The sequence below is a fragment of the Eschrichtius robustus genome, chromosome 6 (assembly GCF_028021215.1).
Source record: "Eschrichtius robustus isolate mEscRob2 chromosome 6, mEscRob2.pri, whole genome shotgun sequence".
Taxonomy (NCBI): Eukaryota; Metazoa; Chordata; class Mammalia; order Artiodactyla; family Eschrichtiidae; genus Eschrichtius; species Eschrichtius robustus.
Genome location: NC_090829.1, coordinates 136,406,634 through 136,550,812, shown reverse-complemented (window position 1 = coordinate 136,550,812; position 144,179 = coordinate 136,406,634). Strand labels below are relative to the sequence as shown.

Below are 144,179 nucleotides of genomic sequence, written 5' to 3'. Positions count from 1 at the left end.
GGAACATACTTCAACATAATAAAGGCCATATATGATAAGCCCACAGCTAACATGATATTCAATGGTGAAAAGCTGAAAGCATTTTCTCTAAGATCAGGAGCAAGGCGAGGATGCCCAATCTTGCCACTTTTATTCAACATAGTGTTGGAAGTCCTAACCACAGCAATCAGATAAGAAAAAGAAATAAAAGGAACCCAAATTGGAAAGAAAGAAGTAAAACTCTCACTGTTTGCAGATGACATGATACTATACATAGAAAATCCTAAAGATGTTCCCAAAAAACTACTGGAACTCATCAATGAATTTGGTAAAGTTGCTGGATACAAAATTAATATACAGAAATCTGTTCTATTTCTATACACTAACAATGAACTATCCAAAAGAGAAATTAGGAAAACAACCCCACTTACAATTGCACCAAAAAGAATAAAATACCTAGGAATAAATCTAACTAAGAAGGTCATAGACCTATACTTGGAAAACTATAAGACACTGATGAAAGAAACTGAAGAAGACACAAACATATAGAAGATATACCATGTGTATGGATTGGAAGAATTAATATTGTTAAAATGACCATATAACCCAAGGCAATCTACAGATTCAATGCAATCCCTATCAATACCTATGGCATTTTTCACAGAACTAGAACAAATAATTTATAATTTTGTATGGAAACACAAAAGAACTCAAATAGCCAAAACAATCTTGAGAAAGAACATTGCTGGAGGTATCACACTCCCTGACTTTAGACTACAATACTATAGTAATCAAAATAGTATGACACTGGCACAAATATAGACACATAGATCATGGAACAGAATAGAGAGGCCAGAAGTAAACCCACACTTGTATGAGCAATCAATCTCTAACAAAAGAGGCAAGAATATACAATGGAGAAAAGACAGTCTCTTTAATAAGTGTGCTGGGAGAACTGGACAGCTACATATAAAAGAATGAAATTAGAACATTCTCTAACACCACACACAAAAATAAACTCCAAATGGACTTTAAATGTAAGACTGGATACCATAAAACTCATAGGGGAAAACATAGGCAGAACACCCTTTGACATAAATCATAACAATACTTTTTGGGTTTGTCTCCTAAGGCAAAAGAAACAAAACAAAAATAAACAAATGGGACCTAATTAAACTTAAGAAGTTTTGCACAGCCAAGGAAACCATTGACAAAAAGAAAAGGCTGCTTACAGGATGGGCAAAGATATTTGCAAAGATTTATCCAATAAGGAGTTAATAGCCAAAATATACAAAGAACTCATATAACTCAACATCAAAAAACAAACAACCCAGTTAAAAAATGGGCAGAGGGTCTAAGTAGACATTTTTCCAAAGAAGACATACAAATGGGCAACAAGCACGTGAAAAGATGCCCAACGTCACTAATCATCAGGGAAATGCAAATCAAAATCAAAACCACAATGGGATATTACCTCACAACTGTCAGAATGGCTATTATCAAAAAGACAACAAATTCAAGTGTTGGCGAGGATGTGGAGAGAAGAGAACCCTCATGAACTGTTGGTAGAAATCTAAATTGGTGCAGCCACTATGGAAAACAGTATGGAGATTCCTCAAAAACTTAAAAATAGAACTACCATATGACCCAGCAATTGCACTCCTGGGTATTTATCCAAAGAAAACAAAAGCACTAATTCAGAAAGATATATGCACCCCCATGTTCACTGCAGCATTACTTATAAATAGCCAAGATGTGGAAGCAACCTAAGGGTCCATTAAGAGATGAACGTTTAAAAAAGATATATATCTTCTTCTGAGTCTATAGGTAGATATCTATCTATCTATCTATCTATCTATCTACCTATATCTTCTTTACCTATATTTTCTTCTTAGTCACAAAAAGAATGAAATCTTGCCATTTGTGACAATATGGATGGACTTGGAAGGTATTATGCTAAGTGAAATAAGTTAGACAGATTAAGACACATACTGTATAATTTCACTTACATGTGGAAACTAAAAAACAAGACAAATGAACAAAAATAACAAAAAAGAATCAGAGTCATAGATACAGAGAACAAACAGGTGGTTGCCAGATGAGAGGAGAGGAGAGAAATACATGAGGATGATTAAGAGGTACAAACTTTCAATTACAAATTAAACAAGTCATGGGTATGAAATGCAGAGTGTGGGGAATATAGTCTATGACTATGTAAAGTCTTTGTACGGTGATAGATTGTAACTAGACTTACCATGTGATCATTTAGAAATGCATAGAAATTTTGAATCACTATGTGTGTAACAAGAACTAACATAGTGTTGCAGGGCAATTATAGTTCAAAAACAAAGAAACAAACAAATTCAAAGAAAAAGAGGTCAGATTTGTGGTTACCAGAAGCAGTGGGTCTGGGAATTGGATGGAGGTAGTCAAAAGGTACAAACTTCTAGCTATAAGATAAATAAGTGCTAGGGATGTGATGTACAACATGATAAGTAAATTGAACACATCTGTATGTTACATATGGAAGCTGTTAAGAGAGTAAGTCCTCAGAGTTCTCATCACAAGGGAAAATGTTTTTTTCTATTTCTTTAATTTTGCATCTATATGAGATGATGGATGTTCACTAAACTTACTGTTATAATCATTTCATGACGTATGTAAGTCAAATTATTATGCACACCTTAAACTTATACAGTGCTGTGTATCACTTATATCTCAATATCTCAATAAAACTCAATAAAAGAAAAAAGAACTTATCAGTTTTAAAAGAAGACTCTATACAGCAGGGGACTGGATTAGTAAACTCAAAAATAAATCAATAGAAATATTCAATACAAAGCACAGAGAGGAAAATTAATGGAAAGAACAGAATAGAGCATAAGTGATATATTGGACACAGCCAAAAGATTTAAAATATTTATAATTGGAGTCAAGAAAGAGAAGACGAAGAGATAAGAGTGGAAGCAATATTTCAAGAGATAATGGGTAAGAATTTTCCAATACTTATGAAAGATATCAACCCTTTAATCCAGCATCTCAGTGAACCTCAAGGAAAATAAATAAAAAGAAAAATGCATCAAGGCACAACTTATTGAAACAGTTGAAGATTAAAGACAAAGAGAAAATCTTAAAGGCATCTTTCTAAAAATGTACACAATCTTCAATGGAGCAATAGTAAAACTGATTATGGATTTTCTTGTCAAGGAAAAAAAATGTGTGAAAGCCAGAAGACAATAGAGTGATATATTAAAATTCTGAAAGAATAAAAAAAACACTACAAACTAGAATTCTATATCCAGCAAAAGGTCCTTCAACTATGAAGGCAAAATAAAAATTTTTCAGGCAAAACAAACAAACAAACAAAACCTGAAATAATTCATCCCCAGTGGAGAAGCACTACATGAAATACTAAAGCGCATTTTTTCAAGTAAAGGGAAATGTTCCCAGATGAAAGCACAGAATTTCAGGAAGGAACAAAAAGCACTGAAAAGAATAAATATGTGGGAAGAGAGAAAAGAATATTTTCTGCTTGAAGCCAAAATAATAATGTCTTGTGAACTTGATAACACACGTAGAAGTAAAACTATACAACAATATCCTAAAGTGTGGGATGGAGTAAATGGACTTAAACAGTTTTAAGGTTATTGCATTATTATTTAAAAGGGAAAAGTACCAACTGAAGGTTGAAGGCAATAAGTGAGAGATGCATAATGAAATCTTTAGGGCAATCACACACAAAAAATGTATAAGTAAAAAGCTAATAGCTGAGAAAATGGAATAGGAAAATACATGATTCTCAGCTATGATTGTTAAGTTATTTCTTCTTTTAATTCGGTTAATTTCCATTTTTAAACAATGCTATTAGGTGCATAAAATTTCAGATTCTTGGGTTTTCTTGTTGAATTGACCCTGTTATCATAATCTCAATAAAACATTTCCTTTTCCCTCTAGTAATACTTCTTGTCTTAAAGTGTAGTCTGATATTAAGGTAGCCAACCAAATATCTTTTTGCTAGTATTGCATGGTATAACTCATTTCATCTTTTTGCTTTCATCCTAACCTTATTCTTTTTATTTTTTTTAATTTTTTAAAAATTTTATTTATGTTATTTATTTATTTTTGGCTGCATTGGGTCTTTGTCGCTGCGCACGGGCTTTCTCTAGTTGCAGCGAGTGGGGGTTACTCTTTGCTGCAGTGTGAGGGCTTCTCATGGCGGTGGCTTCTCTTGTTGTGGAGCATGGGTTCTAGGCGTGTGGGCTTCAGTAGTTGTGGCGCACGGGCTCAGTAGTTGTGGCTCGCGGGCTCTAGAGCGCAGGCTCAGTAGTTGTGGCACATGGGCTTAGTTGCTCCTCGGCATGTGGGATCTTCCCAGACTAGGGCTCGAACCTGTGTCCCCTGCATTGGCAGGCAGATTCTTAACCACTGCGCCACCAGGGAAGCCCCTTAACTTTATCCTTATATTTCATATATGCTCACTGTAAAAGTATACCCTTGGGTCTCAATTCTTTTGATTTAGTCTGACTACTTTATTCTTTTTTATGTGTTTCATATTTATACTTCATATACATATATATATATATACATATATATATATATATATATATATATATACGCATACTATATATACTGATATAGTTACATTAAATTCTACCATGCTGCTATTTATTTTCTATTTGTTCCACCTGTTTTATTCCTTTATTTTCCATTTTCTGCCTTTTTGAGGATTAATCATGCATTCTTCCATTCCACTTTTCTCACCAGTTAGCTTTTTAATTATATATTTTTTGCATGCAGATTCTAATGTATATATTGCATATACATACATATATAAATTCACCTACTTATACACTTTAGATTTGTGCATTTGTGTACACATAAGTTTTGTGCACTTTTACTATCAATAAAAATGCTAACAAATATATTAGCAGACAGAATTTGTCAGCAGGTAAAAATAATAATGTACTTCATGACCAAATGGGGCTTGTTCCAAGAATGCAAAGATGATTCAGCATTAGGAAATCCACTTAATTCTAAGGAGAAAATTATGCAGTCACCTCAATACATGTTCAAACAGTATTTGACAATATTTGACAATTCATTCTTGATTTTTCAAAGCCAATAACACAGGAATAGACAGATACATTTAAACCATACATAGAACCTCAAAACCAAATGTGTGCTTAGTTAAGAAATACTAGAGGCTTCTACCCTTAAGCCAGAAATGAGACAAATGTTTGCTCACTATTACATCATTTGATTTTGTACCAGAAAAAGAACAAAATAAAAATTGAGCAAAAGAGGTAAAACTATCACTATTTGCAGGTGATTTGTTTTATACTTTGAAACCCAAAGAAAAATGTGTGAAAAATACTGCAATCAGTAATAGAATTTAAGAGGATATGTAAAATTAATATACAGAAATCCATAGCTTTTGTTTATACAAACAAAACCCAGTTAGGCAATATAATAGAAGAAAATACCTCATTTACAATAAAAAAGAAAAAATAATTAAAATAAGCTTAAAAGATACACACAGGACCTACATAATCTTTTAAACATTCATAAAAGAAAAAAAAGAGAGAAAGAAACAGAGAGAGAGAGAGATGAATAAATGAAAAGACATACCATGTTCTTGGATAGAAAAACTTAGCTTTTTGTCAATTTCCTTAACATATAAATGTTAATTAATAAATATTATCCCAATAAAAATAAGAAAAGAAATTTTTATCTATACAAGGTGATTCTAACTTTCACATGGAAAAATAAACGATAGCCTGGGTAATTCTGATAAAGAAAAGGAGAAGGAATAACTATACCATATATTAAAATATACTTAAAATCTTCAATAATTAAAACTTTGTACTAGTAGATTATGATTTGTCAGACTAACAAATGGCACAGAATTGAAAATCCTGAAAAATACACAAATACGTATGGAAATGATGTTTAAGATAAAGGTGGCATCTCAAATACATGGGGAAAAGATGGATTATTCAATAAGTGGTGGTGATATCAAACATTTTTTAAGATAGACTTTACATCTACAGTAGAATAAATTTCAGTTATATCAAAGATTTAAATATAAAAAAGAAAAACATAAAAATACTAAAACAGAAATGGGAGATGAGGAAGATCTTGCTATGACTCAAAATCTAGAAGCCACAAAATAAGTGGTTGACAATTTCGACTACATGGAAATCAAAAACTTCTGCATGGCAGGAAGCAAACTAATTTTTAAAAACACCCGAAGCAAAGTCAATAAGTAAATGACAAAATGAGAGCTATATGTAACTCATATCACAAAGGGCTAATTTCCCCAATACTACATAAAGAGCTCCTGCAAATTGATGAGTTGATGAGACAAAAGACCAAAAAACCAATAGAATGATGGGCATGGGTAAGGACAGTTTACAGGAAATATACTTGGTTTTGTAAACATATGAAAACATGCTCAATGTCAATCATACTAAGAAATATACAAAACAAAAACAAACACATTGATTTTTAAAAATTTATTAGAAAGGGCAAAAATCCAAAAGTTTGAAAACAAACTCTGTTGGTGGGCTGGGAGACACAGGCATTCTCCCACCAACATTGCTACTGGAAGCAGAAATTGGCATACCCCCTGCAGAGAGTAATTTGGCAACATCTGTCCACATTAGAGATTCATTTACCCTTTGACTCTGCAATTTCACTTTTAGGAATTTACCTTCTGCATAAACATAATCATGTGCTGCATGAAGAACTATGAAGTTATCCGTGGCAACGCTGTCTGAAAGCAAAAGACTGCAACAACTTTAAAAGTCCATCTATAGGAGATTGTTTTGGCACACTTTGGATAGTAACCATCAGTAAAGAGGAATGATGACACGCTTTATGTACCATGATGGAAAGACGTCTAAGGCATACTGTTAACCGAAAACAACAAGGTACAGAATGCTGGATTGTGAACTACCAAGCAAGTGGCAAAAGAGTTGAGAGTTGGGGAAGACTATGTATTCAATTTGCTTGTGTATGTAAAAGGAGGAGAGGGGGAGGGGGAGGGGGAGGGGAAGGGAGGGGGAAGGGACAGGAGGGGAGGGGAGGGGAGGGGGAGGGGAGGGGAAGGGATGGGAGGGAGGGGGAGGGGAGGGGAGGGGAGGGGAGGGGAGGGGGAGGATCTCTAGAAAGGTACACAACAAATTAATAACAGTGGCTACCTTTGTGGGGGTGTGGGAGAGATAAGAACTGAGCAGATGGGAAAGTACGCTTTCCACTGTGTAATGTTTTATCTGTTGATTTTCTGAACCATATGTTATATTACTTATTCAAAATGTTAAGTAAATAAAACGTTTAGCTATGAGGAGATAGAGGGCAATAGCCCCCCTCTCTTCCTCTTGCCACCCCAGAGCAGCTGGGCTGCGGCTGAGCTGAGGAATGAGCATATGCATGATTGTCTTGGTCTCACAAAGCCAGCCCCGGAGGACGCAGCTGAGTCTCTGAAGGTCATACGTAGGACTTGCTCAGGCCTGTCCGGGGAGGTCAAGGGTGATGCTAGAGTTAGCAGCCCCGGACGGGGGCACTCTGCAGTGATGAATCTTGTGACTTCAGAACGGAGCCCCCGACCCCCAGGCGAGGAGGCAAGCGCCTGTGAGGGGCCACCGCCACTGCTGGGAGGGTGCACTGGGCCAGTTGGCTGGTTCTGCAAGGAGTGGCAAGGCATTGTGGGATTTTCTGAACTGGCCTCATCAAATTTCTCTATCCCTGATCACCCTCCTCGCCTGGTAAGAGGCCTTGGACAAAATTACAAAAGCAAGGAGGGTCAGAGACCTGGAAAGCAGACAGGCCTGTCAGCAGAATGCAGCTGCCCACAGGCCCCTGGCCCAGGACCCAGGACTGGCCTAGTTAAAGATGGGAGGCTGCAGCCTGGACACCTTATTCCGTTTTGTAATTTCCCTGGGGGGATTCCATCCAGTTACCAGCATGGTCATTGACTTCTTCTTGAGGCCTTTTCTCACCCTGTAGCTGGAGGACCATCCAAGCAGCCTCGACTGTGGGCTGGCGACACTGGCCCGCATGTGAGGGGCTGCCAGGGGCTGCAGGCCATCCCGACGTGGGAGAGGAGGAGACCTGTTTCTCAACTTCAGGCACTCCCTCTGTCCACAAACCATCACTGGGCACCTACTATGATCCCAGCACAATCCCTGGGTGCCCCTGGGGTTCCCAAAGCTCCCAGTTTCCTCCTGTTTTCAGGGTCCCTCCACACAATTTAGCAGGTATGAGAAACTGTCTTGTATTGATCACTAATTGGTTTTTTTTGCAGCTAAACTACATTGACGACAGGACTGTGGCCTCCTTAAAGCATGCCTCTGCATTCTACTTCTTTGTGCTCTCCAGACCCCCAGAGCATGCTCAAAAACAGCAAAGCTTTTGATAAATGCTTGCTGGTGGCTTCTCAGTGTCCAAATTAGAAATAAAGTTGCAGGACTTCCCTGGTGGTCCAGTGGGTAAGACTCGGCGCTCCCAATGCAGGGGGCCTGGGTTAGAGCCCTGATCGGGGAACTAGATCCTGCATGCATGCCAAAACTTAGAAGTCCGCATGCTACAACTAAAGATCCTACATGCCACAACAAAGATCCCGCGTGCCGCACGAAGACCCAGCGCAGCCAAAATAAATAAATAGTAAATTAATTAATTAACTTTAAAAAAAGAAATCAAGCTGCATTGCAATCAGTTATGACCCAAGGTGGTTCCTCAGCAGTGCTGTCCAATGACTGCCCAGAACCCTCATGGTGAAAGCCAGGGCCACCTTCAAAGCCCTAGGAGCCTTTCCTAAGCCCACCTCCACCCGGCCAGCCCCTGACCTCAGTCCCATCATTCACTCCCCTCTGGGGACAGCGCCTGTTCCTCCAACAGGGAGGACCACAGTCCCATCTCAGGCCCTTTGCACCCTCTGGCACCCCCCAACCTGGAATGTTCTTCCCCCAGAAATCCATAGAAATCACCCCCTCACCTCCCTGTCAGGTCTCTGCTTATATACCACCTTCTCAGTGAGGCCTTTCCCCCTCACCCTATTCAACATCACCCCCCTATCCCTCTTACCTGTTGTAGTTTTCTCCATATCACTTATCAGCACCAAAAATACTCTTTTGTTTTCTTATTTATTTTCTTACCTGTCTCCCCCATGACAATGGGAGCTTCCCAAGAGCAGGGTAGTTGTGTTTTCTTCAGTGCTGTATCCCCAGGCACATAGTAGGTGTTCAGTAAGTATTTACCGACTATATTAATACATGTATTGATTGATCTAACCATGGCTCTTGATCAAAGTTAATTCAACTAGATAAACATATTACTGTTTATGCATGTGGATAAAAAACACTTGCATAGATTTCTTGACGGTTTTATAGACATCATTTCATTTTCTTTTAGTCTCAGGAATTATTATCCAGATTTTGCAGCGGTAAAAACTAAGACTCAGGGAAGTTAGGAGATTTTCCAGGACCGTCAGCTGGTCACTAGCAGAACTGGGGCGGCCAGTTTCCCGTCTCCTGAAGCTCAGCTCGGCTCAGCTACCTCAGGCTTTTGGACCCAGGATGGCCCCTTCTTACCTCTCTGTTCTGTGGGTTCTTCCTAAAGCTTCATACTCTCCTTTAAGAAGAAAACCCTGCATTTTCTCCTTTCCTTCTCTTTTCCCCCTCCCAGATCGCTGGGGCCCATTAACCCCCTCCCCCTTTCCAATCCCAGAAGAAGCCTTTGTGATTGTGTTCTGGCAGAGGCGCTCTTGGGCAAGGTTGCATTCTGATTTTTGGACTCTGTTCACTAGGTTCTTTTACATTGCGGGGAGCCGAAACAAGCCTGGATCCCCTGAAACCATGGGGATTTATTGCAATAATTCACGTGGAGTTAAGGAAGGGATCTCGTAACACAGTCCAGCTGCATGGAAACGCAGAGGCCTGTCCAGCAGCCTCACTCCGGGGGGCTGGAACACAGGCTCCCGGCGCCTCCCCCTTCTCTGTCTGGCTAACTTCTCTCCTTCCAGCTCCGACCTGCATCCCTTCCTCCCCCCGCAATGGCAGACGGAGCAAGATGTCCCTCCTTTGTGGCCCTGCGATTTTCTGTGCGTCTCTGGATCAGGGCACTGATCCTGTTGTACTGGGTTCCGTTGCAGCTGGGTCTCCCTGCGCACCTTCATTAAATACACACCTTTGCTGACTCCTAACCCTTCGCTCTCTAGGACCCACCGGCCACTTCTAAAAGGGCACCGTAGTTCACGGGTGGAGAGATCTAGAAAGGAGTCCCGCTCATTCATTCTCCGCACACATTGGGTTGCAAAGCCTGGCGGAGTGGGGGGGACAAGTGCGGACAGGACTCACTGCTTGCGTGGGCGAGGAGGGTGCTGGGGGCGGTGGTTTATAACACACACGCGCGCGCGCGCGCGCACACACAGACACACACACACACACACACACACACACACACACACACACATCACAGGAGGGGAAAATGCCATCAGACCCCCCCCCCCAACCCCGCAATGATCCCGGCATCGCCAGACTTTCTTTGATTTGCTGAAAGCATCTCTCGCAGGGAGGTGGCGAGAACAAGAGAAAAAACAGCTCCTGCACGGTGACTCGTGTGACAGCGCCCCGAAACCTGGCGGCTTGGCGGGGGCTCCCACAGCAGCGGGCCGGGCCCGGGGACCTGGGGACCCGGGGACCCGGAGCTGCAGGATGCGGAGCGCGCGCCGCCGCCAGGGGCCGCCGCAGCCGCCCGCCCGGAGCGTGGAATTTTCCACCGCCCAGCCGAGCTTGCACAATTGCGTCTCATTGGCCGAGCGGGGGTGTCTGTCCCCGCAAGGGGACGGAGATTAGATTAGCCTGGGAGCCCTCCTCAGTGGGCTTGGCAGGGTTCTGATTAATCAGGTCGGCGGGGCCAGGGAGGGGAGCCGAGGGAGGGTAGGAGGCGGGAGCAGACCGCGTCTGTTTTCAAACCCAGCTAAGCTCCGGCCTTTGGATGTCACCTTTCTACGCAGAAAATGCTCCAGTGAGCCGGGAACAGTCGAGGGTAGATATGAGAGTTTGCCTCTTCATAGTAAAATTCCCCTAGAAACCACTGGAAAATGCCCAGATGCCCAAGTCCAGACACCTCCCCCATCCCTCGCCCCCGCCCCTCTCTTTAGTCTCAGTCTGGCCATGGCATTTAACCCTTTGAGCAGCAATGCCGTCAAGAGATTCTCTTTGGACGGTGACTTTCACAGACTCCCCCATCCAATAAGAACTTCAGAACCAAATCAGTTTCCACGAACGCCCGCCCTCCCACCCGGGGGGTCAGTCAAGAAATGCCGACAGCGAAAGACAGAAATAGTGAGTGACTCCTTTCTGTCTGCTGGAGAATCAGCATGAACTCCCCACACTGACATTAAAATGTGCAGCAAGACTTGAGAGACTCGCTGTGCTCAGATGGATTGTTCTTATAATGGGATTTATGTGTGAGCTCCTTGTGTTGATTTATGATTAAAATACTCCCCTTGTTTTGTTTTCTCCTGAAGTCTGGCATTAGGAAGCTTCTTTCTGAGAGCTATTGTTAAATCTGCCACAAAGGCCAGCTCTGGCCCTCAATGGATGTTTGGTGAGTGAATGAATGATGTTCCCTACAGTCCTGGTCCTTAGAATGACAGCAGTATGAGCTTCTGGGTCCTAGTGCAGGTTGTGTTATTTACCAGTCTTGTGACCTCAGGCAACTCAATTTCTTTGAGCCTCAGATTCCTTGCTTTTAAAACGGTGCTAATAGGTTCCTCAAAAAGTTAGGTAGAGAAATACCATTTGCCCCAGCTATTCCACTTCTAGGTATATACTGAAAAGAACTGAAAACAGGTACTCAAAACAGGTGCTTGTACAGGAATGTTTATTGGAGTATTAGTCACACAATGGCCAAAAAGTGGAAACAACCCAAGTGTTTCCATCGATGGATGAAACAGATAAACAAAATGTGGAGGACTGTCCAAACAATTAAATAGTACCCCGCCATAAAAAGGAGTGAAGTACTGATACACCCTACCACATGGATGAACCTTGAAAACTTTATGCTAAGTGAAAGAAGACAGACACGAAAGGCCGCCTACTATACAATTCCATGTATATGACATGTTCAGAATAGATCAATCCAGAGACAGAAAGCAGTTAGTGGTTGCCAGGGGCTGGGGAGCAAGGGATAGGGAATAACTGCTTAATGCGAGTATGGGATTTTCCTTTGGGGGTGATGAAAATGTTCTGGAACTAGATAAAGGTGGTGGTTGTATGGGCAAAAAAAAAAAAAAAAAAAAATGTTGCCTGCCATTTCAGTAAACAAAGGATGTTGCCTGCTATTCTGGTAAAGGAGTGATGCCAGCCATCAAGCCATCAGCCACTGCAGTCACCCCAGTGGTGCACCCTGAGGAGCATTCAGGTTGGAGAAAAACAGGATACTGGCCCTAAATAGTTAACATGCATATCAAAGGAGTAATTTCAATGAGCCCAGACTCTTGCATCTTCCCATATATAGAAACGCACTAAAATCATTAACTTGAGATGTCTGGTTTTGGTCATTAGCAGTAATCTTTTGATGTTCCACTACATGGGTTTTTTTCAGCAACAACTCCTATATATCCTGTCTTCTCCCTTGCCTCTTCAGAACAGTTGCTCAGAGCCATCTGAGAGGCTGTCTTCTGTTCTTCGGAAGGTCCTGGAATAAATCAAAACTCACAACTCTTAGGTTGTGTGGGGTTTTTTGTTTTTTCAGTCGACAGTTGCACGACATTGTGAATGTACTGAATGCCACTGAAATGTTCACTTTCAAATGGTTAGTTTTATGTTATATGAATTTCACTTCGATACAAAAAAATGTAATGGGGCTAATGTAAGAAAACCTGACTGAGGATTAAGTGTGACATCTATGGAGAGATGTTAGAGCAAGTTAAACACCTTATTCTTTGATTCCCTCTACCTTATGCCCTGGGTCACGTGGATCCATGAGAACAAGGGGCTTCATGGTGTTGATCTAAGCCCCAGCGCCGGAGGCTCCACAACGGTCTGTCCTGCAGGCAGGAAAGCCTCAAGGGACCATGAAAACCACCGAAAAAGTGATGAATGCTGGAGAGGGTGTGGAGAAAAGGGAACCTGTTGGTGGGAATGTAAATTGGTGCAGCCACTATGGAGAACAGTATGGAGGTTCCTTAAAAAACTAAACATAGAGTTGCCAGTGGTCTCACTCAGAAAACTATAATTCAATAAGATACATGCACCCCAGTGTTCATTGCAGCACTATTTACAATAGCCAAGACATGGAAGCAACCTAAATGTCCATTGACAGATGAATGGATAAAGGATGTGGTGCATATATACAATGGAATATACAATGGAATATTATGCAGCCATAAAAAAGAATGAAATAATGCCATTTGCAGCAATGTGGTTGGACCTAGAGATTGTCATACTGAGTGAAGTAAGTCAGACAGAGAAAGCCAAATATCATATGATATCACTCATATGTGGAACCTAAAAAATGATACAAATGAACATATTATTTACAAAACAGAAACAGACTCACAGACAAAACAAACTTATGGTTAGCAAAGGGGAAAGGGGAGGAGGGATAAATTAGGAGTTGCAATTAACAGATACACACTACTGTATATAAAATAATGAACAAGGTCCTACTGCATATATACAGGGAATCATATTCAATATCTTTTAATAACCTATAATGGAAAGGAACCTGAAAAAGAATATATATAACTGAATCACTTTGCTGCACACCTGAAACTAGCACAACTATACTTCAGAAAACAAATACAAAAACAAACAAACAAATAAAAACACCAAGAATGCTGAATGATAGGATTGGAGTCTTTAAAATTTTTCATACAGGTGCCTCAGAGGAACAACCACAGAACGGGGGCTGTCTCACCACTGAGGCTGGGAGCCTAGTGGCCTGAGCTGCCAGCCCTCACATTGCCCACGCGTGGGACCCCCAGCTAAGGAAGGTTTTTGCCAAGAGTCAGTTTCCTCATCTGAACAGTGGGGCTCATTGACGTACCTTCAGCATAGGGCTGCTGTCAGAAGTCAGCGAATTAACACATGTGCTGGAAATAGAGTATATGCTCAACAAATGTTAGCAAGGAAACGGTAAGCAATGACCGAGAAACATTGGGCGTGTGGGCCCTGTTGGGGGGCTGGTGAGATGAGGAAGACAAGGGGATGCTTTGAGCACTTAAAGCAAAACGGGGCGTTTTGAAGTTGTTTTTGAAGTTGCTTTAAGCAACTTGCAGCACTGCTGGGTGGAAGGGAGTAGGGGAAATTGGGGGACAGAGGACAATGACAAGAGGGGAGAGGAGAAGTCGACCATCGAAGGGATTATTCTGAAAATTAAGGAAGGAGGAGCTGGCAGTACTGGGAGCGGCTCAGAAGTGGGGATGACACAGAAATTCAGGCGTCTCCACAGGGCATGGGACTGGCTATTCTGTTTTAACAGTGAGAGGGGGACTGGAATTTTGTCCCTTGCAACAGGGCACTGGGAAAGTACAGCTCTCCAAGCAGAATCAGCTGTGCCAAAACGGGCGCCCTCAGAGGAAAACCACTAATGAACTCAACTCAGTAGAGTCCCGCCATGCAGGCGTCCCTGAACTCCTCATCTTGTTTCCACCAGCGTTGAAAGTCTCATCATGAGTGAATCTTTCTGCAAACCAGCCTTTAGCAGCAAAAGGGAGGGCTGCATGGAGCAGAACTTAATGGGAATTAGAACATTTTTTGGTTTTCTACGGTGCCCTGACATTAGCCATGGCCCTCATCGTCCTGCTTCCCTCACTGTAACTGGAGTCCTCCTGCCCTGGCCCACCCGTCAGTGATGTGTCAGTGTGAGAATCCAGGGGTGCCCCAAAGGAAGCACTGGCCTGCAATACAGCGTGGTCAGCCTGTGTCCCCAAAGCCCAGTTCCCCCCCAGTCGTAGGGCAGGGCACCCAGTGAACCGGCACTCCAGAGAAAACAGGTCACCAATCCCCCAAAGTATGCGACGTTTGGGTTTTGTTGGAAAGCATTGTCTTCAGACTTTCTTCAGCCTTTCATATGTCAACTGAAAAAAACAAAACAAAACACACAACCTAAAAGTTGAGAGTTGTGGTTTATTCGGGGCGCTTACTGAGAACTATAGCCCATGACACAGCCTCTCAGATGGCTCTGAGGAACCGTTCTGAAGAAGTAAGGGAGAAGCCAGGATATATAGGAGTTTTTATATCCTTGGAAAAAACAAGTAGTCGAACATCAAAAGATTACAGCTAATCACAAACAGACATCCAAGTTAATAATTTTGGTGCTTTTCTATATATGGGAAGATGCAAGAGTCTGGGCTCATCAAAATTATTCCTTTGATGTGCATGTTAACTATCTAGGGCCAGTATCCTGTTTTTCTCCAACCTGAATGCCCCTCAGGGTGCACCACTGCGGTGGCTGCAGTGGCTGATGCTTGAAGGCTGGCAATAGTCGTTGTTTACTGAAATGGCAGGCAACATTTTTTTTTTTTTTTTTTTGTCCACACATGGATAAAAAGATAAGACATAGAGATAACAAGTGTATCAATGCAATACATGTGCACACCTTAAACTTAAACGATATTATATGTCAATTATATCTCAATAAAGCCAGAAAAAAGATATAGATATAGGAACACAATACAGTTAACTGTTAACAGTATATAGATACTGAGAGCCTATGAAAGACTGAATGTAAAAAAAGGGACGTGTCTGCTACTAGGAATAATTTGAAATCACAGTTCCACATGATTCTTTTATGCCCATTGTATATCTCCCCTCTCACCACCCTGCCACCCCCTGCCACCCCCCTTCCCTCCCCAATCCTACCCCATTCCTCTAACATTGACACAGGGAAAGTACTTTGCCTGGGATGGCAGGAAACTCACAGTTAAATGTACTAAACAATTAAGTGGATTCAGTGATTTGGAGTCATAACTGATTTCAGGTGCATCTTAATTTTTTCAAAGTAAGTAATACATGTTTATTGTAGAAATTCAAAAAACACAAGTAAGCAAGAAAAAATTTTTTTAAACATTTAAGCACTCTGATCTTGCCATTCAGGAATTATTACCATTAAAATTTTAAATTCTAATTTACATTGCTTTAATAATACTCGCATGCATGTACATGTACTTTCACACTTATGGGGGACCGACTGAGAAGGATGAGCTTGGGGGCCCCCGTGAGCTCATCTGGGCGTGGAGAGAGCTATGAGGTTGGTGCTAGATGCATGGGGGCATGGGGTCAGCCAGCATGTAGAAAATGAGGCCGGCGTGACTGCTGGCATGGCCACTGGTCCCCAGCCTGCCCAGAACCACAGCTCAGCCCTGTGGAACAGCCCCTGTTCATCTTCTTCCTTCTTTGCAGAACGCAGTTGACCCACCTGCACAGGACCAAGGCAAGTGTGTGCAGCAGAGTGATGCATGCAACTGTGGCAGACCTCTCTGAGGCACCAGCTGCAAGAGTGAGGGCTGGGACTGTCCTCGTGCACCTCTGCACATGATGGAAACCAAGAGGCCAGAGAGAGAATTTTAGGGCTCGTGGTCCTACTAGGTGGGAAACGCCTCTAAGCCGGCTCAGAGAGAACTGGGGGAGACTGAGGAGGAAGGTGCTACCATTATGCAAATGAGGTCACCAGCCAGGGGAATCTGAGTAATTATGATTAACGTGACTTCATTTTTTCCAAAGACCGGTGAAGCCTGCGAAAATTAGTGTATATATATTATATATATATATATGTGTGTGTGTGTGTGTGTGTTTATATAGTATATAAATATAAAGTATATTTTAAATATGAAATTGGATCATACCATGATTTGATTGGTGAACGGTTTTCTTTGTTTAACAAGACCTCGTATTTTTTTCATGTAGATAAAGAGATAACTATAACAATGGTTTTCAAATGCTAGAGAACAGTGAAGGTGTTTCAGGGCCGCACAGAAGGGAGAGTAGATTTTGCAGGTGGAAGAGAAGATATGAGTTCCCACCCTCGGTTCACCCAGAATAGTCTACTTTTCTCAGTTCTGTATACTAGGATCCTATGAAAGACTGAATATTAAAAGGAGGAGGTGTCCACTACTAGAAATAATTTGAAACCACAGTTCAACATGATTTTGCCATATGGCACTTCATTGCGTGGATAAATGATAATGTATTAACCAAATCTCTCTTTTTGGACAGTTGGGTTGCATGTAAGTTAGGAGTTGTGTTCAGATGCAAATATCACATGCCTGAGACACCACAACTTAAACAAATTAGGATTTTTTTTCCTCATATAACGACAAATCTGGAAGGAGGAAGTGCTGACATCAGGTTAGTGGGTAATGGGTCTCCAAAATCCCATCAGAGTTCCAGGCAAGATAAAAGGGGGGGAGGGGGACAGAAGTCATAGGTCAGAAGGGGGCTGGCAACTGAGTTGACTCCCCTCATAAAGAGCTTTCCTGGAGATGCCTCTGAATGATGTCTGCTTACATTTCATTGTCCACCTCTATTTGCAAAGAGTCCAAAAAACATTTTTAGCTAAGCACCACACTCCTCCCCCCAAAACTGGGGTTCTGTTACTAAGGAAGAAGACGAGAACAACAGCTGAACCGTTGTCTGAAAATCCTTTTTGCTATACCCTTGAAGCTACATCACAACCTAAATTTTAACAAGATCAAGTCACAGAAATGAAATTGTTCCCCTAAAGAACAATTCTGTGGATTGTTCTAAAACTTCCCAGTGAAGGTATTGGTAACAAAAGCAACAAAGATATTGGTATAATTTCTTTCTATTTTGAATCTTTGCTATTTTAATAAGCAAAATTTCTTCATGATTGTTTTTCCTAATTGTGAAAAATGTTTTTAAACAATGGAAGCATCTTGTTTCCATTCTTATCAATGTGACCTGAATGCTCTGGAGCAGTGCTGCTTACATTTTAATGTGTGTACAAATTACCCGGGATCTTATTAAAATGCAGGTTCTTATGCGACAGGATTGGGGTCAGCTGAGAATCTGCATCACTAAGAAGCTCTCAGATGATGCAGTGCTGTTGGTCCACAGAACTCACTTTGAGTAGTGAGTTCCTAGTCGCCCCAGCATTGCAATTTCATCATAAGGCAGAATACATCTGTATTCTTGAGTAAGAACAGCTCTCTTCCCTTAGCAGAGAAGGGTCAGGACCAAACATCTCCAGTGGGGATTTGGTCCCCAAGTCAAATCTACACCCATACACTGCTGCAGAGGGAATAACTCAGTTCTGCTCAATTCAACAGGAGGTTTCTGAGTGAGCTGGGAGGTCCCTGGGAAAAGTGAGGGCTGCCTTAGACAGGTTAAAGTCTGAGTGGGCTGGGGGCTGGGGGCAGGGCGGATAAGACACTCAATCACCTCTGCAGTTCTTGTCCAAACAAACAGAGACCCAGAGACTGGAACAGCCCAGAGCAGAAACCCTGAGCGCCACTGGTGGGCACCTGGGGATAGTGGCACGACATTACGGCAGGATCGGCTGTTAAAATACGAATTTGAGCCTGGTTCCCTTCTTCCCCACCCACACCCATTTCCAGCTGGTAGTCAAGCTTCACGCTTCCTGGTTTCGGGGATATGGGCCAGCTGAAAAGATTCTTCCCTGCTTTTGTAAAAGCTAAACCCCTGGATGAGATGATGCCAAGGGTCTGGAGGAGGAGAGGAGGGAGGAAAAGCGGGAGAAGGAATCCAGAGCAGCGGGGCCGTGCAAGCAGGAGCTGAGGGGTCTGGGGAGGCGAGGACACATCAGAGGTCCTGGGGGGGGGCGGTCAGAGGGGTGGCCCCAGGCACCCCTACCTAGAGCCCTGTCCCTGTGGATGTAGCTGAACCGCAGGGTCTGCAGGACCCAGCGCCAAAGCAGTGAGGCTGGGGTGGGGTGGGTGAAGGGGGATGGGAAGGGAGCTTCTGGGGGCCTTACCTCTGTCTCTACTCCTTATCCTGAAGCCTACTTTGCTGGATCCTAAGACAGCCACACGAGCTTTCTATGTATGCTTTGAGTTTGCATAGTACATAGGTACCCTTTTCATCAATGAGAAACCAGAATATGGGTGAGAAACGTTCCCTAGATTACAGGTTGAGGTCACAAGAGTGCAGTTCCCATGGTTACTGGATAACCTGCATTTCCAGCCAGGTGACCAATGCGGGACCTTTCAACCTGGGAAGAGTGTGTGTGTGTGTGTGTGTGTGTGTGTGTGTGTGTGTGTGTCCCCTGCCAGGTGGGCTTAGCCCTCACAATGCCTGTTTCCCTAACAGGACCTGAAAACAGTGAAGCCCCATCCCAGGGACATGAGCACGCTTTAGTGGCCCTTATGCCACACCGACGAATATCACAGCACCACCTGCAGAGACAAGAGACCCAGGATCCCAGGAAACACAGCTGAGAGACAGCTTCCATGTCTCAAGCTCAGGAGTTCTTGGCCCTGGCACTTACAAGCCTCCACCTGAGAAGATTTTTGAAATGCTCATGCCCAGGCCCCATTCCCAGGTGATTCTATTCCGTTGATCTGAGGTGGGGCTAGGCATCTGAATTTTCTTTCAGGTGATTTCAATTTGAATCAATACTTTTATAGGCCACCTAGGTTCATCTAGTGGGCCATCAGACCCCTTTGCAGGCTGCAAATATTCCAGAAGGGAATCAGGTAGAAAGCCACCAGTTTTATACAGCCAGGTACATGTTGTTCTGTGCTGTTACCAATGACACCAGGGCTGGCTGGCTTGAAGGACAACTCTGCCGAGATGGAATGTGACCAGGCAGTGCCAGGACCATCCCGGCCGGCTTGGGAACAGCATCTGACACTGAGCCTCCCCATGGGAGAGGATCACAGCTACAACACATGGAACAGGAGCCCTGCTTGCCCCTCAGCAAATAATCAGGGCGGAACAACAGCATTACTTGATATCTATCTCCAAGGTCAATGTGAATGAATAGATCTCTTTGCTTGGTTTCTTCCCTCGAAGCAAATGTTTCAGTGGTCTCCATTTCCCCCTCGATTCAGAGTACATTGTCCAGCACATTTGAGTCACTCTAAACAAGCTTGTATGTGGGTATCATGGAAATAAAACCACTTCCATGAGACCGCAATTCTTGTTCAACCCCCCTTACGAGAGCTTACTAAACTGGCAGAGAAAAAAGCAGCTATTTTCAAAGTATGAAAAACTACCCATTATTCATTAGAGGGAAGCTGGTGGGAGTCAGGAGCTTTGGGCTTCAGGCAGAACTAGAGTTTGAGGCTCATTTTCTAAATGGAAAATGCTCTTCTTTGCTGCTCACAGCAACTAGTTCCCGGTATGAAGCCCAAACCAGACCTTTTGAAAATGATACTGTTCTAGGACTAAGGGGTTGGGAGAGACAGAGGTTTTCAAAGGATGAGAACTTTCTTCCGTCCTCTTGGCCAGACTGAATCCCATCCACTTATTCAGTCCAGGGATTCCTGCATTCATTATCCCCAGGTGCGAACTTGCCAGATGTCATGAATTCACCCCAAAGCTCCCTGCTTGCAGGCACTGGGTCCCACCTGTTCTCCCATCTTTGCAGTATCTGTCCCAGCCCTTCCTTCCCAGCCATCCTTCTCTGCCACCAGCCTCTCGGCTCCTGCAGAACAAGAGGTAGGTGTGTGAGGGGAGTTGCACGCCTCATGGGGGTGCACCATTCCCCCATCCATTTCCTGCAGAAGTGTCAACACAAACATGCTTGCGATGGGAGGCTGGAGAAAGGGGGAGGGTCAGAGGATTGTGCGGGGATCTTGTGGCTGCTGAAGCCCAGAACAGAATTCCCCTCAGCTACTCAGAAACAGCAGTCAGAGGCCACAGCTGCCGCCTCCTGAACTTTTGACCACTTGATAAGAGCCGTTGAAGATGTTTAAACAACACTGCTTCACCAATCTTCCCTTCAATGAACAGTCAGGATACATCTTCTAAGTTTAACAGCTCAACTGCCAGCATGGACATTGTAAAGGCAAGAGGGGGCGGGGACAGAACCTGAGTTCTCCTTCACTCTGAGACAGGGGTGGCTTGATAAAACAGAAAGCCTTGAGAGAGAACGGACGGAGTACTCACTAAGTGCCAGTGGTATCAAGGCTATGATACATTGAATGGCCTTGGAGATTACATCCACTAACAAAGACAATGAGAGTTTGTCCTCGCCTACACAGAGATTCTACTAGTCAGATATCCATGTCCCACTTGGGACTCAGTTTTTCAGAGAGTAATTTTATTCTCCAGCATCCTTTCCCTGTATTTACTGTGTGTGTCCAGGCGGGAAGCTGGGGAGTGTGATTCCTCACCTGTTGCGCTGTTTTCTGTAGCTGGAATTTACAATGTGGAATTTGAAGAACAAAAAAGTTGCAGTGGCTCCTTTGTAAGGCTAGTACTCAGAGGCAGATCTTTCTGAATAAAAGAGGACTTGATGTCACAAGTCTGGAGATAAAATGACTCTAAGTGACCCAGCTTTGCCATCCATGGCTGCTAGGTGGATGCCTTGGGGATGAAGCACTGAAAAGGCATGAGCAGACCTGGATTCTGATCTGTGTCCCAAAGTACGTGTGAAGTGTGTTGCGTACGTGTGTGTGCGTGTACGTGTGAACCTGCATGCACTCATGTTCACTTTCCAGGTGACAGTACCTGACCCACGCACCTCACAGGATTGTTTGGTAGGTCAAATAAGAAATGAGTAGATTCGGGTCCGCCAGAAAAATAGAACCAAGATGATATAGAGATAGAGATGGAGATGGAGAGAGAGATTTATTATAAGGAATTGACTCCTGTGATTATAGAGGCTGACAAGTCCCAAGACTTGCAGGCTGAGTTGGCAAGCTGGAGACCCAAGAATACCCATGGTGTAGCTCTAGTGTAAGTCCAAAGGCCTGAGAACCAGGAGAGCCAGTGGTGAAGTTCCAGCCTAAAGGCCGGTAGGGTCAATACCCAGGAAGAGTTGATGTTTCAGTTCAAGTCCAAAGGCAGGACAGAGCTGATGTTCCAGCTCAAGCAGTCGGGCAGGAGGAGTTCTCTCTTACTCAGAGCAGGATCAGCTTCTTTGCTCTATTCAGGCCTTCAACTGATCGGATGAGGCCCATTCCTACCGGCGAGGGCAATCTTCTTGCTCAATCTACCGATTTAAATGTTGATTTCATGCAAAAACTCCCTCTCAGAAACACTCAGAATAGTGTTTGACCAAATGTCTGGGTACCCTGTGGGCCAGTCAGGTTGACGCATAAAATGAACCATCACAATGGAGTAAAAGGCAGCATGAGTACTGAAAGAATGCCCGTTTCTGGAGCCCAACAGGCCAAGGCCAAGCTCTAGCTTTGTTACTTGCTGGCTGTGTGATTTGTAGGTTACTCGAGTCTCTCCGGGGTTGCCTCCAATGCCTCTCTGGGAAAGTGGGGGTAACGAAAGAGTCAGCATATGTACATACATGACACATAGCAGGCACCAACGCATTAGTTGTTTTGGATGCAAAAAGGTACTTTTTAAAGGTTCGATTTGTCTTTTACATTTAACGTTTATTATTATTTTAGGCAAAAGAGACTGTTGGACATAGAACATATAGGAGGAAAAAGAGACGCATTAATATCAAGAAAGAAAAATAACACAGGCCTTGTCAGCATATCTTCACTGTTAAATTAGTAGGCCAGGATCTGGGGGTTTCAGGGAGACATCAGACCTACTGGACTGTGGGGCTCCTCTCCCTGAAGGGAAAATTCTTTATTCCCCCAGGAGGCTTGTGGGCTCATATTTACCATGGACCCTAATGTTAGGATGGCTGTGGTCTTTGCAGAGTATGTACATGTTTTACATGATATATGTAAGTGTTGGATGACAGGGAAACCTAATACATTTGGGACCTGATACCATCATCCTCCATAAAAGCAAAATATTTTCCCATCCAGAAACCAAGCTGGAAAACCTCTCTCACAGTTGGTCTGGAGTTTAAAATCACAGTAATGGCTGCAAAGATGGCCTGTTGGTCCAGATAAGACCGGAGCCAACCTGACACCTCATTGCAGGATTGGTCCCTCTTCCAAAGTCCTGTTAAGCATGTGGGTGGTGTTAACAGCATCCTTCTGGCAGCGAAAATGGACCAAGAGAACGGCCTAATGGTTAGAGAAAACCTAGATGGTACAGCAAGAAATGCAGTGGCTGGACCGGCCAGATGAGACTGCTGGGGGCCAGCAGGACGGCTCTCACAGAGTGTGAGATGTTTGGGGTTTGGCAAACCCTAAGAAGCTGGCTGCCAAGCTCCACCACCCCTTGTCCCCCTGGTGTATTTCAAAGGAAATGAAATCCACATGTTTCTGATTTTTGACACTTAAAGCTCATCCAAAGGTGGTTTTGCAAGAGTGGTTTGGACACGAGAAGCCTAGAGAAACTTCAATTGTTATTGTTTTTTTCATTTTGAAATGCAGACCTGTATGCTTACATAATAAATGCCATGCCTACAAAATTGGAGCCCAGTTCTGCCTTACCAAAACTTTTTGTCCTGGGCCCACCAGAAACAGATAATTGGAGTCAACTAGAGAAGACAAACGGTGCCTTTAATATCCAATCTAGAAATCCACCTTGAAAACGGCACTCTCAATGACCCCTTTTGATTGGGCTGCACTAGAACTGCCAAAGCTAAGAGTTCAAACATACAGGCGCAGTGTGGGTTGAGTCTATAGATTCAATTATTTCCTCAGACTCTGGCCAAGGGGACCAAAACATAAATTCAAGATGGCGTCCATCATACGTCCTGGGAATCCGGGTCCAAGGATGTGGGGCATGAGGCCTCAGGGACAAGGAACCATCGCAAAGGTGTTCTGTGGAATGTTCTGAAATGTCCTGCCATGTCCCTGAATGTAACCTAGACAAGCAGCGACCCAAATTCTACACTTAGAAAGAATTAGTGTTTCTGGACATGACATGTGACCTCTCCAAGTTCAGTCACCTGAAAACTACTGGCCAGAGAGATCCAGGACCAAAGGGTCCTCCTCTTCTGAACCCAGGATTAACATTTTCGGTTTCTCCCATCTCTGCTTCTAGCCACTGCATGAGGCTTTTCCTGAAGATTCATCTCAGAGTCAGCCTCCTCCACTGCTCTGAGCTCTCCTGACAGAAGTCATGGCTTTGTTCTCTCCGGCTGTTCCCACCTCTTTCCCCAGCCATGGGCCGTCCGCTGCTTGGTTGGCCGTTCACATGTTGGGCTCTGCCATTGGAACCCCCCAGCCCCTAGCTCGGGGTCTGGTACAGGTAAGTGTGCCTTAAATCTGTGATGGATGAGGTGGTGAACGCTGAGATGAAGAACAGCTTAGCCCTCCCCCGGGTCCTCTCTCTGCTCCTGCTGTTGGATTTCTCTGGACATGCGGGGTACGCTTCTTGCTCCCTCTTGCCCAAGAGCCTTCACGTGTGCTCCCCTCCCCCCATTTTTTTATCCAAGTAACCTTGCTTCGCAAGTCAGATCAGATGTCCCTTTCTCAGGGACCCTCTTTCTTTCCAGCCCAGGTTGGGGTGCCTCCCCCAGGGATGTGCCTCCTCCCCACCTCTGCACACTCGATAGATATTCATAGTTAACTAATCAAGTACAAGGTCATCCGCGCTGCCTCCCTTCCCACCAGACTGCTGGCTCCCAGAGGCCAGGAACCAGGTCTGTCTCCCTCACCGTCTCCCCAGCACCTCGCCCTGAGACATCGGTGCTTGTTCACTGACCAACTTCTCAGCCTAGAGCTGCATCCAGCCTTTGCCACCAAGACAGCTCATGTCTATGAACTGTAAACACTAAGAACAATGAGAGGGTTTTCAGATGCTTTGAAACCAGTACCCACTTGAATTCATTTGCAAGAGCTGCCATAACAACATACCGCAGATGGATGGCTTAGAACAGCAGAAATGGATTGGCTCACAGTTCTGGAGGCCGGAAGTCCAAGATCAAGGTGTCCCCAGGGTTGTTGGTTCCTTCTGAGGACCACAGGAAGGTGCTGCCCCAGGCCTCTCCCTTAGCTTCTGGTGGTTTGCCGGCCATCTTTGGCACCCCTTGCTTGTAGAAGATCACCCCAATCTCTGCCTCTATCATCACATGGCATTCTCCCAGTGTGCACGTCTGTCTCTGTCCCAATTTCCCCTTTTTATAAGGACACCAGTCATATTGGATGTGGGTCCACCCAGATGACCTCATCTTAAGCTGGTCATCTACGAAGACCCTAATTTCCCAGTAAGGTCACTTTCACAGGTACAAGGGTTAGGACTTCAACATCTTTTGGGGGAACACAATTCAACTTATAACATAACTCTTTGGGTAGAGAAATAAAAGGCAGCTTAAAACTGACATTGAAGTACGGTAACTATTTATTTATAGTCCAAACTGGGATTGTTTTATAAGAATGAAAGGGGGGCACCATTAATAATTTTGCAGGGACAACAGGCATAAACCAGGACTGTCCTAGGCACGCAGTCTGAGACTTACGGCCACCGTCTGTGGCGAGGCTCATTATCCAGCCTTTCCCAGGCAAGGATGCATTGTACCTTTCCTTCAAATCCCTCTTTGTTTGTGTTCCCAGCAAGTCCAGTCTGTTTTACACACAGACACAGCAATACTGAGGGATTAGCTGTATTCCAGCTGTAGTTAATTCACTGTTTCCAGTTACCAAATGCAAGCCCAATCTCAGCAATTAATTTGGCCAGATTAAATCAGGCCCTCTTACACCTGTTCCCCTGTTTAATTAGGCTCTAATCTTCCCGGGGGGATTGGAGGCACCGGGGACAATGACCTAAGCCTTAGATTAGGAGGGCAGCGTCAGACACCCCGCCGTCACCATAATGGGACACCCCTGAAACAGCTTCAGCCCTTCAGTCCAGAAATTCGCCTTGACAACTGTGATTCCCCCCAGCATGGCCAGGGAAACGATCCCTTCCTCTGTTACAGACTTCCTTTCATATCCTCCCAAGGGAAGGAAATGCCCCCAGTGGTGCTTCTCTCTGAGGTAATTGCTGGACAGGAGTCAGCCAGTTAAAGCTGCCCATTTAATTAACAGAGTCTGTTATGAGTTATCAGGATAATGAGGTGGGGAACAAAGACATCGAATTTTTTTTTCCCTCCCTGATATTTTGGCCTCTTTTCTTCCTTTTGGAAGATGACCCAACGTTAATGAGAAACGAGTCACTTATTGTTGGGGTGCAAATAGAGAGATAAATGACATCAGTAATTAAGTCTCAATCCCTCTTTGGTATACAGAGCCATTTGTCAGGCAATATTATTCAATTAATTAATTCTATTAGGGCTACCACCCTTCCCCAAATCCAGCCATTCAACCATCAGCAAGGATAATTTGTATGGTACAAAAATAGAATGGTTAATAAATGCACAGTGAACCCCCAAAGAAAGTATTTTAGCCACCACAGGAAACCTAGCTAGAAGCATTTGATTTGAGAACATGTAAAGTGCTCGCAGCCAGCCATGTACTTCTTTCCATCAAGGATTGGACAAACATTCTGGCTATTTCTGAGTTCGAATGCCCAGAAGGAAAAAGGGGGACATCGGATTGGTCCAGCTCATCTTCTTGCACCATATCAGTAGTCATTGTCAAGGCCTCTGGTCAGCCGCCCATCTGGGGCTAGAGAGGGAACAAGATGACATGAAATGTAACTATTAAGGGCCAATTCTAAGGACAATATGATGGGAGGGAACACTTCCAGAACAGGAGCTCCCAAGCTGTGTGGTCAGTTTGTCTGCTTTCTGTCTTCTCTCTGCCCATCCATCTCTCACTGCTCACAAGTTAATTTTGTCTCCGTTGACGCTCGTGTTAATAAAAAACAAGCCCACATTCTCTTTGATTCCCTTCTCTTTCCCCTCTCCTTTTCAACTCTTGCCAACTTGTCTCGGCATTCTTTACCTCCCTCCTAGTGAGAAATTTGACTTCAGAAAAAGATAAATTAACAGTCCAGAACCACGTTTAAGGCAAATCTAACGAAAGGAATTAGTCTCATGACATTCTAAAGAGAAAGGCCAGCCACTCCGTCATAATCTTGACAAGTCCCCATTTACCTCTTCATCCGCCTCCAAATCAACCTTTCCTTCCACCACCAATATTAGCATAAAGAAAATACTATCCCTGTTTCATTTATTGCCTTATTCTGTTTTGGTTGGTTTCTAATTCTACAGGTACATCGCGATCTGCCCTATTTCATTGTGATGCAGCAATATTTCAGCTGGATTCAGGATTAAATACGTTGGCACGGGAACATATCTATCACTCCCAGGAAGACAGCTCATATTCCAAGCAGCTCACTTCCAAAGTCCAGAACATAATCTGCAAGTTGGGTAGCTGCCTACACAGTCCTAGCCCCTTTCTGATCTCTTGGCTAATCAAGTAATCTTTTGTTCCCTAAGCCCATTCTCTGGGAAGGAGTGTGAAATCAATATTGAAGACCACCAAAGCTCGAAAGCCAGGGTGTGAAGGGAAAGACCTGGGGCCGTGGTTTTCAAACGTGAGCCGGCATCAGAATCACTTGGAAGGCTTATCAGAACAGATTGCTGAAGATCTGGGGTGGGATCCAAGAAGTGGAATTTTTAACCTCCCTCATGTGGAAATGTGCCTTCAGAAAAAGACCGTCTCATCCAGGGGTCAGAAGTACTGTATTAGATCATACAGGTACAGGGAGGTAACTAGATTTTCAGAATCCCGAGTGTCCAGCCAACAACCTGGCTGATGCAAAGGCCACGCTTCCCTGGAATGGATCATGACAGAAGCAAAGAAGCCCTCCCTGACTGGGTCTCCTCCACTTTTACTTGTAGACAGAGACCATGCCTAGAGTGAGATCAACAATTTCCTTCTAATAGGCCAGCATCACTTGCAGTTGTATAATTAGATCTAGTAATAGTGCAGAAGTCTCCCAGGGTAGTGGGATTTCTGAATGTTTCTGCTCTGTTTGGTTTTGTTCTCTGCCTCTCCTCGATGTCACACATACTCACAGCTGTTCAACAGGCTTGACAAGGCTTGGGGATCTTCTCCTACTGTTCTTCGTGGAAGACTCAGGCACTCATGAACCTGTTAGAGCTGGATGGGGACCTGACAATTCTTATTTTACATGCCATGATTCCAATGGCCATCTGGTCCAGGGTTTCCCAGATTTCTCTTTGAACCCCATTCACAGACATAGGGAACCCAACCAGTCCCTTAGCAATTCGTCTTCTGTCTTCATTCTAGTGTATCCTAGCATCTTACTGTACCCTGGGTTCCCTACAGAAAGCAGAGCTTTTGTAAAGGAAGGTTATTTTGGAGAGTGATCCCAGCAGACAGGAGTCAAGGGCAGGAGGGAGTGAAGGGGGGAAGGGGGGAGATAAGGTGGTCATGTGATCTATCACATCTCTGGCGAGGACCCTCTAAGAAGCTGTGTAGCATGCACATCAGAATTTTCAGCCCGATGGAAGAAAAAGAGAAGCATTAACCCATAGACTCCTATTCCCTTTCGGAGCATTGTCACATGAAGTGCTGACACCCTCACAACTTCCAGGTTGCACACACATGTGTATCAGGATACCGCCCCAGAGAAGGCCAGGGCTGAAAGGGAAACACAGGGTGCAGCTGAAACAAGGCACCGTCTGGTTACACCTGCACAAAGCTGGTTCCCCAGCAACAGCTGGCATCAAAGGTGGGCCAGAAGGTGAGAGACACGCACAGAAGACGTCCAAGATGGTGTACTATGGAAAAGAAGAAACCAGGAGTAAAAAAAAATGTTTATATTTTATCCACATACATTATAAATCTCATATTAGTATAATCTTTAATATTCAGCATATTTAAACATTTAATTAAATGTGAGGATTAACACTGGATTTCAGGAGTGTGGCTAAAACCCAGAAACCTTCCAGCGTGCCTACATGCCCTATTTCTAGAAACTTGTACCATTTCTGCACCCAGTGTCACTAGGAAGCACTGACTAAACAGTACGTTTTATGATCACCACCATCGAGGCCATCAGATACAAGGAGGAAGTCAATAAAAGAACTACTTTGTGTTAGCTGTTTGGCACTCACATTAAAATATAGGTTTGGAGCATCAAAACTTGCTTTCATGACCTCATGTCTGAAATTCTTATATTCTGTGCTTAAAAAATCAACTAGTTGCTATTTATAATCACCTCTGCATGATAGTTTGTTCTTGATTGAGTGAAAACCAAATTTAGACCTAATTGTCACTGTCTTTTCTTTCTGTAACACCGTTGCTGAGGTCCAGGGGCCTCTTCAGAGGGACAGATTTTGACGCAAAAAAAGACCATCTTTAGATAAAGTGAACATTATCGTCAGGCAATTTACTGAATTATTAACATGAATCTCAGCATCTGTGTTGCTAATGCTTCTAGTCTTTAACAAAGGATCCATTCAGGATATGGACCAAAGAACATATGGCGAAGAATAAAGGCCATTGGAAACCGTATCAATTCCTCCGTTAGAAGCCTTGGGGTGGGAGCGGGGGATTCAGCCCCCCGTGAAATCGGCCGAGGCCACTCCAGAGCATGTTCAGTCGAGCCCCCCTTCCCTGCCCCGCATGTGTACATGACACCCACCCGCGGGCTCTGAGATCGTTCTGAGATGAAAACTAGAAGTATTTACCTACTCTCTAAAAACTTCCTCTCACTGAAATTTGCAAAAATATACAAAGTATTAGAATAATGGGCCCTCAAATACCTCACCCACCTCGATTATGGGCAACCTTAAATACGTTCTCTTTTTTTAAAAATTTTAACAGGCATCATTTTTGCTTCTAAAGACAGGAAACCCGGGAAGATTTTCATGACCCCCTAAGGGTTTGTGACCTGCTGGTTCTTTGGTTCACTGACCTCGTTCAATCCTCTCTTTATACAAGGGAACGCTCTGCGTCTCCCATTCTCTCTGGCTATCTCTTGTGCTTGCAGCCAATTAAGTGGACTCTGTCTATGATTTCAGCAATGGTGACATATAATCCCAGTGTTAAAGCATGGAATTTTCCAATGCAAGAAGCAGCAGAAAACGAAGAGAGGAGACGTTGCCATGAGCAAAGGCTTCTCAACACAGTATCTCCAACTGCGCTACAAGCAACCCAGCTTTTGGATGAAGAGTGAGAAAAAAAAAAAAAAAAATCTGACAATGGAGTGATTGTTCTCCCTCCACAAGCAATCCTACTATTTCTAACCCCTCCATGAGCTGTGCTGGCAAAGGCAGACATCGCTTAGGTCTTCCTCAAGTGGCCGGTAACCCCAAAGGCAAAGGGGAAGGGACCCATTGTTTCCAGGAAACCAAAATCCCACGGCAGGATCAGAGCCACCACGACCTTTCCTCTCCAAACAAAGAGGGGGGATGAGCAAGGCAGCTACTTACCTGTCTCATTTGTTCAAAGAACCCAAAGCCAGCAGCATGGATCCGTTTCTTGCTTTTTGTCCAACCACTTGCCTACTACTAGAAAAACAACCGAGGTCTGCCAAGAATCTGCAATCTTCTGAATCTCAAAATAATGACTAGCCTATCCAGTGTTTCCATCCAAGGAATTGTTGGTTCCTATACAAGAAAACCCTTTGGGGTGAGAGTCAGGAGTCCAAGAAGGCATGTGGTTATTTTTTGCCACACTCTGGAAAGAAAGGGAAATCTATTTTTGACATCAGCTTTCAGATTTCAAATTAACATCAGCCTGTAAAGCATACCTAATTTAAATGTTGATTCCAAATTTTACTTTAAGGTTTTTTGGTCTCCTCTAAGCTATTGCTTCAAGCACACACACACACTCTCACACTTACATTCTCTTTTCTTGGCATATCTGAGCAAAAGTTTTAGAATAGGATAAGGAATTAACACCCCCATTTCCATCTGACAACTTTCATCTTTAAAAAAATAACAATAAACAGGAGTGATCAAGTGGAGAGTTTGATTGCTTCATTCAGACTACAACGCTTCCAAGTCTGGTCATGGCATTTGATGCAATGAGTCGTTAAAGACTACGTTTATGAGCTATGATGGGAAAACGAGATGCAGAGGGCTAAGAGGGAAGCAAAGGACTCATACAGTAGTTTTGGAATATTCCAGCAGGTGTGTGAGTCATTACATGTCAACTCTGAACTGAAGGCAGAGATCAAACATGAAGTTCACTGAGGGTTTGTGAAAACTAATAAGGATTGTAATATCGCTGACAACCTAATCACCCCATTTGTATACAGACATGAAAATGACTTCTCCACGTGAGGGCCCCTTGCTGGAAGGGAAAGCCAAGAATATATGTTTCATTGTTTTATAAAGAAAAAAAATATATATATGTATATATATTTCCTATAATCATGAAAGCATTTGCAATCCAGAGTTCAGCTAGCCTTTTAATTGAGAAACAGAAAGCTACACCAAAATGATTCCTAACATGAAAGAATGGAGTTGTTTTTGCCATTAACTCATTTCAAAGGCAAAGAAAATTACTTTTCTTCAGAGATGTTGGTTTGTATTGTTTATCCAAAGTAAAATAAAATTACAAAATGAAAGCAGCTTTCCCTGCCCTCCTCATCTCTGCTTTACCAGCCACCCACCTTCTCTTAACCTCTGGAGACTGTGGTGGATGCTCTCTTAGGCTACCACCTTATCTTCCTCTAGCCATTTGTGGACAGGTCTTCTCACCCCTGGCAGCCACCTTGACCTATCATTGTAGCCCCCTACAGGGCTTTAAGTAGGAACTTAATCAGTGTTGATGAGTGACTGAATGGAATGGATTTAGTAACTATAAGATTTAAGTCATGTTTGTCAAATTAACCTCTTTCTATGAAAATAGGAGAGATGGAAGTGAAAGAAAATAAAAGCCACAGTTGTAGGTTTAGTATCAAACTTAGACGTGGAAATAGTAATGCAAATATTAAACTAAAAGGAAACAGAGTTAGAACCCCTATTGGGTTCTATCGGGCGAGCAGCCTTGCCAGTGTGCCTGGGAATGCTCGCTCTAGGACTGAAATTCCCATATCCCAGGAGACCAGTCAGTCCCAGGCAAACCTCGAAACAGTTGATCACCCTGCAGGCTATCAATGACTCTCAGAGACCAAAATTCAAATGTTGACTTAGTTGGAACTCAGCAAGATCTCAGAGAGCTCATCACAAATGCACGATACACCCTACCCACACCCCACCGTGAGTCTCCATCTCAACACCCCCCCGCCCCGTTTATTTCCTTCGTTGCACTTTTAAAATGTGATTACTTTTCTGCTTATTCATTTATTGTCTGCTCTCCCTACTTAATGTGAGCTCCATGTGGTCAAGGGAGTCATCTAGCCTGTCTTCCACTGTAGCCCTAGAACATTTCCTGGCAGAGGACATTCAAGAAATGTGTCTTACATGGAAACAACCTAAATGTCCATCAACAGATGAATGGATAAAGAAGATGTGGTGTATATATATATATATATATATATAATATATATATATACATACACAGTGGAATATTACTCAGCCATAAAAAGAATGAAATAATGTCATTTGCAGCAATATGAATGGACCTAGACATTATCTTACTAAGTCAGTCAGAAAGAGAAAGATAAATATCATATGATCTCACTTATATGTGGAATCTAAAATATGACACAAATGAACTTATCTACAAAACAGAAACAATCTCACAGACATGGAGAATAAACTTGTGGTTGCCAAGGGGGAGGGAGGGTGGGGGAGGGATGGATTGGGAGTTTGGGATTAGCAGATGCAAACTATTATATACAGAATGGATAAACAACAAGGTCCTACTGTATAGCACAGGGAACTATGTTCAATATCCTGTGATAAACCATAATGGAAAAGAATATGAAAAAGAATGTATATATATATATAACTGAATCACTTTGCTGTACAGTAGAAATTTACACAGCATTGTAAATCAACTGTACTTCAATAAAATAAATTTTAAAAAAAGAATCATGGCTTAGGGGCAGAACTCTCCCAAATCATGGAATCTAACAGAATTGCTGTATTCTACTGATTCTAAGATACACAGTTTTGCAAAATTTAACATCTCTGGAATCCGGTGCATCTGAGTCAATGGTGCCTTTCAAAAGCCATCAGCCACCTGGCGGTCATGACATGGAGGCCGTGGCCTTTGTGTATGCATCCACTTGGTCATAGCCGTTTACACTGTCCTCACTTCAGCTGAGGTATGTGCATCTGTTAACTTGTGCACTTAACTGTCATTCAGAATGTCCTCAAAAAAATTTTCACTGATTCAGCATTGAAATGACAAGCTATTTTGTACTCAGAAAGGCACAGAAGCCAAGCAGTAGGATGTCAATGTGATATTAGTGAGTATTTGTCATAGAGGAATGATCACAAGTCCACATTTTCTTGTAAAGGAACAACCAAGTGCCTTAGAAACCACAGGAAGGAAGATACCCACAAAGTCAGGGAAGCTGTGTTACTTTCTATTATCAAAATATTTGCTTCATTGCCAAATCCTTCAGAAGAGATGAAGATTAATTTCAAAGGAATCTGATGTGATTGATTCATATGTCTCTCAGGACTGTTGTTAAAGCACCTGTCATAGTCTATTGGAAGTGTTTTTCCTCTCTTATTGGTGCATAAAATGATGGTAGAGCTTACAATCAAGGGCATCTTAGACTTGACTTAATGAAATGAGGTATTAGACTCTCCCAATCTTTTATTCAGGTCTATGGATCACCAAGGAGAGTGTTGGTACATGATAGGGTCAGTGAAGTGTAGCAACTCATCCAGTCTGTGCCACTTTTCCAGAACCTTCTGGTGATTGAGTTCTCTACCAGCCCCTGCTACTGGCTGAGCAGAAGGGCTGTCCAGTTCCAATTCCAACTTTAGCTTTCAGGTCTCCATAAGTTTCCCATTGGAACCCCTCATGCAAAGTACCATGTGTGCTTGCTCAGTTCTGCCCCTCACCTGAGACTCCCTGTTAAGCCTGAATGATTCCCATTTGCATTATTGTCTCAACACTGCACCTACCAAGTCTTGCCCTACAGGGCACGAGAAATCTCAAAGACCAATTCCCATGTGTACTTTTTAAAAAATTAACTAATTTATTTACTTATTTATTTTTGGTGGTGTTTGGTCTTCGTTGCTGCACGTGGACTTTCTCTAGTTGCAGCGAGCGAGGGCTACTCTCCATTGCGGTGCGTGGGCTCCTCATTGCAGTGGCTTCTCTTGTTGCAGAGCACGGGCTCTAGGCACACGGGCTTCAGTAGTTGTGGCTCGTGGGCTCTAGAGCGCAGGCTCAGTAGTTGTGGCGCATGGGCTTAGTTGCTCCGTGGCATGTGGGATCTTCCTGGACCAGGGCTCGAACCCATGTCCCCTGCATTGGCAGGCGGATTCTTAACCACTGCGCCACCAGGGAAGTTCCCATGTGTACCTTTTTTGGACAGTTATTTACCATTTTGATGACAACAGCTGCATAATTCTGGAGAAAGGATTTGTATATTTAACTGTGGTCCCTCTACAGGATGGAAGCAGGAGATGCTCAGAAACAATGCAGGTACCACAACACAAGACAGGAGAGTCATTGGAGAGGGTCCAGGGCGTAGTTATCAAAAGTGAGCATATGTTGGGTTAAACAAAATGTGTCCATTTTTCTTAAAGTCTTTAGAGTCTCTCAATGCATCGTTTTATGTTTAATAAGTCATTTCGTAGTTTGTTCATTCATTTATTCTCCAAATAACTGAATGCCTACTGTATGCCAGTCCACTCTACTAGGCTCAGGGCATAGAAGGATAAACAAAAAACAGACACTTTTCCACACAGTGTATAGCACAGAATGGTTTTTAACCTAGAGCCCACAGACCCTCTCCCAAAGTGGTTCATGAACTTGGATGGGAAAAAAAATTACAACATTGTCTTCACTAACCTCTCACTGCTGGAAAACACTGATTTGTCTCCATCACTATTGTTTTATTTTTTCATATAAAATTCTTCATAGAATTTCATTTAAATGGAATCATGCAGTATGTAGAACTTTTGAGATTGGCTTCTTTCACTCGTCATAACAACTTCAAGATTCGTCCAAGTTGTTGGGTGTGTCAGTAGGTCATTCTTTTTTATTGCTAAATTGAGTAGTATTCCATAGGGATGTACCACAGTTTATTTACCCATTTATCCATTGAAAGACATTTGGATTGTTTCTAGGTATTTATGATTATGAGTAGAGCTGCTATAAACATTCATGTACAGGTTTTTGTGTGAACATACGTTTTCCATTCACTTGGGTAATTCCCTAGAATTATGATTGTTGGGTCATAAGCTAAGTGTGTGTTTAGCTTTATAAGAAACTGCCAAGTGGTTTCGCAGAGTAGTTGTGCAATTTGGCCTTCCAAACTGGTGATATATGAGAGTCCCAATTGTTTTGCCTCGTCCTGAGCACTTGGTATTGCCTGTAGTTTTTAATTTTCACCATTCTATTTTGCCATTCTAGGTATGTAGTTATATCTCTTCAGGGTTTAATTTGCATTTCTCTAATGGTCAATGATACTGAGCATCTCTTCATGTGCTTATGTACTGCTGGATATTTGCCAATATTTTGTTGAGAATTTTTGCATCTGTGTTCATGAGAGATATTGTTCCATATGCTTTCTTTTATTGTACCATCTTTGTCTGGTTTTGGCATCAAAGTAATGCTGGCCTCATAAAATGAGTTGTGGAGTGTTCCCTCCTATTCTATTTTCTAGAAGAGACCGTATAGAATGCATTGTATTTCCTCTTTAAATATTTGATAGAATTTGCTAGTGAAATCGTCTGGGTCCAGAGATCTCTTTTACAGAAGGTTTTAAACTACAAATTCAGTCTTCAAAATAATTTTAGGGCTATTCAACTGATCTATATTTCACCTTGAGTGAGTTTTGGTAGTTTGTGTTTTTGGCAGAATTTGTCCATTTTATCTAAATTGTCAAGTTTATGACCAAGGTCTGTAGTGGTAACTCCTCTTTCATTCCTAATACTGGTAATTTTTGCACTCTCTTTCTCTGCAGTTTCTGTATAGATTTATCAATAATATTGAACTTCTCAAAGAACCAAGTTTTAATTTCACTGATTTTTCTCTATTGTGTTTTAAATTTTATTCAGTTTCATTGCTTTATACTCTTACTTCTATTATTCCCTTCCTTTTGCTTGTTTTGGGTTTATTTTACTCTTCTTTTTCTAATTTCTTAAGGTAGCAGCTTAGGCTGTTGGTTTGATACTTTTCTTTATTCTAATATGAGCATTTTAATTGTATAAATTTCCTTCTAAGCACTGCTTTTCCTGCATCCTACAAATTTTGATATGTTATATTTTGATATTCATTCAGTTCAAAATATTTTTCTAATTTCCCTGAGACTTCCTCTTTGACTCATGGATTATTTAGAAGTGTGCTGTTTAATTTCCAAGGGTTTGGAATTTTCCCAGTCATTCTGTTATTGATTTCTAGTCTAATTCCATTATAGTCAGAGAACATAATTTGCATGATTCCAACTCTTTAAATTTTTAAAAAAATTATCTTATGACACAGGATATGGTTTATATTGGTAAAGGTTCCATGTACACTTGAGAAGAATGTATGTTCTGCTGTTTTGGGCTGGAGTGTTCTATAAAGGTCAGTTAGAACCAGTTGTTTATAGTATTGCTCAGTTTTGTATACTATACACTTGCTGGTTTTCTGTCTGCCAGTTCCATTGATTACTGAGAGAGGAATGTTGAAGTCTCCAATTATTATTGTAGATTTGTCTGTTTCTTGTTTCAGCTCGGTTAGTTTTTGTTTCACACATTTTCAAGCTCGTTTACTTGGTACATATCCATTTAGGATTGCGTGACTTCTTCTTGTGTGAATTTACCCCTTTATCACTATCTATTGTCCCTTTTTATCCCTGGTAATTATCTTTGTTCTGAAATCTGATTTGTCCGATATTAATCTAGCCACTCCAGATTTCTTCGGAATAGTGAAATATATATATTTCCATCTTTTACTTGTAACCTACCTACGTCATTATATTTGAAATGAGTTTCTAATAAACAGTATAAAATTGAGTCATTTTTGAAATCTGTTCTGACAACACATCTTTTAATTAGTGTGTTCAGTTCATTTACATTTTATGTCATTACTGGTATTTAGGATTTAGGTCTACCGTTTTATTATTTGTTTCCTCTTCGTCTATTTTTAGTTCCTGTATTTCCCTTTTTCTTCCTTTCTTTTAGGTTATTTAAACATTGTTTAGTTTTCTATTTTAATTTATCTATTGCATTTTTACTATTTTGTGTAATTTTCTTTCATTTTACTTTTTATATTTTTAATTTTTTTTAAACATCTTTATTGGAGTATAATTGCTTTACACTGTTGTGTTAGTTTCTGCTGTATAACAAAGTAAATCAGCTATACGTATACATATATCCCCATATCCCCTCCCTCTTGTGTCTCCCTCCCACCCTCCCTATCCCATTCCTCTAGGTGATCACAAAGCACTGACCTGATCTCGCTGTGCTATGCGGCTGCTTCCCACTAGCTATCTATTTTACATTTGGTAGTGTATATATGTCAATGCCACTCTCTCACCTCGTCCCAGCTTACACTTCCCTCTCCCCATGTCCTCAAGTCCATTCTCTACATCTGCATCTTTATTCCTGTCCTGCCCCTACGTTCTTCAGAACCATTTTTTTTTTTTAGAATCCATACGTATGTGTTAGCATACGGTATTTGTTTTTCTCTTCCTGACTTACTTCACTTGTATGACAGAATCTAGCTCCATCCATCTCACTACAAATAACTCAATTTCGTTTCTCTTGAAGGCTGAGTAATATTCCATTGTATATATGTACCACATCTTCTTTATCCTTTCATCTGTCGATGGACACTTAGGTTGCTTCCATGTCCTGGCTATTGTAAATAGAGCTGCAATGAACATTGTGGTACATGACTCTTTTTGAATTATGGTTTTCTCAGGGTATATGCCCAGTAGTGGGATTGCTGGGTCATATGGTAGTTGTATTTTTAGTTTTTTAAGGAACCTCCAAACTGTTCACCATAGTGGCTGTATCAATTTACATTCCCACCAAGAGTTCAAGAGGGTTCCCTTTTCTCCACACCCTCTCCAGCATTTATTGTTTGTAGATTTTTTGATGATGGCCATTCTGACCGGTGTGAGGTGATACCTCATAGTAGTTTTGATTTGCATTTCTCTAATGATTAGTGATGTTGAGCATCCTTTCATGTGTTTGTTGGCAATCTGTGTATCTTCTTTGGAGAAATGTCTATTTAGGTCTTCTGCCCATTTTTGGATTGGGTTGTTTGTTTTTTTGATATTGAGCTGCATGAGCTGCTTGTATATTTTGGAGACTAATCCTTTGTCAGTTGCTTCATTTGCAAGTATTTTCTCCCATTCTGAGGGTTGTCTTTTGGTCTTGTTTATGGTTTCCTTTGCTGTGCAAAATCTTTTAAGTTTCATTAGGTCCCATTTGTTTATATTTGTTTTTATTTCCATTTCTCTAGGAGGTGGGTCAAAAAGGATCTTGCTGTGATTTATGTCATAGAGTGTTCTGCCTATGTTTTCCTCTAAGAGTTTTATAGTGTCTGGCCTTATATTTAGGTCTTTAAAACATTTTGAGTTTATTTTTGTGTATGGTGTTAGGGAGTTCTAATTTCATTCTTTTACATGTAGCTGTCCAGTTTTCCCAGCACCACTTATTGAAGAGGCTGTCTTTTCTCCATTGTATATTTTTGTCTCCTTTATCAAAGATAAGGTGACCATATGTGCGTGGGTTTATCTCTTGGCTTTCTACCCTGTTCCATTGATCTATATTTCTGTTTTTGTGCCAGTACCATACTGTCTTGATTACTATAGCTTTGTAGCATAGTCTGAAGTCAGGGAGCCTGATTCCTCCAAATCCCTTTTTCGTTCTCAAGATTGCTTTGGCTATTTGGGACCTTTTGTGTTTCCATACAAATTTTGAAATGTTTTGTTCTAGTTCTGTGAAAAATGCCATTCGTAGTTTGATAGGGATTGCATTGAATCTGTAGATTGCTTTGGGTAGAATAGTCATTTTCAAAATGTTGATTCTTCCAATCCAAGAACGTGGTATATCTCTCCATCTGTTTGTAACATCTTTAATTTCTTTCATTAGTGTCTTATAATTTTCTGCATACAGGTCTTTTGTCTCCTTAGGTAGGTTTATTCCTAGGTATTTTGTTCTTTTTGTTGCAGTGGTAAATGGGAGTGTTCCCTTAATATCACTTTCAGATTTTTCATCATTAGTATATAGGAATGAAAGAGATTTCTGTGCATTAATTTTGTATCCTGCTACTTTACCAAATTTATTGATTAGCTCTAATCATTTTCTGGTAGCATCTTTAGGATTCTCTATGTATAGTATCATGTCATCTGAAAACAGTGACAGTTTTACTTCTTCTTTTCCGATTTGGATTCCTTTTATTTCTTTTTGTCGCTGGCTGCTGTGGCTAAAACTTCCAAAACTATGTCGAATAATAGTGGCGAGAGTGGGCAACCTTGTCTTGTTCCTGATCTTAGTGGAAATGGTTTCAGTTTTTCACCATTCAGAACAATGTTGGCTGTGGGTTTGTCATATATGGCCTTTACTGTTTTGAGGTAAGTTCCCTCTATGCCTATTTTCTGGAGAGTTTTTATCATAAATGGGTGTTGAATTTTGTCAAAAGCTTTTTCTGCATCTATTGAGATAATCATATGGTTTTTCTCCTTCAATTTGTTAATATGGTGTATCACATTGATTGATTTGCGTATGTTGAAGAATCCTTGCATTCCTGGGATAAACCCCACTTGATCATGATGTATGACCCTTTTAATGTGCTGTTGGATTCTGTTTGCTAGTATTTTGTTGAGGATTTTTGCCTCTATGGTCATCAGTGATATTGGCTTGTAGTTTTCTTTTTTTGTGACATCTTTGTCTGGTTTTGTTATCAGGGTGACGGTGGCCTCATAGAATGAGTTTGGGAGTGTTCATCCCTCTGCCTTATTTTGGAAGAGTTTGAGAAGGATAGCTGTTAGCTCTTCTCTAAACGTTTGATAGAATTCGCCTGTGAATCCATCTGGTCCTGGGCTTTTGTTTGTTGGAAGATTTTTAATCACAGTCTCAATTTCAGTGCTTGTGATTGGTCTGTTTATATTTTCTATTTCTTCCTGGTTCAGTCTCGGAAAGTTGTGCTTTTCTAAGAATTTGTCCATTTCTTCCAGGTTGTCCATTTTATTGGCATATTGTTGTTGCTTGTAGTAATCTCTCATGATCCTTTGTATTTCTGTAGTGTCAGTTGTTACTTCTCCTTTTTCATTTCTAATTCTGTTGATTTGAGTTTTCTCTCTTTTTTTCTTGATGAGTCTGGCTAATGGTTTATCAATTCTGTTTATCTTCTCAAAGAACCAGCTTTTAGTTTTATTGATCTGTGCTATTGTTTCCTTCATTTCTTTTTCATTTATTTCTGATCTGACCTTTATGATTTCTTTCCTTCTGTTAACTTTGGGGTTTTTTTGTTCTTCTTTCTCTAATTGCTTTAGTTGTAAGGTTAGGTTGTTTATTTGAGATGTTTCTTGTTTCTTGAGGTAGGATTGCATTGCTGTAAACTTCCCTCTTAGAAATGCTTTTGCTGCATCCCATAGGTTTTGGGCCGTCGTGTTTTCATTGTCATTTGTGTCTAGGTATTTTTTGATTTCCTCTTTGATTTCTTCAGTGATATCTTGGTTATTTATTAGCGTATTGTATAGCCTCCTGGTGTTTGTATTTTTTACGGTTTTTTTCCTGTAATTGCTATCTAGTCTCATAGTGTTGTGCTCGGAAAAGATACTTGATATAATTTTAATTTTCTTAAATTTACCAAGGCTTGATTTGTGACCCAAGATATGATCTATCCTGGAGAATGTTCCATGAGCACTTGAGAAGAAAGTGCATTCTGTTGTTTTGGATGGAATGTCCTATAAATATCAATTAAGTCCATCTTGTTTAATGTATCATAGAAAGTTTGTGTTTCCTTATTTATTTTCATTTTGGTTGATCTGTCCACTGGTGAAAGTGGGGTGTTAAAGTCCCCTACTATGATTGTGTTACTGTCGATTTCCCCTTTTATGGCTGTTAGCATTTGCCTTATGTATTGAGGTGCTCCTACATTGGGTGCATAAATATTTACAATTGTTATATCTTCTTCCTGGATTGATCCCTTGATCATTATGTAGTATCCTTCTTTGTCCCTTGTAATAGTCTTTACTTTAAAGTCTATTTTGTCTGATATGAGAATTGCTACTCCAGCTTTCTTTTGATTTCCTTTTGCATGGAATATCTTTTTCCATCCCTTCACTTTCAGTCTTTATGGAGCTTGCTGGTATTTGAGTGGAGCTGGGTCTTAGCGTTAAGACAGAGATCTCTGGGAAAGCTCTCACCAATTGATATTATGTGGGTCCTGGAGGTCTCTGGTGGTCCAATGTTCTGAACTCGGCTCTCCCACCTCAGAGGCTCAGGCCTGACACCCGGCCAGAGCACCAAGACCCTGTCAGCCACATGGCCAGGTACGTGGGGAGTTTCCTGCCTTTTGGGAAGTCTGAGGTCTTCTGGCAGCATTCAGTAGGTGTTCTGTAGGAGTTGTTCCACATTTAGATGTATGTTTGATGTATTTGTGGGGAGGAAGGTGATCTCCACGTCTTACTCCTCCTCCATCTTGAAGGTCCTCCTGAGTTAGAGTGCTGATGGGTAACCTGGTACTTTGGCTGCCGGCAGCCAGTGAGAGCTCAGTGACTGACTTGTTGTAGCACCAGATACTGTAGTACCGCAGACAGAAGAAGGGAACACCAACAGGAAGAAGGGAACATGAGTTCCTTTTTTTTCTTCTCATTTGCGCTTAGTCCGGTTTCACTTGCTCATAGGGTACTGCGTACAGAGGTCTTGCCCTCAGCTTCAAACCAAAGATCCTTGAGCGAAAATCTATGCCCGATACCTCAGCTCACAGAAGTGCTGTGGAGACACTGCCATTCAAGATGGCTGGGGCCATGTGCCATTCTTTTGTGTAATTTTTAAGCTGCTGTTCTAGGGATTAAAATATACATACTCAACTTTTCATAGTCTATGTAGAATCAATATTTACCACTTCAAGTGATATATTACCACTATGTAGGCACCATTACCCTCCCTCCTTTATGTTGCCATTGTCGTATTTGTTACCTTAACATACACTGAAATCCTACTAGACAATTTTATAATTTTGGTTTTTAACCATCAAACACATTTAAAGAACTCAAGAGGAGAAGAATAGTCTGTCATACTTACCCAGGTATGTGCCACTTCTGTTGTTCTTCCTTCATTTTTGATGTTCCAGCTTCCGTCTGGTGTCATTTCTCATCCTGAAGCAATAGAGCTGGTGAAATGAAGTCTCTCTTGTGTGTCTTTCACCTAAGAATGTCTTTATTTCATCTTCATTTCTGAAGGATATTTTTACTGCATATAGAATTGTTGGTTGACAGTTCTTTTAAAATATTCTTTAAAAATGTTCCATTTCCTTCTGGAGAAATCTATGGCTATTTGAATCATTTTATTCCATAAGTGAAGTGTTGTTTTTTTCTGGTTGCTCTACATGTTGTTTTTTCTTCTTTAGTTTTCAACAGTTTGGCAATGATATATCTGGGCATGGATTTCTTTGGGTTTATCTTCTTTGGGGTTTCTTAGACTTCTTGAGTGTGTAGATTTATGCCTTTCTACAAATTTGGCAAGTTTTTAGCCATTGTTTCTTCATACATTTTCTATGCACTATATCCTTTCTTCCTAGGACACCTAGGATAAGATCGTTAGAATATTTGATACTTTCCCACCAGTTGATGATACTCTGTTCTTTTTTACTTTTAATCTTTTTTTCTCTGTATTGTTCAGATTTTATAATTTCTATTGATTTACATTAAAGTTCACTGACTCTTTCTTCTGTCATCTCCATTCTGCTGCTATTGAGCCATATCCAGTGAGGTTTTTATATTGGTTGTAGTATTTTTCCATCCTAAAGTTTCCTTTTGGTTCTTCTTTATATCTTTTTTTCTTTTCTGAGACTTTTAATCTCCTCATTCATTTTAAGAATGTTTGCTCTTACATGTTGGAGTATTTTTATAATAGTTGCTTTAAATTCTGTGTCATCTAAGTATTGGCTTCTGTTGACTGTCTTTCCCCATACAAATTGAGATTTTCCCAGTTCTTCATATGTGCTGAGTAATTTTTAATTGTTTCCTGGACATTTGGATGATTATGTTACAAGACTCTAGATTTTATCTAAATCCTATGGAGAATGTTGATTTTTTTTTTTTTTTTCATCAGAGTCTACCAGGTTGAGTTCCAACCAGTCTTCCATGGGTTATGATTCTAATATAAGTCCTGTTTTCCAAGATTTCAGATCTGGGCCTGTGTACACTATTCAGTAGCCAGTCTGAAACCTAGGCAGTGGTCTATTTTGTAGTTCAGTTCTCAAAATTTATGGTGTGCTATTTGAGGTCAGGTCTATTCTTGTGCATCTCAGGGGTGAGCCCAGAAGTTCATAAACAACTTTCTGAGGTTGCTTTCCCTAGCTCTTCCTTCCCTCTGGGACTTTCGAGTTCCCAGGGGCTCAACTTTTTGGTCCCCTGGCCAAAAAGCTGGGGCTTTACTTAGCCTGCTCTTCTATGCATTTTCCACAACTGCATCTGTGTCCAGGAACAGTAGTGGTAGCAGAAAGGGGGGAAAAAAAAAGCATTGGGAGTTTGCCCTATGCTCTTGGGACCACAGCTCTTCTGATCAGAGAGATGATTCTCCTCCCTCAGTTTTAGGATCCTATAAGCTCTCATGCCCCTGACACCACAGGATGGCTTGGAGTCTGGGGCACAAGAGAATGGAGAAAAGGAAAACAAAACAGGGGATTTCTCCACCACTTCTCAGTATTAGGAGACCTCCTTCCTGCTCCCTAGGGCAGGACCTGAGTGGGACTCTCTCTAAAGGCACAAGTGCCCATTTCTGGGTTTAGAGCTGTACTGACTTTAGGCTGGGGGGGTTCTGGAGGGGAAAAAATGGTAACTCACCACAAGTTTGGGGATTCTTCAGATTCTGTCTTCTTCACCAGTTTGCAAACTACCGTTTGCTTTTCAGACAGGTTGGAACGTGCTTACTCCATCTTGCCCTGAATCAGAACCCAATGTGTTTTATTTCATGCACTTAAAACATAATTTTGAGGTAAGATCCATAGGCCACATCAGCTTCCAAAGAGGTGTCTGGCATAGTAAGGATTTTTAGTCAAAAGGGAGAGACAGACATGTCAGCAACGACTTTCAAATCAGCATTATATATGCTCAGGAGGAGCAGCTAGGACCTTTGGGAGCCCTTAGAGAGCACGTAGGCTAGTTTGGGATCAGGAAAGGCTGCCCAGTGAGCAGGGGAGGAAGAGTGTTCTCAGCAAATGGAAAGTCATGCTCATGAGCCAGAAAAGAACCAGAGTGTGGAAAGTGTGGGTCATAGCGAGTAGTTTAGAATGGCCAGGACATGAACTCTTCTTGGCTTTTGAGACCATGGCAGAAGAAAATCACATTGTTTCATTAGACAGCATTGGTAGACTATTAAATTCAATGAAATTCTAAGCCCATTGGAAGCTGTCATCCTGATGATACCCATGGTAGAATCCAATTCCAAATCTCCATCTCAGTTCTATACATAGACTCTGCTGTGTAGGCATTTCACATTTCAATAAGGAATCCATTCATTTTGTATGCCTGGCAACAACCTCTGTTGTGGATACATATACCATTGGATGGCTATTTTAAATTGCTCTTTCAGAGATCAAAAATTCAGTGAGGAGACTGAAAGCAAAATACAAAAATTAAGAATGCAAAAGAATAAAATAGCCAAAGGAAAAAATTTAAATTCCATCTTTTCATTATTATAAACTCGAAGAACAACCACAAATAACTGACACGATCAGTATAATACATTTCTCTGTGCTTTTTGAAAAATTCAGATTTGTCAGAGCTGGGGGCAGAGAATGGAAATAAATATGATGAAACAGAGAAAGTATGCCAAGAAATAAAAAAGGAACTAAATTCCCAAGGCAGGTAAATCCAGCATTCAATAACACAGATTCAAATCCCCACAGACAAACACAGGCCTGTTGTGAGAAATTTAGTGGCTTTGCCACAGAGACTATGGGCTGAATCTGACCTCAGGCATAGAGCTCATTTCATTACCATGCAACAGCAGGATATTTTGGGGAAAAGAAAAAAATAAAGAAAGGACCATATATTCACGCCACTATAGTTTTTTTTACATAAAATATGACTGCCTAAGGATAAAATAGACAATAAAGAGGTAATTCATTTAATTTACCTTAAGAAAGCATTTGCCATCTCATGCATAACAACCTGCTTGAAAATCAAAATAGGGAAAAAGAACACAGTGGGAGGCTTTCATTTAAGCAATAAACAAAACTTAACTGAGCATCTACTACAGACCGAGCCTGCACTAAGGTCCAGGGGTGTGTTAAGGACTGAACTGTGTCCCCCAAACTTATATGTTGTAGCCTTAATATTTAATACCTCAGAATGGGACTGTGTTTGGGCCTTTAAAGAGGTAAATAAGGTTAAATGAGGTCATTAGGGTGGGCCCTAATCCAATCTGACTGGTTCCTTAAAAGAAGAGGAAATTTGCACACAAAAAGGGACACCAGGAACATGCACACATAGAGGAAAGACCATGTGAGGAGGAAAGACCCTGTGAGGACACAACAAGAAGATAGCCATCTGCAAGCCAAGGAGAGAGGCCTGCCAAACCCCAACCCTGCCAACACCTGACCTTGGACTTCCAGGCTCCCGAACTTTGAGATACAAATTTCTGTTTTAAGCCACCCAGTTTGTGGTACTTTGTCGTGGCAGCTTGAGCTGACTAATACAGGTGGGAGGTGAACAGAGGACATAGGCTCAGGAGGAAGCTGACACAGGAACAAAGGATAACAATACTCAGAACCCAGGGTGGGGTGATGAGCAAGCTTGTGGGCCCATAAGCAGAGCACAGAGGGAGAAATGACATGATTCCAGGAAATAATTAAGAAGATCAAAGGATAAACTCAACTTCAAAACTGTCAACACTGATACTTTCTCTAGAAACTGGATTCATCCTGGGTTTGGTCAGACTGAAAACGACATCTGAATCTGAAGCTGCCCCCTTGTTGATGTGGTCTCCCCATCAAGGGGTTTTGGATCCTCCTGCCTTCCAGGTATAAACCATCCCCAAGCAATTAGTATAAAAATTGCTAACAGTTTCTATCCATCCCTCAGCCTTCTACTTTCTCATGATGGTGATCAGTAAACAACTTGATCTGAATGATCAATGATATGATTGACCCCAGAACATAGAGTACAAATTCAATAAAATGAAAATCATGAATAAAATATGAGAGCTGGGGAGTACATTTTCAACAATATTGCACACTGGGAGAATATTGGCTATTGAATATTGGGAGTTTCAGAAAAGGAGAGAAAAATGATATGAAGAAGCAAACTTGAAAAGTAAATAGAAGAAAACGCCCCTTAACTGAATAAAGACCAATTTTTGGACCGAATGTAAATACACTCTAAGCACCAAGCAAGATAAATAAGAATAATTTGAAAAGAAAAAAAAAAATCACCCCCGGACAAAATCTGGTGAATTCCCAAACTCCAGCTGCTAGAGAACAAAAGCAAATATTTACATAGGGAAGGAAATTTGAATGGCACCAGATCCTCACTGGAAGTAGCTCGAGCCCCCAAGCAGTGGAGCCAGACTTACAGCTTCTGAGAGATAAGGCTCTGGTCCAAGATCCCTCTGCCTGGCTAATATCATGCATACAGGAGGCCAGGGAAAGACACTTTGGCACTTTGCAAGGATTTAAAAAATTTCTACCCATGTTCCATTTTTAAGAAAAGACTAGGAGTACATGGGATTAGGAAAAATCAAATCATAAAAGAAGACACACAGTTGAACTTCTAATTACCAATGAGGATGGGGACAAGATGGGTAGGAAGGATTAAAAAATAAAAACAAAAACCTTGACTAATCCAGGAAAAATAAGGAAAGTAAAAATAAGACACAAGAAGAAACTTTAATAAATCGTTAAAAAAAGAGGTAAGATGAAAAAATAAGACCAAAGATATTAGACATCTCAATAAATGTGACTAGATTAAATTCCTCCATGGAATGAAAAATATTCTAAAATAGAGTTTTAAAGCACTATTGGTTATATGCTATTTATGAGAAACAGCCAAACAAAATTATAAAGAAAGCTTGAAAAGAAAGAGATGGGAAAATATACTGGGCAAGAGTAAACAAAAGAATGGAGGCAACATGGAGATCAGATAAAGTGGAATTTAAGACCAACAGCTTTAAATAGGACAAAAAGCAATATTTTATAATGATAATAGGTACAACTCCAGATAGAAAGAGTCATGAACCATTATATATTCCTTATGACATTATTTCTAAATACATAGGGCAAAACTTTTCCAAGATAAAAGAAACGGATGAATCCGCAGTCCTTATAGGGTTAACAGCTCTCTTTGAAATTACCAGATCAAGTTGTCAAACAAGAAGTGAAGACGTGGAGACACTGAGTAACCAATAAGCCAAATGCCATCTGCGTAGAACTTCAGACTAAATTTAGAAAACAAATTCTCTTCACTCATAAATGATTTCAGGCTGCTCTAACAGAATACCACAAACTGGGCAGCTTAAACAACAAGCATTCATTTCTCACAGTCCTAGAGGCTGAAGTCCAAGATCAAGTGCCAGACAGTCAGGTTCTTGGTGAGGGCTGTCTTCTCATTGTAGGAGAGGAAGAAAGAGAGAAAGAGAGACAGAGGTCTTTTGTCTCTTCTTATAAGGGCACAAATTCCATTCAAGAAGGCTCTGTCCTTATGGTCTAATCACCTCCCAAAGGCCCCACCTCCTAATACCATCACACTGGGGATTAGGGCTTCAACATATGAACTTTGGGGGGAAACAAACATTCAGTCCATAACAATTAGGCCACAAAGGAAAAGGTAAAAATAGATATAAACATTCTGTTCAATGTGGAAGCCTGAGATGATGAGAAAGAATGTCCTGCTCCAAATGGATGGAAATATGACAGAATTTTGTTACATTGCTGAGCTTGAAACCAAACAGAGAGAGACCAGAAAAAAGAGGGTGACATAAAGCAGTGAGCGATAGCAAAAGTATTGAAAACAGTCCAAGGCCTCCCAGAGTCAAACATAGGTCTGGACATCTGGGCTGGGATTGGAGGACCATACTGGAAGAAGAGCCCAGGCTGCCGGGTCAGGACAGGTGGGGAGCTGGAGGAGCCGCCAGCATGAAACCAGGAGTTACCAAGAGTGACTTGTCTCCAGAAACCAAACTAGAGAACTCTCTACCCATGGATCCAGGAAGCTTGCCTCAGAGCCAGATCAAGCCAGGGATGGGAAAACAGTGACCCATGGGTAATTGGAGTGAATGAATGAATATATTACAAAGTTTCCTCCTGTCCATGAACTCAGAACTGCTCCCGCATTCATTATTGGGGTGCAGGTGCAAAACTACTTCCTGGTACCTGAATCTTTTACCTAATTACCAACTGGACCTGTACCCATCAGAACTACAGAAACTGCATGTGTCTGTGTGTCTTGCTTCTTCACCCCAAGAAATATTTGTTGGAAAACATGAAACCACACTGTAACTGGTTCTTTTCATCATTACCTCCATGCTGCTCTGCCAGCCCGAGGTCAAGTGCATCCTGCAGGAGATGTCACATTTCTGAAAATGCCACCATTGGTGACAGTTCTGTGGCAGGCGACAGACATTTCAGAAACTCTAAGAAGGGCAGGGCTTTGGAGATAAAAGAGCTGGGGGCTGCAGAAAGTATTCTTGGAACCTCAGTTTCCTCGTCTGAAAATGGGAATGATAATACGTATTTTTGAAGGTTATCATGAGAATCAAGTGAAATATGTAGAATAGTAACTATAGTAAACAAATGAGTATTATTCTTATTATCATTATTATTGTTAGGTGTTTAGGTATAAATAGGTTCCTTGATTTGAAGTAAAAAAAATTGCCCCAATGATTTATTTTTGGTTTACATAGCTTGCTAAAATTCTTTTTTATTGCCAAATAATATGCCATTGTATGGATATATCACATGTTATTTATTCATTCATCAGTTGAAGGACATTTGGGTTGTTTCTACTTTTCGGCTATTATGAATAATGCTGCTATAATATCTCTGTACAAGTGTTTGTGTGGATATAAGTTCTTCAATTCTCTTGGGTAGATTCCTATGACTAGGATTGCTGAGTTATATGGTAACTGTATGTCTAACTTTTTGAGGAACTGCGACTGTTTTCCAAAGCGGCTGCACCAGTTTACATTCCCACCAGCAGTATATGAGGGTTCCAATTTCTCCATGTCAGTAGGATGCTTTTTAAAGTAACCAGAGAGCAAATGAACTACAGAAAGATGGGATATTCAGCATCCCCACCTCTTTCCTGGAGAGCATCACAAGTTGGTAAAGATCTGCTTCCCTTTTATTTGTATAAATTGAAACAGAAATAGTAAAGTTCAATCAAAGTCTTTCTCCTAAATTGTGGGGATTCCAGGCAAGGCACGCACCCTCCCCTGTGATTCCATTTTCTCTTCTAGAAATGAAGACAGAGGCAGAAGCATCTCATTAAGGTACCTATTTAGTCCAAAATAGGTAGAAAACATGGTAGGATTGAAACCTAAGACTTAGAACATGTAACAAGGCTTCACGTGACATACAAACAGATCTTTTGCAAGCCTGCTTGAGCAATGAAGGAACCTCCTTGATTCCAAGGAGAGAGGTTTTTCTTATCCTCCTTCCAGGCCTAAGAAAGCAAAGACCAGGGTGATGGAGAAGTGACCTGGAGAGCCAAGGTGGCTATCAGCAAAGGGCAGTAGCAAAATGCTTAGTTAAGTAATGTCTTCAACAGGTTTGAACAGAAAAAAGAAAAAAGGAATAGCATGCCCAGACTTCTCTGCAGAAGCCTAAACCTTCATGCTCTACAGCGCACTGCATCCTTGGAGAGCATTATCAGCCACAGAAGAGGAACTTTCCTGGTGGTCCAGTGGTTAAGAATCTGCCTTTCAAAGAAGGGGATGCGGGTTCGATCCCTGGTCGGGGAACTCAGATCCCACATGCCGCGGGCGACTAAGCCCATGCACCGTGAGTACTGAGCCCGTGCCTCTGGAGCCCAAGTGCCACAACTAGAGAGAAGCCTGTGCGCCACAACTAAGACCCAAGGCAGACAAATTAATTAATTAATTTAAAAAAAATTTTTTTTAACCATAGAAGAAATGGACTTTGGGTGTGATGCATGGGGTTGGCCATACTTTGAATCTTATCTCGTCCCATGTTGAATCGAAAGCGTTCCCACAGAGAATTCTTTCGAGTGTAAAATATAATTCTGCTGGTCGGGGCAAAAAACCATCATGGTACAGGATGAATAATCGGATGCTACACTTTTTTCCTCCATCAACTACAGGAGGGAAAAAAAACCACACACACAATGGAGTATTCTTTGATGCGTTTCTTTCCCCATGCAATTCAAAACATAAGATGGTAGAGTAATAAAAGTACATATGCCATAATGGAAAAAATAATCCCCCTATAAATAAGCTGTGTTATTCCATCCAAGAAAGAAAACAGGGAGCTGGAGAGTGTGTGCCTCTTCCCTTTCAAACCCGAATCGTAATCAAAAGCAAACAGGTTCAAAAACAGAACAGAGATAAACCTGGAATTTGCAGCTGTGAAGAGAGACGCCCATGGGGTGAAACAGGCCACACACAATGAATGCGCAGAAGTGTGGTGTTTTGTTTTATTCGCGAGATGCCTATGAAGGGCTCCGACCCCTGGAGCTGGGGCCCCAGACACTCCACAGTTGAGACCCGCTGTGTGACGTGGCATCTGAGCCTCAGGCAGGGACCAGATGAGCAGCCCCAGCATGGGGGGCGGGGCACAGAGTCTCGTAACTGCCAGCCCAGAGTGAAACCCAGCCCTGCAGGTCCAAAGCTTTCAGCTGCTGTGTGCTGCCTTCTAAGGCCTGAAAGGGTGGGCCAGCGCCTCCTCAGCTTTCCCCAGCCGTGGACCCTTGTGAGACGAAGGAGGCTGTTTTCTGAAAAAGGCCTAGAAGGAGATGTCAACACCGTACAAGGTGGTGTCTGAGGTTTACCTGCGTCTGTGCCTTGGGGCAGGGCCGGCAGCAACCTCACTTGGACACTCTGCCCCGCTGTGTCACCCACACAGTTTTTACGATGCTTGGGCCGCTCATGGCAGACTTCCTCCCCTCCCGCCCTCACCCCCGGAGCTGCTGGTATGGCCCGAATTGTTATTCCTCCGGTCGCCAGTTCTCTACTGGTCCCTCAATCCCCCTACACAGCTCTGCAGCATCTCCGCCCCCATTCTGTTTAAAGGGGCCTTTCCTTGTCATCCTCGGCCCCCCTGAGTCCCTCCACCTTCTGGCCATGGCTGAGGCCTGGCCCTCCTCCAGGTACCCCACTCCCTTCCAGCATCCCAGGGCCAGTGCTCCTGTTGCCACTGCCAGGGTCTGTCACCATCAGAGAGGAGTTCAACATCCCCACAGGTGGCTCCTTTGGCTCTGGGCCACCTTCTGCCTGAACTCCTTGATTCCGGTGAATTTCCGCCACCTTCCCCCACACTCACATCAGGACCTTGACCTCCCCTGAATCCCTCTGCCTCTGAAATCTTATTCTCCAGTTTGACGTCTGCATCCACCAGGGTTTTCATTTCAGAACCCTAACCGTTCTACTGCGCAGAATTCCCCACACCCAATCCTGCAGACCTCATTCTCAGCTAGCTGTTAAGGCTGGAAAAAATCCAGTTACCTCTTGCTCACCAAGGGTTGTCTCATCTTGGATTACACGGAACTGACGAATCCTTTTCCTTCCAAGAATGACCATAGAAACATCTATACAGATGAGAATCAGTGTCATGCTCCTAAAGCTATTCTCCTAATGTTACCTCTCCTCCTTCCTATCAAAGTATTGATTTTCAAAAAGTTAAGCCCATGACTCCCATAAAGACATAGAATGAACATGTGTCCAAGATTTATTTAACTCGTGAAAATGAGCCAACCAGTAGGACAGGAAAGGTGGTTCAAAGAGCATGTGTGGAACTTACTGACCTTTAAAAACAGAATGTCAGAATGATGGCTGGATCATTTGTTAGATACAAAACTGGTTAACGCCCTATGTGAGAATAAAACCATAACTTTCGTGGTTATCTTTTCTAAGGGACAGAAACTGACAAGTTAACATGCAACTTTTACTGTGTCTGGGCTTGTCAACTAGTAAATAGTAAAGTCAAACACAGGTACATTCTCCTCAAGAATTAAGTAATCCTTGGGTGAGTCTATTCAACAATGCCTCCGTGAGACGTGGAGAGGACGTGCCCTTTTGCCTTATTTCTAGGCAAATAGTTTGGGATAATTTTTCTTAACAATCCCTAAAAGAAATTCTAAACTAGTTACCTCAAAATCTCCACATTTATTCCTTCTTGAACCTAAGAATAGAAAAAAAGAAAACCCTAAGTGCATCACTCACATTCCATTGGGCTCTTGATGACCAAAGAATGATTGTCACCTGGTAGAACTTCAGACAGCATGACTCAGCGGGAGGACTGGTATTCTGGCAGCCTTCTCATCACACAGATGAGATCGCCACCAGCTCTCCCAAGACCAGTCCTGGCCAAGAACACAGACACTTCGAGTTCCAGGATAGGATGTTCAAGAATGGATTGGGTGAGCTTATACCTTCATTGAGACATCATAGGATTGGAACTTTAAGGAACCTTCTGGAAAGTCTCCCTGGATTTTCTAGGACAGATGGTGTTTCCTATATTTAGTCCTCCCAGGACTGAGCAAGCCCACGGTCAGGTCAGCCCATGCCAGGCTCTCAACAGCCTCCCTAGCAAGGATTTCTTCTTCAAGCTCTCTCTTAATCAATTTAAGGCCATTTCTTCTTCTGTCCTCTGTGAAAATGATTCATAATTGATCAGTGTCTTCATCTAAAACCTCTTTACTCACAATTTTTAAGCCCCAATTTCTTTTATGCTAAATAATCCAAACTGTTATCTTCTTAATTCTATTATTAGTTGTGTTTGCTGAGCCCTCTTGGGTCTCTCCGAAGACCAGGAAGAGCTTAATAAAGCCCCCAGAGACGATGACTTCACAAACCAGTTCTACTATCCTCCGTGCCATATGAGCTTTCTCTGAATCATATTTGCAGAGTAGGAAAGTCGCTGTGATGACCCTTCAGGTTGCTTCTCGTGCTGTTTTGGTTGCTCAATATTTCTTCGTTGTTCTTGGAAATATTTCTACTGTGTTCTTCAGCACATAGCCATCGTTTTTTAAAAATTAGCAATGATAGTTAACAAAAAAAAGAAAATCAAAAATACCATCATGACACTTCTCAGAGACAACTACGGTTGGTAGCGTGGTACTCAGCACTTCGGTCTTTTATCCTGAGTTTTTTCTTTTTTAAGAAGAGATCAGACTGGACTGGACTGCTCTCAAGCTACTTTTTTCATCCAATAACAGACGGGGTCCCACGCTCTCCCCCTGCTCAGGGCCATCTCACTCTTTCCCGGCTGTTGGGTCACCATCACTACAACCCGCTTCAACACAAAAGCAGCTCCTAGTCTCAGAATCAGTCCTAGCAGCAGTTCAGATTGGCTTAGGAGGCAAAATAAAATGAATCTACCAACACTTACTTATTTAACCTGAAGAGGAACCGGCCCAGTACATGGAGGGAAACACCAGCAAGCACTCAAGAAGACTTGGGCTGAGATATTTATTCAAACCAAAACCTCTCCTTTGTTCCATCTTCTGAGTCCACCCAGGTTTACACGAGGGACCTTCTCCGGGGCACTCTGGTCTCCACAGTGGGTTTACCAGGCTGCTACATAAGGGCCCTCACATGAGCACCAGTGGATCCTTGCTGCTGAAGTGTTGGCTGTCGTCCTAGACTAGTTTGCTGAATGCCCACGCAGTCCTTCCTTGTGGATGACCCTCATGCTGTTTGCTTTTCTTCCAATTTGGTTGCCAACCTAATGCTGTTTCTGTGCTCAAAATTATACCAGACACCGATTTTCTATTATATCCACGAGCTCTCATTGATATTATATTGACCCATCTATGTATTTTTTCCTATCTTTGTAAATCTGGTTCTCTTTTTTGGGGCAAATCTGTTTTATTTTCATATTAAGTTTATGTATCTAAGATACCATTTCACTTTACTCCCATTGATATGTCATAAATATTTTCTCATGCTGTTATATATTGATTTTTTTAATGGTGGCATAGTATGTCCATACACAATTTATTTCAATAGTCGCCTACTGTAGAACATTTAGGTGATTTTCAACTTTTTGATTTTATCAAAGAACAACACGGTGACCATCCTCATATCTTAACTCTGTGCGCCAATCATGATTCAAGGCAAATGCCCACAAGTGGAATTGCTGGGCCACAGGCCATGCATTTATTTGGTGGTTTTTGTTACCTACTGCCAACTTACTCTTGGTAGTTTGTGATTTTACATCCACAGGTATTTTGCTGTACTCATCCTTATTCATCTTTATCCAGTTTTTGACCAATCCATTCTCCCCCTGGGACACACGGAAGACAGGGCCACTGACGTTGGCTCTCTGAGGACGGGAGGTTTCAAAGTCTAGGACACTAACTTTAGATCTATCATGTTCTCTTGGAAAATTCCTCTTCGTTCATCCAACGGCAATGTGCCAGGCACCACTTCAGGCACTATTCATGCATCCGTGAACCAGCCAGATAAAATTCATACCCCAACAGAGCTTACATTCCCACCTGGGAGGAGACAGACACTATAGATACAAGTAAATAACACAAGTTATCAGATGGCAAAACACGTGCAGTGGTGAAACATACAGCAGAGGAAGGAGGTGGGCTGCATTTCAAAGCAGGGGTGTGGGCTGCATTTCAAAGCAGGGTGGTCAGGAAAGGCCCCGCTGGGAAGGTGATATTTGGCCAACCCCTCAAAGAGAGGTGGTGCTGTGCCCCCATCAGGATCACGCACTCTGATCATTCACACACGCTGTGTGGCCTTGAGAGAGCAGTTTAACTCCTCTGTACCTGGGTTTCCTCCACTGTAAAATGAGGGGTGTCAGCCCCCACGGCAGAGGGATGTTCAGAGAACAAGAAGAATTAACTAAGTTAATGTTCATAAAATACTTATAACTGGGCCTGGCGTATAATAAATGTTACATGCGTGTCTGCTAAATAGGAAGATTCGAGGAAGGGCTCAGGCAGGCAGAGGGCACTGCCGGAAGGAAAGGCCTCAGAGCTGGTGTAGCTAAAGTGGAGTGGGGGAGGGGAAGAGAAGGAGGTCGGGTTTTAGACCATTAGAAGGACACTGGCCTTTACTCTGGTGAAACAGGAGCCTCTGGAGGGTTTAAGCCGAGGAGCCATGTGCCCAGGCTGTGGGCTGCAAGTCAGAGCAGGAGGTGCTGAGCAGGAGGAGGGCACCCGAGACGAGGTGGAGTGGATTGAACAGTGTCTCCCCAAATGCATGTCCCCCGGAACCTCAGAATGTGGCCTTATTTGGAAATCGTCTTTGCAGGTGTAGTTAAGGATCTTTAGGTGTGATCACCCTAGACTAAATGGTGGGCTCTAAATCAAAATCCGGTACCCTAAGCGGAGGGGAGGGGACACAGACACACACAGGGAAGGAGGCCCCGTGAAGACAGAGGCAGGGATGGGAGAGACGCAGCTACAGACAAGGAACGTCAGGAGCCACTCGACGCTGGGAGCAGAGGATCCTCCTCTAGAGCCTTCGGAGGGAGTCACATTTTAAGCAATCATATTTTCAATTTATATACTGAAACCAGTATATAATTTCTTAATATTATTTCTTAATAACATCATGACCAAGAATTTTATCACATTCATTTTCAGTGCAGTTTGTTGTTTAAAATAATGTAATCATCAAAATGATACCTATTGCCACACAGTTATTAATTAGGCTTCCATATATCGGTGTTTATTTCCTTGTGTTAAATGTATACTTGTATACAAGTATACATTTATACTCAATAAAATATACTCAATAAAATAGCTGCAAACCTTGATTTCATACTTCCAGCCTCCAGAACTGTGAGAGACTGAATTTCCATTGTTTTAAGTCACCCAGATTGTGGTACTTTGTTACAGCAGCCCCAGGAAAAGAATCAAGGAATTGCTTGCTGTGGTCTAGCGGGGAGATGATGTGGTCTGGACCCTGGAGGCGGCTGTGGAGGAGATGAGAACTGGTTGGACTCCAGATACGTTTTGAAGGTGAGAAAACAGGATGGGGACTGGGTAGGGGATGTGGAGGAAAGCGAGGAGTACAGGATGATTCCGAGGTATAGAGATGAATATATATTTAACACCAGAAGCGTGGGTGAGATCACCCTGGAAGTGTGGGCGTGAGAGCAGCTGGAGGAGAGGTCTGGGCTGAACCTGGAACAGCCTGACGCTGAGTCAGGGAAGTTGAGGAGGAACAAGCAAAGTGCCCGCGGAGGAGACCAGAGTCAGGAGGAGCGGAGTCTGTGATGCCTTAGAAACCAAGCAAGGAAGGCTTTTCAAGGGGGAGGGAGGGAGCAACTGTGCCAGTGCCTCTGATGGGAGAGTGAAATGAGGACTGAGGGGAGCAGTGAGTGGGGCAGGGGGCAAAAGCGAGTTCAAGGGGTTGGGGGGGGGATGTACTTGAATACAAAAGGGCTGAGCTTCTTTTTGCTCCTTTCACCATTATCTTCATTGAGACTGAGAAGAAAGGACGAATGTGGATAACTCTTTTGAGAAGTTTTTGTCAGAGAGAATTAACAGCATGTTTTTGCTGATGGGAATGACCAGAAGACTGAGAAATCTGATGATGCAGGAGGGAGGGGGGAAATTTGCTGGGTGATGCCTCGGCAGGTGCAAGGGGACAGAACTCTGGGCACAGGGAAGGCGTGAGCCCTCTGTAGCATCACAGGCTGTCCACCCAGGACAGGGCTTGGAGGATGTGGTTACAGACGCCGGGAGGACAGTAGGTGTGGTTTGAGCATTTGTGGAACTTTTCTTCTAACTGCCTTAATTGTTTCAGTAAAATAGGGAGTGAGGTCATCAGCTGAGAGTGAAATTGGGCCAAAAGGATACTGGAAGTTTGACAATGGAAGGAAGGAAATATTTGGCCCACAGGTGGTCTCTGAGACCGGTCAGCAGAGATGGGTTTTTCTCCAGCCACATTCAGCTGCACAGGTGCAGGCATAGAATGGGTGAAGCATTTGACTGTAATCAGCAAGAGAGGATCTGGAGAGTTGAGGGGTGACCATAGTGATGGAATTTAAGCTGGAGTAGGGAGGAAAGTGATGGCGTGAGGGAGACGAGACACAAAGAAAAGATGGTAGGATCGGTAGGTCCCGGTGGGGTTGACAGAATGGATTGTGGGAGCTGGGGTTCAAGAGGGAGTGACCTAGAAAGATACGAAAGGGAAATTGAGATGTTGGGTGATGTAGCTATTGGTAATGACAAGGTCTAAGGTATAACCAGGGAGCAGGTGACAAAGGGAAGATGGATGGTATGACCACTGGAGCAGAGGTGATCAGGTAGTGGAGAGGCCAGCGTATTAGAGAGGATCACCTAAGTGGATACTGAAATCACCCAGAATCATATGAAATTGGATGGAAAGAGTAACAGTGAGCCAGGAGCTGAAGTCGTCAAGGAACAAGAGGGTGTGGCCTAGGGTCCTCAGATGACAGAAGTCTAGGGAGTTTAGGACAGGACGGGCGATGGTCTGGATGGGGCAGAGAGCCAAGGAGGATGGCTGCTGTGCCTCTAGGCCAAGTGGGAAAGAGGTGATGGGAGAGAAAACAGTCACAGTTGAGAGGGCTCCAGGGGAAGCAGGGGCTCAGGGGCGATCCCAGTTTCAGCTGGGGCAACAAGAAGAAAGAGATGTTTTAGAACAAGCTGAAGAGATAAGAGATCTGACTGATGACTGTGAGTCCCAGGGGCACAGAGAACAGGTTTTGAGAGTGGAGAGAGAGACAGTTGAAAGACAGTACGTCCTGAGCTAAATGTGGATTGGGTTGCCAAGGGTGAGGGACAATCTGGAAATCCTAGCCTGCTCGCGGTGATTCTCATAAACCAGAATAAAGGGCATCGTAATATTAGTCCCAAATTCTCAAGGCAGTAGCAGAGCCAGGCTGGGGGGAGGGGAGGAAGGGGGAAGGCAAGAATGAATGCGGGTGTTGCCAGAAGCATGTAGAATCTGGGATGTGGGACGCCCTTCTTCATTCCTGCCAGTGGTGGGGTGAAGCCAGGGTGGGGTCTTCGGCCTTCTTTTGAACTGCACTTGTATAGAAAGCATTGCCTTTGGTTTCTTAGGTTAGAAAAATAAGGAACAATCCAGGAAGGAAATTAACGAAGTATATAAAAAGGCAATTAACAAGGGAAAAAACAGAATGACCATCAGCGTGAAAATAAGCTCATGCCTATTAATAATAGAGAAAAATGTAAGTTTAAAAGAGAGACAGCTCTCGACACTCGATTGGTAAAGTTTTTTGGGTTTTGTGTTTTTTTTAAATAACATGATTAATACCATGTATTGGGGGATGTTAGAAAACAGGGTCTCTCAAATCTGGCTGTTGGGTGTGTCAACTGGTACAATGACTTTGGAGAGAAATTTGTCAATAACTAGTAAGGATGAAAATGGAAATACCCAATAAGTCAGCAATTCAATGTCTAGTGAAATACTCACATGTATGCCCTAGGAGATATCTGCCAGCAAGTTCACTAGAGCTTTGCTTGAAACACTGTAAACTTAGACGTGCCCATTAAGAGGCAAGTGGCTGGACTTCCCTGGTGGCGCAGTGGTTAAGAGTCCACCTGCCAATGCAGGGGATGCGAGTTCGATCCCTGGTCGGGGAAGATCCCCCATGCCACAGAGCAAATAAGCCCGTGCGCCACAACTACTGAGCCTGCGCCTTAAAGCCCACAAGCTACAACTACTGAGTCTGCGTGCCGCAACTACTGAAGCCTGCGTGCCTAGAGCCCGTGCTCTGCAACAAGAGAAGCCACAGCAATGAGAAGCCCACGCACCGCAATGAAGAGTAGCTCCTGCTCGCCACAACTAGAGCAAGCCCACACGCAGCAATGAAGACCCAACGCAGCCAAAAATAAATAAAGAAATAAATTTATAAAAAAAAAAAATCCCACATGCCACATAGCCAATAAGTAAATAAATAAATAATTTTTAAAATGCTATCTTTAAAAAAAAAAAGTATTTGAACAGTGTTATGAAAACCCTTGAGATATCAGAGTCCTGGGAAGGGGTTGCTCCACTGCTAATCTAATTATCCCTTAACTAAACCCACTGAATCGCCTGCTCCTAAGGCTGGGAGACAAGTGGACGGTGTCCAGGCTCTTTCTGGCCCCATCACCAAACCTTTCTGTCAAGGTTCTTTGTGCTCCCCTCAAAGAGAAGGCCCCTGGCTCATGCAGACACGTGGCTCTCTAGTGGATGGGAGCTGGTGGAGGAGAATGAAAGTGATGACAGTGGGGGGAGGCAGGATGGTGAAAGACAAACCAGACAAGCAGAATAAGAACAGTGGTGGGAATAAAAATCTCTGTTGCAAATAAAAGTTGGAGAATTATTGGAAGATGTCAAAGAGGTGCTCAGCAGAAAAACAAAGCACAAAACCCACGTCAAATACAGTCAATTCTCGTCATGCCTGTACTTCTGTCACATACAGTTGCTGCGAATGCTGATTTAGAGAACAATAAAACCACTGCTCCTAGAGGAAATACAGGGTTAGGCTCCTGCGAGCCTCTGACACAACATCTGTGTCAACCCGTCAATACATAATCCTGCTTTATCTGTGTGTTTCTTTCTAATGACCCCTTACTTAATATATATTGTTGATCCATTAACATTGAACAAGGCCTACAGCACCATAACTTGGGCCAAAACAAAGCTAACCTAACACATGTATTTTTTACGTAAGACACATCCCAGCCTTTTTGTGCTTAGGGACAATAGACAGCATTTCAGCATTACACAGTGGGCGGGGCACACGGGTAGGGGCATTTTAAGCAGTAAAATCACCAACAAAAAGCACGCAAATGCAAAAAACACGACACTAAATTGACCGAAAAAAAGACACTTGTGTACAGTGTTAAGGCTTGAAATGAGAAGTCGCCTTGTTCATCCTTGGCTGCAAACAGATTCACCAGAGACTCAAAATTTTGCCTCTGTATCTGTGAATGACCGCAAAGACACCGTATTGATTTGGGGGTTACAGATAAATTTTTGCGATTAGGCAAATTCACAAAAACAGAATCTTTGAATAATGAGAATTCGCTGTACCAGTTAACAGTACCAGTTAATCTCTGTCCAAAAAGCAAAATCTAATCTTCCACAAAGAGGTGCTCACATTTTGGGATCCACATGGACAAACAGTGCTACATCCAAGTCACATCATTTAGCGCAATACAAGTTTATGGAAACAATGGAGTCGCCCACTTATTTGGAATGGAGAGGTCAAGAGCCCATTTTGCACAATTCTGACTTCTGGCATTATCCACTGAACAATGTATCCTTGTCTTTTCCACTCACAATGCAATCATCTCGGGGCAAGTCTCTGGGAAATGAAGTGAAATCACATTTCCTTCCCCGGAGGAGACACGGCTTAGCCCCAGGTGTTCTGGAGAAAAGGGTTCAGTTGCAGTACGCAGACAATTCTGCCCCTTTGCAGCAACCCAAAGGTCTTGAGCACTTTGGACACTCGGTCTGGCTTCAGGAGTTTGACTTTTGTTAATCTCCCTGTTGGGTTGCGGGGAGCTGGGAGTGTGCAAGGTTATCTAGGTATTGCTGCTGTTACTATAAACTTAGGGGCTGATTTTTGGGGTCATGGCGCAGCTCTCCAAAAACCAGACCTCACCACCACCCAAGAACTTCCTGGTCACCACACCGTTTTCCTCCTGTGGACTCACAGGATGCCTTGTGCCTGTGTTTTGGTCTAAGTCCTCATGCCTTAAAACTTTGTTCTCAGAGCAAAAAGAATGCTGGCAATTCAAGCTCAGCAAATGACCAAGCTGGCCTCCGGAGCTCCCTTTGCTGTTTTCTTGTGATCAAGTACAGCGCCTATTCTGTTTAGAATTAGAGTGATAGCCCCACAGAACCCCTGGCAGGCTGTGGAAACAGCTATCCTTACCAGAAGATGAAGAGTGTGCAAAGCCTCTGAGAAATTCTCTTAACCCTTCCCCATCTCCCTATCCTGCCAACCAGCAGGATGGCTGAATAACCCTCCACCCAAAACCCCAGCAAACTGTGGGCACAGTGGGACCTGGTCCAGGGTCCTGATAGACTTGGAAAGGCTCTCTGAGACCAGCTTGTGCACTGGAGGCTGAGAGAAGATAAGAAACTGTCCATGATCATGTGGTCCATTGAGGAGGTCTCTGACCCAAAGTTCTACGCTCATCCCACTACTACGTGTTTTTCAAGGTGACTGAGAGTCTCACAAATTGCCCTGGAAACTCCCCACTATCAGCACCACACTGGCCTGTTTCCGGGTGCAGAAAACAGGGCAGGGGGTGGCAGGTGGCCTTCCAGGTGGATGCCAGGTGCAGTCATCTCTCGCTGAGCCCTCCGAACACAAATGGTTACAGCCCAGACCACAACAAGGAGAGGATGGTGCGTACTTTCCAAATGCTCCCTCACACCATTTCAGAGCACCCCCAGGTCAGGTAGGGGCCACGGGGCAAGCACTACACTGTCTAGTCCCCTCTGTCTACTGCTGGTGGACATCTGGAAACCTTGCCTCAGCCCTCTTTGTACTTCTCCATGGTGAGTCTGTATAATCCTTTCTTTCTCAAGAACATGTGGGCAGCATGGGGGGGTTGGTCAATTAGGAGGCACCTTTCAGAACAAGTTAATATGCATAGTACTCATTCTTGGTTCTTCAGAATGGTCCCTTCACTTCAAGAAACCCTTAGCAGCCACAAAATGTCTCTTCACCAACAGATGGCAGCTTGGACCCTCCCTGAATTTCCAGGCTCTCCTGCACCCCAAGCCCTTTCCCGCCGTCACACCATACCTGCCCGCTCCCAGGTGTTTCCAAAACACACTTTAGCCACCTCCCATCTCCCACCACCCATGCTCCACACTAGTTGCTCCCATGCCAGCTTAAACGCCATCTCTGCCGGAAAACTTCCCACCTCCCCCCGACTCCAAGTACTAACGAATCCAGTTCTTCGTTTCCACAGCACTTGGTATGAACCTCAGTGATTATTTTTATTACGGCCTGTCTTCAGATGGCTGAATATTTCCACCTCCCCCATCTGTGAGAGCCTTGGGGTCAGGGACACAGCCCATTCGTCTTTGTATCCTGCCCAGGGCAGCACCTGCCATGTGTGTGCCCTATAAACACACCCCTGGGGTATTTTGGAGAGAAAAAAGCTCTGTGGGAAATTATGGAACAGTTTGGAAAACCATGACAAAAGGAGGCCTATTCTCCAGGGTACACTAACTTTTCTTCTGGTGTTCTCAGGACTTCCCTTTGAGGACCTGAGATTAAAAACACTCCCAAGGAGTCCCAGATCCCCTGTCTCCCCTCCTATAGTGATGAAGCCCGGGGTCTTGGTCTAGGTGCGGGACAGGAAGGGCACAGGGTAACAGGTCAGTCAGCGTGGCCCGGGCTGAAGGGATGGGCAGGGGCCACCTCTAGAAGGGTGCAGTGTGCCCAAAGTGGACATTCAAATCCCCAATCCCAACTCCTCCCTTGGTAGCTTTGGAGGAGTCACTTATTTTCTCTTAGCACTTGGGTGCCCCATCTGTAAAATGGGTATAATACTGGCCTCAGAGAGTTGTGAGGAGGGGAAAGGCATAATGTCCATGTTGAGCTTTTGCTGAAGGTGTGTGTGGTATCCCTCAGATGTGTCAGGGTGGATAACTACTCTTCTAGACTCAACCAGAAGCATGGACATACAGATCATGCTTTCAGTGCTCCTCTATCTTTTAATTGGTATTTCATCTCAATCAACACAAACCTGGTCTTTCAGCAAAAGGTTCACTTGGGCCTAGTGGTCCCTCCTTGTGGACATTCCACGGGACAGGACTTCATCGTCTCGGATTCAGACGCTTCTGTGACAACGTCTCCAGGAAGCAGCTTCCAAGGCACCCCTGGGACTAGCTTCTTGGGTCCACAGCCTCCATCTTTCTCCACCTTCCTGAGCCCACCTTATGCAGAAAAAAAAAAAAAAGTACTTCTGGAAGCTCAACCCTGTTCCAAGTGGACCACAAGCAGGGTAACAAATCTAAGAGGCCCCCAAAGGGAGCGCTCTGGAGTTGCTGCTTCACCCCAAGACCTGGCCTCTTGTGCTTCTGTGTCTCCTTTCACTTCAGCAGACTCCTATCCCTTCGTGTTTATTCTCGGGAGTTTCCATCCAGTCTCCCAGATCTGGCCCCCCAATTCCTCATCCTGCCCGCTCCACCCTCTGGTCTCCAGCTCAGGGCCTCAAGGCATCTGCACGTGCTGCGCCATCTGCCGACACCATCACATCACGGGACTGGCTCCGCATCCTGCAGGTCTCAGCTTCCCTGTCCCCTCCTGACCACGTCCTCTGCTCTTTCCCTTTGCAGCGCCCCCCATGTGGCAACACCCACGCCACTCTGCCTTCCCAGCTATCAGCCCCCCAGGACTGTCTTTGTCCGCTGCTCTACTCCCAGCACTTCACTGATAACCGTCCACTGAAGGGGCAGACCACCCAAACAGTGCCTCTGCCTGCCGCCAACCCAGGCAAGGGGACCCAGGGCAAAGATGCAGCCCGGAGGTGACCTGCACATAGGCCCTGCTCAAACCCTGGCATCCCAACAGGCTGCAAGGGGGCAAGGGCCCCTTAGTGGCTGAAGGTCCAGCTATGAATCAGCGCCTCAGGGGGAAGGGACAGTGGCTTCATTTTGGAGGGGAACTGGCACACAGCACAGTTGTCCTACTTAGCCAGCCTCCTTCCTAAGCCGCTCTAAACTGTGCCACAGGATTCTGAACACTCGATGACCTGGAATGCCCGACAGAGTCCGTCGATTTCCTAGGGGCTAGCAAGTGCAGCAAAAGAAAGTGCCAGCACCACACTCAGGACACGAGGACAACTGCTCCTCTCTGAGTGACACTAACTCACCCCTGTCACCCAGGTGCCTTGTTTAACCAGAGGGGACAATGACAACCTCAGTGCTACCGGATGGAAAAGACTCCATGGCGTCAGGGTCCCCAGCTCAAGTTCCCAGCTGTCACTTGGTACTTGTGGGGTCAAGTTCAAATCCCTTGGAGTCTGTTTTCTCATGCAAAAAACAGGGCATAACACCACTCCCTCACAGAGCTGCTGAAAGGGCTAAATGAGGTAACAGATTAAGTGTGCGCAGCACAGCATACGGCACGCAGCACGCACGTAATACACTGCAAGGAAAACGCAAGACGCACCTCAGATAGCACCTGAGTGAAAGTACATCGAGACCCAAGCCATTTGGTGGAAGAGTTTGTGCTCCCTCGAGCCCTGGCTGAGAGCCTGCGCTTTCAGGAATTTCCTAATGAAACAGGAAGAAGCATATTTTCCCCGATAATCTCCACTTTATCTCTTTTATTTCCAGTGTACAGTTCTTAATGGCCCTCTTGACTGAACTATTGCTCTTCAAAGAGACTTTTTAATAGCTTTTTGCTTCTGGAAGAAGTTGAAGCTGGATGCTGCCCGGGCTCTTAAGAATAAGCAAAGTGCGGAATCTGATCATCCAGGGCAGAGACAGGCAGCATCACGGAGGGAGGAAGCCCTGGACTAGTTTGGAGCTGGGCTCCTCCTGGCTGTTGGGGCACCTCTCTTGCACATCTGTCTGTGCTTCAGTCTCACCATTAAAAAGAGGCAGAGGCCAGATCTCTGGGCCCCCTCCTGCTTCGACATGATCTGACTGTGTAATTAGTACAACCGGAGATTCGACTTAGTAACTGGCGCTTCCCCCAACAACTTGTGTGAGGAAGCTTCGTTGTTTGGGCTGCTGACGGACACCCCGTGCAGGGCCCCGCTGTGGGAAGATGGAAAGGCCAGTCAATTTCTTCCAATTCACCAGCTCTGAGGAGACTGAGGAGGAGATGCCAGTGACTGCTGCAGGAAAAAGCCTCATCCTCACCCGCCACAGACGCCATCCCACTGCCAGGGACCCGAGGTCCCCAGCTTCCCAGGCCTGGGGCAGAGACCACATATGGAACTTCTTAAAGGAGAATTCTCAGACTGCGGTGTAAATTCAGGCTCACAGAACAGATTATCTGGCACTGACCAGAATTGAAATTTCAGTTGGTTTCTAGATCAGTTTTCTGGTAGGTTGAGGGAATAAGGGTTTGGGGCACGTTAGAGCACACCCACTGCGTTCTCTTCCGTAACTTGCCTCATTACCAGTGTAGTCAGCTGAAGCCAGGATGCTGGATGTTGACTTTATTTCCTTCTCAGCTTTGCTGTCTCTGGCTTGGTATTGCTTATTCCTTTATGTGAGTTATACCAAGGTTACCACATAAAATACAGGACACCCAGGTAAATCTGAATGTCAAATAGACAATGCATCATTTTTTGCTGTAAGTGTACTCCACGCAATATTTGGAGCATACTTATGTGGAAGCTGACTCGTTATTTATCTGAAATTCAAATTTAATTGGCCATCCTGCATTTTTATTTGCTAAATATGATAACCCTAATTAAATCAATTTTAAGCAAAGACTAGCTGCTTCTTAGTCTCAAAGTATAACAACATTTCAAACCCAACTTTCCCCCTGCCAACACAAAAATCTCTCAAAGCAAAACCTGTCTTTTTATTTCCAGGACAATGTCGTTTTTAAAAATAGGTCTATGAGTATCAAATAAAAACAACAACAAAAAAGATGTATCTTGGGCTTCCCTGGTGGCGCAGTGGTTGGGAATCTGCCTGCCAAGGCAGGGGACACGGGTTTGAGCCCTGGTCTGGGGGGATCCCACGTGCCACGGAGCAACTAGGCCCGTGAGCCACAACTACTGAGCCTGCGCGTCTGGAGCCTGTGCTCCGCAACAGGAGAGGCCGCGATAATGAGAGGCCCGCGCACCGCGATGAAGAGTGGCCCCCACTTGCCGCAACTAGAGAAAGCCCTCGCACAGAAACGAAGACCCAACACAGCCATAAATAAATTAAATAAATAAATAAATAAAAATTTTTTAAAAAAGGCCTTCCAAAATGAAGGGATAAACTTTAAAAAAAAAAAAAAAAGATGTATCTTCTTACAAGTCCCCCTAACTTACGAGGCTCAGCATGCCACTAGCCACAGGCATGGCGCCAGCTAGCTCTTTGGGCATCCCCAACTCAACAGCAATCGGCTTCCGACTCATCAGGGTAGCGGGGAGAAGGGAAGAGGTGCAGAGTTCAAAGGTGGCCACTTCCCCAAAGAGGTCTGCAGGCCCGAGGGACAGTGAGGAAGCAGTGCTACTGGCAGAGGAATGACAGGAAGCAGTGCCACCACCAACCGCCACAGAACACACACGCCCCTCTACCAAGAGCAGCACCCACCACAAGGACAAGTTACTTGTGAGATGAAAGGGAAAGTGACTGCCCAGGAGTCAAGGGGCAGACACACCCCACCTGCCCTCACCCTGGCTTCTCCCAGTCTTGAACCTGCGCTGGTAACCGGGAGCCCCGCCCACACGCTGCCAGCATTCTGGGCAGACTGGAGCTGTGAGGCCTCGGATGGGGCATGGTGCTGGGGGAGGTGAAGAGGCAAAAGTTCTTTAAAATCACAGACTTTCACTCTGATCAAAAGTTACTCATATAATACGATGGTCTTAAAATTTTATTTTGCATGGTGGTATACAGTCTGAATGACTAGCGTGCAGTCCAAAGTGGTTTTTATAATCTTTGCTCTTCAAAGCGGTGTTAGTGCTGCTGCAGGGCAAAGTTCTCACTGACAAATCACATTCGTGAAACGCAGTCGAGCAGGGAGCGCTGATGCCATATATTACAAAGTGGCTCTAAGGAGGCCATTCCCCGACTTCTCACAGCAAAGGGGATCAAGAACTAAAAGTACCTTAGAAAATCAAAGGGCACTGAAAGCACCCTCTTACATAAAGATCAAGCTGGTAAGTTATTAATCCATGGTGCTCAAAAGTGAGAGAATTAAATAGAAGGCTAAAATCTGGTGAATCTTCTCACTTCCTCTTCTTGGTGGAATACAGCTTTTCTTCAAGTGGGACTGGGACGATCCCTTCACACTCTTTCACTTCCTGGGTCAGAGGGTGTTTTACAATATTTGGTCTAATCACATCAATGTCTCGAGACAAGTGCTCCATTATGCCTTCAACAGTTGTTGTCGGTGCGTAAAAATCCACCAAGAAATACCTGCAATAAAATAAAAATTTGTGAATATGCTGCATTCTGAAATACAGCAATCTCACTATTTTGGTCAATGTTTTTGTTTTACTCCTCTCCACATACAGACACCAACTACCCACAAACACACATACACATCTTTGTCAAAATAGAAACCGCCAGCTGACCAGCTAAACCGAAGTGTAGTAGTGTGCCCGACCTCCCTTTTCCTACGGCCTTTCCCATTACACTCCACTGAATTTTTCAAACCATTAGTTGATGCTTTTTGTGAAAACATCTATGAGTCTTCTAATATTCCAAAGGATTTTACAAGTGACTTAATGCACCTAAGAGATAGAGTAAGAACCATCAGCCATACTTCATAAACTAGAAAAAGGTTAAGAAAGGCCTGGGACTCATCCAAGACTATCCAGCACATTCAAGAACTGACAAGGAACAAAAAGAAAACTACTTGAATCTTGGGTGACAGAAAGAATTTAACATTCATCTACTCAGACCAGACTAATACAGACAGACATCTCATACAGCTACTGGTCTTCAGTCTTAATAACTTTAACAGTAGTTAGCCGTATGCCAATGCAAAGGAAGAAGCGTCTCTATTCCCTGCCCACCCCACCCGTGCTCTGCTGCAAAAGTTGAAGCCTCACTTGTACTGTTTGGTTTGGACCACGGTGTTGTTAAAGGACAGTTTTCAGGGCAGTATTTCAGAATTCTACAATGTTCCAGCTGGTTCAGATGACCTTTGACACCACTTATTTGGTTCCAGCCACACTCTCTTCTCCCAAGCATATTCCCATCCTAGGTCTTTGCACTCTTTGTGCCTCTGCCAGAAATATTCTTCACCTTAGTTCCACAGAGTTCATCCCTCACTTCCATCACGTCTTGTCCAAAAGTCACCTTGTCAGAGAGCCCTTCTGCCCCGCCCACCCAGCCTCATCCCTCTTACCTCCCTTTCTTAATGCTTTATTTTTTTCCCCATAGCACTTGATCACCGCTAACACAGTGTATATTTGTTTACAGTCTGTCTCACTCCACTGAAATATAACTGCCCTAAGAAGAAGGACTTTGTTGCTACATCCCCAGCAGCTTGAGCATAGGCTAACGTACATCAGGTCCACAGTAAGTATTTCACAGTGGTGTGTTGGCATGAAACGTGGAATTCTCACAGAAAGCAGGAAAGACCAAATTAAAAATGAACAAATTCAGCAAGGAAGAACATTATTAGAAAAAGTATGGCATTTTGTGTAATTCTACACAAGGAGAGGGTTCAAAACTTGTAAGAAAAATTCCCAACTTCCCATGTGACCATTCACAAGCCTAGTGGGAAAGTTATTCAAGTAAAAATAATTAAAAGTTAAAGCACAGAAAAATATATATCATGCAAAAACACTAATCAAAAGACAGTTGAAGTGGCTACAGTAATATCAGACAAAGGAGACTTCTGAACAAAAAAAATTATCAGGGGAAAAAAGAGACAACACTTAACGATGGGCTCACCAAGAAGACACAAAATTCCTAAACGTGTACGTACGGATAACAGAGCTACAACATACAGAAAGTAAAAATTAACAGAACTGAAAGGAGAAAGAGACAAATCCACAATTATAGGTGGAAACTTTTAACATTCCTCTCAGTAATCAAAGACCTAGTATACAGAAAACCAGCAAGGTTACAGAAGAAGCAAACACCACCCTCAACCAACTGGATCTGACATTTATAGACCCCTCCACCCAACAACAGCAAGATACACATATTGGTTCTCAAGGGCATACAAAACATTTACCAAGGATGACCATATTCTGGGCCATAAAATGAGTTTCAATACATCTAAAGGGATTCGAGTCATACAGAAAAATCTTGAGAAAATCCCCATATACTTGGAAACTAAACATACGTCTAAATAACCTATGGGTCAAAGAAGAAATCAAAAGGGAAATTACAAAATACTTTGAGTTGAATGAAAATGAAAACAACACATCAAATTTGGAGAATGCCACTAAAGCAGTACTTAGCAGTAAACTTACAGCACTAAACATCTACGTAAGACAAAAGAAGGGCCTCAAATCAATGACCTCAGCTTCCACCTTAAGAAACTAGGAAAAGAAGAGCAAATTAAATGCAAAGTAAGACCAAAAAAGAAAATAATAAAAATCAGAGCAGAAATCCCTGAAGCAGGAAAAACAATAGAGAACATCAGTGAAACCAAATACTAGTTCACTGAGATCAATAAAACTGATACAATTCCAACTGGATTGATCAGTAAAAAGAGATAAGATACAAATTACCGATATTTGGGAATGAGAAAGGTGAAACAACTACAAAGTTTACAGATATTAAAAGAATGGTAAGGGAATATCATAAAAAAACTTTTGCAATAAATTGACAACCTAACTGAAATTCCTAGAAAAATACAAACTATCAAAACTCACTCAAGAAGGAACAGATGACCTGAATAGCCCTGTATCTATCAAAGAAATTAAATTTGTAGTTAAAAACCTTCCCACAAGGATAACTATAGGCACAAATGGTTTCACTGGCAAACTCTACCAAATGTTTAAGAAAAAAATACCAATTCTGATACAAATTGGTCTGGAAAGTAGGACAACACTTTTGAACTTGTGCTATGAAGTCAGCATTACCCTGGTACCAAGACCAGACAAAGACACTAAAAGAAAAGAAAAAAACAGACCAACATCCCTCATAAACATAAATGAAAAGACTCTAAACAAAATTTTAGCAAATTTACTACTATAATATATAAAAAGGACAATATATCCTGACCAAGTAGGATTTAGTCCAAGAATACAAGATTGGCTTAACATTTGAAAATCAATGAAAATCACCATATTAACAAACTAAAAAGAAAAACCATGTGATCATTATTCCAATAGATGCAAAAAACAGCACTTAGCAAAATCCCATATCCATTCCTGATAAAAACTCTCAGCAAGCTAGGGAAAGAAGGAATCTTCTACAACCTTATAAAAAGCATCTTTGAAAAACCTACAGCTAACATCATACTAACTGGTCAAAGTCTGAATGCTTTCCCCCTAAGAACGGGAACAAACAAGAACGTCTACTCTCACTACTTCTATCTGACATTTTACTGAAGTGCCTTGCCAGTGCAACAAGGCAAGAAAAAAAGAAGTAAAAAGCATCCAGGTTGATAAGGGAAAAGTAAAACTGTCTTTATTTGCAGATGTCACGATCGTGTATACAGAAAAATCTGAAGAAGTTTATGGAAAAGATACCAGACTGTAAGTTTAACAAGGCTGCAAGATACAAGATCAATAAACAAAAATCAACTGTATTTCTATATACTAGCAACAAATAATCAGACCTTGAAATTAAATATTAAATATTCAGTGATAAGTCTGACAGAAGATGTGCAAGACTTGTAAATTAAAACTATAAAACATTGCTGAAAGAAGTTAAAGAAAACATACATAAATGGAGAGGTATACCTTGTTCATGGGTAGGAAGATTCAACTTGTTTAGTTGTCTATTTTCCCAAACTGACGTAAAGAGTCAAAAGAATCCCAGTCAAAATCCTAAGACTTTTCTGTTAGAAATTGACAACTGATTCTTAAGTTCATATGGAAATTCAAAAGACCAAGGACAGCCAAAACAACTTTGATAAAGAATGAAGTTGAAGGACTTAACACTACCTGATTTCAAGACTTAACTATAAAGCTATGGTAATCAAGACAGTATGGCATTTAATATAAAGATAAGCAAATAGATCAATAGAATAGAGAGTTCAGAAATAGATCCAAATGCACAACTGATTTGTGACAAAGGTGCAAAGGCAATTCAGTAAAGAAAGGGTAGTCCTTTCTACAAAAGGTGCTGTAACAATTTGATACCCATAGGCAAAAAAATGAGCTCTCTGATCCATGCTTGTACCATATACAAAAATTAACTCAAACTAGAACACGAATCTAAACATAAAACACAAAGCTAGAAAACTAGAAGAAAACAAAGGAGAAAATCCTTGTGACCTTGGGTTAAGCAAAGATTCCTTAGACATGACACCAAAAGCACAATCCATAAAAGAAAAATTTGATACTTTAGACTTCATCAAAATTAAAAACTGCTCTTTGAAAGATACTCTTAAGATAATAAGAAGACAAGCCATGCACTGGGACTTGCAAACTCATATTTGATAAAGGACTTATTTCTAGAATATTAAAAACTCTCAAAGTTTAAATAAAAAACCAATTTTTAAAAATGGACATAAAATTTGAAAAGGCATTTCACTGAAGATATACAATGGTGAAGAAGCATATGAAAAGATGCTTAATACCACTAGTCATTAGAGAAATGCAAACTAAAACCACGAAGAGTTACCTACTAGAACGGCTAAAAAAATGACCATACCAAGTGTGGTGAGCATGTAGAGGAACTGACACTTTCATACACTGCTAGTGGGAATGCAAAATGATACAACCAACTTTGGAAACCAGTGTGGCAGTCTCTTAAAAAGTTAAACATACACCTGCCATTATGATCAAGCCATTCCATTCCTAGATTTACCCAAGAAAATTAAAGCATATGCCCACAGAACAACTTCTACATCGATGTTCATAGCAGCTTTACTTGTAACAACCCGAAACTGGAAATAACACAAATATCCATTAACATGTAAACTGATAAGCAAACTGTAGTATATCCATAAAATGGCACACTACTCAGCAATAAAAAGGAATAAACTATTAATACATACCACTGATGAATCTCATAATAATTTCGCTGAGTAAAAGAAACTAGAGTAAAAAAGAGTACATACTGTCTGATTCTATCTAAATAAGATTTTAGAAAATATAAGCTAATCTATAGTGAAAGAAAGGAGATCAGATGGCGGATAAGTGGAAGGAAGGATCACAAGAGGCAGGAGGAAACTTTAGGGGTGACCAATTTATCATCTTGATTGTGGTGATTTCATGGGTTTACATATATGTGCAGTTTATTGTGTGTCATTTATACCTCCACAAAGCTGTTGATTTTAAAATGGTATGTAGAAGTTGAATGAGCAGGACTTGGTGAATGACTCGATACAGAGTGGTGATGATGAGGAGTAACTACAGCTGATGAAGACGCCGAGGGTTTTTCAAGAAATGAAATAAAAATGCCAATTCCTCCATGACCTGGCAAACTTCTTGATCACTGACTTGCACGTGTGCTCAATGATGAGACCACCATTTGGGCTTACTCTGAAAATTACACACCAACCTGGCCAAATCTTCCAAGGTTTAATTCTACTTGTTTATTTCTACTCCACAAAGCAGGCACTATGGTTGCAATCACCCAACTTAAGAACTGCTCGTTTGTTCAATGGTTAATTATTGATTACTTACCTTGAGTAAGGCTCTGAATTAGAGCCTAAAAAATAAGTGTAATCGACCTTAAATTACCTTCTCCTTGCCAACCCCCAGCACTTTTCCCACTCCTCCAACCCCCAATAATTATGGCCGTCTGGTGGCCAGGGCTGGGAACGCCCTCATTCAACATGGCCTCCAGCATCTCTCTTCCCTTTTTATCCATTTGTTCTTTCACCCAGTGTACATCAAAATGTCTTGCCTAGCTACCATGGACAAGTTATGACCTCACCCTCTGTCTGTTAACATCCCACAGTACTTCATTCTATAGCGGCAGTTTTTCTTTAAACACATATACATCCTCTCTGAGCTCCTTCCTCTTTCCTTGCTTTACGTCTAGCTTCCATAGAAGTGTCTTCCTCTTTTGCTTTACTCCACTTAAAGCCCTGATAGCCGGAGGTAGTGCACTGTGAAATGCCATCTATTACACAGGGTAATGTATGGAGGGAAATGCTTAGCGAGGGCCTGACATGCTCTGGGCACACAGCCACCCCGGCAGTTACCACTGCCAGCCCTGTAAATGCTCCACATCCCCTCCCTCCAGAGTACACAGGTGTCTCTTGCTCTAGTGAGTTAAGCCTGCCCCTCTTTACGGTCAAGTATTCAAGTTACTCAGATACCACATCTGGGGTTCAGCAAGCATTGTCTTCTTCCATTTTCCATTCTACTACACCACAGAGGTATTTTTGTGGGCTAGCCTCTGAGTCTAAACATGTTTCTAAGAGAGAGCGTGTTTACGATAGCCAACAAGCAACTCATCTGCCCGCAAATCAATTCTCGTGCAGTCTTCCTGAGCAGTACCCTCCATACACTGGCATTCACCAAATAATGCTAAGAAATAACCCAAAACTTTCTGGATACCATTTTGTGATAAGGGTAAAAAGAATACCCAAGGATGGAAACTAGAGGCCAGATATTATTTCAGAAATGAAAAGGCAAGTGTCTTAGATAGAACTTTCTTTTAAACAGTTCCTGAGGAAGAGGAGGAGGAAGTGGAAGCTCCACTCCATGTGGCAACTCAGGAAGTGCAAGAGGAAGTGGTGCTGGGTGCTGGTGTGGGCCCAGCAGCCTTCTCCCCAGCAACAACCAGCAGTTTTCAAAGTGGTTTCCTACACATTCTCTCCTTTGAATTTTATAATGATTAAGTCATTAGTTCAAGGTCACTCAGCTACTAAGTGGCCTCAGCCAGGATTCTAAGAGTACATCTTTTGACTCCAGGACATAAGAAGCCACAGAGAACTTTGGGATCACTGGGTTACAGAACCCCAGTGAATGGGGAGAGGACCGTGAAGACGACGCAGTCCAACCCCTTCCGCTGCTTTCCAGGGAACTGATCTGCACCAGGTCACAAAGGGAGAGGCAGGATCCAGACTACAGACCCCTCAGCTCCCACTCTGTCAAATACATCTCTTGCTAGCCAGCAACTGGCATTCTGCAGGTTCTCAAGGATAAAGAAAAGCACTAGAAAAAGGTCTGGGAACCCTAAGCTTGGCTTCAGGAGGCTCTGTTACTACCAAAACCCCGCCAGCCTTTACCTTCTTTTAGCTACTCTGCCTTCCCTCCACCAGTCAGGACACTCATCCAGCAACCAAACCCAAACAAAAGCACTGGCCAAGATGCAAATGGGTTAGTGCCCACAACCACAGCTGTGACAGTCACTTCATGCTTATCACACTGTTGATCTACGCCTGGGGCTCATGTGGGCAAGACTGCTTCTACTCCCATGCTCCTTATTGCACTGTGGAAATTTCCACAAAAAGGAAACACCACCAAGACAGAGAAGGAGCTAGGAGTGGCTCAGAGATGGGCAGATCTTACTGTATTCAGAGTTGAAAGCTAACCTTACATTCACAGTTGACAGCTAACCCCTTGGACTTCCCTCGTGGCGCAGTGGTTAAGAATCCGCCTGCCAGTGCAGGGGACACGGGTTTGAGCCCTGGTCCGGGAAGATCCCACATGCCGCTGAGCAACTAAGGCCACAACTACTGAGCCTGCACTCTAGAGCCCGCGAGCCACAACTACTGAGCCCGCGCGCCTAGAGCCTATGCTCCACCACAAGAGAAGCCACCGCAATGAGAAGCCCGCGCACCGCAACAAAGAGTAGCCCCTGCTCGCTGCAACTAGAGAAAAGCCCGGGCGCAGCAACAAAGATCCAACGCAGCCAAAAATAAAATAAATAAAATAAAATAAATTAATTAAAAAAAATAGCTAACCTCTTACCTCCACATCTCCCTTCCAGGGAACCAAGCTGTCCCTCCCCACTGTGAGAGAAACAAGCAGGAGTCCAGGACAATCTCTATCTGCCTTAGCAGCCCAAGCACACAGGTCAGTAGTCCTTTATGGCCTTCCCACACAGGGATGCACTGACCAATTCTTGGTTACTGCCAGGATATATTCTTCTTCTCACTGATTTATCTTGGGCAAACTTAACCAGTCAATGAACATCTACTATGGGCAAACCTCAGGAGACTAAAAAGATGAGGTACACATGGCCTTGACCCCCTGGAACACTAAGTCCAGCTAGGGAGAGAAGTCACAAGGGCCACAGTGCTAGCAGAAACCCAGGCTTCCAAGACCTGCACACGTCTCCCAGTCCCGCAGGAGACTGTGGAAATGACGCGGCGGTCGTGGACACCTGACTCCTAGCTACTGGGTTTTTCTTTTTTCTTTTTTTTTTTGAATTTCATTTTATTTATTTTTTTATACAGCAGGTTCTTGTTAGTTATCTATTTTATACATATTAGTGGGTTTTTCTAACCACAGGTGACCTAAGGAATGACAATGAGAAGTGAAGCCCAGAAACAGCCTACTTGGAGTTGTAGGTCTGGGCAGCTTCTGATGCCTGCAAGGATCCCTTTCCCATGACAGCACAGGTCCATAACAGACCTGTAAAAACAGGAATTAGGTTGACAAAACGACCTCGGAACTCCCTACATCCCACTGAAATCTGCCATGGAGAAGCCATTCTGAAATTCAGACGAGCTGCTGTTCAAAGGAAGGGGGCCAAAAGAGGGGCTCAGCATCTCCAGAGGCATCTGCTCCACCTTTATCCCACAGTGAGGTAACAATGTCTGCTTCTCCCCCTAACCTAGCTACGCAGAATCAACACACAAGACCAAACGTCGTCACACGTCTAACACGTAGACTCGTATCTGCATTCTCAGGATGAGCTCCTCACTCAAGGTAGTTTACAAATATGACTATCATTGCAACTGCCTAGACATGCCCAAAAGCTGACATTCCAATAAGGGAAAAAAAAAAAAAAATCAAGTTCTCCAAACAGCCAGTTTTCCAATCTCCACATTTAATCAGTGATTAAATCAATGTATGAACCAATCATTTTGGAAAAAATCCAGTTTAGCGATCTCAAATCTAATTACAGTCTACACTCCCAGCACCTTCAACCACATGTCCAGTAGCACCAGTGAAATGGTTCTGCACACCAGGTAGCCAGGGTAAGCACTGCTCTCGCCTTCAACACAAAACCCAGTGGTGCTGACATTTCAAGGTGTATTGTCCCACATGTGGTTCTCATTACAGAATCACTTCACCCTCAAGGTAGACATCAGCTTCTCTCTTTTCTATAGAAAACCACTTGGATTTTAGGTGGCACCAACTCTGCAGAAGTAGAAGCAAGGAAATGATGGATACCGGCAAGGAGAGAAAGGACAAAAAAGGTTTAGTACACTAGTGCATTTCTCATCACAGAGTCCCATGTTCAAAAGTTGGAGGAACAGGGAACCATCTCCGTAGGCAGAACTGCCCACGTGGTCTTGAAGGTGGCAGTTAACCCTTTCTGTATTTCTGAAGACACGCACTACAAAACTCTCCACTGCATGACTGAAACCCCCCAGAGATCTGAGAAGACGCAGAGAAAGGGCTCGCCCAGGACAGACCGAGCCCAGTGCCGCCAAGCATTCTCCATGCCCAGCTCGGCTTCACGAGGGAGCCAGCAGCCCTCAGCGTCCTTTCTGCCCTCCTCTCGGGGCAACAAGACCAGCAAACCACTCAGTGGCCTCCTGACACAAGGCTCTGCAGCCTGCCAGCCCTCACCGCCGCCCCCCCCCACCCCGAGTGGCTTCTTGCAATGCTCCTAAACGCTAAAGGTTGTATTTGGTTTTTATTTCACTTCTGTCTTCACCCTACAGTTACAAGTTGTCCATAGAAAGTGCCTGCTTGAATGTGAGTTTTCTTTGTCTGTCTCTCTCCGTCACACACTCACTCACAGCCTCGCCCTCCCCCTCGCAGACGAGTGGAAATTTCCACTGAAGCGCTCAGTGGCTCCCCGTGAGTGGGGTGGGGGAGGGAGAGGAGAGGGATTTGCAGCCAGGAAGCCTCTTCAAGCCTTTTGGAACATAGGAAACAGATCCGTTTGAGTGCCAGTTCCTAGACTGTATCGGTTAAACCTTGCTGGATTCAGGCTTCACTGAAGCAGTGAATTATTCTCCTTAAAACCAAGATAGCCTCTGCATGGAAAAGCCCCATTCCTTTTTTAAAATCCATTGGGTCTCATACATTTTAAAAACCACCAAACCTGCTGCAGAATTCTTACAAATCTTGGGACCCTGCCACTAAAAAGAAACCTCCAAGGCCACACAGCAGCCCTGCCCTGAAACCCCATCGTGAAGCACCTACACACAAGAATGGCGTCAGGATGCTGGCCTGGACTTAATGCTGGCAGGAAAGCACAAGAACATGGAAACGTTAGCTAACGAGAAAACTACACAGGAGAATCAGTCTCCTCTAGAGAGGGTGCCAGCACTCTTGGAGTTAGCTGCAGACACATTTGGAGAGCAAGTCAGTAAAATTCCACTGATTCACCACGGAGCCAGTTATTTTTATCTTTCTGCTTACCCGTAAACAGAAGGGCGTCTTACATGTAGACCAGCAGATCTTTGCTATAAGCACCTATTCACATTTTAAATGCATGAGGGCAGACAAAGGAGGGACAAAACAGGCAAGAAAAACCTCCTTCACTACTTAAGAGTTCTCATACACACACATTCTGAAGTCAGCCCAATCGCACTGCAGTGAAAGCAGAGGTGGTAAAAACAGTCAAAGCAATCTGGGGCATCCTTTTACAAACAGGCACAAGCCCATCGCTGCAACATAGACTACGGTTTCTTCTAAGGTTCCCCCTCCGGCACCAGAAATCCCTCTCAGTCTCAGTCCAGCCCCATCTAGTGGAAAGAGAGCCTTAAACCAGTCTGTGCAGCCCTGGAGGCAGATGCTGAGGCAGTTCTGGCAGAGGGTGACTGATACTATGAGTCAGTAAAAACCTGCCCCTTCTGAGCAAGGGTCTAAATGAGCACTTACTCCCTTCTGCCTATGTAACACTGTCCCCTTGTAGACACCAAGGGACACGGAAAGAATTTTCCACAGCAACAACCTTGCCTTTCCCAGAGAGCTGATGAGGGTACAAAGGTGAGCATGTGAAAGCACAAAGGAAAGACAATCTGGGGGGGCCCTCAGGAGACCAAAGCAAATCCAGAGCTGAGAATAAATCCCAGCCCCTCTAAGACCATCCCCACCCCAACCCCCCACTCTACCCCCAGCTCCTAATCATGCTCCAGTGGTTTCCAGGCGCTGCCTCGTGAAATGGGTGGTGAGTGAGGCCAGAAGCCTCCAACGGGAAAAACGGTCCGAAGACCCAACCATCCCAACCTGGCCCAAACAGCAACAGGGCATCCGGTCAACTCTTCCCTGTCCCTAGGGGACATAAATGACTCGTCCAATTCTATTGACCCTCAGAGATTATGAGTTTAAGTAAGTTTCTGTGGATCAGCCTGGGAACAAGTTGTTCCAATGGGAAAATAGGTTCCCAGTTATAAACAATAAACCTACAGACAAATTCCTGGAATGTAACCTGTTCCCAAAGTCAGGACTGACTAAGTTAATATCTGGAATATAATGATGATATTTTTTTGGCATAAACTGGTAACAGACTTGATATAATAATAAACACCAGGTACCACTTTCAAGGTACCACCTCCTCCTTTTGGAAAGCTTCCCAAATAACCCTAAAGTAGCACTATCTCTCCTACCTAAGCACTCTCTCAGTCCATTCTTCTTTCGGGCAGGCCTACTTGGCATGTGTGTAGCAGGGGTATGGATTTGGGGGAAGGAGGTGAGATGGGAGGCAATCACTCAACATGATGGAGGTAACTGCAAGAGAGACGCCTGGTTGTCAGCCTCGGTCAGAGGGACCGTTCCGTGCTGGGCCCCTGTGTTTACACCCGCCGCTTGGCTGGTGCCTAGGTTAGCCATACGCAGGCATGTCTTTGATTCAAGTGAAAACTCCTTGAGATCAAGAACCACAACGATCATAAGAACCATCCTGAGACCTAGGAATACCACCAGGATATACCACTTCTTCCCACAAAATGTAAAAGCGACACTTAAAACCAACAGCACCACAGTGCAATGTGGATTCATGGAGGGCATCTAGGGCTCACTTGTTAGCCAGCTAAAAAACTGGCTCTCAACATATCAACCTCAGGAGTCAAACCAGTGCCCCACCACAATTACAGATACGTTTCATGGCCTCCAGGGCTGTTTGAAAAGAGCCAAAAACTTCTGAACGCTAATAAGTGCATAACACACAAGTCCACCCTGTTTCTTCTCAACCACTTCATAAAAGTGAACCTTCCCAGCACCTAACACACCCTGGCACATAGTCTCCTTCATACATGCTTGTAATGCCTTCTGTGGCTATGTCAGTGCACAAAAAGAACTTGACAAGTGAACAGGACGCCTACTACAAACATCACTGGGGTTAGTGACCATGGGAGGACCGGCTGCAGCTAAGGGAATATCAGACTAAACTTAAGCTCCACAACGCAGCCATCTGACACGCCACTCAATTTTAAATCTCCAAACCAGGGAACTCCCAACTATACTAGCCCCTCGTCTCATTTACCAAAAGCCACTGTGAAGAACATTAATGAGTGTTACAAAAACAAAAGTAACATGGTCAAGCAAAATTGACAAACTAGGGCATCTTATGGAAGGGCTTCTCACCATTTATACGCTAAGGTGTGTTGTGAATTTCCAGAAGGATTAGATCGTGCAAGGCTTCCCATATTTTTTTTTTTTTTTTTTTGGCCGCGCTGCACGGTATGTGCAGCATGTGGGGTCTCAGTTCCCTGACCAGGGATCAAACCCGCGCCCCCTGCAGCGGAAGCTCGGAGTCTTAACGCTGGACTGCCAGGAAAGTCCCTTTTTTTCCACTTTTTTTTTTTTTTTTTAAGGCTTCCCACATCTGACTGATCACACACACCCTCCATTTTTGGTGGAGCATATCTGTATCACTAGCATTTCAGAGACCACACTTTGGAAAACACTACCTCAAGCAAATAAATACCAGATACTGATTTATCCTCAGAAAAGCAAACTTAAAACATGAACCTCCCACACTGGGGCTAGGCACCACCTTTTTCTGTTGATGTATAATAGACACAGTATGATATATTTTAAGGATGCTGCTTCTCCTTCTCTGAGGAGTCTGAAAGTAAAAACACAAACAAACAGAAAAACCACCCAGAAATAAAATCCTTAACTATAAATGAACTAAGTGACGGCAACACAGCCCTTGGTGGGGCACCGGCACCTTGTCAGGAATCTGGAATGTAGGTCTGGTGTTGTCAGCAGCTCTGGCTTGATTCCAGGTGAGCTCTTCCCAGATCTGAGTTTATTCTATCCATGAAGGAGAAGGAGTACCACCCTACCCCAGCACCGCACACAGAGGCCTGAAAACTAGATGAGTTAACGCGGCAGTTCTCAAAGCGTGGCCCTCACAGTAGCAGCAGGAGCGCTACCCACGCACTGTGAGAAATGCAAATTCCAGGATGCTGGTCACACTAGCCCTCAACAAGGTCGAATCCTCTACTTGGAAAGGGGGCAGAAGAAAGCATTCCTACTGTGCATCCCTGAAAGCGCATAATGAGGAAACTGCCTTCTCTCCCTGTTCAGTGCCTTCCATCACAGAACCTGGCTAATAACTCTTGGCCAAAGTTTATATGCTTCTCTTAAAAAAAAAAAAAAAAAAAAGGCAAAAGGATTCATAGCCTTGCTATTAAAACCAAACCCCTTTGTTTGGTTTAAGTTTTAAAAAAATGTTATACACACAGTCTCCATCGCTTACTGTTGTTATGATTGTGGAGAGGAATAAGCCACCGAGCATTTCAGGTTGCCTAGCAACACCTCAGGCACACTCTTCAGAGGTGCTCTCAAGAAGCTGAACACTAGCACAAAACAAGGTGAAGCAATAAAAAGAAACGTGCAGTCTGTGCCACATCTCGGCAGAAGGTTTACAAGCAGTAAGAAAGCCTGGTGTGAGGTGTGACTTTACTCGGGCCCATCACATGTAGCAAACCTGCACAAGGCTGCTCGCCCCACATGACTAAAAGCAGCATCATACAACACCCAGTACTGTCCGCAGAGCACATCTTCAGAGGTTATTTCATTTGATCACTGTGACAAAGTGGATGGGAGAACGACCACCTGAGTTCAGTATCCAAGGAAGCTAAGTGACTTGGTCTAGGCCGCACAGCTGGGAACCCCAGAAGGAGAATCAAGTCTCCAAGTCCTGGACTTTCCCTGCTATGCTAAAAACTGATTCCCATTTCTCTATCACCTACTTCTAGGAAACCCAACAAAATAAGATTCTTCCTCCAAACCAGAAACCTTGGGCATAAGTTTAGAGAAGCGGCAAAACAACCCAACAAACAAACTGACCTCGAAGAATTTCTACAAAGATAGGTATCACTATAAAATCAAATCCTTGACATGTTTGAGGAACTTGCTATATAATACTATGTGAGAAAAAAGTCCCATTACTTTTGTGACTAACATTGTGATTAAAATTGGCTGGAATAGGTAAAACCATTTTCCTATTGGGGATTTTAGGCTCTGGTTATACACATTAGTAGTAAGAGGTACATTTTGCTTGTTATCTGCAACCTTTCATATTTACAAAGGAAGCACTGAGTAGGTGGACAACACATTGCTCAATGAGGTGTTTTAAAGGCGAAAGTTAAAGAAATGCCAGGGGAAAACAGTGCTTAAGTTGACGAGAAAAGTTTCCCACAATCAAAAGCTTATAAATAATGTGTTACTGCTGGCATGACCTCTTTTGGGGCTCTGATTAGCTTATTGTGGGTCAGCATAAATGCATCCCATCTGCAACACAACATGGCTGGGGTACGTACCTGCACACCACCTGGCACAGTGGGGATCTGACTATGAACGTCTAATAACTCCTGAGATGAATTACACAGCGCTCCTCACGGAGCCCACCAAAGGCACGTGTCCAGTGACTCACGAAGGACTTACCCTCCCCTGGTGTGCCGCTGACTGTGGGCGGAGATCCTGTAAGGAAGCGCACGCTCGCCCAGGTTCTCCAAGTTCCTCACCACAGCCCCTCTGTCCATCAGGGTTTCTAGTGTACGCTTCAAAGCAGCAGCGGTCTCTGGCTGTTTTTTGTTTTTGTTTTTAAAAAGAAGAAAAAAACACATCAGAATCAATGTAAGAACTAGAATGATTAAGTGTGGTCAGTTCCAATCATAACAGCTCTATTGGTAGGGATCTTTGGGTAAAAGCAACAGAAACTACTTTTGGCTAACTTAAAGTTTAAAAAAAAAAAAAAAAAAGAGAGAGAAAGACGACACATTTACAATAAGGATATGAGATAGCTCACAGATACGAAGGAAAATCTGAAGCAGCAGGCCTCGGAGAGTTCAGGGACCAGAGCAGCTCCAGGGATCTGGGAGGCAGGAACTAATGAGTGTTGTCTTCAGAGCACCTTGGCCAGGATGAATCAGCGCCAATCACTGTCAGTCCTTGTAGCCCATGATTCAAAATTCAAATTCCAGGGAAAGAGCATCCTCTTGGCAGGACACTTTGATTGACCATCTCACCAAAACCATAGACAGCCAGTGGGAAAAGGGGTTGTCTCCCAAAGAAAAACTGAGAGATTGTAACCAAAAGGGAGAAAGGATGAGTAAGACCCCATCTCTGCCCGCATGGAGCTTACAATCTAATAAAGACATGAACTCAAAAACCCACATAAGAAGACCAGAAGGCAGAACACCGGAAGTGACACAGGGACCAGAGCAGAACACCAGAAGTGACATAGGGACCAGAGAGCTCATGAGAAGAGAAAGCACATTCAGTTGGAAGAAGGGTTCCATTAAAGAAAGCGGTCTCGAGGGGAGCCCTGGAAAATGACAACGGGAGATGCAAAGAACAAACAAACCAAGCATTGAGTAAAAGAGCAGAGACAAGAAAGTATTGAGGAAACAGCTAGGAGTCCCATCCGATGAAGTTCAGGACAAGGAGGACTGAGAAGTTAAGATTGTAGGTTGGGTCCAAGTATATAAACAATCAATATCTGTTACTAAAAAACAAAATTGAAACAATATAAAATCCCATCATCCAGAGAAAAAAGACTTTAAATATTTTGGTGTATTTCCTTCCAGATAGCCCTCTATGCACGTGTATACACCAAAAACTTTTGGAAGAAAAGACACTTTGTAGCGGTAAACTTGAGAAGACACAACTAACGGAATGTGGAAAATGAGGGAGAGGCGTGGCAAAAGAGGGGCACCAAACATGGTGGCTGGGAGAATGGGGTTATTATTAACAGCTAAAGGGAAATCTGGACAAGCTGGCTGGGGACACAAAAGACGACTCTGGTTTAGGACATGCTGAGTCTGAGATGCCCACAGTTCCTCCAGGCTGACCTCTCAAGATATAAACCTTAAGCTCAAAACAACAGGGCAGGCTAGAATTACACATTTAACAGTCATCTGCAGAGAAGGGCTATCTGAAACCCTGGAAGGAGTGAGAGCACTGAGGGAGGGTGTGGGGCGAGAAGGAAAGAGACCAACAACAGAACCCGGGGGAGTGCAAACATTTGGGGGCGGACAAGAGGACTCAAAGTCAGAGAAGCAAACAGCAAAAGGAAAACCAGACCTGCCTTGTCACAGAAACTAAGGAAAGAGGCAGCCTCCAGGATGACAGGATGGAGATGAAGAAAGAAACCACAGCACGTGACTGCACGGTCACTTAGCAAGATGGGGCTAAAAGCTAGATTGCAAAGGTAGAGGTGAAGGAAAGAGAAAGTTCTAGAGCCTGAGGGGCAAACAAGTTTGAGTAAAATGTTTGAGGAGAGAGAAAACACAAGGAAGTTAGCCGTTAAAGGGGAATGAACCAGTCGAAGGATGAAATGTAGGATGTTTTAAATGTCATCATCGATGGCCAACATGATTTGCTGCGTAACTGCTACGTGATCAACACAGATCTAGTGTTTTATTGGTACATATTTAATCTTCACCACACACAAAAAAAGGGAGCCAAGAAGGTTGACAGATTTGGAAACTGGGCCTCTGAGAGATGTCCTGACTTTGAGATTACATGACAGTTAACAAGTGGAAGAGCCTGATGCAAAGAAAAGGAACACTGACAAAAGTCAAATCGGGGGAGGAGGCCAGAGGACACCTTGGCAAGGAAAAGAGTACTTCTCCTCAGACATAAATGAAGAAATGCAAGCAGAGAAATCTTCACTGCAGGAGCGAACTTCAGAAAAGGCTACCTTCCAGTGGCTCATTTTGGATCAAATGAAAAGAAAACTGCAGAGCAATTTTAAGTGTGCACTCTAGTAACTGAAGAAAATCCACTATATACCTGTATATTTTCTTTCTGACAAATACTGCTAAAATGCTGTGAATGCACTAAGTACTAGTTTAAGGTTTAGAAATGAAATTTCTATTTTTATTTCATATTGTAGCCCACTAGGGATTTTTAAAATTCCTACTGAAAATTATGTGTATTTATATATTTAACCAGCCTTATGATAAACAGAAACTTCCTGAAAACAAAAATAAGGGCCAAAATCTCTTTGTATTAAACACTAACTAGGTAAAAAGTCTATGGCAATTTCTCATGATTGTAAACAAGTATGTTTATATAGTGCTAAATCAAACAGAGCCTAAATTCTTCTCACATTTCATTAGTTCACAGACATTTCATCAGTATTTTGCAGAAAGCTCATTACTAACGGCAGGGTAGTATTTCATTTCATTAAAAATGCTATTTCTTGACTCGGTATTGCATCAATAAACGTATGATAAGTAGATGAACAGTGTATCCAAATAAAGAATGGGTAAGGGAGAACACACACACGCACGCGCGCGCGCGCGCACACACACACACACACACACACACACACACTTTGATTACAGTCTGCTGATTAGCTACCCAAATCGTAAATTTTAACTCAGTTGTGCCTGATTAAAAAGGAATATATCTCAATGCCTCTTGTTTAACTTCCAACTGAAGAGTTTTACAGTATGAAACATGGCGCACGCTCTTCTGAAGTAAGAGCTTGTGTAATAAAAGATTTGCTTCTGTCCAAAAAAGGGGAAAGGCTACCTAACAAGAATGTAACTTGGGGAAATATCAAAACACATTTTAACTTCGGCATGTCAAGGCCAAATTGCAGACTGAATGGCCACATTCATTTCACTGTAATTCGAATTACCCAAAAGTTTAAAAAGATGAAGGGGGGGGTGAAAAGACTTCCCGTGTACTAAGGGAGCTGCTCAACCTGTCCCATATACCTACCACATAACTCTTAAGTCAAGGGTCAGCAATCCAGGGCCCGTGGGCCAAATCTAGCTCACTACCTCCTTTTGCAAATAAAGTTTTACTGGAACACAGCCAGCTCAGGCATTTACATATAGTGTCCATGGCTGCTTTCATGCTAAAAGCAGACTTGAAATTACAGCAGAGGCTACATGACCCTCAAAGTCTACACTAGTTACTATCTGGCCAACCTCTGCTCTACAGTGTAATGGATTGAGGGAAGCTGGCAAGGCCTCAATCCACTCACCCTAAAATGTACCACAGATAATACCATGAGCCTGGGCCACTGAGCTACAGACCGTGAGTTCCCCATGGGATGGGTCCTCAGGTAGAAACACAGGGCGCCAACCTAATAAGGAACATCAGCCTGACTGTTCAAATCAACACAGGATTCAGAAGGGATTCTACAAAATCACCATTCCACCCACCAAGCTCCTAATCTAATCAATCCAGGCTTTCAACTTCCCTCACTGGTGAAACTTCTAAGTCTATTAAAATAAAAATTGTAGGCTTCCAAAAGAAAAAAAAAAAAAAAAAGCTCTGCTCAACACAGCCCAATGTTCGATTTGTAAAAACATATGGTCTGCAGGAAGCACACGATCTTGCTGGCGTAATTCTCATTTACAAGGTCTCTGAACCCTTTAATTCCAACTATTCTAAGAGAGGTTGTGCGCATGTGCTCCTTACGGGCTTCTCTCACCCCGTCTGAAAGCAGCTCCTTAAGACTTTCCTCCAACCCACCATATGTCAATGAAACACAATTCTGTTACAGCACAGATTGGAGAGCCAAAAACGTTCACTTGGACAAAAAAAGTATGGAAAAGAAACAGTGAATGAATGTGAACGGGAACTAGGAAAACTGGACTCCAGTCGCAGCTCCTTCACTAATGCTATGCAACTCTTTAAATTATTAAATTTAATAATAACTTACTAAAATTTATCCATTTAAAAGTTGTGCCTCAGTTTCCTCATGTGCTAAATTAGTGGTTCTCAACAAATTTTCTGTCTCTATAAGCCTCTCACAAATAACATTTATGTCACAATTCTCAAAATATCCTGGGGGCACAAAGTTTTTAAAAAGTCTCTCTCTTTTCTTCTGATATCCTCATCACCCCAAAGTGCCCCGCCCACCTCGGGGACTCTTTATGTCATTCTCATTTACTTCTACACAGCAATTCATGAATATCCTTTCATCACGGGAATGTAAGCTTCAGGAGAGCAAGCACTTTTGTCTATCTTGTACACAACTGTACTCCCCAAATCTACAAGAGTCCATATCATGGAGCAGGCGCTAGAAATGGTCATTGAATAAATTAGCGTATCAAATGTACCTCCCCAAGAGGGTCTCTTGCTTACTTACTCTCATTTTCCCCCCTGAGGGACTGGAAGTTTCCTCGTTTCTCTAATACAATTTGAAGCCACCTTTCATATACAACACGCCTCACTATCAGGGTAGTGACCGTAATACTGAAGCAACATTACAGTACTAGCGCTTTTCTGTTTCTTTCATGTAGTGCCGAAACGCTGTTAATACCAATACTACAGTTCAAAAGAATCCAGAATTCATCTAATAGAGGTGAAACTAAATATTTCATGTATTTCAGAAATATAAAGTACAAACATACATAAACATAACTGTTAAACTTGGATTGTTCTAATTATTTGTGATAAGACATAATACTATCCAAAGAATTTACACTAAACAATACTTAAAAAAAGAAAGTTCATCCTAGACAAAACTAAAACCGAATTTTGATCTTATTATTACTAATTACTGGACCTACTGGTGTTCAGGCTACAAAAGAAGACTTAGGGAAAACCCAACAGCTAACTTCAAATATTTGCAGGGCTACTATGTAAAAGATAGGTATGTTTTATTTTGATTGGACACTGAGAAACTGGAATCAAAAGGTAAAAATTACAGAGAGACAGAGCACTGATGTATAAACAAGAACACATTTCTGAAAATTACAGCTATATGAGAGTGAAATAGGCTGCCTTGTAAAGAACTGACCTTCCCATCACTCGAAATGCAAAGATGTGGGATGACCATCATATCAATCTTTGCACCGGGTGGGAGGTTAGACTTTTCGACTTCTAAAGCCCCTGCTGAGATTAAATTCCAATACTATTCTGGCACCACTCACTCATCATTCTGAAGGACATTCTGAAGTGAAACCGCCTTTTTACAAACACTACAATTGCATGGTGGTGAGGAATACACTACTAGTAAAGTTTGGTGGTGGTGCCTAGATTTATATGAAGGCACCAGCTGTTTTACCCACTATTGCTTTTGCAGTGATCCCCTGAAAAGGTCTCTGGGAAGTCCAAGGCTCCTCAGATCACATTTGGCAAACTGCAGTTCTAGGGATTCTAATGGGCAAAGTTTCTATAAAAAAGAATAAAGAGCAAGGAGGTGAGGAAAATAAAAGGAAGGACATCTCTACTTGCCCCTCAAATAAAATCCCCATTCAGTAAGGTTATTTAAGCTAAGAATTCATGGGAATATCATAAACACCATCGGTCAATGACCAGTGTTTAATCTAATTAAACTTATTTTCATCCCAGAAGAGAAGCTTTTCAACAAAATTATCTTGTAAATTAGACTCTCTGGCAAAGACAGTTTTGAACCAGTGGCCCTCGGGTGAACCCGGCTATCACCACAACACCCTCACGGCCCACCACGAAATGAAAACCACATAAAATCCACAACATTTAATGGCGTGAAGCATCTACCTACACCTCACCCTTCTCACTCTACAAAGAGTAGTGCAACTCCCAGCAGCAAGTAGGATTTAGGGAAGGCAGAGCCAGGTCAGAAAACTGTCAAAACCTGTGAAAATGTAAATGTAAAAAAGCCTTTCCCAATCGACGCTGCATCTTAATTCCAAGGTTTATCTCCTTAAGAAAATTCCCTTGAAATTTACATTTCCAAATAGAGAGAATGTACCTGGAAATTCTGCATTGAGAGTCTCACAGCAATTTGAAAAAGAAAATCTGTGAGCACAGCTTTCAACAGAAGAACCAGCTTCCAGGGAAAGCTCTGTCACTAGCAGACCTCAGTTGGAAGAAGAGAATGGACACCACCTACCTCAAAACGTGTGAGGTGCCAGCGCTGCCTAACATCTACAGAGCCCAACTTTGGGAATGATTCCATGGGAACTGTTTTATCAAATATTTTTATGACTCAGTAGAACCTCTTTGCCCCACAATTTATTGAATCAAGAGCTGCAGTCCTCCCAGGAATTAAGGATAAAAATTACTAAGCACAGAAGCTATTTTAAAAATTAGAATAAAATTCAGTAAGGGCAAGCCTAGAACACTAAAAAAAGTAAAGATACATAAATACATGCTGGAACATGATTATACTTACCTATAATGGACTATTATACACTATATAACTTGTAGGTAAGTGACTAGAAAAGTAACTCTTAAAGATTTTTTAAAGGTCAAAGATAGAAAACACTTGAGATCTTTTAACTGCTCTACTATGCCCATGAATCATTAAACCATTTATTTTAAAAAATATAAAATAACTATGAACAAAGACTTAACAGACTTTAAAAAGCGGGGTAGAGGACAGGAGAAGAAGAGACGGGAACCAATACACATCAAGTGCACTGGGAAAGTAACAAATACTTTAATGAGGTGAAAAACTGTTTCTTTTTATAAGCCACTGTTGTGTACTCTGCAAACCGAAAATATCTCAAAATTTTAAAATAATGTTAAATACTGCAAATTCACAGTTCAGACATATCAAGTGGTCATTTAACCGTTAAAGCAATAGAGCCCTAAGAGTTGCTGAAGCATGTACTAAGTGAAAAGCACTCATCATGAATATGATATTCAATTTACACACTCATCTTCATGAGAAACAATTATGGGGGGGGGCATCTAGAACTCTCCATTGCAGAACAATTTTAAAATAATCTTAATGGCATAAATCAGCTGTAAAAGAGAAGGTGTATAGTATACATCCACATCTGGAAATGGAGTGAGAACAAACTGGATGATTTCTTATAAATATACCAAACTCTGTGGGTATCAGAAATATAGGTTGAACCTTATGAAACTGCCATTTGGGAGGATCAAGAACAGTCCAAATATTGACCATTTCTTAAGGCTCAACCTAATAGCTATCCACAAACATTCCTCTCAAAGTGCCTCCCTCAAGACAAGTATTTCCAAGTTGCCCACTGTGAAATCCACCTCCAAAAGGATAGCCACGGGGATATGAAACACAAAGTCCCTGCCCTCTGGAAGTCTGTGATGTAGATATGCAGACACACATTAAGTAACTAATAAAGGGAGGGTGAAACACTTCTGACTGGTGGTTTGGAGATGGCAGACCTCAGCCAGACTCTAAAGGCTGAAGAACACCTCTTCAAGAGGTAGAAGGAGCGTTAGTTAGGGTCCTCTCAGAGCAGGTCTGGATTAAGAAGGTTCTGATGGAATTTATATTTGGGGCAGAATCAATGTGGACACTGTACTCGGTACAGGTAGAAGCCATTGCTTTTTTCCACTCGTGGCAGTTTTTTTTTTCTGCCTAGAACATTAAGATTTAGTTTCTTCAAACACACTTTTGGTAAAAATGTAAACTTTCTGGAGGGCAATTTGGCAATATATATTAGTTTAAAATATGTATGCCTTCAATGCTACAGCCACTTCTAGGAAATTGCTCTATGAAAACTGTCATACCCACGCACAAGGATTTAGCTATGAAAATACCACAAAATTACTAGGATAGTGAATAAGTGGAAATGTAGTTCTTCACTGATAGGAGTCTGGTTCAATAAAATATTTTTACTGATTGAACAAGTACTATGCAGCCATTAAAACAACAGGAATGCTGATCCTTACATACTGACATGAAAATATTATAATAATAAAATAAAGAAAAAACCCAGCTTGTAGGGTCAGTCCAGTTTTTCCCAAAAGAAAAAAAGTACTAAGATACATATATTTTAAAAGTCTGGATGAATATACAGCTAAACGATACCAGTTTTCCTTAGGTAGTAAGATGAGAGGAGTATTCTATTCTCTTCTTTCTGCACTTTATCTGATTTCTCTCACAATGAGCAATGAAAAGGTGATTTAAAAACTTTTGGGGTGGGGGTGGGAGCGAATTCAGTTTTGTTCTGTTATAAGAAGAATTTCTTCCCCTGAGTCTATGCCAATTGCTATCTTACGAGATGCCACAGTTTGTGAATTCTGTGTCAAAGCCCTGAAACTATGCCTCAACATTTAGAACTCATGCCATATCCATACTGATTCCATATCCATATACGTTTTAAAAAATATAATAATCAGGGAGGTATAGATGGAGAGCTTTTCAGTGGTTAATGAAAGAGCCTTGTAAGTTATACTTCTAGCATCATGAGCTCTTACAACTGGCTGCTCTGTCTCCTGGGAATCAGAGGAAAAACTGGAATCTCGAAGTCAGGAGCCCAGAGATCTCTGATCTCTGCTTCTAGAATCAGAGCAGACCAAAGAGATGTGATAGGAAAAGGCCAACTGTGGCCTTGAAAACACAACAGCCAATGAAAGCAAGATGATGCGAAAAATAAGAGGAGCCTGCCCATTCTATTGCCATGCAGCCAAGACTCAAGATTCTTGAGATCTGGGAAATCTGACACAAAAATGTATTCTTTGGACAATATGATGAAAATAAAAAGAACCCAGGGAAGAATGGAAGAAAAAAATCAGAGGAATAAGGGTCCAACGACTGCCAGATTCAGCATAGATTAATGCCGTGCCAATAGCAAAGTGCAAATGAAGTAGAGTCACAGTTCGTAGCATGGCTGAATTTGCAAATATAAAAATAATAAGATGATTGGTAAAGTAACTTCAGCTGCAAGGTAGGCAGAATGTCTTTAAATCATTAACTGGACTTACCTTAAATGCAATGGGCATCCAAGGGACCCCTGCAGCTAGTCCACACAGAGACATAAATACTGGCATTGGTATCAAAAGGCTATAAATGAATAAATTTAAAGAACACAGAGAGCAAGAAGGAAGTCATGATTACATGAGATCCAACTTCACGTGAATTTACTAGTTGTCAATTACTTATGTGCCTAGGTTATCAGTAAACATGAGTAGTTCAACCATAATGCAGTTTTGTTCCTTAATAAACCCACTTCTTTCCAAGGTCTCAACTCAAAGAATGTCATTCAGAGGCCATTTAAGGCCAAAAGTGGGGGCTCATTTGCATATAACCAACCATTCCCTTTGTGATTCGGGTAAGTCAAAGGAAAAGGGCAGAATTACCAAGGCATTCCTCCAGAGCACATTAGAATCATCTGGGGAGCTTTTAAAATGAGATGCCTATGTCTCATCCTCAGATATTTTGATTCTATTGGTCTATTGGGGATTCAAAAAACTTGGGCACTAGGATTTTTCAAAGCTCCCCAGGTGTGGACAAAGGTGAAAACCACATTCTAGTAGGAAGCTGGCTAGCTTCTCATCACTCCAAAGATGAATGATTCTGGCTGAACTGTAGTTTATAAAGGATTTTCAGCAATGACCTCCTTCAACTCTAATTTAAGGAACATAAATGCTCCACTTTTCTCACAGTAATAATGGAGCCCTCCCTGAATGTGAAATGACAATCACAATAGGTGACTACTTGTGGTTAATACTGCCTGAACAGCTGGGAAAATGCCAAAATTAAGGTACCCATGTTTGCTATTCTGAGAACATTCCAAAATCCACAGTCCTTTCACTGGGAGATTTCCATTTCTTTCCTCCTCATTCCCCTCCAGATGCACTTACAGATGAATAAAAGATGGGAAACAAGAAGATTGGCAGGAGTCCTGGTTACTATGGCAGCAAGTAAATGAAATGCCACAGCTCATGAAACTGATAGTGAGAGCAGGCATCAGGTAGACATCATGGAGCTGTACCTGTCTTGTTGATTGCTCTCCTTCATGCACAATTCAGTTCACTGCCTCCGCCTTATATTTCATCCTGTTCAGAGAGTAGAAGGGGGACAGCACTGGAATGGCAGAGAGACCAAGGAGGTAAGAATCAGCAAAGGATGTTGACAGTAGAGACAAAAGGGTTATGAGAAAAGCCGATTTAGATTCTGTGAATCTTCTAAGCATCGGTGTACGGGTTTAGCAAAAATATCAGTCTGACTGGGTTAAGAGAAATTTTTTTAAAATATGCCTAGAAAGAATCAGAAACTTGGGCTTTGGCAAGACACAGTCAGATTTGCATACCTTGCTGAACAACAGACCAAAAGTGTCTTCACCAACTAAGCCACTGCAACGGTGCGTATTAACTCAAGTGGTGGGAGGAAGGTACTTACGGGACTACACTGCTCCAAAGAGCAGGGAGGAGAAAGGGCATAAAAGCACAGAGGAACTGAAGGGATCAAAACACCCTTCGAGATTCAGCTACTTCCTAGGAAAAGTGTGCCTTTCCTCCTCTAATCCTATCTTGCAAGTGTAATTATTTAGAAGTACATGTCCTTCCCTAACAAAGCCTCTTCAAGGTTGCTTCCTATTCATCTTTACTAGATGCTGGAGATGAAAAGAACCTGGCACACAGGATGCATTCGATAAACGTTTGATGAATACGTACATCAAAGAATAAATGGAAAGATAGATGAGAGATGGAAGTTACTAACTCTACTTAATTCAACTAGAAAGGAAGAAAGGATTAAACCAAAAAATGAAATAAAATTCAAGGAGAAATAAGATCTTCATTGCAAAAAGGAAAACAGCATATATATATATAAAATGCGTATATATAATGTGTGTGTATATATATATATATATATATATATATATATATATATATATATATATATATATATATATATAAAGGCAGAGATACATAATAAAGTTAAGCATATCCTGTTAGTCAAAAACAGAGATGTATATGGTCAAGGAACTAGGAACAAACAGGTGGAAGGTGGAAATAAAGACATAGTGGGAGAGACTTCCCTGGTGGCGCAGTGGTTAAGAATCCGCCTGCCAATGCAGGGGACCCGGGTCTGAATCCTGGTCCAGGAAGATCCCACATGCCGCGGAGCAACTAAGCCCATGCGCCACAACTACTGAGCCTGCGCTCTAGAGCCCATGAGCCACAGCTGCTGAAGCCCACGCACCTAGAGCCCATGCTCTGCAACAAGAGAAACCACCACAATGAGAAGCCCACGCACCGCAACGAAGAGTAGCCCCCCGCTCGACGCAACTAGAGAAGAGCCCGCGCACAGCAACGAAGACCCAACGCAGGCAAAAATAAATTAATTAAAAAAAAAAAAAAACATAGTGGGAGACACGTAAAGGTGCCTCCAAACTTCTAAAGATTCTTGGGACTAATAAAACCAATGGACATTCGACTCCTAGAGTGTACCAGAGAATATAACAAAACTCAGCCTCCAAAAACCTATGAAAACTTCTGGTAACTGAGTCAGCAAGCTTCATGTAGAGACAATAATATTTTACAGATAATCTGCCATAGGGCATGACAATAAAATTTCAAATTAGAATTGGAAGGAGAGTAAAACCCAAAGTAACGATAGTCCTCATTTTGTTGTGTTTATTTCTCCTTCCAGTCTAAAATCAGCAGCATCTACCCTGGAGTACTGCATTCAAACTTGGAGGTCACATATAAAAGTTGTCTAACTCCTAAGATAAGCAGAATTTTTAAACTCCCACTGTGCTTCTGGTTGACAACATGTTCTTTTAGGATAAGGCAGCAACTGGCAACAGGCTCTGAAATTTTAAGCTTCAAATGCTAAGTGAAGAGTGGATACCAGGATTTCCCAGTAAGTTGGAGTATTCAACATAAGCATGTTATGCTCCCTCCTGAAAACCTACTAGAACTACTGTAAAGGAGTGGTTTTTTTGTTTGGTTTTTTTTTTTTAATGTACAACTCTGCAAGAATGAGGGAGAAAGGAGGGGAAAACAGCAATTCAATTTTAGAAAAAAAGAAAGCAGATGGAGAAAAGCAGCAATGGGGAAAACCAAGAGTCAACCATATTTACACTGCAGAATTCCCCAAAAGATCTGGGAATTGGCAACACTGAGTACACCTCTGAAAATGCGGGTGAGTGGGGGACTAAAATAAAGTTGGTTGAAAGTTTATGAAAGTTGGTTGGACCCCTAGCTGCATGTTTGGAGGCTGATTCTCTGGAGTGGGTAAAACAGAGAAGTACATGGGCTGCAGGACACAGGCACAGCTGTAAGAGGAGATATTATACCAAAAAGGAATTAAGGAAAAAAGGCACACTGCATGCTGAAGACCCCTGTGCTCTTTCTCCCGACTGGCTTCCAGAATGATGGCCCAAGGCCTTTTATCCTTCAAAGAACCTTCTTTGGGGAATCTGACCTGTTCTAAAGAGACTGCAGGAGTCATCCAACCAACAGCCAGGCCCTGAAGGCCCGACAATGAGGCCGACAAACTCCACCCACACACTCAGAGCATTTTTTTAGTCCACCCCATTAAACATAAGCAAACCACCAAAGATCAGAACACATTTGTGAAAAGCGTTTAACATGTGAGACCAACACGAACAAAATAAAAACTGGAGGAGACAATGCAGAAGGAGAAAACTTTAGCATCTTCAAAGATGAGAAAATACAGCATACATGAAATACAGAACAAGGCTATAAAAAAGAAAGATTTGGGGAACAAAGGATCTCTTAAAAATTAAAAACCTGACAGAAATTTAAAAGAAATTCTTTTTTAACAGAAGGGTTGGAAGATAAAGTTTAGATACACCTCTAGAAAGACCAAAAAGACAAAGATGAGAATTAAAAGACTGTATGAAACCAACTGGACCAGTCCAGAAGATCCAAGACATGAACAAAAGAGGTTCAAAAAGAGGAGAAAAACTACCCCCAAACTGAAGGACACGGGGTTGACAAACTGAAAGAGGCCACTGAGGGCCAGTACAAGTGAAAGAGAAGCTTTCTTCAAGGCACATGATCATGAAATTTTAAAACACAGGGATTAGAAGCTAGAAAAGAATGGTCTTATGTTTACACATTTCTGAAGGAAACTACTTCACAATCCAGAATTCTATATTCAGCCAAACTTTCAGACAAATGAGTAGAATAAAAACACTTTTAGACATGCAAAAACTTTAATTCTAAGGCACTGTAAAATTGAAAAAAAATAAGTAAATGTGTCAGTATTACCAGATTTCTTGCTGTTGGAGAAGGGAGATACAAACATAGAAAGGGGAGGCTAAAAAGAAACCGCTGGTGCTGGTTTACAACTGGGGGCATCAGTAGATGTGTACGTGAACTTCCTAGTTCTGTACACTGACCATGTTTACCTCTGTAAGAATGAGCACACCCAGACCTTAGTTTCTAAATACCATACCCTACTAAATGCCTGATCCTGAATGGGTCAGGGAAAGTACAAGATGAGCCTGGAACACTTTGTTGTGCTGGAAAATAAGGAAGTACTCAAAAAAACGATGGAATGTGCCACAGGACACAAAGTAGCCTGAAGGGAGACCTGCTAGCTAAATCTGGAAAACATCTGATCAAAATAATGACAGTAATGAATTATAACCCACTAAATAATACATGAGTTCAAACTGATAAATAAATGGGGAAAAGGGGAAACTCTTGATTTCAGTATAGTAAAAAAAAAAAAAAAAAAAAAGTTAGAAAAATCACTGTTTCACACCACCACAGTAATAACTTACTCAGGCAAGAATTATCAATGGGGCTTCCCTGGTGGCACAGTGGTTAAGAATCCTCCTGCCAATGCAGGGGGGACAAGTTCGAGCCCTGGTCTGGGAAGATCCCACATGCCACAGAGCAACTAAGCCCATGCGCCACAACTACTGAGCCTGTGCTGTAGAGCCCGCGAGCCACAACTACTGAAGCCCACGCGCCTAGAGCCCATGCTCCACAACAAGAGAAGCCACCGCAATGAGAAGCCTGAGCACCTCAACAAAGAGTAGCCCCTGCTCACAACAACTAGAGAAAGCCCACGCACAGCAACGAAGACCCAACACAGGCAAAAATAAATAAAATAAATAAATTTATTTTTTAAAAAAAAGAATTATCAATGGATGCTAAAACTAGGGATTCAAGCTTGATGAGGGATAAGTTATTTACATAAACTCTAACTCCCCACAATTTACTTATTACCAAAGGGGAAAACATTAACTAGACAGTGGAGAGACCTGATAGGTACCACCTCAATCAAGTATCAAAGTTAATGTCAACAATAATGAGACAACACAACACATGCCTCTCAGTGTGAGGCTTTGAGGACATATTATTGCTTACGCCGTAGTCCTGCCAAAAATGCATATTGTGAATCAAATCATGAGGAAACAACCCTAAATAGGGGTGGCATTCACAAAATGACTGGCCTCTAAACTTCAAAAATATCAATACCACAAAAGACAAAAAGAACAGCTGAGGAACTATTTCAGACTAAAGGAGATAGACATAAGAGCTAAATGCAATGAACTGGTTTCCAAACTTAAGAAAAAAAAGTTGCTATAAAAGAACATTATTGAAACAGCAACATTTGAATAAAGACCTTAGATTAAAATATCGTACCAGTTACTTTCCAGATTTTGATCATTATATTGTGATTATCCTTGTCTTAAGAAATATATCCCTAAGTACTTAGAAGGTAAAGGGGAATGATGTCTGCAACTTATGTATTCAAACGGTTCAGGAAAGTGTCTAATGAGAGAATGACAAAGAAACTGTGGCAAGATGTTAACCACTATGAATCTGGATGAAAATGATTCCTGAGTTCTTCAAACTATTCTTGCAACTTTCCTATAATTTGGAATTATTTCAAAATTAGGAATGAAAACACTAAGAATATTTTTATTTATTCAACGTTTCATATACAACTCAATTCTCAGTCAGTATTTGCAAGTCCATGTTTACCAAGGTAAAGAATGGCAATAATTGGTGGGGGAAACCCACTGGAACTCTTCATGAGCCAAGAGAAAAGGAACTGAGATACAACCTTTTGAGGGTAGACATGTGTTCATATTGAAAATACTTAGTCACAGAAGTGTAAATTTTTCATTTTATTCAAAGTTGGTACAGAAGTGCTAACATTTCCATAAAATAATTACTATACTTCAGTTACAGGACAAAATACCACAGAAAGGAATATACTTTGCAAGAAATGTAGTTCATCTTAAATTTCCAAATACTTTTAAAGGCTAATGCAGCAGCTGGCAAAATAACACATAGTACACAAAGAACAGTGTATTTTACAGAGTCAGTAATGAAAACTGACAGCTCTTTAGCAGATTTGCTTCATTTTTTTCATTTTTAAACAGTAACACTTTTAAAAACACATTAAACCAAGATCATACATGTCTACAATTTAAAAAATAAGATTGTATACAATAGGTTAGAATAAGTCAAGTTAGAATTGTCATGTATGGTTAACAATCCTAAATCTACAATTTTAATTGTATTCCTTTCAATATGGAAGTAACCTGGTTTATACCAAATTCTATTTTCTGCTTGCAACTAAAACATTGTACAGTGAGATGGACCTGATCAGTCAAACCTTACAAAAAAAAAAAAAAATGCTGTGGACAATGAAGGTACCCTGGAAATCAGTTTACAATTCAAAAAACTCACCAATAACCCAACAACTTCATTTAAAATCACCTTTGGTCTACAATGCATAACTGACAAAACAATCCATGTATACAATACACAACCCCAGTGCACAGACTGGTCTCTCACAGAACATCTGAACAAAGCTTAAGAGGCAGGACACTGGGAAAAACATTTTTCAATGTAGACATCTTTTAAAAATGCATTAATACTTACATATCAAAATTACTAGATAAAAGCAGCAGTACTCTGCTGACATTTGGCTTAAAAATAAAGGAATGAATGAAGCAATTTCACAGGATATTAGAAAAGGAATTGGTTTTCTTCTTGAAGAAGACTACTAACTTTTGCACAGCAACTATTTTTGATATCCACCTTATCAAAAAAAAAAGGAGAAGAAGAAGCACTGAGAAGCCTAACATAGTTCATATGTGATTGCCAACATAGGTCCAGGCAACAGAAAAATGGGATGTCCAAGCAAAGAATGGGTAAATCCTCGCTTTATTTTGGAACTCTGTTGGCAATCTATAAACTGAAGCAATATTGGTGGGGGAAAAAGCAGGGCAACAGATTCCATACCATCATCTGACACTAATGTAATATGTCATTATTTAAAAAATAAAGCTTTTGCATTTTAACAACCCCACAGAAAAGTCCATGAGCAAAAGACTTGTTGATCTGTTTGCCACTCAAAAGTTAGAGATCTCACAGTGAAATTAGAAAATTCTATTTATACATATTTACACCGCTAGGACTACTTTCACCTAGACTAATTAAAGCAATTTTCCATGGAATTACAGATGAAAGATATTCTGCCAAAGGAATCTTCAAAAGCATCCTTTAAGTTCTTAAAAACTATTTTAAATTTTAAAACAAAATTTAAAGGTACAGAACACATTCTACACAGGACTAACAGGTTATTACTGCTTTGCCTTATCACATATTGCTAAGCCAAAGATGTTCCTCAAACCTCTCCTTTCTCCTGCATTTCTGGTACTCCTCTCCAGTAACCCCACCGAAGCCTGAGGTTTTACATTCTTAAAAAATGCTGTAGGTCCACAACCTGGCGACTTTTGGCTAGAGGGGGTAAGTCTCTCCCTCAAAGTGCTCAGGTTAATTCTTCTAAAACATGTTCCATTAGTCTATACCAGCTTTAATCTTCATTCCATATATTATTAAAGTTGATTATCCCTAAGAAGATAAACATACAAAATAGAGGAGAGTGGGAACAAAGATAGTCACTTCTCTCCATCCTTAGAGTCCTTCCATCTTTTGACATACAGGCAAAATCCAAGACACAGATGTATTTATTCATTGTTTACAAACAGGGACTATTCAGGTGAAGAAAGTGACGAGTAAAATAAGGATAATGTCGAGTTCAAGAAAACACATTATTTTCTTCTTTTGCATGCATATTCACAGATTTCATCTAATCTAGTCTTGAAGCGGGTAATGAGACAGGCAAAAGAATCCTTTAGACTCTTACAACCATTGTGAAAAGCAAAGTAGTTCATTTGGCAGATCTGTCTCAGTCAGTTTGATGCTCGTAACACTTGGGTCAAATTCTGCTCTATTAAAATGAAGTGCAGTGAAGCATATGAAAAAATAACTTCATTAAGTTTAGATTAAATTTACACAAAGATTAAAGATTAGTATTTGCCCTATTAAAATGTGAGATTTCTCCATGTTTTCAGGGTACTACTGACGGGAGGTAAAATTTCCTAAAGATTTATGATTAAAAAAAAAAAAAATCCAATGGCTCTACAGCTTAAAGCAGAAGTCTGTCAAAATGTTCCACCCACCAAAAACCTAGAAGTCTGTCCCTGTTTCTCAAGTTCCAGATTGCAGGAAAGAGCCCACAGACCCCATTTTAGCTAGTAACCCCCCAATACAATTGCAGTATTCTTGACATTGGTATTCTCTCCTCCACCAAAGCAGTACAAACGTACTCAGATTAGAACGCTGAACCCCTTATGATTTAGGACCCCTATCTTAGGTACCTCACTGTCTAGGGCTTTCAGTACTGCGGTCCTCATCCTGACAACTCGTGACAAACCCATGGTGGGCTTTTTATGCCTGGCACTTGTGGGATAATGAGAATACTGTTAGTCTTGTGCTTTCTACATGTGGAGTTACAAATATGAGGGAACATGGTTTTGTGCTTTCTATGGACACTTACTTTCAGCTTTTTCCTTATCATGGAATGTGAAACTGTTGTCACATATACGTTCTCAGATATGCCTATCCAACCTACACTGGAAAATGATAAAGTTAAAATACACTCACAGAATAAGTAACCTTAAATTTTTAATTAAGGATATAAAAGAAACAAATACAGATGAATAAATAACATTTAAGCTGCAACACAAACCAGACTTACCTGGTTCCTTGAACTTAAACAGAGACTGCATATAAAGTAGGTAAATATAAATGTATTTCCTTCACTAGCTATAACAGTATTTAAAAAGAGGAATTGTAACAAATAAGAGTTATCTATCAAGAAAGGGAAAGGTGTGAACTAGCAGATTCAATATTGGCAACCAGAAGGCACTAATCAAAACATAAATCTCAGAAGATGATTATCTTATGGAATACCCTACAGAATGGCCTTTGCCAATTGGGGGTTTCAATAATATAGATAGCAATGAGCTTAATTTCAGTTTCCAACTAGTATAACAAAAAAGTGAGTTATTAAGGAACATTCCACTTATAGAGGTATAGGCTACACTGATATATTGGAAAATTATCCAGAGTAGTTTGTCCAGAGGCAATAAAAAAAATTAAACACTCCTTTATCCAGCAGCACTAGGGTACAAGGTGAATTTCCAACATAAGTCTCCAACAAAGGTGTGGTTATCTACTGTCAACTTGTGCTGTTGCCGAAATCACTGGAAAATGTATTTCCCTCAGTGACAGAGTTCACCTACTGTAAACTGTCTTGAACTGGGGTGGGGGGCTCCGTTATCCTGGGCAACAATTATAATACAGTGCTTCTCTGAGGAGAGCAAAGCACTGCTCCTACACTAACAAGAATCTGAGACCACTGTGCTTTGCCTTGACTTATTCTAGCATCCCTCTCTTCAAACACGCTATATATCCAGGTAACCAAACCAAACTTTTAAAAGTCATTACATAAATTAAGGTTATTGGTTTAAGTCAAGTCTCAGATTATGGTCCTCCCCGAAAAAGTAAAGTGCACGAGATGAGTAATGATACAGATACATCAAACCTTTTTTGTTTACTTCTGAGTAAAAGACTATATGCCAATGGTTAAGCCTGTTAGTTACCAGATAAATGGGGTGCTTAACCCAAAACAATAAGCTAAATCCTATCTTTTATAAAGGATTTGAGATGGAAACAAACATTAATTATATCAATTCTCTTAACATTCCTTTAAAGGTGAATCAGTAGTTTAAAGCCTTATTCCCAGCACTGGAGAGAGAAGTTTAAATAAAAACATTTATATGACAACGTGAATAATGGTGTGGGACTCAGTGCTGGCAAAGCCCATCAATTATTTTGAACCTTAGCTAAATTCTGTTCTGGAGTCAAAGTAGTTGAGTATCTACTCTTCCAACAGAGGTGAGAGTTTGACAAAAAGCATACCAAATTAAGAGAAGTTAGCTTAATGGAGGAAAAGGGGTTTGCAGCCCTGAGTTAAGTCAACCAAGAAAACCAAACGTAGTGATCAAAAGATTACTTCTTATGTAATCCAGCTTCATACCTAACTAGTACAAAAGGGTTTCTCTATATGCCAACTGACTAGTTCCAACTTATGACCTTTAATTACTGCAAGAACAAGGCTTTTCGGCATCAGAACAAACTCCATTCCTCTCTACATTGTGATACCATCATTTCAAAGGGACTGGTGTGAATTTAACTATTCTTGCCTCCTAATTTTTGAAAAATGAGTTTCGAGAATAAAATACTGATGAATTATTAAGGGCTTTTATTATTAGTGAACACAAAGTCTAAGAAAATAATTCTTGAGAACAGTTTAAGCTAATAGAAATTTAGTATATTTAAACACAACTATATTTAGTGAATCACTATTTGGATCCAGACCTTCAAATATGGGGCAAAGCAGCACTTCTGCACACCATGACAATAAGCCTGAAAGAAAGTGAATTAAGCTGACAAAAGATCAAAATAGGAATCTGTTAAGTGTTGAAAGAACAGGTGAATAATTAAAGCAATGTGAGGGAAGACAAATAAAGGGGGAAACCAGTCTCTCTGAATGGTAGGTAGGCATACACACAAAGAGGAATATATCCCATTTGTAAAGTCTGCTCAGGCTAATGTCAACATTAAAATGACTTGAACAATTTAACACCTGGCTAACGATAAATCTTATGAATCCTGAAGCCTAAAACCATTTTTTTCTACTAAAGTATCATTGTGAAATATCAGTCATTTTAACCTCAAATATGTTAATAAACTCATACTTTACGATATTCCACATCAAACCAGGGTTTAACAAGCTTGATCTTATTCACTGTACCCTAATCTATATGCGGAGGGGTTTAAACTAGCTGATGGCAAAGATGCCTCAAGTTCTAGGGTTCAATGAATATGATTCTACCATCTAACACATTTTAAGCTAATTTTGTCTTCTGTTAAGTCTGCATCACCCAGGTACTTCTCAGCATCTCACTTAATAGTGTTTCTGACTTCTTAAGAAAATTTTGTCCTGGCAAGTCTCCGTACTCATGTAATTTAACAATGGTCTTTATACATCTCTCAACCCAAACTCAGGAAATGCTGAGGTGTCACTACTAGATACCCATGTGGTCACTTCCAGCCATCATACCTCAGATGAAAATGACACATGGGAGTAAAGTATAAGAAAAGCAAGTAAGCCGAATACTGCCAAGTTGGAACATTGATGGGTCTAACCTCTTAATAGTTCATAATATAGCAGCTCTACAGTGTGGCAAAGAATGAGAATAACCCATACGCTACATTAAATGTTATCTAAAGAGAGAGGGGGAAGATCCACACACCCAATATAGGGAAGACAGCAATGGACTGAGAAATGTAGAGACTTAAAGGTTCTAATCACCCTGGACAAGACTTTCAAGCCCCCACTTAGCCTCAGGTTGGAGAACTGAGTAACAACCTTCCCACTCAATTCTTAAAATGTGAAGCTTCATGGAGTGATGGGCCCCCACTAATTACTTGACTTGCCATCCCCAAGAGCTAGGGCTTTGTGACCCAGGCCAGCCTCTTTGCGCAAAAGGACAATGGATCCTTTGAGCCAAGTGAAAAAGAAGCCTTGGGAGATCAGATCTGCTGGATTTAGGCCAAAGGACACAGCACCATTGCTACTGCTTGATGCTTCTCTAACCAAAAGATAAGAGTGATAACCTCACCAGGAAAGAAAGGCTGGGGAAAAAGAGTGGCTCAGCTGTTTCAAAAGCCGTTTACTGTCTTGGGTAGGAGGACAAAATATTCTTAGATGAACAGGGAAATTAGAGGTCCCACAAAGGAACCAATAATCATTCTGCATGTCAGGGTAATAAGCTCTTCTCATCAGATCTGGAGACTAAGATTGCCTGAGAGGACAAAAATCTAAGAACTGGGGATACCATTAACAGCAGATAAGACAATATTTTTCTCCACCTTTGAACACCAGTGTCCTCGCTTCATTTTGACTCGCAGCTAACTATTGTAGTCAATCACTCTTAGCCAATTCTGAACTTCAGCTTGAGCCAATATGAAAACATATACATGTTAATGTCTAGGTATCAATGTCATCACTTAGGACCCATTTAGTTAGTGTAAAGTATGACTATTTTGCTAGCTTTAAGACAGACCACGTATCATTCCATGAACAATCATTCTAATGAAATACAGACTGAAGAACGGTCCCCTGAAATGAAGTTGCAATCAGGAATTCACATACTTATTCAAGCACATTATCTACTACTGGGAAGCAATAAGAAGGGCAAGCTTCAGGGACTTCAGTCTAAATAAAATGTTTATACTGGCAAGAATAAACAATCCTAATGGATATGCTAATAATCATTCCTTATTTACAAACATTAGTACTCTAAACTTGACCTACTGCTATATACACATGAATAGACACAAGATGATGTATTTTATGTATCATACTAAGACAACAGCAGAGAGAAGGTAGGGGGATGCTAATATCCCAAACTATTAGGAGTCAACATTAAATAAAGGGGGGAAAAATCCACTTAAATACCACCTATTCATTTATGCTTTTAATAGAAGGGGTTAGAAGGCTGCTCAGCCAATATGTCAATCCTCACTGCTGAGTTACACAGCAAGGTGTTCAGAGTCAAAGAAAAATTTTAATTCCTACAACTTAATGTCAATTTGAAAAATCTAAGATCCTGTTATTTCCCCAAATATCAAAAGGCTGTCTCAAAGGAAGAACAGTTCCTTTGAGAAAAGAAGAGGACAAACCATGAATCCAGATTTGGACACCTGGTTTTCTGTTCTTCCCAACAGACTTTGTAACCTTGGACATGTCACAGCCTCAGCCTCCACACAAGAAAAGGATGGTCCTTATTTTTATTTGGCCCCCAGCTTATAAACCTTAAGAATGAAATTGAGAACAAAATTCCACAAGGCACTCTAATAAGCTCTCAGAAACCATACTATTCGTACATGAATTATTTTTTCATCTACAGACTCAGTCCTTCAGAAAGCCCCCTGGAGATGGGAAGACATTATGCTACCTGATAATTTCTAAAATCAACTTTGAACTAATCAAATCCATCATAATGAAACTAGTTTATAAATACAAAAAAATTTAAAGTCATTAGGACTGAGTTTTGATTCAAAATCTACAAAAATACCTAAAAAAGTAATAATTTTCCCCTGAAGAATAAAGGTTAATAAAATCATGCAATTTAAAAAATATCAGAGATTACAGAAAAGTCAAAGTAGATACACAATTAGTTTCCTTCATCTGTCATGGAGGAAAAAGGACAGGACACACAAAGAACTACCTAATCTGTAGAGCTTTTCTCAGACGTCTTTTGTACCCTGTCCTCATGAAGGGAATCAGCCTGTGAAAAATGGATTCTCTTCCAGGAAGGCTGTAACTGGGTACGAAGCCATGTCAAGATAGAGGGTCCTACAATTAACGCAAGTCCTGTAATCTCCTCTACAAGACACACTACTAAACCCGTAGAAGTTCTTGTTCATGGCACCTCTTGAACATGCTATCCATTCTACAGAAAAACTATACTGACAATCCACCAATGGCAAAGCGTGCACTCTTGAGTTTTCTGTTACTGATGGTCAGTTTGCATCGAAATACCATCACACTCTAAGTCACTGTTAACTTTTTAAGCAAAAATGTAGAGGCTGTGTACACATGGTAAGTCTTTTGAAAAAAAAGTAAATCGGGGAAAAAAGACTTATCAAGGATACAATATGATCTGAGAATTAAATTTTCACTCTAAAAACTCAACTGCAATATCTCATGATCTAATCAAGTAGGGCGACCCAGCACAAAGGCAGAGTTAATTCTTCTTCAAATTTCCGGACATATCTTCCAAATGGATCCACTTGGGAAGGTACCTGGCTAATAAAGAATGTTACCAAATGACAAGAACAAAGCTAGAGAATTAATGAAGTATGAGAACATGAGAATTCCAAGTGAACACACGGCAAAATGTCCGATATTTAGTATTAGACTATCACCTGTTCAGCTTAGTCAATCAAATGCTGCTTAGGAGATGCTAATTTCCAAACTATATAAATGATCTTAATTTGGTCAGTAAATCTGGGGATCATCAGCAATGTTTACTTCATTTTCTCCCCCATAATCATTTACCATACAATCATGACATACAACTTTATAAAGACAGACTTGGTGGTCATTTGAGTATGGTTCACTTAAACTTCAAAGTAGGAAAAAAAGAAAAAAACAACTGGAACAAACTTTTTCCCAACATTCCATATACTGGTGGTACAAGAATAGCTACAGGAAAACATACTTCGTCCTTTCTTTCAGCATTCAGAATCCACAGGCTCATGCTAACAAAACAAACCTGGCAAACGAACTTGCCCTGAAACAAGCACATGTTAGATTTTCAGTACATAATTGATTATACAATGTCTACAAATTCAGTTTTTTAAAACGGAAGTAGGGATTACAGAGAGAGAAAAAACTTTAAAATGAGCAAGTCTTCTACTTCAGGGTAAGAAGGCCTACCAAGATTTGGCAGTGCAGACAGTATATCTTATTCGTGATATCTTAGCATATATTCTGCTCTAAGTGCTCTATGAGAATAATTGGTCTCTCCTTACTTTGGTATGGAAAATTTTAAACCACATTTGCACAATTCAGTCTGTTAAACAAGTTTTACTTCATTTAGATTGAAATTTTACTTTCATCCATCTCTGGGAAAATAAAGTCTTGCAAATAGATGATTTTTCTGCTAAGTAAAATTTGGCTAAAACCTACAGCGTAAACAATGCCTGAGAGATGCAACAGTTACATAGGTGTTTTGTTTTTTGTTTTTTTTTGTTTTTTTTCAAAGACCAGTATTTTCTTAAGTTAGTGTCTCATCATATCCTTAAAAGTTCATAAGGAGAAATAAACAAACATGAAAATTCCAAGTGAACACACAGCAAAAAGTCCAATATTCAGTATTAGTTTAACTTGTGGAGTTTCTTCCAACATTTGTAAACAAACAGCCTCCTCCTCCATCAGGTCTCTGAGGCTCCTCTTGCTGAGGCTCTTACTTTTAAAGCCACAGAACCAATCTATGAACTTCCAGTACCGGCCTCCATCCTCTGTTTCTTTCTTTCTCTCTTTCTCACCCATGAGAGCTGCCTGCCCATTGGAATAAGCATCTACAGGTGTTTCTGCCTCTGAATGACCTAAAGAAGCCACTGGGTTGCCCTCCTCTCTGCAGGTCACCAACAGATTAACATCTTCAGGCTGCAGGCCCTTAATGCTATCTTCAGATTTCCCATTGGGAATGACGTGGTTGACAGCCTCACTATTCTCACTGCATCTCAGGATGCTCTTCTCTTGCATTTTGTATGGTTCTTCTTTTGCGGAGCAGCTCTCCTTTACCACCAGGCTCTTCTTAGACCAAAAGGTGGTGGTACGAATCTGTTCCTTCGTAGGAGGTGGCGTGAGAAGGCTAACAATTACAGTAATGAGTCCTGTGACCCAAAACAACGCTGTGGCCACGTACATGTAATGGATGTCTTTGATGAAGCCTGGCCTGTTATCAGGTTGGTCACATTCTGGGGCACGGTAGGCAAAAGCCAGTGTCAAACGGACTGCTCCAAGAACAAAGCCAGCCATTCCACCATAGAAAGCCCCTTGTTCATTGCAACGCTTCCAGAAAATCGCCAGAAGGAACAGGGCTGCAACTGGGGGCGTCAGGTAATCTGCCACCTCCTGAATGTAAAGGTACATCTGGCCTCCTTGCATCTCCACGATGATGGGCACCCATGCAATGCTGATCACTACCATAAAAGCCACAAATATCCTCCCCACAATCATTAGTTCCCGGGAGCTTGCACTCTTGCGGATGAGTTTGTACACATCGAGGGTGAATATGGTACTGGCACTGTTAAAGATAGAGTCCAAGTCACTCATCAGAGCTGCAATCATCACTGCCATCATTAAGCCCCGGAGGCCCACAGGAACCAGCTTCATCACCAGGCGTGGGTAAGCAATGTTAGAGCACCCAGCTCTGCTTCCACATACTTGCATGCAGTGCTCTGGGTTGATGCAAGCTATATCATCAGCAAACAGTATCCTGGAAATCATTCCTGGGACAACTATGATAAACATTGGCAGAAGCTTCAAGAAGCCAGCCATCAGAGTAGAGCCTTTGGCATGAGCAATGTTTTTAGCCGCTAGGACCCTCTGCACGATGACTTGGTCAGCACACCAGTACCACACCGAAGCTGGGGTCTGCCCAAGAATGAATCCAGGCCAAGGAACATCTTCATCTGTTGGATTCCGCAACATTTTCAGTGCATCTTTCTTAGGGTGGACATTACAAGAATTTGTGTTGGAAAGGTTGTATGTCAACAAGATGGAAGTGACATTGGGTGAGGCCAACATGTACCTTCTCTTAACTTCCTCAAACCCGCCAATCTCCATCATGCTAATAATCATAAGTGTGAGTGCCCCAACGATCATGAGCAGAGCCTGCAGAGTGTCTGTGTAGATCACTGCAACAAGGCCTCCGGTGACAGTCAGCAAAGCAGTCATGCCAATGAGTAGGATGACAGACACATAAAGGTTCCAACCCAAAGACTCCTGGATAAAGAGGGCACCCGAATACAGATCCACTGAGAGCTTGGTGAAGATATAGAGAATCAGAGACAACGCTGCGAAATAGACCTGAATCCTATGGCCACCAAATCGCTTGGACAAGTATTCAGGCATGGTGTATACCCCTGACCGGATGTAAATCGGGATGAAAACCCATCCCAGAAGTTGCAAAAGCAGTAAGGCATTGAATTCCCATGCGCCCACTGCAAATCCACTTGCAGCTCCAGATCCTGCCAGCCCAATGAAGTGCTCACTCCCAATATTGCTCACAAACAGAGAGGCACCAATTGCTACCCAGGTCATAGAGCGCCCCGCCAGGAAGTATCCACTTACAGTGCTTCTATTAGATTTCCACATGGCAAAAAAACCAATGCACATGACCAGGATAAAATACAGGGCCACTATGGCAATGTCTGCTGTCTCCAGTACAGCCCTCATTTTGGTAACTTTGTGAATAAAAGTGTCCAGTGACAGAAGTGTCCAACTTTTTATTTACTCATTAGTAACCCCAGCCAAGTCTGTAAACCATACGTGAACTGGACTACACAGAGCAACACAGCAGGTCAAAGTCTTTGTCCTTTGGTTTGCTGTCTTGATGGTGGCGGTTGTGATAAACTTTGAAGGAGACAGTTTAAATTTTCCTCCGCTTCTTAATTGGGATTGAGAACTTAGCTCGTACTCTTAATCCACTCTCCACAAGACCATCAGCATTTACTCAGGTGCTGGAGGAGAAATTCTGAGTTGCAGCTAAGTCTAGTGAAGCCTACTGTACCAACCCTGCAAGGCAGCAAAGACAAAAGACAAAGATTGAATTAGAGGAGGGGCTCACCAAGCGATGAGGAAACTTTCAGTCTAGCAAAACGGCGCAACAAGACATTATAAAAAGAAAAAAAAAACTTTTAAAATATATGTACTTTAGTTCCACAGGAAAGAGTGATCCATACTATCACATCTGATACTTAAAGTCAGGGAGAATATTTATCATTTTGAACTAAGAACAAAAATTCATCGACCTCCTAACTAAGTGGCTTAACTTCTCTGGCAACTAAGAACTGCCCACCATGACACTGCCCTTTCTTGTCTTAGTGTGGTAGTCTCAGATTGGAAAGGCACCAAGGTCTTAAAGCACCTTGGGGGCGGGGGGGGATGACACTAATTATTCATAATAAATAAGGGCACCAAAATGAATCTTCAAATACTGTGAATCCTAAGAGTAATGTATTTTCTAGCCAGTTAGGGTCCTGGACAGAACAGGTATTTACTAAGTGTTATCATCTACCGCCAAACACAATACCAAGTCCTGCTTAGTCTGTGCAGACTACTGTTACAAAATTTTCCTGGATTCCTACTACAAATGTACATCTGTGCTAGTCATCATATATTACCCTAGAAATTGTGACATGACTCCTGCCCTAAGGGGAAACAAGATGTTCCACACAAAAAAACTAGGAACATACAACTTATAAACAACCCTAAAATTTTACTCTGCTAGCTAGAAGGAAGACATTGAAAAAAAGATTTGTTTAATGTTAAAGAAAGTAATTTCCTTCCCTTCCATTTCATCAGGCATTATTTCCAAGAGAACCTCTGAGAAGATAAAGGCACTGACTCAAGGTTTGATTTTGCTGAATAATTTTTCCTTTTAAATGCTTTCTTGTTGAAGGGTATACAGAGCAAGGAGAGGAGGAAGAAAGAGAAAATTTTTCTGGAAGACTGAAAAATAACGTCATTATTATTATATCTTCCAAACCTAAACAAAACAGACATCTATAAACCATTAGATAATAAATTATCTTCAATAAGTCAATCAGATTTTTTCAGTCCTGGATTAAGAAAATCATTGAAAAACAGACATTTAAATTTACCTAAAATTGAGTTTATGAATATGACGGGTTTTCTCCTGGAAAAAGAGACAAATTCTGAATCTTCAAAGTTATTATAATTGGAGCTGAAAGACCAATATGAAAAACACTTTGTAATTCAACCTAATGCCTTCCACATGTTAACTCCTAAAGTGATTTCTCCTTTTGAGACAAGGCAACCTCAGAGTGAAATGTTTTTTTATGTTTGACAAAGCAGATGCTTTTTGATGAATCTAGATATTTTCCTTTAAAAATTATTAAGTCCTATAAATGATACTAAAAGCCACCTCTTTTCCAAATAGACCACAGTACTAAACACTTAACCACACACCTCTTACAAAACACAAGGACAAAAGAGCTGGAAATAATGCTTAAAGATAAACACGCTACCGAATTAGGTTATTAGGTCTAATTAATAATGCTGCCACGTAGAAATGTCTTAAACCCATCTTTATGCCTTTTTAAGCATAAAGCACTACAACAGTTACACTAAAAAAAAACTAAAATCTTTCCTCCTAAAAGCCAGTGTCAATAATGACTGGCATGAGTAAAACTGCCACACACAAAAACATAAAATACACTAAAAGTTGGTATTTGTATCACTTCATACTTGCCAAAACCTGAAGCTGCTTGTATTTCTATGACTACTTTCTCTGACCCCAAAATGTTCAAGTTATTTAAAAAAATACTTGGACATGATTTAGGAAGAATTACCTAAATTTTTAATAAAATCGAATCAGGTGACTAATAAATATTAATTAGTTAAAAGGGTACCTGTAACATTTCAGTATAAGGGTTAGGTCCTCAATTACAAAGAAAACTGTAGTTGGCAATTATGAGATCCCTGCCCCCAACAGAGCTCCCACTGCCATCCAACATCCAAGCCATACCCTTGCCATTTTGTTCCAACTTACACACAGATGAGCCTAGCTCACTGGTCAGAAGGGCCATTTCAAGTGTCTCTCTTCTCAACGGCAATGCTTGACCATCTGTCTCCTCAAGAAGGGACAAACAGCCAGAGTGCTTTTATGTTTGTCTGGAGGGAAGGTGGAAGGGGCTATGTGTTGCAGTGGCTGCTGCAGCAGCCTATCTGTTCAAAGAGCAGAGGGCTCAGAGACAAAACAAGCCCTTCCTTCTCCGATCACTAGGAAGCACTGCTAAAATAAACAACACTTTCCCATTGTCAAATATGATGCAAGTAAGATACCTAAGCCATATTCCGCTCCGTGATGAATGCTTAGACTGGTCTAACCCCTAACTTCCCTAGAACAGCTGGCAGGTAAGCTAGAGAGAAAAGATGTTGGGCCCACAGGAGAGGCAGCAGGAAGACGCCAAACACTAGCTCAAGGCCGAGTTCTCAGCTCTTTCTGCCCCTCAGATCCTTCAAAAGCCACTGCCAACAGTCCCCATCTCACTGGATACCATAGCAGTCTGTGGACAGATTTAAGATTTTTCCAATTTAAACAAAAAACATCCAGAGACCAGCACCTAGTAAAGACTGGAAAAGGAAACAAAAACAAAAACAGATCAAATTAGTTTACAGAAAAATATAAAATACTATAATACAATGCAGCCAAATTTTACATCCTAGTCATTAAGAGAGACTGTCACAGCCTTTTAGGAGATGAAGTGTGCAATTCTTAAAAAATGGTTCCAAATAAAATATACGAGTTCTGCATATTTTTTCTCACTCTTTTAAAAAAGTAAACATTTCTACAACAAAAATATAACGAACACTATCCAGAGTTCCTTTATTGTTAGAAAGAATATACATGGAAAAATTTTTTCTCCAGCTAGAACGAAATTTTTTAATTTATGTTTTTATATTTCTAGGACTAAGCTGGTTCATGGTTCAGATAAATCCCTTAAGTGAGAAATGTGGGACAAGTAATAAAGTAGGTATAGTAATGATAAGTATGTGGGTTGGCTCCTTGGTAGTGCATTTTTAAGAAAACGATTATTTCTGTAATGAGAGTAACAGACGTAGAATGTATAAAGAAATGGTCCCCTAGTTATGATGGCCAGTGTAAGAAATTGAGCTGATTTCAATCAAACACAAGGGTGTTGTGAAACAGAGAGACTCTCCCCAACAGGAGGGCGCTTCTGTCTCAGAAAGCAGTGTTTTGTTGATAGTTCCGCACAAAATTAAAATACAATCTTGGTACATGAAAGTACTATTTCATTTACTTGGATGAATTAAATTACAATTAAAGAATTAATCCAAATAAAGAAGTGTACACAAATATTTGCTGTGTTTGAACTATAAAGAGTAAAATAGGTAAGACCAAATTTAAATCAGCTATTAAACCCCTTCAGGTAATATAATCAAAACGTAATTAGTTATGACCAAATCTAGCATCTCTCTTCTATTATCTAGGGAGAACATATAGTTTATCTTCCAAGCTAGGAAGCTATTCTGGGACATTGTGTAAAATCCAGGATGTATGGTCACTCTTAAAAGAAAGTCATCTGCCATAAAAACCAAACAAAGAACAAGAAAAACAAACCTTAAAGCCATCAGGGCTGCAAGTCATAATAAACTCAATGAGGCTCGTGAACTACCAAAGAGTAGAACAAAGTGACCCTCAACGTGACCAAACCACAATCGTTTTAGCTTTGGGCTCGATTTAAAAACCAAACATTCAAAAGGACAATCTGAATAGGCAGAGCCCACTACTGTCAATAGTAGGCTTGCCAAGTCTTGCTCATTTTCTGATTCGATGGAAAATATTCCCTTTACTAACTAGTAATTTAAGGGGTACAGAACACACCGACACGTCTGAAAACTTACATGTGTAGGTGGCATGGTCAAGAAAGCAGACGAGCTTTGAAGGGCTGGGGGTCCAAGCTCTGTCACTTCCTAACTGCAGGATCTTAGGCAAGTAATCTCTATGAGCCTCAACTGTCTCGTCTGTAAAATGAAGGCACCACGCAGCTCCTAATGGTTTAATAAGGAGTAAGAAACACCTAGAAAGTGTGTTGCCTAGTGCAACAGGCAGGTGCTCAGTAAACGTCACTTCACTGTCTACAACTTGCATAGACTGGAAGTGGTGATATCGACTCCTTTCAAATTAAACTATCAACGATACCCCAGGTGTTTTAGGAGCCTCATAGAAGTTATTTATAGATAAAAAGAACTAAATAAAATAATGTATTAAATATGCAGTTCTGTCACAAATATTTTAAACAGGCTCCCAACCAACTCAACTATTAGCTCCTATCTACATCACTTCATTCAAGTTAAATACAAAAAAACTCACTAAATTTATATAAAATTCTACTTACAGACTTTTCAGACACATTTTCACTTTTTGTTATCTTGATTCAAAGTCCAACAAAGCAAACTCCTCTAGTGGAATAGGTTACTGGCGCTTGGTATATACATACTCATAACAGGGCCTTCCTCAACCCTTGCTTAACTTTAAAAATGTAGAGCTTGGCTATGATAGCAGTTTATCAGTGACACCGAAAGGAAAATGAGTGTTTCTAATACAACAGATATGAATTCCAGCCAATTTTAAATTACAAGTGGAGCTGAAGACATGTAATCATATAATAGTCCCTAAAACATTTAAGGAGCTTGCCCTTAAATTTCTTTGGCAAAACATTTCTACTATACCTACAATCTTGCTGTTCAAGTTTTTGGAAGTATGCAAGAAATGTATGACACCGTGATTGAACTCAAATGGCATTCAAACTATATTCTGAGGGTTCCTAGATGGGACACGGGGGTGTCCCACCACAGGGGTGGGAGGTGAGGCAGAGTGAACAGGGATTTAAGCCCCCCTCCAGCAACCCTCTACCAACCAGAATGGCTCTACTTTTAGCAAATTATTGGGGGGTGGGGGGTTAGGAGGGATGGTTTCCCATGTAAGTAATCCATTTCTTCAAATAAAATCTTATTCACCTAGAAAAGTTCATAAATCACCAGATTTATCATTTCATCCATATACACACATCCCCCAAGATACAGTCATTTTAATTTGCTTCTACGAATGTAGAAGTGTGGCTCACCAGGGGTCTTTTGGGTTTTGTTTGTTTTTCGAAAGAGGTCTCAGCAATGAAGACCTTTTGGGTATGGGGGTAAATTTGAAACTCCTACTGGTTTCAACCTTTATGTGGATGATACCAGAACATGTGTATGGCGCAAACTCCAATAATCTATATTTTTTGAGAGAAATGAAAATGTAAAGTAACGGAGTAGTAGTGCCTATGATACCATATCATGTAATCCCAATGACTAAGCATTTTGTGTTACCTTTTAATGGGAAGAATTCAAAAGGCTCAGCACTATTTGCTTGCAAACGACTAGTTATCATAAATGAGTTATAAATAATGGAGATAAAAAATAAATACCTGGCACTAAGTCTTAACACCTTGTAGGTACTGTGCCTAGAGTGCTGTATGCATTACTTTAATCCTCACAACAATTATAAGGTAAGTACAGTTATTATGATCATTTTACACCCAAGAAAACTGAAACCAATGAGGTAGTATAACACTCCAGGATACAGTTATTTGTGTTTACATCTGGAGTTGCACTCCCATCTAGGTTTAAATTGCTTCTTCCCTTAATCACTATGCAACACTATCTTTAATGAAAAGGACATTTATTAATAGAAACAAACAATATTAATAAAAGATCATTCAATATCACCCATGTTTAAAAATTTTGAGTTTGCAGAGAAAACAACTGAGATGTATATATAACAAATGTTAACGAAAGAGACTGCAAAGAGTGTAGAGGATAAAATCCAACTGAAGTATTTATGTACGATCATTCGTGATGAATGTATGTATGAAGAAAATGAAGAGATTCAAAACGAAAAGAAGTCCCAGGCACAGGCTTCTTATGTAAGTAAAAACACACAGGGCAGGAAATTCGGCTAGAAGATCAAGGCTCAACCAGCGTCGCATTCTCCAAGTCCAAGGCTTTTGCCTCCATTCTCTTTTTCAGTGCTAGAATTAAAAAATGAAGTCTCAAAGTCTATTCTACATCTGACCTTGTTACCACAGGCTACATGAACCTCAGCCTTCCCTCATCTGCTAACTCTTACATCCTTAAGACATTAGGTTAAGAGAACTGGCTATATGATCTATAGATATGAGTTCTCATAGCAGACTCTATGGATCACTGTCCTCACTGAATGAAGTGTTTGTGACCACCTATCCTTTTCCTTGGGAGTATGAATAATTTGGCTCACCCCCTTAAAGCTGTTCCACTCTCAATCTTCCTCACCTCAGAGAATGGTGACTCCATCCTTACTATTGCTCAAGCCCAAATTATCAGTCATCACTGAGGGCTTGCTCACTTTCTCTCTCAACCCACTCATAATCAATCCATTAGCAAAATCTGTTAGCTTTCTCTCAAAAAATATATCCAGAATCAGACCACTCAGAATCTCAACCACTAGCACCCTGATCCAAATCACCATTCCATCTCATCCGGTTAACTGCCCTAGCCTCTTCACCTGTCTCCAAGCTCTGGCCCTTGGCCCACAACAGGGCATTAACACAGCAAGCAGTCACCTCTTTACTCACAATGCACAATGTACCAAACATGCCTCGGGACCTTGACACTGGCTGTTCCCTATGCAGGACACACTCTGCACCCCCAGATTTTCACAAGACTTGCTCTCCTCTCATTGTCTTTGCTCAACAGTAACTTCCTAACCATCTCAATCTCTCCTTATCCTGCTTTATTTTTTTCCACAGGACTCAACACCTTCTAACATACTATACAACTTCCTCATATTTACTGTCACCTCACTACCAAAATGTAAATTCCATGAGGGCAGAGACTCTAGTCTCTGATGCTCACTGATGTGGTCTGTGTCTAGAACACTATCTTGCACACTGCAGGTGCTCAAATGTTTAAATAAATGAATCAAATATTAATGACTAAACACCTGATCAAGAGTGTTAAACTTCCAACACTCTATACAATTATCAACAGTGGGGTTTTTTTAAAGCAGAAAGAGAAGGCAGATTAAAAGGCCAAGAAGAAGTAAAGCACTTCCTCCCCTACCAAAGTGATCTGCAATCTCAAACAGCTCTAGTTGAGTGTAGAATGACAACAAGACAAATCAGACTAGGCAAGCATGCTGCCCTTTGTTCAGATAAAAAACTCAAAGGGCCATGACATAGTGAAAACCTGTACCTGGAGCCACCATCTCATACTACCTACCTACCTACCTCCCTTCATTGTACTAACCCCATTTCAGAATGCGTTCCAGATTCTACCTCTTCAATGGTCAGTATCCATTTCACAGCGTGCAGTGATACATGCTTCGTGTATTATGGGTGTTTCCATGCAGTCACAAAGGACAGCCTGGTGTGCGCAAGCAGCACTTCCCTCAGCTCACTCTACACAAATATGTCAACGCATGAAGAACCTCTCCCATCTCTGCCTCTCCATTACACTTGAAGAATTAAATGAAAAAGTTACTTTAATAACTAGCGCTTACCCCAACATTAGTGCCAGGCACCATTTTTAAGCTACATGTACCGGACCATTTAATCCTCACAAAATCCCCAAGAGGTATAGGCATAATTACCCCCAAATTTACATATGAGAAAATTGAGGACATATTACAGAATTACTAAGGAAGTCCAGAACCATCCTTTGTGAAGTAAAGATGAAGAATGTATCCTTTTACAACTCTCCCCAGGAAGGTACACATAAAAAAGTAGAAATAAACACAGGTCAGAAAAAAATCTGCTCATCGATACAGAAGGAATGATGCAATCTGAGAATCACCTTTCGTAATCCCTAATGAAATAATGTCCCTAGGCAATGATTGCAATGGATGCTAGAACCCTTAGGTGAAAGAAAGTTTGATGGGAACTTCAGAATGGATGCTTGAGGCTGTCAACATCTACACCCATCAAGAATTAATCTTATCTCTAAAGGCAGACATGAATGCTATACCCAGGAACACTTGCAAAAACATCAAGTAAATACAACCTGTGGACGTTGCTTGGATTCAGATTCAAGCAAATCAACTGTAGAGAAACAACTGAGACAATTCAGGGCATTTGAATATGGATATTAGATGTTAAGGAATTGTAGTGAGGTGGCATAAAGGCACTGTGGTTTTTTGTTTTTGTTTTTTAAGCCCTTACCTTTTAGATACATGATAAATATTTACAGGAGAAATTTTATATCTGCATTTGCTTTAAAGTACTCCAGCAATAACTGATTCTGAATCATCAATAAATGCTAAATCCAGTGGAAGACTGCTGGAGAAAAGAATACTGAGTCTCAATCAAGTTTGTCACTCCATAAATCACTTAATTACTAAAGGAAAAAAGGTACATTTATAATGAAGCAATCTGGTGGATATCACCTAAACCAAATAATTGTTTGACATCCCCAACAGTGGGACAAACTGACATCCCTATGTAACATTCCTGCCAACAATGTTTAACCTATCTCTAATCATGAGAAAGCAGATAGACAAATTCAAATTGAGGGATTCTCCAGACCAGAGGGCCTGGACTCTTCAAAGTGACACTGTCCTTAATGACAAAGGCTTGAGAACTGCTCTAGCTCACGAAGACTAAACAACAACCAAATACATGAGCCTTGACTGAATACTGGACTGAAGAACTAAAGGATAACACTGGAATAACAAGGTAAATTAGAACACAAATTGAACATTCTATAATTGTACTGTATTGATGTCAAATCTGAGTGTAATGGTCATGCTATGGTTAGGAAGAAAGTCCTTATTCCTAAGAAAGGCATGTCAACAATGCCTGCAAGTCTCAAATGATAAAAAAAAGAGCCAATACAGCAAATTAGTGATCTAGGTGAAAAGCATACAGGTGTTAACTGAATGGTTCTTATACCGGTAACTCTTCTAAAGGTTTAAAATTTTAAGATAAAGTTAAGAAAATATAAAATACTCCAGCAAAAAAAATAAATAAATAAAGGGAAGGGGTGGTAGAGATAAAGCAAGAGTGGCAAATGGTGATAACTGCTGAAGCTGGGTGATGGATACAACACGGAGATGCGTTAAACGAGTCACCTTTACATATGCTCGAGTCCACATCTTAATTCTCACTTCTATAAAATGGGAAAAACATGTACCTCAAGCCAACTTCATCAAGATAGATTACTAGATAAAAGTCCTGTGGAAAAAAAGTTAGCATTAAACTGTCATATGCTGTCAATTCTTTCAGGAAAGGCTTGAAGACGACCTATAAAATAAAAGCCTGCTGAATTGAATGCCACGTTAATATAACCACTCCAAGACCTCTGCACTCATCCCTGCTCTTCTGCCCGCAGTTAATGGCCATGGCTCGCTCCCTCACTGAAGTCTCAGCCTTGCCTGAGCACTATAATGAAAATATAAGGCCACATTTGTCCCCTTATCCTGCTGTTTCTCTTCACAGCATTTGCTAGTTTGTCTCCCTCATTAGAATATAAGCCTTATGAAAGCTGGAACTTTGTCCTACAGTTTACCACTCTATTCCCCAAACACATGGTAGTGCTGGCACCTACTAGGCACTCAAAACAGATACAAAATACTTCAGTCTAAGGGGACTTTATAGCTCTAATACAGTACAGTGTACACTGTTTTCTACAGATGCAGTGATCAAAAGTATAGCTTCTAGTTTGAGACTGCCTTTAGGATCCTGACTTGGCCCGTTGCTGAGCTGTGTGGTCCCGCGTACCTTTCTGCTTCAGTTTTTTCATGTGTAAAATGGAGATCACACTATCTAACCCTTAAGATGGCTGAACATTCAAGGGGTGGAGGGAATACACACACACACACATATATGTAACACACACACACACCCTGCTTAAACCAGCCACTAAGAATTAGGTATTACAAACCATGAGATTTACAGATGTCAGACATCCAACCAGGTCAACTTGGTGGTTTACCGTCATGTTTTCTATTCTCATCCTACTTGGTTCCAATTTTATGTTCCTAGAAGAACAGAGGCCAAGAAGTTTCTCATTTTTCCATGAGACTGAGGCCAGAAAATGTAAACACAAGAGTCTTCCTGGTAGACCAGATTCTAATTCTCCCAGGAGGCCAAGTCATAAAATAGAAGATCCTGAAATTGGGATGTTTCCTCAGGCAGATACTTTTGGTTAGAAAATTTTAAAACCTTCCAATCTTCTCCAAGGTTTGGGGAATACAGGATTTTCAAGAAGTAAACAATAGGACCATAAACAGGATAACTTTAACAGAATTTGGAAGGACTGGAAGAAATTATGCCCTGAACTGAACCTAAGAAGTGAACCTAAAACTGAGGCACGGTTTTGTAGATTACAAATGCAGCTGGATTTTTCTCTTACATTTCAAAGACAGAACTAGTAAACTGGTATAAAAATCCAGAAAAATAAGATCAGAAGTGATTTCCTTGGATGTCAGAAGGTAGGAGATCTTGAAATTATAAGTAGCTTCCAATTATTTCATCCTAATCAGATAAAATATTTAATAAAGGAAATGATATTAGAAGGAATTTCTTTTCTTCACTTTAATCTTCTTAAACTGAATTTGCACAAAGTCCTGGCCCTCAGTCTATACATAAGAATGGCATTCCTGAGACCAATCATGCTACTAGAGTCTGCTAGACTAAAGATCATCCCTGATGGAAACTCGGTGTCTAAGGTTTTCAAGGTAGTATACTTCACAAAACTGCTTTCTCATGTAACTGTCAACAAAACAGAAGGCAAGCAGTATACCAGCACAAAAGAATGACAATCAAAACAACCTACTACTGGGTCATATATTTACTTAATAATGGCTGAAGCAGTTTTTTTTAAAGGACACTTAAGTACACCTTCCCTGCAACATACGCCTGGCAAAGATCTTACCCCCAAAATCCGCTTTTTATTCAGCAGCAGAAACTCACCTTGAATCCGAATCAAAACCAGTACTGAACAATGTCTTATATTCATAATTTGCACACAGGACACCTGAACAACTGAAAACAGGACAGGTATCTGGGACTTTGGTCCTCCATCCTTCTAATACAAGCAAAGACTACACATGGGTTCCCACACGAGGACCTTCCCAGCACCTGAAATCCAAGCTCAGCTATGACCTGACCACCACACAGTCAATGTGTTCTCATACTGAAGTACATCCACAGCAATCTGGCTGTTATAGCTGCACTTGGGTTTCTACACCTGACAAAATTAAAGCATTGTAATAGGCAAGGTAGGTGTCAAGGAGACACTGAAGTCTAAACAAAGACAAAACCAGGAATTTTTTTTTTTTTTTTTTGGCCGCGCCGCATGGCTTGTGGGATCTTACTTAGTTCCCCGACCAGGGATCGAATCCGCGCCCTCAGCAGTGAAAGCACAGAGTCCTAACCACTGGACCGCCAGGGGATTCAAAACCAGGAATTCTTGATGCTAGGACAGAAGCAGGGAAATGCCACTTTATGAGCACTGAGAGCTCCAGGTCGAGGTTTTAAGTCCCTACCTTCACTTGCAATTCCATTTTTAAGCTCTCATCCACAACAACCTCTACTGAAATGTTCCCAAAGTGGGTAAGGATTCCCTTAACTAGGGCATTGTAATCATAATAAAAATGATGGGGGAAAGGGATGGGAACAAATCAACTGTACCCTGGACTTGAAAGGTAGGGAAGAACAAACTGGACCTGAGTTTATTTGCAATCTGCTGTTATGTATCTGGAGTGGGAGTGGGGAAGTAACAAAGACAAAAAGGGAAAGTCAGTCAAGGTAATGACTTGGCTTCCATTCCATGGAAACATGAAGCTTGGCCAAAAATTATAATATTGTATCATCCTCTGACTAGAAGAGCACCTAATTTCTTTCATAGTAATACTATATTCCAAGGATCATGTGTCATATAAGCTAATGTGAATTTCAGATATACCCTGAGCAAAAAAAATGTCATTTTCTAGATAAAGCAGTCTTTTCCAGGAAGCAGTATTTCAAACCTGTAAGACTTTAGTACAGTGGGTGTAAACCAAACTGTACTAAGGCATGCTTAAAATAAGCAATCACCCAGACATCTAAAGAAGAAGTAGACTATGAATACCAATCGCTGACAGTCCACACTAAGTCAATACCTCAGCCTCTGTGCAACTCTCTGAAGTCTGTACGTACACTTAGCCTAAATGGGCATACATAATCCACGAGTCCAGAACTAGAAACTGATACTACTTTTAAGACATGAACATGTTTGCCATTTACTAATTATTAGTCCTACTGTAAATCAATGACCAATTAACAAGATGGGTTCTGTCAATGTGTGAGCAGCAAATTTTGTAACCTAAATGCTAAAAGAGTTCTAAAGGCAATTAAGGATGTCTTTAAAGAACATCTAAAGCCCATCATCTAAATCAGAAATTACAAGATGGTAGCCATACCTGAGCAACAGATACATTTCCTTAGGTCCATGGTGCTTAAATATTTTTAGTTGTGACATCTTAAAAATCAGACTTCCTGTAAAATCTGGATTTCTGGCTAAGAATAGGATAGAAAAGGACAAGCTGGCAAAACCTGGCCCACACTCCCCATGGCAATAATAGACTGTAGTGGTAAGCACCAGCACCACCAGCATGTGTGCACACACACACGTACACCCCTACCTTCCCCCCACCCCTAGCAGCTCTACCATTTTACCACAGGCCCACTTAACCCCTTTCAGTCTTGAATTACAACACTCCAAACTATGACAAAATAAGGCTGATTCATACTTACCCAGTTTTTAAAACACCGTAGTCAAAAGAATTCAACATATAACCTTTCTATTTCTTAGGCAACTTTGTTAAACAGCTTTCATTAACTCGTGAATATATTTACACTTCACATTGCCATCTCCAAACACAATGAAAATGATTTCAAAGTTAGCAGCATTACTATTCGATCTTCTTGGTCACATTCTTGTTTCTTCATCCACTATTATACACTCACACACACACATATTTCTCTACCCTGCTTCATACAGCACCCAATACCCTACATCATCCAATATTTCATTATGCAGCTTCAGAGTAAAATAATCAGGTAGAAAAAAAGTCACAAATTAAGTCTGAAACAAAGTTGGACTTAAAAAACTGACAGTTAAGTATACATCAATACAAAATGTGCATTCTCTTGTAAATGGTCTTATTTTTGACTTGGATCACAGGTACCCCTGGCTTACAAGACAATTATTTAAAAATCAATCAAGCGTGTTAATGAATGTTAACATGTTAATGTTAATGAAACATATACATTCCAGCAACATATGCTATGATGTTTAAAAAATAAAATAATACTGTTGTATTTTAATTCCTTTACAAGAAAAAAATCTGTACCATTAGGAGTGGAAAAAAATCTCTCAAAATCAACAATTAAAAGGAAAGATGTAGTTTTATAATACATTGCTCCATCAAAAATGAAAAGTAAAATACTAACTGAAGATATCACGGAGCAGCAGAAATCAATTAGGCTATGATCTATCTGCTCCATGTGTTGATTTTACTGAAAAAGGGTCATCCCTAAAGATTCAGCAATATGCAATTAGCAATCAAACATTTACTGAAGATTAAAATACTAAGTTTTCCCTCCACCTGCCTCAAATCACCTTGACACTTAGTCTATCTAAAGTAATTCTTTTAGATTTTTCCCTGTTCTTCACTTTTCCCAACCTTCTCACTTAAAAGACACATTAAACCTAAGTACTAGTTATACAAGGTCAGATGAGAGAGATGAACACAAAGCCCAGTTGCACACAGTTTAGTTCTTGATGAGGAATCCCACTGCACTCAGCCTGGCAAAGGCCAGTAGCTGCTGAATAAACGCTGCACATCTGTCTGACAGACAGGCCATTCCAAGCAGTGGAATTCATTCATGGGCTCCCTCACATACACATTCTACGTTTCACGGATGCAGAAGCTAGACCTCGCTTAATTAGCATGCAAGCTATTATGCAGTATGGCTCATGTTCACTAATACAAAAATTTCTGAGCAAGTACTATATTCCAGGTTTGATTCAGTCTTGGATTCTGGTAGCTCACACATAAAAAAATTTATCTTTTGGAGTCTCTTCATTAAGAAAGTGGGAATAATGGAAAACTACACAATAAAGTTTGATAACTTGCCTGAGATCACAAAACTACTTTAATGACACACTGAACACCTACTACCTCTAAGGTCGTGTTACCATCTTATCTTCAAAGACTCTCCAACTGAGGGATCACTCCCATCCTACAGACAGAAATGAGGATCCAAGAGGGTTAAGACTCCTAGGATGTAGGTGCCAGGAATCAAAACGAGGTTCATTGTTTCTAAAGCTCTTTCTGCTGTCCCAGTGTCAGTTCTTTGTTTATTCCAACATAACACAACCAGGATCTTCATTTCGGATCTTAATTTCTTCCATTCATTTAGAAAACAAAAATCGGAGCACTTACTGAAGCAAAAGCCTTTGTATCCAAAACAATCATATACAAAAGTAGTAAGTAAAAAAGGGATTAAAGCTAAAATAGGAAATCAAAAAATCATACATACATAACAAACATTTTATCTACATTTAACACATGAATGTATTTGTCAATCTTAACACGGGGTCAAGCACTTGGAGAACGGGATTAATGATGTGGTGCTCCTTGCTGACCGAAGTTCCTGCTGCTTGATCTAAACTGTATCTATAAATGCATCATCTACAATCTCCATTCCAGTTTCATTAAAGTGGAAAGCTTTAAGAAATCTTGTAAAGCAGTCTACATACAGAATCATCCTGGATTATTGTTATTCTTTCTCCAAAACTTTGTTATTACAGCCATATCTAATTCTACAGCCGTTATTTTAGTGACTCACCTTTATCAAGTTTTTCCAAAGAATCCAACTTGGTTTTCAGGAAAAAAAAAAAAGTTTGCACTCATTTCATCGGTTTACATATTTAAATTATTATAAAAGCAAGATTACCTGCCATGAAATAGTCTTCGAAATCAACACAACTTCTGATAAGCATACAACTCTCTCAGTGCAAAGTGCACTGACTTGAAAGCAACTTACTAGCACAAGAGGTCAGCATGCTATCTCACATTCAAGAACTGTTTTAGACAGATAGAAGAGGAATCCCCGTAAGGCAGCTAAGTGAATATCAACCTTGTGTGCAAAGCAGAGCAGAGGACAGAAATGAAACAGACCTGACCCTCAAGAACATGTAACCTACCAAAGGAGGTATGAAACATTCACCAATTAACTGTAATACTAAGTAGAAAGTGGTCCATGTGATAAGACACGGAAACACACCATGCAAGTCCAAAGGAAATATTATACTCATAACAGTGCAGGTCCTCAATATTTGTTTCATGTACCAGATGAGTTAAAATGAACTTGAAGCATGTCTTCATGGAGATGATGGGGTAATACAGGAGGGCATTACAAGAAAAGCAGTGTGACACAGGCACCAAAGGAAATAAAAGGGAATGGTATTTATAGGGATCTACAGCAATTCTCTTTACTCAGTGCTATACGAAATGGAGAATGAAAGAAATTGAGAGATGAGGTTAAAAAAAAAGATTGGAGTCATATCACAGGTGGCCTTGGATGCCAGACTTCATTAGGAGTATCTTTGAAAAAGAGCACATTTCTGAATGTGCTGTAATTTGGCAATGGTGTTGACACAGTCAACTGATATGGGACGGTAATGATGTAATCAAAAAGACATCATTATACAATGCTTTGTAACAATGGTTTGTGTTATTTCCTTTAAAATGCATCCCAATTTAATTCTTTCAAAGTATCTCAAGAACTTATATTCTTGCACTTCAAAAAGCATATTTACAGGCATTGATTATCCTCCCCCCCAGCAATATGTTAGAGAGACCACCTAAGAAACTGCAAGAATCCAAGCAAGAAACATAAGTAGTTCAGCTAGGGCAGAGAAGAGACTATATGGGATTGAGACTGAAGGAACAAAGAGTTGGATTGGTTCAGCCACATGTGACAGAAAACAGAAGCCACGAACAGAAATAAGTTATACAAGTTTTGGGGTAGGCAACTCATTAAGTTTGAATCACATTGAGTTTGCAGAGCCAAGGGAACATCCAGGAGGCTATAACCAGCACAGAAGAGTACAAAATACCAGAGTTCTTGGCTTGTTACCAAAAAAAAGGCAAACCATATGAAGGTTAAACCACATGAAAGCAAAGGTACGGTATATAGAGGGAAAGGAAGGAATCAAAGCAGAAATCTCAGAAAACAGCACCATAAGAAGCTAAGAGAAATGGTGAACCTAGGAAATTATGTGTAAATAAGGGGTCAGCAAATTTTTTTTGTAAAGGACCAGATAATAAATATAAACAAATGAATAGAGTCATGTTCCAAAACACCTGCATTTATGGACTCTGATATTTGAACTTCATATAACTTTCATAAAATACTCTTAATTTTTTCCCAACTATTTAAAAATGTAAAATCCTTCCTTAAGCTCACAGGCCATACAAATGCAGGTGACAGGTTGGATTTGGCCTGTGAACCATATAGTTTGCCAACTCCTGCTCTAAGTACAACAAGGATAACAGGACTGGATTAACTGTCTTTTTCTGAACTTCTGAGGGTAGTTTTTCCTTTAGATAAATTGATAACTTACCAGACATTCATTAAATTTGAATGATTTCTTTAAATCTGACTAATTCCTTAAATGTGATTCCCCTAAGAAATTAACTACATGTGTTGGTAACATTCCTTGTTGGTTTAGAACTGCCTTCCACTAAAAAGATGTATTCCTCATCTTCAACAGATAAATTCTACCTGAACTACAAATACAGTGAAGGTACCAGATGAAAAACATTACTTCAGAATTTCCTCGATGCTTTCACACTTAGTTTTCTTTAAAGTGATTTTATAATCTAAAGGTGAGAAGATTCAATAGCAGTCTGCATATGAAACATGTAGATTCTAAAAAGCAACACACAGCTGTACTGAATGTGTGAGTCACGAATAACAAAGAATTTAGTGCAGAATGTCAAACTTCTGACAAGCAGTCTTCATACATACAAACCATGTCTGGTGAGGAAGGATTCCTTACCCCCAAGCCACTCCTTGTACCTTAGCTGTAAGCTCAGGGGCAGGAACAGGACTCCTTCTTCAATCACTTGCTGCGGCAATAAGCTGTAACCCAAGAAAACTTTAGTACCAAGTGAAAGTACAACATTGCCCAAAAGGCTCAAGTCTTTCATTACTGGATAACTATTTTAAGTTGTCTGATTTCAAGTAGACAAAACACAAAGGGTGATTATTAAAGATACAAGCTACAAGCTAAGCTGTTAAGGGAGGGCTCACAGAAGGAAAAAGAGACTAACTTAGCCATCTGACAACTAGAACAAATATGTTTCCATTTGAACTTCTGTCTGCCACCAACTGACAGCAAAAGTATCACTAGCTCCTAGTTATCAAATGTTGCCAAGCAAGCCAAGCTACAATGACCTAAGGTTGGCCAGTTCCATACTTGAGTTCATTATTAGACCCTATGCCTCCAAAAAGTATCTAAAATGCAAACATTTTGTAGCAATTACTTTCACAAGATCCTAAACCTGGGATACAACTCTAGAGTACACAACTTTTGCCAGGTTTTCTAACTGAAAAGGCTTGACTGAGGAGAAATAGAAGAGACTCTTCACTGCATTATCAGAAAACCTACTGCTTTGTACAGTTTTAGGAATATCACTACACTTCTATTTCTAAACTTATAAAACCCAGGTCATAAATTAAACTCAGTACATCATAAAACTCTTTACTTACAAATAACTATTTCAATGTTATCGTAAAATTTAAAATATAATCTGATTTTCAATGAAATTAAAAATGAAGGATATTAAACATAAAATAACTTGCGAAATCTCTTTTAATGAAAAAGAATTTGATTTCCAAAGTAGCTACTTTTATTCCTATTTGAAAAATTATGCAAGAGGATATATAAATGCTATTTTATTGTACACACCTATATTAACTTAGAATTAAACTAATTATTATTTAAACCATTAACCTTTAATTCCTAAAAATTCCTAAGTAGCAATGAGAAGACTTCAGGAAAAAATATTTTCCCAGGGCTTTCACAACTCTAAATATGCCAATTGTGATCATCCTCTGGGCAAATGTGCTAAGACATGATAAAGTGTTCCTAAACTAAGTAACCAAAATATATAAATGTCCTGCATAGATCTTTTTTTAACCTCAAAATTCCTCTTCCTGAGCCTATCCCAAACGTAAAATTTTCTACGAAGTTCACACAGCTTTTCAACACAGTATGTGGCTTTAAAATTCAAAAATTGTCAATTCAATCTATCTTTTACCTAGCTGAAATGAAATACCAATGTGTTAAATCAAATTTCAAAGTGAAATCAAAGGACAAAAGCCATTTCTCAAACTCTCAGGGGACCTCAGAAATCAGTGTCATATCTCACCTACCAAATGCATGAGCCCTCCTCCTCTACCTACCTAAACATTCCCACTGCAAGAGGTCAGGGTAGAGGTGGAGAGAAAACTCACCATCTCACAGGCAATTCGTTACTTTTTCAGTTGTTAGAAAAGGTTTTCCATATGCTGAATTGAGACTGCCTGGAACCCTGCAGCTTGTGATCTTTCCTCTACAGCTATGTCCTTCCATACTACAGCCTTGAAAACCGTGTTTGCCAGAAAGGAATACAACTCTTACGATGCTGACCTATGACAAGACTTTTCAATACCTTTTTATTCTGGAGGCACTTCTACCTAACGATCTACAACTGGTCTAAGCAACCACCTTTTCAAATGGCTTTAGTCATCACCTTTAAAAGTCTGGTTTCACAACATCCATTACTCTACCGCATCAACTTTTAGAATTAACCACATTTATCTACTTTTCACGCTAAACTAAAAATAGGGGGAATACAGAAAGACAACTTTACATACACACGTTTTAATAAAATTCAAGCTAAATGGTACCTGCAAATAAATTTCTTCTTGGGAGGGCTGGTATCTACATTCGTAAGTACACAAACTTGAGAGCGCAACACAAGCAGCGATTCATTATAATGGACTCCCAATTGCAAACTGAGAAAAAGACAGCACTGAAACTTCTAAGTGACTAACACACAATTGTATATAGTTCAATAAAGATTCATTCTATATACTACACCCTGAAATCTTCCCATGGGGACTCCCACAAGAGTCTGTGCTACAATGCAGTGGGTCTTTAACACAAGAAATGCTGTGAGAGCCTCAACACAGTACCTGCATCTTAAATTTAAAATCTCTTCTATGCTCAGTTTTCACCCTAAAGAGAGGAGGAATGCTCTTCAGGCCTACAGAGCACCACAAAAAAGAAACAGGAAAACCTCTCTGGGAATCCAAGAAAAGACTGCAACTTCCACATCTTTTACAAGAGTTGTCTAACATAGAGTATTTCCTCAATTCCAAGATACATAAATGATCTGAGGAAGGTGGGAAAGGAAAATAAGTCACCAAGGGGTACACCGTAAGAGGTATACATTTCAGAATCTAAAAATATAAAAGATATGCATCTTAAAGTTGAGGAGTTACATAGAATAGGCTACCTGCAGGCGGAACTGCAAACCACTGCATATTAGAAGGAAGGCTTCCCCAAAGCCTGTCAGAGATATACAAGCTCATGGTGGCATTTTTCATTCATTTCCCCCGAAGTATGGATCTTATTTTAGGATCCAATTTCCCCAAATGGAAAGCAAGCAAAACTGTTCAAAACCAGTAAGTCTTTGTGTTCGTTACCCATTGACAACCTACTCAAAAACAGGTTTTATGAACAATACAAAAAGAGAAATTTGTTGTTGTTTAATCTTACTTTATTTAGGTCAAGGATCTCTTCAACACAACTCATCATTGTTACAATATCCTTATCTGTAGCCATGGAGGCCTCCGCCTCCAGGGAGGAGTTCACCTTGATTATTTGCAAAGGGCCCCTGCCCAGCTTCGCCACGATTTCAAGGAAGGTTCATTGAATTATTATTTTAACCAAACTGTACTATGTGGCTTATCTGAACTGGAGTAAGAAATGTATGATCCACACCAAAGATTGTGAATCCTGGTTGTTACAGGATACCAAAAAAAAAAAAAAAAATGGAACACAGAGGAAATACATTTAACTAACATACTTGAAGCTCTGTTAACAAATGTACAGTACTTGGCAGCTATGCTAAAGACAAAGAAGAGTTCTGAATTTTCATTCCAAAGGTTTATGGAATGAACAAATACTATGTCTATACGTTGACTCAAATACATTGTTTAATGATACTTGTTTTCTCCCTAAAACAAGGTGAAACAAAAGAAATTCCAGTATCTCCATTTCCCAGGTTCTGATAGCTCCTAAAACACGTAACTTAAAGGGAGGACTTAAACAACTGCCACATAATTTTAAATGTTTCCTTTTTAACACTATGCTTTTCTTTTCTTCATTGTTCCCATTCTCTTTAAGCAGTGTATTTCAGTATAGAGGGAAGACAGCCAAGAAAGCGGCAATACTCAGGAGGCTGAACAATGCAATCTTACCTTCCCCCAAATTCAGGGAGAACAAGCTTGGGGACACAATGGCATGCCTGACCAGACTCTCCAGACCTGATCAAGAGACACTGGTGTCTTTTCCACTTTACAGTGTGCAAAGAACGGAACGATTTTCTAATGCTCTGTGATTGGCAGCGTTTCAACAGCGCTTGGACCAAGACCCCAGGCTTAACTTCCTAACAGCTCCTTTTCAAAACTGACCCAAAACATAGAATGTGCCCAAGCCTCTGGCGCTGTAGGACGCTATCTTCCCAAAGTTCGAACATCGAATTATTATCATTTTTATCATTATACCTGGAAGGGAAGGCGGGGGGAGGAAAAAAAGCACACACCACACTCTACGTTACCGAATTCACGGAAGAATGGGGATTTCGGCGACGGCTTGAGGAGTACCTGACCCAGAACAGAGAACGAAGAGCTGCCTCCGGGCCGCGGGTCCCTGTCCTCGGCCACAGCGTTACCTGGAGTGAACGGACTGCAGGATCGCTTAACATCCCTCCAAACCTGAAATCCTCTACCTCAACAGCAATCAAAAGCAGAGGGAGCCAAATTTCTTCCGGAAGGCGCAAAAAAGGCCACAACTTGGATGAATGAAACTGGGCTAAGGGCACCCAGAGCAGGATTGTCGCTGAAGTCAGAAAACGAGAAGTCAAAGATTTTTTTTTTCACGTGAGAGCCGGTTCTACGCGACCGTGGTCCAGACAATCGCACAAACACGCTTTGGAGAAGGTTTTATTGAGCGCGGACGGTTCCGGGGCGGCCGGCGGAGGCGAGGCGGAGGCGGGTGGGCGGCGGAGCTGGGCCGGAGCGGGGTCGGAGCGGGGCCGGAGCGGGCGGCAGCGGCGGGGCCGGCGACGAGGCAGCTTCGCGACGGCGGGAGCGGGACCCGGGCCGGGGCCGGGCGCTGGCGCGTGTCCTCCCGCGGACCTTCCACTGGACTCCCGCGGGCCGCCCCGCCCCCCGTCCCCCGCCCGCCCGCCAGACCGCCCGGCGGCCGCGTGCGAGGCACACCCTCCCGCGGCCGCGCGCACGCGGCCTCGCCGGGCCGGTCGGCCCCACGCGCCCCCTCAGCGCGGACGCCCGCCGCCCGCCGCCCGCGGCCCCGGCCCCCTCCGGCCGCGCGGGGAGGGCGAGGAGGGCGGGGGGCGGCGGCCTAGCGGCTGCGAGGGCGCCCGCGCGGGAAGGCGGGCTCTGAGGGGAAGGTCACTTACCCGCTGCATGGCTTTCAGGATCAAAGCCAGCTCGTAGCGGGGCATGCCCGAACGCACAGCTCTCGGCTCCGAACCGAGCCGGCTCCCGGGACGCAGGAGGGCTGGGACCGCGGGGAACCGGACAGGCAGCTGGGCCGGAAGGCTCCCAGGCGGCGAAAGCACGCCCCGGCCGAACGAGCCCGGGCTTAAAGGCTCTGGCAGCTGCGCAGACGAGCCGCCACGCCCCCTCGGCGAGCCACGCCCCCTCCGTAAGGCGGCTGCGCCGCCCCCCTCCACAGCCGCGCTCCACGCCGCCCGCGGCCCCCGCCGGGACCCCCACCGCGGCCCGGCAGGTGCTGCGCGGGGGAGGAGGCACCGCGGGTTCGGCCGGGAGCCTCCAGCGGCAGCCGCACGCCCCCTCCGACCCTGTCGCCGCCGCAGCCCCGCGCTTGCTACGTACAGTTCTCGAACCAGCTGGAAGTTTCCATGCCTTCCGTCTCATCCTGGGCGGCGGGCGAGCCTGCGCCCCCGTGTGCGCGTGCGCTGCGGTGCGGTCTGGCTCGTGCGCGCGCCTCTACCCCGCGACTTCTCGGTGCGAGGGGCCTGCTCCGTGGCTACGCTGCTTCTTGCGGGATCTCGGCCGGACCAGGGCCTCTCCCCGCCCCCGGCCGCGCACCCGGGTTCCAGAACGTTCCCGCTTCGGTCTGCGTCCCCCACCCGCACTCCGCGGGGGATAGCGGGGGCGGAGGGGCCGGCTAGCCCTCGCGCCCTTGCCCACAGCTCTCCGTTCCAGTGCGGCTGCTGGCGCGGCTTCCCGGGGCCCCTTCCCCGGCGAAGTGGGCGCCAGGCGCAGGCGGTGGGCCGCCGGGTTCGGATCGTGCCCATCCCTCGCCGGCTGCCTGACCTTGGGCAGGCTCCTACAAAAAGGGGATGTGAAGGGCACCTACTTCACAGGGCTGTGATGCGTCTGAGTGAGTTGATGCTCTTCAACCGCTCAGAGCGATGCCTGCACAGACCGGCATTTGTTGTTTTATGAGCACGGTCTGACCCACGTGTTGTTGCTAAGGATAGGCTAAGACTTTGGCCCAAATGTGTACTGGGCGTTCATTTAGAGAACCAGCTGAATGCTTGGAAAGCCACTTAGTAACTGTCCGGGATCGTGCGCGCCCTGGAAGGAGTGGAGCCTCAGCCTGCGTACCCCTTACCCCCGCAAGCACGAACGCAGAGCTCACCTCCCTCCAGCCGTTGGCTGTACTCTCCCTGGCAGGAGTTGTACTAAATGCATTTTTCTCCAGCTGCACTCTTTAGAGATGGAATCCCCTGCAACTGTAGCCTCTGCCCATGCTTGCCCCATTAAAAGGGTCTGTAGGCGAAATGTCTGTCAACTTTTAAGTGCTTTAATAATAGGTGAAACAGCACTAACTATGGATCAGGCACCACGCTACGATTTTTACATTGCAATGAGGCAAGAACTATTTTTAACCCCACTTTAGGGATTTAGAAATACAGGCACGCAAAGGTTATGATAGCAATAGAGACAAAGTTTGGATCCAGACTATATGGAGACTGAGCTCATACTCTTATTCAGTAGATGTACTCTGGGTGAACCAAGAATGAGTCCCTTTGTCACCTTATCCAGACACCTTACTATTTCTCATCCCCAACCTCCCATCCATCACCAGAGATAAGGATGGTTTGAACACAGACTCTTCTGTGATACCTGGATTTTAACATTTTCCTTTCGTGGACTACTCCACCACACGTATTCTTCCGAAGAGAAACCATAGAAGTATTAATACAAATTACCTGGTTAGTGTAATTTCGCCTTTGGATATAAAGAGTAGAATATTGTAAATAAATAAAATAAGGAAGTAAGGAATTTTCTGGACCTTCAGAAGTGAGTTACAGGTTTCCCAGGATGGTCCCTACTTCAACTGTCCCTCCTGTCATCAATCACATGTCCCCATTTGAATGAGAAAATGTGGACCCCAAAGGAATATGCTGAGCCAAAGACCAGGGCAATACCATGAGCTGACTTCAACTTTTAGCACTCCACCTGGGAAGCGCCACAGTTTCCCCCAGTGCCCAGGGGTGAGTGAGAATCTGGCTGCTGCTTCTCCTCCTCCCTCTAACCTGAGAAGTAGCATAAGCAAATTAGCCTGATTGCCTAATGCTTCAACACAGTCAGCACCCCCAACTCTCCCAAGCTGCTGGCTGCCTGAGGGCTCATTCCATTTCTTCTGAAAAGGAGAAAAAGGAACATCGTACTCCTTTGTTTATTTGTTTTTGTTTTGTTTTTTTTAAAAACATCTTTATTGGAGTATAATTGCTTTACAATGGTGTGTTAGTTTCTGCTTTATAACAAAGTGAATCAGTTATACATATACGTATGTTCCCATATCTCCTCCCTCTTGCGTCTCCCTCCCTCCCACCCTCCCTGTCCCACCCCTCTAGGTGGTCACAAAGCACCGAGCTGATCTGCCTGTGCTATGTGGCTGCTTCCCACTAGCTATCTATTTTACGTTTGGTAGTGTATATATGTCCATGACACTCTCTCACCCTGTCACATCTCACCCCACCCCCTCCCCATATCCTCAAGTCCATTTTCTAGTAGGTCTGTGTCTTTATTCCCGTCTTGCCACTAGGTTCTTCATGGCCTTTTTTTTTTTTTTTTCCCTTAGATTCCATATATATGTGTTAGCATACTGTATTTGTTTTTCTCTTTCTGACTTACTTCACTCTGTATGACAGACTCTAACTCCATCCACCTCACTACAAATACCTCCATTTCATTTCTTTTTATGGCTGAGTAATATTCCATTGTATATATGTGCCACATCTTCTTTATCCATTCATCCGATGATGGACACTTAGGTTGCTTCCATGTCCTGGCTATTGTAAATAGAGCTGCAATGAACATTTTGGTACATGACTCTTTTTGACCTATGGTTTTCTCAGGGTATATGCGCAATAGTGGGATTGCTGGGTCGTATGGTAGTTCTATTTGTAGTTTTTTAAGGAACCTCCATACTGTTCTCCATAGTGGCTGTATCAATTTAAATTCCCACCAACAGTGCAAGAGTGTTCCCTTTTCTCCACACCCTCTCCAGCATTTATTGTTTCTAGATTTTTTGATGATGGCCATTCTGACCGGTGTGAGATGATATCTCACTGTAGTTTTGATTTGCATTTCTCTAATGATTAATGATGTTGAGCACTCTTTCATGTGTCTGTTGGCAATCTGTATGTCTTCTTTGGAGAAATGTCTATTTAGGTCTTCTGCCCATTTTTGGATTGGGTTGTTTGTTTTTTTATTATTGAGCTGCATGAGCTGCATGAGCTGCTTGTAAATCTTGGAGATTAATCCTCTGTCAGTTGCTTCATTTGCAAATATTTTCTCCCATTCTGAGGGTTGTCTTTTGGTCTTGTTTATGGTTTCCTTTGCTGTGCAAAAGCTTTTAAGTTTCATTAGGTCCCATTTGTTTATTTGTGTTTTTATTTCCATTTCTCTGGGAGTTGGGTCAAAAAGGATCTTGCTGTGATTTATGTCATAGAGTGTTCTGCCTATGTTTTCCTCTAAGAGTTTGATAGTGTCTGGCCTTACACTTAGGTCTTTAATCCATTTTGAGTTTATTTTTGTGTATGGTGTCAGGGAGTGTTCTAATTTCATACTTTTATGTGTAGCTGTCCAGTTTTCCCAGCACCACTTATTGAAGAGGCTGTCTTTTCTCCACTGTATATGCTTGCCTCCTTTATCAAAGATAAGGTGACCATATGTGCGTGGGTTTATCTCTGGGCTTTCTATCCTGTTCCATTGATCTATATTTCTGTTTTTGTGCCAGTACCAAACTGTCTTGATTACTGTAGCTTTGTAATATAGTCTGAAGTCAGGGAGCCTGATTCCTCCAGCTCCATTTTTCGTTCTCAAGATTGCTTTGGCTATTCGGGGTCTTTTGTGTTTCCATACAAATTGTGAAATTTTTTGTTCTAGTTCTGTGAAAAATGCCATTGGTAGTTTGATAGGAATTGCATTGAATCTGTAGATTGCTTTGGGTAGTAGAGTCATTTTCACAATGTTGATTCTTCCAATCCAAGAACATGATATATCTCTCCATCTATTTGTATCATCTTTAATTTCTTTCATCAGTGTCTTATAATTTTCTGCATACAGGTCTTTTGTCTCCTTAGGTAGGTTTATTCCTAGATATTTTATTCTTTTTGTTGCAATGGTAAACGGGAGTGTTTTCTTAATTTCACTTTCAAATTTTTCATCATTGGTGTATAGGAATGCAAGAGATTTCTGTGCATTAATTTTGTATCCTGCTACTTTACCAAATTCATTGATTAGCTCTAGTAGTTTTCTGGTAGCATCTTTAGGATTCTCTATGTATAGTATCATGTCATCTGTAAACAGTGACAGCTTTACTTCTTCTTTTCCAATTTGGATTCCTTTTATTTCTTTTTCTTCTCTGATTGCTGTGGCTAACACTTCCAAAACTATGTTGAATAATAGTGGTGAGAGTGGGCAACCTTGTCTTGTTCCTGATCTTAGTGGAAATGGTTTCAGTTTTTCACCATTGAGGACAATGTTGGCTGTGGGTTTGTCATATATGGCCTTTATTATGTTGAGGAAAGTTCCCTCTAATCTTCCAACAAACAAAAGCCCAGGACCAGATGGCTTCACAGGCGAATTCTATCAAACATTTAGAGAAGAGCTAACACCTATCCTTCTCAAACGCTTCCAAAATATTGCAGAGGGGGGAACACTCCCCAACTCATTCTACGAGGCCACCATCACCCTGATACCAAAACCAGACAAAGATGTCACACAGAAAGAAAACTACAGGCCAATATCACTGATGAACATAGATGCAAAAATCCTCAACAAAATACTAGCAAACAGAATCCAACAGCACATTAAAAGGATCATACACCATGATCAAGTGGGGTTTATCCCAAGAATGCAAGGATTCTTCAATATACGCAAATCAATCAACGTGATACATCATATTAACAAATTGAAGGAGAAAAAACATATGATCATCTCAATAGATGCAGAGAAAGCTTTCGACAAAATTCAACACCCATTTTTGATAAAAGCCCTGCAGAAAGTAGGCATAGAGGGAACTTTCCTTTGATTATTTGAAATGCTGATTAAAACAGGCCTTCTGCAGCGAAACTTGTAGATAAGGAAGTATCCCATGTTCGGTAGCTGTTTACTGTTCCATCTTTTGTTGTTGTTAATAAACTTTAAACCCCTTCAACTTTTTTTTTTTTTTTTTTAAGCACAGCTGCAGAATGCTGGCGGGTTCATTTAAAAATAATAAGAAAATCATACAGAATGCTGCTGCAAATTTAGTGTCTTCCTACTGTAACTATAAATGTAAATTCGCCAAAAAAGATTTTTGTGCAATGTATAGTCATCATTGAGAATTATAAAATATTTCTTCAGTATCCATGTATAAATTTTAAAAATTGCTCTGATTCTTAAGAATAAGCTTAACCAAAAAGGTGAAATATCTGTATACTGAAAACTACAAAACACTGATGAAACAAATTAAAGCAGACACAAATAAATGGAAAGATATCCATGTTCATGGGTTGGAAGAATTAATATTGTTAAAATGCCAATAGTTCCCAAAGCAATCTACAGATTCAGTGCAATCCCTGTCAAAATCTCAATGACAATTTTTAGAGAATTTCTTTAAAAGAATCCTAAAATTCATGTGGAATTTCAAAAAAATCCTGAATAGCCAAAGCAATTTTGAGCAAGAAGAACAAAGCTGGAGGTATTATAATTCCTGATTTCAAACTGTATTACAAAGTTATAGTAATCGAAACAGTACTAGCATAAAAACAGACATACAGACCAATGGAACAGAATAGAGAGCACAGAAATAGACCCACACATATAAGGTCAATGGATGATCTTCAACAAGGGTCTAAAAATACACAGTGGGAAAAGGAGAGTCTCTTTAACATATAGTGCTGGAAAAACAGGATATTCACTCGCAAAGGAATAAAATTGGACTTGTCTTACACCACACACACACACACACACACACACACACAAATCAACTCAAAATAGGTTAAAGATGTACATATAAACTTGAAACCATAAAACTCCTAGAAGAAAACATATTGAAGAAGCTCCTTGACATTGGCCTTGGTAATAATTTCTTGGATATGACACCAAGAGCAAAGATAGACAAATGGGATTGCATTAAACTAAAAAGCCTCTGCACAGCAAAGGAAATAATCAACAAAATGGAAAAGAAACCTACAGAATGGGAGCAAATATTTGCAAACTATATATCTAATAAGGTGTTAATATCCAAATATATAAGAAACTCATACTATTCACAGCACTAAATAAATAAATAATAACCTGATTTTAAAATGGGCAAAGGAACTTAGTAGACATTTCTCTGCATAAGGCATGCAAATGACCAACAAGTACATGAAGAGGAGCTTGATATCACTAATCATCTAGGAAATGCAAATCAAAGCCGCAATGAGATATCACCTCACACCTGTTAGAATAACTATTACCGAAAAGTCAAGAGACAACAAGTATCGCAAGGGTGTGGAGAAAAGGGAACCCTGTACACTATTGGTGAGAATGTAAATTGGTGCAGCCACTATGGAAAACAGAATGGAGGTTCCTCAAAAGATTAAAAATAAAACTCCCATATGATCCAGCAATTCTTCTTCTGATTATATATCTAAAGGAATTGAAATCAAGATGTTAATGAGATATCTGCACTCCCATGTTCATTGTAGCATTATTCATAACAGCCAAGACAAGAAAGCAGTCTAAATGTCCATGAGTGGATAAAGAAGATGTGGTAAATGGGACATTATCCAGCCTTTAAAAAGAAGGAAATTTTGCCATTTGTGACAACATGGGTGAACCTGGAGGACGTTATGTAAGTGAAATAATCCAGACACAGAAAGACAAATACTATATGATACCACTTATATGAGGCATCTAAAATAGTCAAACGCATAGAAGCAGAGAGTTGAATAGTGATTGGGAGGAGCTGGGAGAAGCAGGGGAAAGAGGAGGTATTAGTCAAAGAGCACAGTTTCAGTTCTACAAGAAAAAAAAATTCCTCTGTAATTTAGAGTCTCCTGAAGATTTGATATGGTATACGTTTAAGATTTGATTAGCCAGAAATTATAATACATTTTCAAGTAAGTTTTTATGAGAGGGAATAGAAAAGAAAAAATAAGAAGTCAAAATCTGATCCTATTTCAAAAAAGTAACCTCAGCTTATGCCCTATGTCAGTTTAATCACCTTTGCCCTTTTATTTTATATTCTGTATAATGAGAATATTTTATATTCTGTATAATTTTATATTCTGTATAATGAATTCTGTATAATGAATTCTAGTCACACTAGATCATTAATTCTCAAAGGTATCTCAAAAAGAGTCCTGTGTCTCTAAATACAACCCTCAGAAAGTGAAGAAATGTGAATGTTTTCAATCAACGGAGAAAATAATCCCACGGTGGAATCAAGTCATATTTAAGGCTGTCAATCATCACTCTCATCAGCCTATCATCTTCTCACTGATGAAAGGGAGCCACCATTTCTGGCAAATGTGAGCTCCCCATCCTGTATCTTACTTCACTAACACCTGAGATTGTTCCATCGCTAATTGCTCCCAGAACATGGACCTGTAAAATCCTGTTTCTCTGCCTGGCTGCTCAGTATGTACCTTTGTTCCTCATCCGATGGCCCACACCCAAGTGACAACATTTCACACTTATTTTGTTTTTAAATGATTTACCAGTGTACCGGTGGTATTTCCTAAACCCCCTACCCACAGCCTTGCCCACCCTTTTAGACCCTTTCAGCCTTGTTGATTTGCCTGTGATTCTTTCTGTCTTCTCAGCAAGCCTCTAGGAAATGTCTAGACTAATCTTTACCTCTCTCACCCCGTCAGCTTGCATGTGCTATTGGTTGTGTGCCTTGCAGAATGAAATCCTGTGTGCTACATATATTGTTAGGTCAGGCATTTGGGGAGTTCCCTAAACATTTTCCTCTCTTTTAATTCCCCAATTTACAAGTTATTTTTTTAATCTTGAAAAAATAAGGGGTTTTTTTGGGGGGGCGGGTGGGTGCAGCTCAAATTTGGACTCCACTTATAAGAAAAAAAAAAAAAAGATAAAGTAAAGTTTGCCTAAAATGGAATGTTCTCTTACTTGCACCCTTGCCTACCCTCGCCTGCAAATAAATTATGGGATGTTTGTGGGAGACGTTCTCCTTAGCACAATATCCTTTTTTTAGGAAAGAAATGCTTAATGTATTTTTTAACTTTATGACTTTAAAAAGACAAACTACTTCCTGCATCTCCACTTACTGAAGCAGTTAGTTTTTCTTCTAACATTATTGTGAAGTATCCCCAACTGCCTATTGCAGGCCCACAGGTGTTCTCCTTTTTTTTTTTTAACGTCTTTATTGGAGTATAATTGCTTTAAAATGGTGTGTTAGTTTCTGCTTTATAACAAAGTGAATCAGCTCTACATATACATATATCCGCATATCTCCTCCCTCTTGCGGCTCCCTCCCACCCTCCCTATCCCACCCTTTAGGTGGTCACAAAGTACTGAGCAGATTTCCCTGTGTTATGCAGATGCTTCCCACTAGCTATCTATTTTACATTTGGTAGTATATATAAGTCTATGGCACTCTCTCACGTCGTCCCAGCTTACCCTTTCCCCTCCCTGTGTCCTCAAGTCCATTCTCTACATCTGTGTCTTTATTCCTGTCCTGCCCCTATGTTCTTCAGAACCGTTTTTTTTTCTTTTTTCTTTTAGATTCCATATATATGTGTTAGCATACGGTATTTGTTTTTCTCTTTCTGACTTACTTCACTCCATATGACACACTCTAGATCCATCCACCTCACTACAAATAACTCAATTTTGTTTCTTTTTATGGCTCAGTAATATTCCATTGTATATATGTGCCACATCTTCTTTATCCATTCATCTGTCGATGGACACTTAGGTTGCTTCCATGTCCTGGCTATAGTAAATGGAGCTGCACTGACCATTGTGGTACATGACTCTTTGAATTATGCTTTTCTCAGGGTATATGCCAGTAGTGGGATTGCTGGGTCATATGGTAGTTCCATTTTTAGTTCTTTAAGGAACCTCCATACTGTTCTCCATAGTGGCTGTATCAATTTACATTCCCACCAACAGTGTAAGAGGGTTCCCTTTTCTCCACACCCTCTCCAGCATTTATTGTTTGTAGATTTTTTGATGATGGTCATTCTGACCGGTGTGAGGTGATACCTCATTGTAGTTTTGATTTGCATTTCTCTAATGATTAGTGATGTTGAGCATTCTTTCATGTGTTTGTTGGCAATCTGTATATCTTCTTGGGAGAAATGTCTATTTAGGTCTTCTGCCCATTTTTGGATTGGGTTTTTTGTTTGTTGGATATTGAGCTGCATGAGCTGCTTGTATATTTTGGAGATTAATCCTTTGTCAGTTGCTTCATTTGCAAGTATTTTCTCCCATTCTGAGGGTTGTCTTTTCATCTTGTTTACGTTTTCCTTTGCTGTACAAAAGCTTTTAAGTTTCATTAGGTCCCATATGTTTATTTTTGTTATTTTTTCCATTTCTCTACGAAGTAGGTCCAAAAGGATCTTGCTGTGATTTATGTCATAGAGTGTTCTGCCTATGTTTTCCTCTAAGAGTTTTATAGTGTCTGGCCTTACATTTAGGTCTTTAAAACATTTTGAGTTTATTTTTCTGTATGGTTTTAGGGAGTGTTCTAATTTCATTCCTTTACATGTAGCTGTCCAGTTTTCCCAGAACCACTTATTGAAGAGGCTGTCTTTTCTCCATTATATATTCTTGCCTCCTTTATCAAAAATAAGGTGACCAGATGTGTCTAGGTTTACCACTGAGCTTTCAGTTCTGTTCCATTGATCTATATTTCTGTTTTTGTGCCAGTACCATACTGTCTTGATTACTGTAGCTTTGTAGTATAGTCTGAAGTCCAGGAGCCTGATTCCTCCAGCTCCGTTTTACTTTCTCAAGATTGCTTTGGCTCTTCAGGGTCTTTTGTGTTTCCATACAAATTGTGAAATTTTTTGTTCTAGTTCTGTGAAAAAAGCCAGTTGTAGTTTGATAGTGATTGCATTGAATCTGTAGATTGCCTTGGGTAGTATAGTCAATTTCACAATGTTGATTCTTCTAATCCAAGAACATGGTATATCTCTCCATCTGTTTGTATCATCTTTAATTTCTTTCATCAGTGACTTATAGTTTTCTGCATACAGGTCTTTTGTCTCCTTAGGTAGGTTTATTCCTAGGTATTTTATTCTTTTTGTTGCAATGGTAAATGGGAGTGTTCCCTTAATTTCTCTTTCAGATTTTTCCTCACTAGTGTATAGGAATACAAGAGATTTCTGTGCATTAATTTTGTATTCTGCAACTTGACCAAATTCATTGATTAGCTCAAGTAGTTTTCTGGTGGCATCCTTAGGATTCTCTAAGTATAGTACCATGTCATCTGCAAACAGTGACAGCTTTACTTCTTCTTTTCGATTTGGATTCCTGTTATTTCTTTTTCTTCTCTGATTGCTGTGGCTAAAACTTCCAAAACTATGTTGAATAATAGTGGTGAGAGTGGACAACCTTGTCTTGATCCTGATCTTAGAGGAAATGGTTTCAGTTTTTCACCATTGAGAACGTTGTTTGCTGTGGATTTGTCATATATGGCCTTTATTATGTTGCAATAAGTTCCCTCTATGCCCACGTTCTGGAGGGTTTTTATCATAAATTGGTTTTGAATTTTGTCGAAAGATTTTTCTGCATCTATTGAGATGATCATATGGTTTTTCTCCTTCAGTTTGTTAATATGGTTTATCACATTGATTGATTTGCATATATTAAAGAATCCTTGCATTCCTGGGATAAACCTCACTTGATCATGGTGTATGATCCTTTTAATCTGCTATTGGATTCTGTTTGCTAGTATTTTGTTGAGGATTTTTGCATCTATGTTCATCAGTGATATTGGCCTGTAGTTTTCTTTCTGTGTGACATCTTTGGTTTTGATATCAGGGTGATGGTGGCTTCGTAGAATGAGTTTGGGAGTGTTCCTCCCTCTGCTATATCTTGGAAGGGTTTGAGAAGGAAAGGTGTTAGCTCTTCTCTAAATGTTTGATGGAATTCACCTGTGAAGCCATCTGGTCCTTGGCTTTTGTTCTTTGGAAGATTTTAAATCACAGTCTCAATTTCAGTGCTTGTGATTGGTCTGTTCAAATTTTCTATTTCTTCCTGGTTCAGTCTCGGAATGTTGTGCTTTTCTAAGAATTTGTCCATTTCTTCCAGGTTGTCCATTTATTGGCATATAGTTGCTTGTAGTAATCTCTCATGATCGTTTGTTTTTCTGCAGTGTCAGTTGTTACTTCTCCTTTTTCATTTCTAATTCTATTGATTTGAGTCTTCTCCCTTTTCTTCTTGATGAGTCTAGCTAATGGTTTCTCAATTTTGTTTATCTTCTCAAAGAGCCAGCTTTTAGTTTTATTGATCTTTGCTATTGTTTCCTTCATTTCTTTTTCATTTATTTCTGATCTGATCTTTATAATTTCTTTCCTTCTGTTAACTTTGGGATATTTTTGCTCTTCTTTCTCTAATTGCTTTAGTTGTAAGGTTAAGTTGTTTATTTGAGATGTTTCGTATTTCTTGAGGTAGGATTGTATTGCTGTAAACTTCCCTGTTAGAACTGCATTTGCTGCATCCCATAGGTTTTGGGTCGTCGTGTTTTCATTGTCATTTGTTTCTAGGTATTTTTTTATTTCCTCTTTGATTTCTTCAGTGATCTCTTGGTTATTTAGTAGTGTATTGTTTAACCTCCATGTGTTTGTAGTTTTTACAGATTTTTTCCTGTAATTGATATCTAGTCTCATAGCGTTGTGGTCGGAAAAGATACTTGATATGATTTCAATTTTCTTAAATTTCCCAAGGCTTGATTTGTGACCCAAGATATGATCTATCCTGGAGAATGTTCCATGAGCACTTGAGAAGAAACTGTATTCTGTTGTTTTTGGATGGAATGTCCTATAAATATCAATTAAGTCCATCTTGTTTAATGTATCATTTAAAGCTTGTGTTTCCTTATTTATTTTCATTTTGGATGATCTGTCCATTGGTGAAAGTGGGGTGTTAAAGTCCCCTACTATGACTGTGTTACTGTTGATTTCCCCTTTTATGGCTGTTAGCATTTGCCTTATATATTGAGGTGCTCCTACGTTGGGTGCATAAATATTTACAATTGTTATATCTCCTTCTTGGATTGATCCCTTGATCATTATGTAGTGTCCTTCTTTGTCTCTTGTAATAGTCTTTGTTTTAAAGTCTGTTTTGTCTGATATGAGAATTGCTACTCCAGCTTTCTTTTGATTTCCATTTGCATGGAATATCTTTTTCCATTCCTTCACTTTCACTCTGTATGTGTCACTAGGTCTGAATTTGGTCTCTTGTAGACAACATATATACAGGTCTTGTTTTTGTATCCATTCAGCCAGTCTCTGTCTTTTGGTTGGAGCATTTAATCCATTTAAATTTAAGGTAATTATCAATATGTATGTTCCTATTACCATTTTCTTAATTCTTTTGGGTTTGTTATTGTAGATCTTTTCCTTCTCTTGTGTTTCCTTCCTAGAAAAGTTCCTTTAGGGCTTCCCTGGTGGCGCAGTGGTTGGGAGTCTGCCTGCCGGTGCGGGGGACGTGGGTTCGAGCCCTGGTCTGGGAGGATCCCGCGTGCCGCGGGGCGACTGGGCCCGTGAGCCACAATTGCTGAGCCTGCGCGTCTGGAGCCTGTGCTCCGCGGCGGGAGGGGCCGCGATGGTGAGAGGTCCGCACGCAGCGGTGAAGAGTGGCCCCCGCTTGCTGCAGCTGGAGAGGGCCCTCGCGCGGAGGCGAGGACCCCACACAGCCAAAAATAAATAGATAAAAATTTAAAAAAAAAAAAAAAAGTTCCTTTAGCATTTGTTGTAAAGCTGGTTTGGTGGTGCTGAATTCTCTTAGCTTTTGCTTGTCTGTAAAGGTTTTAATTTCTCCATCAAATCTGAATGAGATCCTTGCTGCATAGAGTAATCTTGGTTATAGGTTTTTCCCTTTCATCACTTTAAATATGTCCTGCCACACCCTTCTGGCTTGCAGAGTTTCTGCTGAAAGATCAGCTCTTAACCTTATGGGGATACCCTTGTATGTTATTTGTTGCTTTTCCCTTGCTGCTTTTAATATTTTTTCTTTGTATTTAATTTTTGATAGTGTGATTAATATGTGCCTTGGCATATTTCTCCT

The 144,179-nt window shown here is 41.5% G+C and overlaps 2 protein-coding genes across 6 annotated transcripts; both read right to left on the bottom strand.

The window, feature by feature from the left end:
* Window positions 1-66,841: 66,841 nt before the first annotated feature.
* Window positions 66,842-131,342, bottom strand: MRPS6 (mitochondrial ribosomal protein S6). The gene is made up of 4 exons (XM_068545699.1): window positions 131,181-131,342; window positions 130,862-131,062; window positions 82,107-82,246; window positions 66,842-67,404 (listed from the first exon to the last, which is right to left on the bottom strand). The coding sequence occupies exons 1-4, from the start codon at window positions 131,340-131,342 to the stop codon at window positions 67,215-67,217; spliced, it is 693 nt and encodes a 230-aa protein (XP_068401800.1). The 3' UTR covers window positions 66,842-67,214.
* Window positions 97,305-131,341, bottom strand: SLC5A3 (solute carrier family 5 member 3). Of its 5 annotated transcripts, none has more exons than XM_068547017.1 (2): window positions 131,301-131,341; window positions 97,305-109,062 (listed from the first exon to the last, which is right to left on the bottom strand). In XM_068547017.1, the coding sequence occupies exon 2, from the start codon at window positions 108,721-108,723 to the stop codon at window positions 106,567-106,569; it is 2,157 nt and encodes a 718-aa protein (XP_068403118.1). In that variant the 5' UTR covers window positions 108,724-109,062; window positions 131,301-131,341; the 3' UTR covers window positions 97,305-106,566. The 5 variants fall into 5 exon arrangements, with proteins under 5 accessions (XP_068403118.1, XP_068403116.1, XP_068403117.1 ...); XM_068547015.1 differs by lacking the exon at window positions 131,301-131,341 and adding an exon at window positions 129,998-130,420; XM_068547016.1 differs by lacking the exon at window positions 131,301-131,341 and adding an exon at window positions 130,044-130,420.
* Window positions 131,343-144,179: the final 12,837 nt, after the last annotated feature.

Coding starts and splice junctions, on each gene's coding strand:
- SLC5A3 (XM_068547017.1), bottom strand. CDS start 108,723: ATGAGGGCTGTACTGGAGACAGCAGACATTGCCATAGTGGCCCTGTAT.
- MRPS6 (XM_068545699.1), bottom strand. CDS start 131,342: ATGAGACGGAAGGCATGGAAACTTCCAGCTGGTTCGAGAACTGTACGT. Junction 131,063..131,180: donor GCAGCACCTGCCGGGCCGCG/GTGGGGGTCCCG, acceptor TCGTCTGCGCAG/CTGCCAGAGCCTTTAAGCCC. Junction 67,405..82,106: donor CAGCGGCACACCAGGGGAGG/GTAAGTCCTTCG, acceptor ATTTTATTGCAG/GTATTTCTTGGTGGATTTTT.